Genomic DNA, 144,179 nt, shown 5'->3' on the forward strand with positions numbered 1-144,179 from the left:
TTTCTGCAGCAGGAATAAGAAATTGTAAAATGAAAAAAAAAATAATAATAAAGAATAAACAAAAGCTTTAAGTAAAAAAAAAGGTCCTTTTTCCTCATCAAGCCATTTTTTGCCCTATAAGACGCACTGGCCCATAAGACGCACATAGGTTTTAGAGGAGGACAATAAGAAAAAAATTTTTTTTGATTAGACCTCGGGTCAGACCAGCAGTCAAGCCCCCAATGTTAATCAGACCTCAGATGATAACCTCAATCAGACCCCCAATGTTAATAAGACCCCAATAAGACGTCAGATTAGACTCCCAATAAGACCTCAGCTCAGACCCCAATGTGAATGACCCCCAATCAGACCTCAGATGAGAGCCCCATGCCTCTCATGAGCCCCCATATCAGCCCCCATGCCTCTCATCAGCCCGTATATCAGCCACCATTGCCATATTTCTGCCCCCATATCATCCCCCATTGCCATATTTAAGCCCCTATATCAGCCTCCATTGCCATGTTTCACATATTGTAGCCATTATATCAGCCCCCATGGCTATATTTAAGCCCCCATATCAGCCTCCATTGCCATGTTTGCCATATTTCAGCCCCCATGCTTCTCTTCAGTCACAGAGCACAAAACAAAAAAAACACTTACCTCTCCTGCTCCGGGCCGCCGGCGCCGCTCCTCACCGCAATCTTCTTCCTCCTGCTGTCGGCTGTGCTGTGAACTTGTGCGCACAGCGTGAAGCCATAGAGCGCCCTCACGCTGTGCGCAGCCACTGCACAGCCGAGGACCAGGAAGTGAGTACAGAGCTTCCACCGCTTCCTGGTCCTCAGGTACAAATGAGCTCTTCCATAATGGAAGCGCTGATTAGTATTCACCCCATAAGATGCAGGGGGGGGGGAAATTGTCTTATGGGGTGAAAAAAAATGTGTCTTATGGGGCGAAAAATAAGGTAATTATATAAAAGAAATAAAAAACAAATATATAGATATACTAGAAATATTAGATATAATAGGTGTTGCCACATGTGTAACGACCGTCCCTATAAAAATAGCAAATGACCTAGCCCATCAGATGAACGCCATGAAAAAATAACTAAAAACGATGCCAGAACAGCCATTTTTGGTTACTTTCCCTCCCAAAAAACATAATATCAAGCAATCAAAAAGTCAAATGTACCCCAAAATGAAAAAATTTGAATGTCATCTGAATAAAAAAAATGAGCATCCACACAAAGCCATCACCAGAAAAGAAATCGGCAACACAAAAACATAAGGAGTTATTTACTATCAGAAATATGCCTACATTAGGTATTTCTGGCACAGATTGCAGCACAAATAATCTTTTCTTGTAACTTTTCCCCACTCACGCCAGGTCTAAAAAAGTGGGCATGGCGTGGGCAGGGAATGGGCTAGCCAGCCTGTCTCATTCATCATTTTCAGAAAAAAGCATTCAGATGAGCTCTCAACAAGCCCTGCCTCTAATGCCACCCGATGTAAGGCAGCCAATAAGTCAATGTTTAATCCTTTAAAATAGACCTTGAGATATGACTTGGATATTAAATAAGCCAGCACCTCATCTGCAGACAGCTGTTTCGGGGTGATTGTCCCTCATCAGTGCAGAGCAGAGAGAACTGGCTTTACTGAGTGAGAGGCCTAAGTCAGGATTTGGGGGGTACTATCCTTAGTCGGCGTGAGAAGACATATACTCTAACTGCAGGCCAAGAAATAGCTGATTTTTAATGCGCTTTGTCACAAATTAATTTGTATCTAATAAAAAAATAATAATACATTTGGTGAAACGTCCAAATCAAATTTTTGAAAACTTTGCTCATCTCTAAAGTTTATAGTTTCTAGAGAAGGGTCATTCATCCAGGGAGTTATTCTGATTGCCTGATTGTGCAATGAGCAAGACCATGGTACGGTGGCCAATGTTGCAGTGGGTCAGGATATGTGTATGAAAGTCTATAGGTAGTTTGTGACGCCAATTGCAATGTGCGCAGGTACTATAGAAGGGCCCTTTAAAGAGAACCTGTCACCATGATTTTGCGCATAGAGCTGGGGACATGGGCTGCTAGATGGCCACTAGCTCATCTGCAGTACCCAGGTCCCATAGCTCTCCGCGCTTTTATTGTGTTAAAAAACAGTTTTGAGTGATATGCAAATTACGTGATATGAGTCCTGTAGCCGGAGATGAGTCAAGCGTCAAGGAGCCCAGCACCGCCCCGCGTCCTCCGAATCCCCTCCTTGCCGGCTGACGTCACAGAGCTGGAGCGCAGAAATCTTGCGATGCGCGAGCTAGCTGATGTGCTGATGCCAGCACAGGGAATGAACATGATGCCGACACTGCGCATGCGCTAGCTCGCGCATCGCGAGATTTCTGCGCTCCAGCTCTGTGACGTCAGCCGGCAAGGAGGAGAATCGGAGGACGCGGGGCGGTGCTGGGCTCCTTGACGCTTGACTCATCTCCCGCTACAGGACTCATATCAGGTAATTTGCATATCACTCAAAACTGTTTTTTAACACAATAAAAGCGCGGAGAGCTGTGGGACCTGGGTACTGCAGATGTGCTAGTGGCCATCTAGCAGCCCATGTCCCCAGCTCTATGCGCAAAATCATGGTGACAGGTTCTCTTTAAGATGGTATAACTCACGTACCAGGTGAGGAATGCCAGAGTGGGGATAATGTCTCTGTGTAGTGTCAACAGTGTCTCCTACCTTGGTACGGCTGGACTCCTGGATCCTGGCTCACTTGCAATAAAATGAGTGTGGTTAGTAGGAGTAATTAAGAACTTTGGTAGCAAGGAATAAGATCCAGACTGGTGATATAATCCAACTTGTCTTTACTTAATGGCAGCATAAATCCATACGAGTACAGCAATAGTCTTGGGTCCCAGCAAGTATTGGCAATATGTGGCAGGAATCAATATATATTCTGCTTCTAATCATATGCCTAGTGAATCTGGCAGGTATCTATCTTCTGCTCTGTCTGTCTTCTGCTTGGTATGGGCCTGACTAGCTGAGGAGGAATTTGGCTTCTCCTGGTCTCTGGATAAGTTACTCACAGGACTGCTCGCAGGGTATATTTCGTCCTGGAGATCTGTAGTTCTGGAGGTGCTGCTTGCTTGTCCACCAGCACTTAGGCTGAAGGCTCAGTCTGGGAAGAGGGCTCTTGGGCCTCAGCCGAGGCTGGATCCTAGGTAGGGATCCCTATGTCTGGGAGCTCCTACTAACACAGCCTACCCCAAGCAGGGGGGCTGGTACACTAACTAGAACTTTCCTTCCTCCCCATGAGACAGGACATGGGACAGCCCACTTCTGCTCAAAGAGGGGGGGCGCTAGACTGGAATGAACTATTCCAGTCCAGATATACTAAACTGGCTAAGATCCTGCTACATACTGCTGCCACCTGCTGGTGTACATGGAAATTACAGCATAATATATACAACAGGCCTGGAAAATACATATAATTAAGAATGCAATGTTAGATTACACCAGATGACAATATACATACACCTAACATGTTGTAGCGGGGAAAAAGAGTTTAGTGACATACTCCGGGATGTTACAATTGGAGTTAGGAATAGTGTTGAGCGAACCCGAACTGTAAAGTTCAGGTCCATACCGAACTTTGCGGGTTTGGGTACCCGGACCCGAACCCGAACTTTTCCGGAAAAGTTCGGGTTCGAGTTCGGTGTTCGGGCATTTAATAAAGCTTTTATAAAAAGCTGCAGGGCAGCCAATCAACAAGCTTTTAAGCTGTGGGCACTTAGAAGCCATCACAGCCATGCCTAGTAATGGCATGGCTGTGATTGGCCGGTGCATCATGTGACCCTGCCTCTATACAAGCTGGATCATGTGTAGCACCGCCCATCAGCTCTGAGTAGTGCTGTGACAGGAAGCAGGCAGCTGGCTATTTGTTTTGTGGGTGACCTATAATGATTTTTTTGTGGGTGCAACACACCAACTTTACACCCCTGACACAGAAATATAATAATAAATCTGTCTGTTAATTCTGTGAGTGGCCTATAGTGATATTGTGTGGGTGCAATGCACCATTTTTGTACCCCTGACACAAAAATATAATAGTTAATCCGTCTGTTAGTTCGTTGGGTGACATATACCCATTTTTGGTGTGATATACACGTGAACTTTATACGTGACAGGGAAATTAATATAGTTAATCTGACTGTTAGTTTGGCCGGTGATATATATAATGTGCTAGAGTGCTATTACCACTTCTGCACCCCACTACTGTCTCCTATAGGCTAAGGGTACTTGCACTATACCGGAAAAGGGCTCTATACCGGAAAAGAACTGATCAGTTATATCCCCATGCATTCTGAATAGAGAGCAATCCGTTCAGGATGCATCAGGATGTCTTCAGTTCAGTCTTTTTGACTGATCAGGCAAAAAATAAAACCACAGCATGCTACGGTTTTATCTCCGGCCCAAAAAACGGAAGACTTGCCTGAATGCCGGATCCGGTATTTTTTTTTCATAGGAACGTATTAGTGCCGGATCCAGGCATACAAAATACCGGAATGCCAGATCCGTCCTTCCGGTCTGCGCATGTGCAGACCGAAAAAAGGTGAAAAAAATAAATGCCGGATCCGTTTTTCCGGAAAGACGGATCCGGCATTTTAATGTATTTTTCTGACTGATAAGGCATTTTTCTGACTGATCAGGATCCTGATGCTTATGCGAAAATGTTGGGCGGCACTGCGTTACGATGTGAGTGCTCGGTCAGCGGGTGTCATCCCAGATAAGTCAAGATTCTTTTTATTGGTCACTCATGAATACAGTGACGTGCGTTTCGGCACATGCATGTGCCTTTGTCAAACAGTGAGTGTACAGCTGACACAGGATCCTGATCAGTCTTACAAATGCCATCAGTTGGCATACGTTTTGCCGGAACCGGCAGGCAGTTCCGGCGACAGACCTGCTTGCCGGATCACTCTGCCACAAGTGTGAAAGTAGCCTAATTCCATGTCATCTGTGTATTTATTGCAGGTCCGTCACAATGTGCATATCTATTTCTTGTAACTGTTATGTTCAGATGTAATTTACCTGGTTCACCAGAGGTGGCAGCAAACATGGCAGTGCTACTTTGCAGAGGATGGAACCCTTCTTTCCATTCTACACTCCCTCTCTAAGGAGAGGAGGAGACTAGTTAGTTAGAGTTAGTTGAGAATCCCCCCCCTGCCAAGGGAGGAAGCAGGTCCACGTCCCTACTGGACGTGTCCTGCCTAAACCAGTTAGAGCACCTTCAGCTCCGCTGGATATGGAGGCCACAGCTTGGAGCCTCATCAGCCAGAATGAACTTCCCTGGATTGATCTAGAGTCAGACTACAGAGAGAGAAGTTGCATCCTAAAGCAGAAAGCAAAGATTCCATTTGAGCCTGTCAGCACAGCAGAGCCAGAGAGCAACAGATGTAGCAGGGTTAAGTTTGTTTGCCTGCCAGAGTTAATGCTAACGCCTGTTGGAACCAAGAAAAAGTCGGTAAACTGTTTGGAGAAACGTCTATCCAAAATAAAGTTGCTATTGAACTTCATACAAGATCTGGACTCAGTTTATTACTTTTCTTTTGCACCTAACGGTGCTGGCGTCACGAGCACCAGGGACCCTGCCGCCAAGTCACCTTAACAAAAACCTATTCCACATAGGGCACCTCAAACCCCATCTCGCGAGATTCCCTGGACAAACAGACAGTGCCCCGAAGGAACTGGTGCTGTCCTTCCCATCACTGCACGCCAGCCCACCATGCCTCACGTGTTGTCGCTGCACATATACCCATTTTTGGTGTGAGATACATGTGCACTGCATATGTGACAGGGAAATTAATAAAGTTTATCCGTCTGTTAGTTCAGTGGGTGACATATTCCCATTTTTGGTGTGAGGTACACCTGCACTGCATAGCATACAAGGAAATTAATATAGTTAATCTGTCTGCTAGTTCGGTGGGTGACCTCAAAGAATGAAGAGCATCAAATAAGGGAGGTGGCCCTGGTCGTGGTGCTGCTGGTGATGGTGGAGCTCCTGTTCCAGGGACAGGATGTGGTCGGTCTATGCCAGCTACACGCCAAATGAAACACCTTTCTCAGGTGCATGTAGGCAACAGGATGTTCAGCGTCATTTTGTATGCCCGAATACCGGTGTACGAATGGGGAGGCCAGAGCAAGTAGATACTGTAGTAGATTGGATGGCTTACAGTGCTTACAGTTCCTTCACATTGTCTCCCACCCGGTCAACTGCTGAGACCGCAAAGTTGGCACCTGCAGCCCATGGCCATCTGTCTTTCACCTCACCCGCTTGCAAATCAGCCAAGTAGTCTGAGCCCCAAGTCATGCAGCAGTCTCTTATGCTTTTTGATGACTCTGCTGGCAGGGTTTCTGTGGGCCATGCACCTATCCCTGCCTCAGAAATGGAAGAGATTGAGTGCACTGATGCCCAACCACTTGTGTTTCAGAATATGGACATGGGAGGACCACCGCAGCACGTCTCTGATGATGATGACGAAACACAGGTGCCAACTGCTCCGGCTTTCTGCTGTGTGCAAACCGGCAAGGAGGGCAGGGGTGAAGAGTGGGTGAAAGATAATGTGGAGGATGATGAGGTCCTAGACCCCATATAAAATCAAGGTCATGCGAGTGACGTGTGCATTTCAGAGAAAGAGTGGGTGGTCACAAAGCGCCAGCCACACAGCAAAAGAGGGAGCAGGGTGCAAAAGCAGAGTGGCCGTCCCCTAGCCAGTATGCCTGCAACTGCCCACCGCACCCAGGGACTGAGCACACCAAAGCCAGCTCCAAGGAGATCCCTTGCGTGGCAGCTCTTCAGACAATCTGCTCACGACAAGACTCGAGTGGTTTGCACACTGTGCAATCAGAGCCTGAGGCAGGGGCAGACATACCGCATGTGCAGCCGGTTCGGTTGCACAGGGGCACAGAGCAGGAGGGGGCCCCTTCTTACCGGCTGCAGGGGGAGATCAGCTACTCCCTGGGCCGTCTTTAAAGCGGGGCAAAAGGGGCAGCTGCCCCGGCCCCAGTTGCTCCTGGGGGCCCCAAGTAGGGGCGTGCGGGGGGAGGGGGCCCGCTGCACTCCATTATAATGGGAGCGCTCTGACCGGGCCCAGCATGAAGTGACCGGGCACGCACTCACCCGGCCCGGCAGTTCTCGTCACTGTCGGGCTGTTCGTTTCTATGGTGAAGCAGGGAGACCTCTCTGCTCCCTGCTTCACTGATATTCAGAGCTCAGGCGCTCCCCCTGCTGGCCGCACATTGCGCTGCTGGCTGTGGGAGGAGTGATGAATGCCCGGGAATCTGCCTCCAGCACAGAGCACAGCCAGCAGCACGATGTGAGTGTGGGAGCCTGTCATCAGGGAAGAAGGTAAGTATTACGTTTTGTTTTTTTCCAGCTGCAAAAAGGGGGCAACCACTAAAGTGAGGGGGCACAAAAGAGCATAACTACTGTGAGGGGCACATATCTAGGTATAACAACTACTGTGAGGGGGCACAGATATGTAGGCATAACTACTGTGAGGGGCACATATCTGGCATAAATGTTGTAAGGCAGCTCATATCTGGCAAAACTGTAGGCACATATCTGGCATAACCACTGTGAGGGGCACATCTGGCATAACTGCTGTAAGGTGGCTCATATCTGGCATAACTAGGGGCACATATCTGGCATAACTGCTGTGAGGGAGGCACATATCTGGCCATAACTACTGTTAGGGGGCACATATATGGGCATAACGACTGTGAGGAGGCACATATCTGGCTATAACCACTGTGAGGTAGGCACATATCTGGCCATAACTACTGTGAGGGGCATATATCTGGCATAATAACTGAGGGGGCACATATCTGGGCATAACTACTCTAAGGGGCACATATCTGGGCATAACGACTGTGAGGGGGCATGCATCTGGGCATAACTACTGTGAGGGAGGCACATATCTGGCATAACGACTGAGGGGGCACATCTGGGCATAACTACTGTGAGGGAGGCACATATTTGGGAATAACGACTGTGAGGGGCACATATCTGGGCATATCGACTGTGAGGGAGGCACATATCTGGGCATAATGACTGTGAGGGGCACATATCTGGGCATAACGACTGAGGGAGCACATATCTGGGCATAACTACTGTGAGGGAGGCACATATCTGGGCATAACTACTGTGAGGGAGGCACATATCTGGGCATAATGACTGTGAGGGAGGCACATATCTGAGCATAACGACTGTAAAGGGGCACATATCTGGGCATAACTTCTGTGAGGGGCCACATGGAGGACATAACTATTTTGACGGCTTAATTACTGTGAGGGGCCACAATGTGGGCATTAGTACTGCATGTTAGCACTAGATTACCATGCTATACATTGGGATGGCTCAGTCTTACAGGCCAGCAAGCGCCCCCTGCTGGCGATTTCACAGGGGCAGTCACCATCCCTTCCTTATGTGATTTATTATTTTTCTCTATCACCACAGGGACCTTGTTCTGGTTCCAGTGGACATTACGCCGATGCCAGCGACACCCTGGATGAAGTAGGACCATATTTGATTAGGACTGGGTGAGTGTAGCCATGCATTGGGCTCTTTCACACGAGCGGATGCCATGCGGGTAAACCGCTGCGTGAAAGAGAGCCAAGCCCCGCACCGGACAGCAGAGACACGGAGCAGTAACATGATTGATAATGCTCTTTGCCTCTCTGTGATCCTTTTACTACAAAATCACAGTGACACTGTATGTTTTTGTATTGCTATAAGTAATGTTAGGACGGAATTGGTTATGTTGAGAACTTGGCTTGGAGGGGAGGGGGCCCAGGCACATTCTTTGCACAAGGGCCCTCTGCTGTCTGTGTCCGCCCATGGCCTGAGGCGAGGCGTAAATATTCTAAACCTGAGCACAACCTGCATGACCAGGCATCTAAATGCAAAGCACGAGCTGCAGTGGAGTACACACCTGAAAAAACACAAAAGATCTCAGGCATCTCTTGCTCCCTCTTCTACTGGGGTATCAACCTCTTCCTCCACCTCTGGAGTGACAGTGGCACCTGCCACCCCGCAAACAGAGGATGTGGCAGCAATACCACCACCTCCACCACCGTCACACAGCCTGTCCACACTGTCCCATGGACGAGTTCAGCTGTCCATCCCTCAAACACTGGAGAGAAAGAGGAAGTACCCCCCTGCCCACCCGTGATCCCTGGCCCTGAATGCCAGCATTTCAAAATTCCTGGCTTTTGAAATGCTGTCACTCTGTCTGGTGGAGACAGAGACTTTAAAAAATCTTATGGCAGTGGCTGTCCAGGTGTGCCACAGTACGTGGTTCCCAGCCGCCAATACTTTTCCAGGTGAGCCATTCCTGCCCTACACAACCAAGTGGTGGACAAAATCAGGTGTGCACTGCACAACGGCATCTGTGGCAAGGTCCACAAAACTACCGATACCTGGACCAGTAAGCACGGGCAGGGACATTATGTCTTCCTAACTGCACACTGGGTAAATGCAGTGGTGGCTGTGTCTGAGGCGTATAGTAGTTTGGTGTGTGTCCTACCGCCACCGATAAATGCAGGACATTTCTCCTCCTTCTACTCCGCTTCCTCCTCTACCGCCTCCTCATCCGGTCAGCGTAACACCCTCACCACCAACTTCAGCACAGCCAGGGGGAAACGACAGCAGGCTGTTTTGAAACTCATCTGTTTGGGGGGAAAAACCCACACTGCGCAGAAGCTGTGGACGGGCATGGAACAACATGAGTGGTTGCTGCCGGTGAGCCTCATGCCCGGCCTGGTGGTGTGTGATAACGGGCGAAATCTCGTAGCAGCTCTGGGGCCAGCCGTTTGAGACACATCCCTTGCCTGGCGCATGTGCTGAATTTGGTGGTGCAGAAGTTCCTGAAAAATTACCCCAATATGTCAGAGCTGCTTCAGAAAGTGCGGGCCGTCTGTGCGCACTTTCGGCGTTCTCACCCTGCTGCTGCTCGCCTGTCAGCGCTGCAGTGTAACTTTGGCCTTCCCGCTCACTGCCTTATATGCGACGTGCCCACAAGGTGGAACTCCACCTTGCACATGCTGGCCAGACTGTGTGAGCAGCAGCCGGCCATAGTGGAGTTTCAGCTGCAGCACGCACGGGTGAGTTGCTCTGCGGAACAGCACCACTTCACCACCAACGAGTGGGCCTCAATGCGGGACAGTGTTGCGCTGTCTCGAGTACTCCACCAATATGGCCAGTGCCAATGACGCAGTCCTCAATGTTACTATCCCACTTCTATGTCTCCTTGAAAAAAAATTTGGGCGATGATAGAAGAGGATGTTGCACAGGAGGAAGAGGAGGAGGAAGAGGGATCATTTCCACGGTTATCAGGCCAGTCATTCACAAGTGGCTCGGAGGGTGGGTTCCTGCACCAACAGAGGCCAGGTACACAATTGTCCAGCCAGGGCACAGTTCTGGAGGATGACGAGGTGGAGGAAGAGGAGAAGGAGGAACCGTGTTCACAGCAGGGTGGCACCCAAAGCAGCTTATGGCCATCACTGGTGCGTGGCTGGGGGGATACAGAGGACACAGACGATACACCTCCACAGAGGACAGCTTGTCATTGCCTCTGGGCAGCCTCGCACACATGAGCGACTACATGCTGCAGTGTCTCCGCAACGACCGCAGAGTTGCCCACATTCTACCAGTGCTGATTACTGGGTGGCCACCCTGCTGGATCCCCGCTACAAGGACAACGTGCTGTCCTTAATTCCGTCACTGGAGCGTGATCGGAAGATGCGCGAGTACAAGCGCACTCTGGTAGACGCGCTGCTGATGTCATTCCCACCTGACACCGAGGGCTCAGTGGAAGCACAAGGCGAAGGCAGAGGAAGAAGAAGAAGTCGCCAACGCAGCTGGGGCACTGCCAGCACCTCAGAAGGGAGGGTTAGCATGGCCGAAATGTGGAAAAGCTTTGTCAGCACGCTACAACAACCAGCACCACCAGCTGATATGGAACATCTTAGCAGGAGGCAGCATTTCAGCAACATGGTGGAACAGTATGTGTGCACTTGCCTACACGTACTGACCGATGGGTCTGCCCGCTTCAACTTCAGGGTCTCGAAATCGGGCACATTCGCTGAGCTTGCCCTTTACGCCTTGGAGGTGCTGGCCTGCCCTGCAGCCAGTGTATTATCTGAACGTGTGTTTAGCACAGACAAGCGCAGCCGCCTGTCCACAGCTAATGTGGACAAGCTCACATTCATTAAAATGAACCAGGCATGGATCCCTCAGGACTTGTCCGTACCTTGTGCTGAGTAGACAAGTATACCGGCCACACCCAGCCATTGTTATAACCCAGCGCACTTTCTCTTTGCATTCTCTTTTCTATTTCCCAATGTTTTGGGGTGTCCCCAAATTTATAAAAAATAAAAATAAAGGAAAAAATAAAAATAAAAAAAAACAACTAAAACAGTGTTGGCTACCTCCTCCTACTCTACCGTTGCTTCCACCTACACCGCCACGTCCACTGCCTCCTCAACCTCCTACTCCACTTTGACCTCCGCCTCCTAGTTCAAGTTTATTATTTTTAATTTTTTTCTATTCTATGTTATTTTAAGTCATTTCTCTATCCACATTTTTGCTTCCTTTTGCAGCCCTCTAGACCTTACTACAACGATTTTACAGCCATTTTAGTGCACCAAAGTTCAGGTCCCAATTGACTTCATCCACAGGTTCGCTCATCCCTAGTCAGGAAGGATTTATTTTCTTTTTTAAGTAAAACTGGCGTAATTTCCCATAGCAACCAATCTGATTCCACCTTCCATCTTTCAGAGCTCCTTTGGAAAATGAAAGGTGGAATCTGATTGGTTGCTATGGGAAACGACGCCAGTTTTGCTTTTCGCCAGTTGTGATAAATCTCCCCCTATGTTACTATTAGATGGAAATGCAGCTTCATAAAGGGGAAATCTAGAACATTGGCACAATGTACATTAATGATAGAGACGAGCAAAGTTTTGGAAAATTCTATTCGGCTGCTTAGCCGAATTTGCCAAATTTTACAAAAAAAATTAGCTCTGTGAGAAATTACTTTGTCACAAAGAGCATTTTTTGTAAGTAGCAGGTGTAATGACAGGTTTAGCAATAGGGTTCTGATGAGGGTCTGATATGGAGGTCTCATGCAATGTCCTGATGTGTGGGTCTCATGTAATGTCCTGATATGGGGGTCTAATGTGATATCCTGTTATGGGGGTGAGATGTAATGTCTTGGGGGTCAGGTCTGAGGCTCTGATATGGGGGTCTGATCTTAGGATCTAATATAAGGTGTGATGAAAAATATTTTTTTCTTATTTTCCTCCTTTAAAACCTGGGGTGCGTCTTATCAGCAGGTGCTTCTTATAAAGCGACAAATACGGTACATCCTTTAAATAAGAAAACACAGAAGTTCGCCACCTGCATCAAGGGTCCTGCATTGTCTTGTGCTTGTGTTTTTCACAAGACAAGGCGAATCTGTAAGGGGCAATTTTGGAAGCTGCCATCTTGGAATCAAGTTGATATTTTTAATTGGGAATGGGTGCATGTGACATATGTATCGTGGGAATTTGATGAGGAATCCAAAGCTGTGCTTGACTGTGCCAAACCTTTACTCCTGCCAAAGTTATTAAAGGGGTTGGTCACTTTCTGGCTACTTTTGATCAATTCGTATGTAAGATGACTATATGGCACTTAATAATATAGCCATTGTTGATATTCTGTGGTGTGTTTGCTATATTTCATAAGCCCCTTTCATGTCCCCTGTCCCATGTTAGGCAAATCTTCTGTGCTGTCTGCCCAGAGATCTGGTCCATAAGATGGCCGCTGATGGAGGGTCATGTGACCAGGCAAAGATAACTCTAGACACGGCAATCAACCCTCTCCCCTCTAATACACTGCACCTGCCATCTGTACTTACCCTGTTAGGAGTTTTCCTAATCTCCTGAGAGTCATTTTTCTGGTCACATGACTCTCTATCAGCAGCTATTTTATGGACAGGACCTCTGTGTGGACAGCACAAAATACTTGGCCAACAAAGGAGCATACCTTATGAAATATAGAAAATGGTCTAGAATATTAACAGGGACTATTATAGTAAGAGCCACATAATCATCTCAGAAACACATTCGTCATCAGTAGCCAGAAAGTGGACAACCCTTCTCTGTGCTAAAGACACAGGTACGGCTGTGAGAAGAACACACAGAGGACAGAGGTTATGTGGATTTCCAGGGAGTTTAGTACCTAAACTATTGCAGTGGATTTCAACGCTCGGCGCACTCACGGGCCACCCATCCACCATGGCACAGTTGGTAAAATGCTTGTCAAATTTCACTAAACAGGTTCTGTGTTAGACCTCCAAAAAAGTGGATGTAACAAAATTGCCACAAAAGAAGCAACAACAATGGTCCTCCTGGCGTCCAGCCCGCATAATAGCACCCGGTGTCTGTCACAAGAGGGCAGGGTGAGCTGAACCACCATTGGGCGGATATTGGCCACGCACAAATGACACCCGTATAAGATCCCGATGCTGCATCATCTAAGTGAGGACAATAACTGACTGCAGAATTGGCAAATTGTTAGGTCCACTTTTTGGCAGGTCCAACACCTGTTGGTGTAATTTGGTAAGCATTTACCAACTGTGCCATGGCAGAGGGTTGTCTGTTAGAGTGACCAGCATTTAAGTCTGCCGTGAATCGGCACTGGGATCCTTGGCGATCAGAACAATCTCTGTCTTCTCCTCATGTATTAATCTCACAAACATATCTATCATAGGTATTGTAATAATTAGTGTTGAGCAAATCAAAGCCAAACAAAATGGAGGGGGCACAGAGGACTTTATTACTATGCAGGGGGCACAGAGGACTTTATTACTATGGAGAGGGCACAGAGGACTTTATTACTATGGAGGGGGCACAGAGGACTTTATTACTATGGAGGGGGCACAGAGGACTTTATTACTATGGAGAGGGCACAGAGGACTTTATTACTATGGAGGGGGCACAGAGGACTTTATTACTATGGAGGGGGCACAGAGGACTTTATTACTATGGAGGGGGCACAGAGGACTTTATTACTATGGAGGGGGCACAGAGGGCTTTATTACTATGGAGGGGGCACAGAGGACTTTATTACTATGGAGGGGGCACAGAGGACTTTATTACTATGGAGGGGGCACAGAGGACTTTATTACTATGGAGGGGGCACAGAGGACTTTATTACTATGGAGAGGACACAGAGGACTTTATTACTATGGAGAGGGCACAGAGGACTTTATTACTATGGAGAGGGCACAGAGGACTTTATTACTATGGAGAGGGCACAGAGGACTTTATTACTATGGAGAGGGCACAGAGGACTTTATTACTATGAAGAGGGCACAGAGGACTTTATTACTATAGAGTAGACACAGAGGACTTTATTACTATGGAGAGGGCACAGAGGACTTTATTACTATGAAGAGGGCACATAGGACTTTATTACTATAGAGTAGACACAGAGGACTTTATTACTATGGAGAGGGCACAGAGGGCTTTATTACTATGGAGGGGGCACAGAGGGCTTTATTACTATGGAGGGGGCACAGAGGACTTTATTACTATGGAGGGGGCACAGAGGACTTTATTACTATGGAGACGGCACAGAGGACTTTATTACTATAGAGTAGACACAGAGGACTTTATTACTATGGAGGGGGCACAGAAGGCATTACTAATGTGAAGGGGGCACAATGGGCATTTTTACTATAGAGGGGGCACAGAGCCAGAGGGCATTACTACAATGAAGGGGACACAGTGGGAATTATTACTATGAAGGGGACACAGTGGGCATTATTACTGTGAAGGGGGCACAGTGGGCATTATTACTGTGAAGGGGGCACAGTGGGCATTATTACTATGGAGGGGGCACAGAGGGCATTACTCGCACAGTAGGCATTACTGCTATTAAGGGAGCACAATGGGCACTATTACTGTAAAGGGGACACAATGGGGATTATGACTATGAAGGGGGAACAATGGGGATTATTACTGTGAAGGGGGCACAATGGGGATTATTACTGTTAAGGGGGCACAAAGAGGGCATTACAACTGTGAAAGGGGCACATAGAGGGCATAACTACTGTAAGAGGGCACAATGTGGGCATAACTACTGTGAGGAAGTACACATCTGTACAAAACTACTGTGAAGGTTGTACAATGAGGGCAATACTACTGTGAGGGGGTACAATTTTTTAAAAGTACCGGGGGGAAGGTTGCCAGAGAAAGGACCTACCCCGGGTGCCAAACACCCTAGGCACGCCACTGTCTATTATACCTCGTACCTCACATATCAGTACACAGCTGTATATACTATATTTCTGTACACACTGCATCTACTGTATTATACTGTATTATACCTGCTGTGTATACTGTACATCGATACACACTACATCTATTAAGCCTTGTACCTGTACCCCCTGTGGGCCAGTCTGAGCTTGTGCATAACTACAATATTTCAGCTTGGAATAAATTCATCTGGATTCTTCACACACGCCTGATCACTTGAGTTGATCGCTGTCTGACGAGAGTCTGAAGTAAGTACACAGTTCAATATTAATTGCCATTGTTACATGGAACCATTGAGCATGATACTGATTGTCAGGATATTGAGTCAGAACATAGATATACAGGACCTATGACAATGATGATGTCATCACAGGTCCTGGCAGATGCTTCTATCTAACCAGGGAACTACACCATGTTCTGTGCAGCTCCCTTACTAGATGTACAGGACCTATGATGACATACTGTATTTACAGGTGCTTTAGCTTTCTCCACTGATACTATACTGGAGCGGGGCCTATCCTCTACTGTGGGCCCATTTTCGCTATGGGCCCCATAGCAATTGCATGGTCTGCCTCTACTGGAGGTATGCCACTGATACAAAGTATTAGTTGATATTTTGGCTTCTTGCATCGAGGGTCTTGAATTGTCTTGTGCGTCACTTCAGATAAAGTGAATTATCACTTAAAATCTCAGAAAAAGTCCATCTACACCACTTCTCCCAAACAAATGCTTCCATGATAATACTAAGAGCATAAAAAGAGAGAAAAGAAAAATGTGAAGGATCGTACAGACGGACTTGCAGGAGGGAAATCGGAGAGACGCTTACCTGGTTTCTGGAAAAGCACGGATCAAAATGAGAAATCTTCCCTGCTGCTCGTCTTGCTGTCAGTCTCGAGGAACCCGGAGTGCGCAGATAGGTGAATAAAAGAAGACAAGGTGACTGGCGGAGCAGCAAAGAGGGATCATGCCACATGCATAGAAGAACTTGACAATTCAACGCGTTTCAGGACTGTCCTTGTTCCTCTGTCAGGTAAGTACACCAATGGTTAGTAAAATATAGCAATACAGGTTAAAATATAGTAGTTTTGACAGCAAAGAATGGTTCAAAGTTCAGAGTGGAGGGGGGGGCAGCAAAAACGCTGCCCCTAATATGTCATTGACATTGGAAGATAAAATAACATAGATACAATCCAAAACAGGAAAAAGAGAAGAATAAAAATAAACAAAAATACAACTGGTGCTCCGAGTCAGTTAGTCCATTGTAAGTAAAACACAGTCAATTGTTAAGTAGGTTAAGAGGCTGAAAGATATTTACTACTCACAGATATTAGACCTTGTGACCCTGTGAATTTGGCAGATGGCCACCAGAGGGCAACCAAGCACATGTGGTCAAAGAGACCTGCAGTGAAATAAATAAATAAATAAATAAACCTTAGATTCAAACATATGTCTACCATACAATGCATCCACGTCACAAAAAATAATAATTATCAAATAAATATCCTTTCTGCTTCCCTTTCGATAAATGGCTCAACTAAGGCCGGATTTTTATGCTGAGGCTAAAGGGGTCGTCTGTTTTGGATAATTTTTTTTCATAGAGCATCCCTGTCATTGCACCCACTACTTACAAAAAAGCAGCCAAATAGAATTTTTTTATACTTTGCTCAACATTAGTTGTAATTATTTACAAGCAGAGGATAGGCCATTGCTTGTGAAGGGTTGGACTACTCCTTTAATAGCACTGTCAGAAGCTGACCGAACACCATCTATGCGGCATCTAAGTGACTACAAACAGGCCGAAAGTAGTGTTGAGCGAAGCGAGCTTCGGATCATAGACCCAAAGTCGCTTTGGTCAAAACTTTGTTTGAATGATGTAGAGATTCTTCTGTCGTTAGCTTTCAAATGTATGGGCTCTGGTGAGGCGGAACTTCGGTGAGTAACTTCGGGGTTTGATTTTTAAACTTCAAAACCATTTTAAAATATGGATCTGAAGTTGGCTTCAGTATCGAGGTACCAGTCGGTCCTGAAGCCGACTTTATATCCATGTTTTAAAATGGTTTTCAAGTTTAAAAGTCAAAGTTATTGCTCGCAAGACTTCGGTGATAACTCACCTCTAGTGTTGAGCGAATCGAAGTCCACGAAGTTGAATTTCCTCGTGCTCCGTTTTAGGGAATAGATTTTCCTTGAATGGCGGTAAAAAGCAAAAAAATCATATTTGCCTCATCCGTTTGCAACAGGTCTCCGTACAGCATTAAAATGAAGTTTGGAGCGAATCAACTTCAGATCTAGGACCCGAAGCTCAGTTAGCTCAACACTAGCTGTAAGTCATGACTTGGATAATAATTAAGCCAGCACCTTGCCTGCAGATTCGGTGCGCATTGAGAAACAGTAATGTAAAAGGTCTGATATATGAAGGTACATATGGCATTGGTTTTCTTGACAGTCCCCAAGCTATGCCATTAACAAAGCGTACCACAGCTCACTACACTTTGTTGAGAACATGTCAGCTGCTTTGGGGTTGCTAAACCACAAGCATGCCATTATGTAGCTGAGATTTAGGAACCCGAACCTACCAACAGAAAACCCTTCCAACCAGTAGATGGTATACATAGAGAAGTAAGGGTCCCATAGCAAGGATCAAACCAGGCCCCCCACAGAGGACAGAAGGGTTTCCGCCTAAACCCCTTTCAATGACCCTTTGGCCATTTTTCCACTGCCTCGTTTGCTAAAAGTTGTTCCTTTAGAGGGCAGAATCCTGACCAAGTTTTCACCTCCAGTAGAATAGGAGATAATCCCAACTAAGACTGGGCCCTCTCTTGCCCTGGGCCCCGTAGCAGTCACATGGTCTGTCGCTACGGTAGTTACGCCCCTGCTTCCAACCCTGCAAAGTATAGTAAAAATCTAACTTACTAGGCAGGGGCGTAGCTAAAGGCTCATGGGCCCTGGTGCAAAATCAGTTTTGGCCCCCCTTCCCTCAGTGCTTTGTGGCCAGCGGCAGGGAAGCACATAGCCTTCATGCTGCCTGGGACAAAAATTGAAAAGGTACCCCCATGCCGAAATTCTTCACCTAGCCCCTTCCCTCCAGCCTGAGGTGTAACTTGACCAGCATGCACTTTCTACAATACCGGTGTCTTCCTATGTGGCACAAGGGTCTTTGGGCCCCCTCAGACTCCTGAGCCCAGTAGAGTCTGCTACCACTGCACCCCCTATAGCTACCCCCCTGTTACTAGGTGATGAGTCCATGACTCTTCTCCAGTGGTATTGGGAACCAATGAAGTAGAGGATGGCGCACCTCACTTCACAACACATGCCCAGAACGATAGGTGCACGTGAAGCTTAGCAAGGTGCAACTTTCCAGACTTCATTGGTGCAATGAACATGTCCCATAGTGGATAGAGAAGAGTCCCAGACTCATCACTTGGTAAGTTACATCTTCATCTACTATAGGGATAGATTTGTTTTATATGTGCAGGATTGCAGTCGGTTAAGCCGCCCCAAATCCGGTGACAAGTTTCCTTTAAAGGGGCATTCTTATCTTGACAAATAGAAGACATTGTGCATGAAAAAAGAGGTTTAGTGAGGGGTTAATTAACCCAGGATACTTGCGATGAAGATGATGAATACTACACATCATTTGATTTCTGCTCTATAAGTTTGAAGGCCTCCTTCCTCAACTTGCTATGAGGCTCTATGAAATCTAGTTATACAGAACTGATAACTTTTTTTGGAACTTTGCTGAGTGATGCAGAGAGAGGAACTTAAAAATCGAGTTAACTATGCAACGTGATGGGCAGGCAAACTTCCACTTTTGTCTGTGTTGTAAGTCCGTCTGCGAGATCCTTAAAGGGAATGTGTCAACAGAAAGTGACTTATTGTCCTAATCAAGTTTCTACACTGTGTGCGCAATTATTAGGCAAGTTGTAGTTTTGAGGATTAAGTTGATTATTAAACCACTAACGAGCTGTCGGTCAATCCAAAATGTTAATAAACCTCAAACCTGAATATTTAAGAAAGTAAAAGTGAGGTTTTTGCTTCCTTAGGAGAATATAAATGTGTGCAGAATTATCGGGCCACTATTAGTGAGCAAAATTGTGATTAGATACTGTAAAAAAGGAACATTTTTCATCTCACTTGTTTGTTTTCATCTGTTAAAGTGAGATTAATAAACATAAACAAACATCGCAACAATTACACATAAATATATTTAACATTTCAAAAAATAAATCAGTGACCAGTATAGTCATCCTTCTTTTCAATACCAGTCATAAGCTTTCCATCCATGGAGTCTGTCAGTCTCTCCCAGACACTGTTCAGAGAGGCGGACAGTTTTCCTTCATTGTAAAACTCCCATTTAAGAAGGGCCTACAAGTTCTAAATAGGGTTAAGGTTTGGTGAGGAAGGAAGTCATGGCATTATTGTTTTACAGGCTAACCAAGCGCTAGAGTACCTCAAGCCTTGCGGTTCGCCCGGCGGTCTTTTTGCAGCGAACTTTGCGCGTTTGCGATTCGCCGAACATGCGAACATATGGCGATGTCCGCCGGCGCCATATTCTTTTGCATTGCGCCAAACTTTGACCCATGACACATCCATCAGGTGGGACAGGACAGCCAATTCAGAAGTTTCAGCACATGGACATACCCCCTACCCTATAAAAAGAACCCTCATTTTACATTCCGTGTTTTGCCAGTGTAGGGAGAGGTTGCTGTGTGGAGCAGGGACAGACTGTTAGGGACACCAAACGCTAGCTAATAGGGCCACAAAAGTCCATTTAAGGACAGGTATAGGTGTGCTATCGATAGGTGTGATATACTTATAATATACTTTCTAACATAGAAAGTACAATGGGATGCGAAAGTTTGGGTAACCTTGTTAATCGTCATGATTTTCCTGTATAAATCGTTGGTTGCTACGATAAAAAATGTCAGTTAAACATATCATATAGGAGACACACACAGTGATATCTGAGAAGTGAAATGAAGTTTATTGGATTTACAGAAAGTGTGCTATAATTGTTTAAACAAAATTAGGCAGGTGCATACATTTGGGCACCACAAAATTGAAATGAAATCAATATTTAGTAGATCCTCCTTTTGCAGAAATTGCAGCCTCTAAACGCTTCCTGTAGGTTCCAATGAGAGTCTGGATTCTGGTTGAAGGTATTTTGGACCATTCCTCTTTACAAAACATCTTTAGTTCATTCAGGTTTGATGGCTTCCGACAGGGGCGTAGCTAGAAATGACTGGGCCCCATAGCAAAACATTTTTATGGGCCCCCCCCCTCCCGGATTTCCCACCCCCACATACCTCTCGGACCTCGCCGGCAAATCCGCAGCTCCTCATGCACTTGCGACGGTTACGCGTAGGACTGAGCACAGACGGTTGGTCACTGGCAACGCATTTGTGCCAGTGTAGGAAATGTATGAATCGAAATGTCTGTGTATTAAAGAAGATTGTTAAATTGTACAGGGGTCTGTAACACAAGAAGGTGAAAGAACATATCGTGGTGTGTGTATGTGTATTAGACAGAAGGTAGGGATATGTATTTTGTGTAGTTTGGGTATTAGGGAGAGTAAGGGGTATATATCAGCACTCGATATATACCCCTTACTCTCCCTAATACCCAAACTACACAAAATACATATCCCTACCTTCTGTCTAATGCACATACACACCCCACAATATGTACTTTCACCTTCTTGTGTTACAGACCCCTCAGATAGGATTAGGTGGCTGTGTAATAGGGATTAGGGAAGATGCTGGGATCCGGCTGTACCTCACTGTGAGGTACAGCCGGATCCCAGCATCTTCCCTATTCACACATATACCTGCTCAAGCCTGGCAGGCGCAGCTGCATTATTTAATATTGTGGTGTGGTAATGGTTAATGGCATTTTGGCAAAGACACAGCCACCTAATCCTATCTGAGGGGTCTGTAATACAGACCCCTCAGATAGGATTAGGTGTCTGTCTTCGCCAAAATGCCATTAACCATTACCACACCACAATATTAAATAATGCAGCTGCGCCTGCCAGGCTTGAGCAGGTATATGTGTGAATAGGGAAGATGCTGGGATCCGGCTGTACCTCACACACACAGATGAAATAACTTTTACTCCAGTCTCCACTTGTCCACTACACTAGTCTCCGGTACTCCACTGACTGACGCTGCCGCTTCAGTCGGACACACACCGCTACAGACTACAGTGACAGATTCAGTCCCCCTCCCCAGCCAGACCAGAGCCAGCCCTGAGCCCTCACCTCAGCCACTTGAACCGACCGACTCCAGCAGCTCGTCTCGCAGCTTCGCCTTCGTTGTACGTGCCGCTCCGAGTCCGCGACTCCGCCTCCTCCACTTCCGGCCAGGACTAGTTAGATGAACCGCCGCCCAGACTGCCTCTCTGCCTCCGGCTCAGACCGCCCCCTATCACAGCGCCACGCCCGGCCCACTCGCCACATGAATTTTTATTTTATTTTTAAACCCTCAGTCAGCGGCGGGCCCCCAGTGGTGTAGGGCCCCGTAGCCATTGCTATGGCTGCTATAGCGATCCCTACGCCACTGGCTTCCGAGCATGGACAGCTCTCTTTAAGTCACACCACAGATTTTCAATTATATTCAGGTCTGGGGACTGAGATGGCCATTCCAGAACGTTGTACTTGTTCCTCTGCATAAATGCCTTAGTGGATTTTGAGCAGTGTTTAGGGTCGTTGTCTTGTTGAAAGATCCAGCCCCGGCGCAGCTTCAGCTTTGTCACTGATTCCTGGACATTGGTCTCCAGAATCTGCTGATACTGAGTGGAATCCATGCGTCCCTCAACTTTGACAAGATTCCCAGTCCCTGCACTGGCCACACAGCCCCACAGCATGATGGAACCACCACCATATTTTACTGTAGGTAGCAGGAGTTTTTCTTGGAATGCTGTGTTCTTTTTCCTCCATGCATAACGCCCCTTGTTATGGCCAAATAACTCAATTTTAGTTTCATCAGTCCACAGCACCTTATTCCAAAATGAAGCTGGCTTGTCCACATGTGCTTTAGCCCACCTCAAGCAGCACTTTTTGTGCTGTGGGCGGAGAAAAGGCTTCCTCTGCATCACTCTCGCATACAGCATCTCCTTGTGTAAAGTGTGCCGAATGGTTGAACGATGCACAGTGACTCCATCTGCACCAAGATGATGTTGTAGGTCTTTGGTGCTGGTCTGTGGGTTGACTCTGACTGTTCTCACCATTCGTCGCTTCTGTCTATCCGAGATTTTTCTTGGTCTGCCACTTCGAGCCTTAACTTGAACTGAGCCTATGGTTTTCCATTTCCTCAATATGTTCCTAACTGTGGAAACAGACAGCTGAAATCTCTGAGACAGCTTTCTGTATCCTTCCCCTAAACCATGATGGTGAACAATCTTTGTCTTCACGTCATTTGAGAGTTGTTTTGAGACCCGCATGTTGCTACTCTTCAGAGAAAATTAAAAGAGGAGGGAAACTTACAATTGACCCCCTTAAATACTCTTTCTCATAATTGGATTCACCTGTGTATGTAGGTCAGAGGTCACTGAGCTTACCAAGCCAATTTGAGTTCCAATAATTAGTTCTAAAGGTTTTGGAATCAATAAAATGACAACAGTGCCCAAATTTATTCACCTGCCTAATTTTGTTTAAACAATGATATTGATACTTTGGAGAGAGTTCAGAGAAGAGCTACTAAACTGGTACATGGATTGCAGGATAAAACTTACCAGGAAAGATTAAAGGACCTTAACATGTATAGCTTGGAAGAAAGACGAGACAGAGGGGATATGATAGAAACTGCTAAATACATAAAGGGAATCAACAAGGTAAAAGAGGAGAGAATATTTAAAAGAAGAAAAACTGCTACAAGAGGACATAGTTTTAAATTAGAGGGGAAAGGTTTAAAAGTAATATCAGGAAGTATTACTTTACTGAGAGAGTAGTGGATGCATGGAATAGCCTTCCTGCAGAAGTGGTAGCTGCAAATACAGTGGAGGAGTTTAAGCATGCATGGGATAGGCATAAGGCCATCCTTCATATAAGATAGGGCCGGGGGCTATCCATAGTATTCAGTATATTGGGCAGACTAGAGGGGCCAAATGGTTCTTATCTGCCGACACATTCTATGTTTCTATATAGCACACTTTCTGTAAATCCAATAAACTTCATTTCACTTCTCAGATATCACTGTGTGTGTCTCCTATATGATATATGTAACTGACATTTTTTATCGTAACAACCAACGATTTATACAGGAAAATCATGACGATTAACAAGGTCCCCCAACTTTAGCATCCCACTGTATATTATAGTGCATTTGTATTGTGCAGCAGTTGTGTGCAGTTCTGCTGCGATACCGCAGCTATATAGAGGGACAAACGCTATTGGAACAACTAACAGCTGCAACATACCTGCTTCCACAAAATACTGATTAAGGGGTTTGATATACCTTCTTCTACAAAATACTTATTGTGGGGTTTGATATACCTGCCTCCACAAAATACTGATTAAGGGGTTTTAAATACCTGTTTCCACAAAATACAGATTGAGCGTTGCAATATATCTGCTTCTACAAAAGACTGATTGGTGGAAGCAGTTATATCGTACCCCTCAATCAGTATTTTGTGGAAGGCGTTGTATCTCAGGCCTCAATCAGTATTAAGTAGAAGCAGGTATATCAAACCCCTCAATCAATATTTTGTGGGAACAGGTATATAGAACACCTGAATCAATATTTGGTGGAAGCAATTATATCGCACTCCTCAAATATTGATTTAGGTGTTCTATATACCTGCTTCCACAAAATACTGATTGAGGGCTGCGATTTGGATCCAGTGACCGCCTAATGTACCTGCAGCCAAATAATCACAAGTTCTTTTCTGTCCGGTGAATGCCTAATTGTTGGGGCCTGTACTCCAGTGGCCTAAAATTAAAAAAATTCTAGGCTCCAGTAGGGCACATTTTTGAGAGTTTCCCTTTAAGACGCATAAAAATGGTCCGGGATTAAAAAACATATTTTTGGGGGAAATTTTTGACAATGATCCCACTCTGGTATGTCACTGTCCACATTGTGGGACTATTTGTGCACTTCTAGTAAGTATTTGGTGGCGGCAAATATGACCTGAAGGTTTTTAAGGTTCGCCTGCCATTAAAGTCAATGGGGCCCTCCGCGAATGTGCGGTTTGCGAACGTGTGGCCGATGTTCGTCCATCACTATACTGCAATGCATGCAATGGAGCATTGTCCTGCATACAAATCATGGTTCTCTTGAAAGATGCAGTCTTTTTCCAGCACCACTGCTTGAAGAAGGTGTTTTCTAAAGACTGGCAGTAGACTTGGGAGTTGATTTTGAGTCAATCTTCAACATGAAATGGTCCAACTGTCTCATCTTTACTAATACCAGCCGATAGCAGCACCCTCCTCCACCTAGATGGTGTTTGAGTTGAAGTGGAGCTTTGTGCCCTTTACTGATCTGTTTCAACGTATGTGTCTTGTTCAGTGGTGGTGGGGTTTCAGGCTTCTATATCTTAGCCATGTCTCTGAGCACCTCAGTCTTCTGGATACTCCAGGGAGGTTGCAGTTCTGGAATATGACAGCAAAAAGGTTTCCTGACGAAGGAAAGCAATCTTTCCGAAACGCATTGGAAGTTTGGCCCGTACAGACACCCATAGCTCACAAATGACGTCACTAAAAGTTCTCTGAGTCACTAAACCAAACAAACATTGGACACCTCCACACATAGGTATTTTACAAACTTAGTAATTTTTTGAAGATGATATCATAAAAAATAGCAGACTGTGGTACACAGGGCAAGTATCTAAGCAAATTTTTTATTCAAGAATGATATCAAACATATAAAACAGAATAATTAAATACTAGAGTAAGCAGCAGATAAGAGCAGACAGTAAAGGACTGATGGACCCAGGGGAGGGCCGAGGGGTCGGCCACAGCAAAGATTCTGGCTAAAAATGAAGTGAAAATAATTCTAGTAATAATAGTAATAAACAAGACTGCCAGCAAGAGGCAAAAAAACTGAGTTTAAATAAACCGGTTTTAAAGAAACTAGGTACAAGCATCCACAAGCTGGCAGCCAAAAGTGAACTGACAAAAGAGAATAAAAGTGTACTACCAGATGCTGCGTGTCGGCCCCTCGGTCACACCCTGCCCAACGCCGTTTCGCCTGTGAAGGCTTCTTCCTAAGGATGCCACATTGACCATGAGCAACCTCTTAACCACCTCAGCCCCCATGGCTTAAACACCCTGAAAGACCAGGCCACTTTTTACACTTCTGACCTACACTACTTTCACCATTTATTGCTCGGTCATGCAACTTACCACCCAAATGAATTTTACCTCCTTTTCTTCTCACTAATAGAGCTTTCATTTGGTGGTATTTCATTGCTGCTGACATTTTTACTTTTTTTGTTATTAATCGAAATTTAACGATTTTTTTGCAAAAAAATGACATTTTTCACTTTCAGTTGTAAAATTTTGCAAAAAAAACAAGATCCATATATAAATTTTGCTCTAAATTTATTGTTCTACATGTCTTTGATAAAAAAAAAATGTTTGGGTAAAAAAAAAAATGGTTTGGGTAAAAGTTATAGCGTTTACAAACTATGGTACAAAAATGTGAATTTCCGCTTTTTGAAGCAGCTCTGAGAAATATCTTGGTCAAATGCCAACTTTGTATAAAAAAATGGGAAAAGTTGTCTTTTGCCAAGATATTTCTCTCACCCAGCATGGGTATATGTAAAATGACACCCCAAAACACATTCCCCAACTTCTACTGAATACGGAGATACCACATGTGTGACACTTTTTTGCAGCCTAGGTGGGCAAAGGGGCCCATATTCCAAAGAGCACCTTTCGGATTTCACTCGTCATTTTTTACAGAATTTGATTTCAAACTCCTTACCACACATTTGGGCCCCTAGAATGCCAGGGCAGTATAACTACCCCACAAGTGACCCCATTTTGGAAAGAAGAGACCCCAAGGTATTCACTGATGGGCATGGCGAGTTCATGGAAGTTTTTATTTTTTGTCACAAGTTAGTGGAATATGAGACTTTGTATGAAAAAAAATAAAAAAAAATATCATCATTTTCCACTAACTTGTGACAAAAAATAAAAAATTCTAGGAACTCGCCATGCCCCTCACGGAATACCTTGGGGTGTCTTCTTTCCAAAATGGGGTCACTTGTGGGGTAGTTATACTGCCCTGGCATTCTAGGGGCCCAAATGTGTGGTAAGGAGTTTGAAATCAAATTCTGTAAAAAATGACGAGTGAAATCCGAAAGGTGCTCTTTGGAATATGGGCCCCTTTGCCCACCTAGGCTGCAAAAAAGTGTCACACATCTGGTATCTCCGTATTCAGTAGAAGTTGGGGAATGTGTTTTGGGGTGTCATTTTACATATACCCATGCTGGGTGAGAGAAATATCTTGGCAAAAGACAACTTTTCCCATTTTTTTATACAAAGTTGGCATTTGACCAAGATATTTATCTCACCCAGCATGGGTATATGTAAAAAGACACCCCAAAACACATTCCCCAACTTCTACTGAATACGGAGATACCACATGTGTGACACTTTTTTGCAGCCTAGGTGGGCAAAGGGGCCCATATTCCAAAGAGCACCTTTCGGATTTCATTCGTCATTTTTTACAGAATTTGATTTCAAACTCCTTACCACACATTTGGGCCCCTAGAATGCCAGGGCAGTATAACTACCCCACAAGTGACCCCATTTTGGAAAGAAGAGACCCCAAGGTATTCGCTGATGGGCATAGTGAGTTCATGGAAGTTTTTATTTTTTGTCACAAGTTAGTGGAATATGAGACTTTGTTTGAAAAAAAAAAAAAAATCATCATTTTCCACTAACTTGTGACAAAAAATAAAAAATTCTAGGAACTTGCCATGCCCCTCACGGAATACCTTGGGGTGTCTTCTTTCCAAAATAGGGTCACTTGTGGGGTAGTTATACTGCCCTGGCATTTTCCAGGGGCCCTAATGTGTGGTAAGTAGGTAAATGACCTGTGAAATCCGAAAGGTGCTCTTTGGAATGTGGGCCCCTTTGCCCACCTAGGCTGCAAAAAAGTGTCACACATCTGGTATCTCCGTACTCAGGAGAAGGTGGGGAATGTGTTTTGGGGTGTCATTTTACATATACCCATGCTGGGTGAGAGAAATATCTTGGCAAAAGACAACTTTTCCCATTTTTTTATACAAAGTTGGCATTTGACCAAGATATTTATCTCACCCAGCATGGGTATATGTAAAATGACACCCCAAAACACATTCACCAACTTCTACTGAATACGGAGATACCACATGTGTGACACTTTTTTGCAGCCTAGGTGGGCAAAGGGGCCCAAATTCCTTTTAGGAGGGCATTTTTAGACCTTTGGATACCAGACTTCTTCTCACGCTTTGGGGCCCCTAAAATGCCAGGGCAGTATAAATACCCCACATGTGACCCCATTTTGGAAAGAAGACACCCCAAGGTATTCAATGAGGGGCATGGCGAGTTCATTGAAAAAAAAATTTTTGGCACAAGTTAGCGGAAATTGATTTTTTTGATTTTGTTCTCACAAAGTCTCCCTTTCCGCTAACTTGGGACAAAAATTTCAATCTTTCATGGACTCAATATGCCCCTCAGCGAATACCTTGGGGTGTCTTCTTTCCAAAATGGTGTTATTTGTGGGGTGTTTGTACTGCCCTGGCATTTGAGGGTCTCCGCAATCATTACATGTATGCCCAGCATTAGGAGTTTCTGCTATTCTCCTTATATTGAGCATACAGGTAATGAGATTTTTTTTTTCCGTTCAGCCGCTGGGCTGAAAGAAAAAAATGAACGGCACAGAATTCTTCATTCGCATCGATCAATGTGGATGAAAAAATCTCTGCCAAAAAAAGAAAAAGGAGGGGAAAGGCGTCTGCCAGGACATAGGAGCTCCGCCCAACATCCATGCCCACTTAGCTCGTATGCCCTGGCAAACCAGATTTCTCCATTCACATCAATCGATGTGGATGAATAAATCATTGCCGGGATTTTTTTTTTTATATATACAAAGTGTTTGCCAAAGTATATGAACACCGCCACCTCCTCAGCTCATATGCCTCGGCAAACGTATCTTTTACTGCAGAGGAGAAATCTCGTCTTGCAGCGCCGCATACACCGACTTGCGTGTAATCTGACAGCAGCGCAATGCTTCTGTCCGAATGCACATCAGTGCTGCAGCTAGTCGATCGGTTGGTCCACCTGAAAGCTAAAAAAAACAAAACAAAAAAGAAAAAACCAGGCCGCAAAGCAATAACTTTATTAACTTTAGAACAGAACATATTAACTTTTTTTAACTTTTTTAACTTTTTTACTTACCGGTAATTTTTTTTTTGTTTAGTTTTTTTTACCTTTATAGAACAAACCTCTCCTTCCCCATGGGACAATGTGCAAAGCGCAAATCGCCCAAAGATGTGGCGAAGTACGTTATGCACTTTATCCCAGGTGAAAGGAGAGGTTTGCAGCAGCTGTGAGTGAATAGGCCCTAATAGCCCTGTGTGCCTGTCCTGGTGAGATGTGATCCCTATGCTAGGTGTACCTGTGTGTGGTACTTCCGGAAACACTCTCCATAGCATAGGGCAGGGTGGTCAGCACAGTCAGGACAGAAATAGCGGGTGTCACGCCTTATTCCACTCCTGCTACAGACACGACATCTTTTTCGGGGTGACGGTTGGGTTGAGGTACCAGGAACGACACTGGGGAAATGTCGCTCGTGTAGACGGCTAACTACACTGGTGGATGGGGCCACGGAACCTTCTGGATACAGGAGGTTCTCGATGATCTCTTCCTGGAATTTGAGGAAGGATCGTGTTCTCCCAGCCTTACTGTAGAGAACAAAACTATTGTACAGCGCCAATTGAATCAAATATACAGACACCTTCTTATACCAGCGTCTGGTTCTGCGGGAAACTAAATACGGAGACAACATCTGGTCATTGAAGTCCACCCCTCCCATGAGCGCATTATAGTCGTGGACACAGAGGGGCTTTTCAATGACACGGGTTGCTCGCTCAATTTGGATTGTCGTGTCTGCGTGAATGGAGGAGAGCATGTAAACGTCACGCTTGTCTCTCCATTTCACCGCGAGCAGTTCTTCGTTACACAAGGCAGCCCTCTGCCCCCTTGCAAGACAGGTGGTTACAAGCCGTTGGGGGAAGCCCACGCGACTAGTTCGCGCGGTGCCACAGGCGCAAATCCGTTCTAGAAACAAATGCCTAAAGAGGGCCACACTTGTGTAGAAATTGTCCACATAAAGATGGTACCCCTTGCCGAATAAGGGTGACACCAAGTCCCAGACTGTCTTCCCACTGCTCCCCAGGTAGTCAGGGCAACCGACCGGCTCCAGGGTCTGATCTTTTCCCTCATAGATCCGAAATTTGTGGGTATAGCCTGTGGCCCTTTCACAGAGCTTATACAATTTGACCCCATACCGGGCACGCTTGCTTGGGATGTATTGTTTGAAGCCAAGGCGCCCGGTAAAATGTATTAGGGACTCGTCTACGCAGATGTTTTGCTCAGGGGTATACAAATCTGCAAATTTCAGGTTGAAATGGTCTATGAGGGGCCGAATTTTGTGGAGCCGGTCAAAAGCAGGGTGGCCTCTGGGACGGGAGGTGGTGTTGTCGCTAAAATGCAGAAAACGGAGGATGGTCTCAAATCGTGTCCTGGACATAGCAGCAGAGAACATGGGCATGTGATGAATTGGGTGCGTTGACCAATATGACCGCAATTCATGCTTTTTTGTCAGGCCCATGTTGAGGAGAAGGCCCAGAAAAATTTTAAGTTCGGAAACTTGGACTGGTTTCCACCGGAAAGGCTGGGCATAATAGCTTCCCGGGTTTGCGGTTATAAATTGTGTGGCATACCGGTTTGTCTCTGCCACAACTAAGTCCAAGAGCTCCGCAGTCAAGAACAGCTCAAAAAATCCCAGGGCCGAACCGATTTGAGCCGTCTCAACCCGAACTCCAGACTGGGCGGTGAAAGGGGGAACTACTGGTGCGGCTGAAGTTGGTGACTGCCAATCAGGATTTGCCAGCACCTCAGGGACTCTAGGGGCTCTACGGGCCTGTCTGTGCGGTGGCTGCGACGGGGTAACTATTGCACGTGCCACCGTACCAGCTTCAACTGCCCTTCTGGTGCTCGCTACTTCACCAGGTTGTATGGCAGTGCTGGTACTAGGTCCAGGAAGGGCTGCGCTGCTGGTGTATGCCTCACCACGTGATCCGGCAGCGACAGCCCCACTCTGCTGCTCTTGAAGCGGATCCTGCGTAACCTGTGGTCTAGCGACACGGGGCCTGGTACGCCTGGTGCTATCAGGGACCTCCACCTCCTCGTCCGAACTTTGGGTCAGAGAGCCACTGCTTTCTACAGGTTCATATTCTGACCCGCTAGATTCGTCAGATGAGGGTTCCCATTCCTCATCCGACTGGGTCAGAATCCTGTAGGCCTCTTCAGAAGAATACCCCCTGTTTGACATTTTGGACTACTAAATTTAGGGGTATTCCCTGAGACTACCCAAGAAAAAAAGCAAACCTGTCTTACAAAGGGGAGGCTAGCGAAGTACCGGAGGCTGCTGCGGTTGATAAAAAATATCAAAACTGATTTTTTTTTATCGCCGCAGTGCGTGTAAAATGAATGTGCAGTGATCAAAAAATATATATTTTTTGTCACTGCGGTGGGGCGGGCGTGGGTGAACGCACGTGTGGGCGACCGATCAGGCCTGATCGGGCAAACACTGCGTTTTGCGTGGAGGGCGAGCTAAGGTGACACTAATACTATTATAGATCTGACCGTGATCAGTTTTGATCACTTACAGATACTATAAAAGTACAAATGCTGATTAGCGATACGCTAAACAGCGAATAAAAGTGACTGCGGTGCGGTGGGGTGGGCGCTAACTGACGCTAACTACCTAACCAAGGGGCCTAAACTATCCCTAAAACCTAACAGCCAATACTAGTGAAAAAAAAAAAGTGACAGTTTACACTGATCACTTTTTTTCCTTTCACTAGTGATTGACAGGGGCGATCAAAGGGGTGATCAAAGGGTTAATTGGGGTGCAGGTGGGTGATCTGGGGCTAAGGTGTAGTGTTGGTGCTACTCACAGTTCAGTCTGCTCCTGTGCTGGATCCAACCGACGAAAAGGACCAGCAGAGGAGCAGACAAGCCATATAACAGATCATATTTACTAATATGATCTGTTATATGACTTTGGATTGGATTTTTTGAAAATCGCCAGCCTGCCAGCCAATGATCGTTGCTGGCAGGCTGGTGACAAAATACTTCTTTTAATTTTGCCGGCCCGCGATGCGCATGCGCGGGCCGGCTTGGAGCGAAATCTCGCGTCTCGCGAGATGACGCGTATATGCGTGACTCTGCGCAGCGCTGCCACCTCCGGAACGCGATCCTGCGTTAGGCGGTCCGGAGGTGGTTAAATAAGTCCATCATTAGGTTAAAATAGAGTCCGGTGTGTGGTATTATTCTGCCAGAGGGAAATGACCTTCCTGATGGTCAAATCCGCCCCTGATGAGCAATGGGCTTGCGTATTGGCGCTGCATCATCAGGTCTCCAGTCTCTGCTGTGGAACTCCAGATACTCCAGTCTCTGCTGTGGAACTCTGCAGCTCCTCCAGGGTTACCTTAGGTCTCTGTGCTGCCTCTCAGATTAATGCCCTCCTTGCCCGGTCCGTGAGTTTTGGTGGATGGCCGTCTCTTGGCAGGTTTGCTGTTGCACCATGTTCTTTCCATTTGGTTATGAAAGAATTGATAGTGCTCCTGGGGATCATCAAATATTTGGATATTTTTTCATAACCTAACCCTGACTTGTACTTCTAAGCAACATAGTCCCTTACTTGTTTGGAGAGTTCCTTGGTCTTCATGGCAGTGTTTGGTTAGTGATGCCTCTTGTTTAGGTGTTGCAGCCTCTGGGGCCTTTCAAAAAAGGTGTGTATATGTAATGACAGATCATGTGACACTTAGATTGCACACAGGTGACATCATTTCACTAATTATGTGACTTCTGAAGGTTTTTGCTTGCACTAGAGCTTTTTATGGGCTTCCTAACAAAGGGGGTGAATACATACACACATGACAATTTTCTGTTTTATATTTCTAAACAATAGTTTTATTTATATATTTTGTCATTTCACTTCACCAACTTAGACTATTGTGTTCTGATCCATCACATACAATTCAGATTAACAAAACATTCAACCTAAGGCTGTAATGTACCAAAATACAAAAAAAGTCAAGGGGGGTGAATACTTTTGCAAGGCACTGTAGGCTGTCTCATTGTCTGCAGGCACATAATATTAGCGGTCTACTTAACATAGGAACATAGTTTATAAGGCTGAAAAAAGCCCTCTGTCCATCCAATTCGGCCTGTTATCCTGTAAGTTGATCCAGAGGAAGGCAAAAAATAAAAAATGTGAGGTAGAAGCCAATTTTCCTCACTTTAGGAGAAAAAAAAATTCCTTCCCGACTCCAATCAGGCAATCAGAATAACTCCCTGGATCAACGACCCCTCTCTAGTAGCTATAGCCTGTAATATTATTACACTCCAGAAATACATCCAGGCCCCTCCTGAATTCCTTTATTGTACTCACCATCACCACCTCCTCAGGCAGAGAGTTCCATAGTCTCACTGCTCTTACCGTAAAGAATCCTCTTCTATGTTTGTGTACAAACCTTCTTTCCTCCAGACGCAGAGGATGTCCCCTCGTCACAGTCACAGTCCTGGGGATAAATAGCTGATGGGATAGATCTCTGTACTGACCCCTGATATATTTATACATAGTAATTAGATCTCCCCTCAGTCGTCTTTTTTTTGAATAACCCTAATGTTGATAATCTTTCAGGGTACTGTAGTTGCCCCATTCCAGTTATTACTTTAGTTGCCCTCCTCTGGACCCTCTCCATCTCTGCTATGTCTGTCTTGTTCACAGGAGGCCAGAATTGTACACAGTACTCCATGTGTGGTCTGACTAGGGATCAGTTACCTATACAGGACAGGAAATCTCAACATTTTGCTATGACTAGTGGGCTGTTAGAAACTGCACGATTTAAAAGAGTTTGTCTGGGTTTAGAGCTGAACCTGGATATATCCCCTCCCCATTTTTACCCAGGCAGCCCCCCTGATATGATCATCGGATCTGAATTGTGCAGGACAAGGGCTTTTTTTGGAGATCCAGTGATGTACTAGGCTCTCCATGGGTAAAGTTAGGCGGAGGCTTTTGCCTAGCAGTGAGCCCAATGACATCACCGGCACTAATGGGTTGGCTTTAGTGCTGCCCTAGCCTGTAAAACAGCTAGGGCATCTCTAAAGCCTGCCTATTAGTGCCGGTGACATCACCGACAACACTGCTTGGTGGAAGCATATGTCTAGCAATGTAAAAAATATAAACAAATACAGTAAACAAGTAATGGAAGACTGGCACACTTTACATATGGGGCACAATGGACAAGATCTGAACCACAATAGGTTTATTATAAACACAATATATTAAAATATAAAGATACAATATACAATATTACACACGATTGCACACGATTGATAAAAAGTATAGTGACTCTAAATATACAATATTGCACACAATTTATAAAAGTATGATGGCTCAAAATATAGCTGGCATTTGCTAGATAAATGATTAAGTTCTGAGGGATAACAACAATAAAACTACTGCTTGAATTGTGTTGTGAGTCTGAAATCGTTATTCCGTGTCCTTTGTTGCAACAATGTAATCAACAATATCTCACTGCAGTAGTAGTAAAATATGCGGTATATATCGCCGGTATGGCAATTTGTTGATATCAAGTTGTATATATTTGTATCCTTATGTAAAAGTTATAGTTGCTGGTCGTCAAGATCCTTTTATACCGGTAATGATAACCCACTTCGTGGGCTTACCTTTGTTTGTCCCGACTGCTCATCAATTCCCGTGATGCCTTCTAGGACCAACTACAGACCGGCGTCACGGCTGTTCCACCGTCGGCGTCCCACATTTGTTTGGAGGTTAATTCACCACGTGGGTGGTACTCACGGAACTGACTTGGCCAGCAGACAGGGCTAAATCTTCCGGTATGTCCTCGATCAAACCTTCGATTGTATTAGGCAATGATCGTTTATTTATAAAGTTAACAGTGCACTGTTTTTCATCAGGATAAAGTCCGTTCTTTTGGCGTGAGGATCATGTTTTAATCATGGTTTTTACCAGACGTGTTTTTGGGATGACTCTCCCCTTCCTCAGTGGCAGCCAAAATGCTTTGTTCTAGAGTTATCAACCATTTCTTCTTTCAGATACCACAGGGATGAATTAGCAAATTCAGCAGCTAATATTGTTAATCTCACCTAAAATGCTTTATTCACATCACTACTGCTCAGCACTTCTCTATAATGTTCTCTATGGTGTTTCTGAGTGAGAAGCAATGAGGAATAAGTATCTGATATCTCCATGGAAGTTCTATGGGCAGACATGATTCAGCTAGCTTCCACCCACAGCCCAACTGAGAGCTAGAAATGTCTAATACAAAGGAGAAAACTGAAAACAAAAATGTGAGTCATATAATGATCAGAGATATTCACCTATTCACTAGTTGGGAATTGAAGGATGTGTATGTCCGGCCACTGGAATCCTCAATGATTACTAGAATGAGGAACTCCTTGTTGCTATTTTTGTGTAGTAACGGTAATGTGGGACCATATTCATTCATTGTAATTGATTGGTGAGGGTCCTAGTGGTCAGATCATCCACATTCTCATTTGGCATGGGTCTTTCATTTTCCATTGGCCTGTCTATTGCCGCTCTCTCATTTACCATTTTATTTTGAAAACTATTTAAACCTTGCAAAGTCACACTGTACTGCAGGAATCCACCACAATATAATAGTGAATGACACAAAACAACATCTCGGGTCAGGTTCACCGGTCTGTGATAGACAGACTTTTTGTAATTACATTTGCAACACTTAAGAAAATGGTGTATAATTGGACAGACTCTTCAGCAAAAATATACCCTGACCATGAAGTTGCTAAATACATCTGGCATGGTTTGGTTTGCTTACAGTATTAGCAATTGAAGAAACTTTGCAATTTTTTTACTTTTAACTGCACAATTGCACAGAGTTTGCAGCAAAAGTACGCACTGACTGTGATGCTACAGGTTTGGTACGCATAGTTTAAGAAACTTTTCAACAGATTTTTGGGAACATTGTTATGTACATCAGGCTGTTAGCTGGTTCTGGCACTTTAGAAAAAAAGAAGTACTGTAGCCTTAAATATTGATATGCAATGCAAGCAGGGCCTCAATAGATGGTAATTGCTGGCTGCAGCCAAGTGACACACAGTATAATAGTAACTAAACGAATGCTTGTTCTGTCCTTAGCTAATACCTCTCTCTCTCTCTCTCTCTCTCTCTCTCTCTCTCTCGCATAGCTTACTTCTTAAAGTGGATCAGACCACAGCATGTGACAGAGGGCAGACATTGAGCTCAGAAGAATATATATATTATTCTTTTATTCAGTAATTTATGTAAAATACTATTCATAGAGAAAGCCTGTTTCCATTCTCCCACATTATTACTGTGTGTGGTGGGGCAGGTAGGACTCCCAGGCTTTCTCTAGGAGTCCTGACAACATACAGATTTTGACCCAAAATACTAAATGAAAAGGCAGATAATGATATATTTCTGGGCTCACTATCTCTCCATCTATCTGGCACAGCAGTTATACACTCACCTAAATAATTATTAGAAACACCATGACTAATATGGTGTTGGACCCCCTTTTGCCTTCAGAACTGCCTTAATTCTACGTGGCATTGATTCCACAAGGTGCTGATAGCATTCTTTAGAAATGTTGGCCCATATTGATAGGATAGCATCTTGCAGTTGATGGAGATTTGAGGGATGCACATCCAGGGCCCGAAGCTCTCGTTCCACCACATCCCAAAGATGCTCTATTGGGTTGAGATCTGGTGACTGTGGGGCCATTTTAGTACAGTGAACTCATTGTCATGTTCAAGAAACCAATTTGAAATGATTGGAGCTTTGTGACATGGTGCATTATCCTGCTGGAAGTAGCCATCAGAGGATGGGTACATGGTGGTCATGAAGGGATGGACATGGTCAGAAAAAATGCTCAGGTAGCCCGTGGCATTTAAATGATGCCCAATTGGCACTAAGGGGCCTAAAGTGTGCCCAGAAAACATCCCCCACACCATTACACCACCACCACCAACCTGCACAGTGGTAACAAGGCATGATGGATACATGTTCTCATTCTGTTTACACCAAATTCAGACTCTACCATTTTAATGTCTCAACAGAAATCGAGACTCATCAGACCAGGCAACATTTTTCCAGTCTTCAACAGTCCAATTTTGGTGAGCTCGTGCAAATTGTAGCCTCTTTTTCCTATTTGTAGTGGAGATGAGTGGTACCCGGTGGGGTCTTCTGCTGTTGTAGCCCATCCGCCTCAAGGTTGTGCGTGTTGTGGCTTCACAAATGCTTTGCTGCAGACCTCGGTTGTAACGAGTGGTTATTTCAGTCAACGTTGCTCTTCTATCAGCTTGAATCAGTCGGCCCATTCTCCTCTGACCTCTAGCATCCACAAGGCATTTTCGCCCACAGGACTGCTGCATACTGGATGTTTTTCCCTTTTCACACCATTCTTTGTAAACCCTAGAAATGGTTGTGCGTGAAAATCCCAGTAACTGAGCAGATTGTGAAATACTCAGACCGGCCCGTCTGGCACCAACAACCATGCCACGCTCAAAATTGCTTAAATCACCTTTCTTTCCCATTCTGACATTTAGTTTGGAGTTCAGGAGATTGTCTTGACCAGGAGCACACCCCTAAATGCATTGAAGCAACTGCCATGTGATTGGTTGACTAGATAATTGCATTAATGAGAAATAGAACAGGTGTTCCTAATAATTCTTTAGGTGAGTGTATATTTGTTCTGCAGAAGATTATCTGCAAATAAGGAAACTAGAAGTTTGCTGCAATATCCCGTAACCACTTCTCTAAAGAGAATGCCATTTTATAGATATTGCAGCTTTTTGTTCAGTAGAAGAAAGAGCTTCATCTTAAGAGGACGTGTGAGTATCTTACATACGGCTGTGCTGTCTGGATGTGATGGTGAACTGGGGTGTAACATACAGAGGAGGGGTCCCTGTACATGTGCGGTATTTATGGTACAGGCTGTTGTTTTGCACCGTAATGTATTTAAGGCGTTATGAGCTGTAGCTAGAATGAAAAAGTCTGATAGAATCGATATACCGCCCTCACCTCCATGTACAGTAATGTGAATAGCGGCATACATTTTTCTTTCTTTCAAATTATTCTGACCAATTGCTACTTTCCGCATCAGCAGCCCATAGCTCATGAAGAAAGTCACGTGTGGTGATCTGGTTTGGTGGGTATATAAGTTGTGCGATAGGCTGTCTGCACACTTATTTCTAGTCGCTGTCATGGGTAAAAGGGGTGATTTATCAGAGTTGCAAAAAGGGATGATTATTGGCTTAGAGGTTGAGGGCAGCGGTATTTCTGAAACTGAGCAGCGGGAACTGTTCTCGTGCCGCTGTGGTGAAAGTGTGTGGTGGGTGGCCAAATGGCGCCATTGGGAATAAGAGACATGGAAACTGCAGAGCACCACGTGCCATTGATGTTAGAATTGAACATCAGCTACGAAGGTGGACAAGGGTGTACCGGCACGCTACAGTGGAGCAGCTCACCTCCAAAATGAGCCAGCGGCTGTTTGGAGAGTGTGAATCCCCAGCACTTAGTTATTCTCAATGTTACCAGACTCCAGTGGCCCAGAAGATTGATATTACTGCCATATACATAGCTCTTTGTCTTCAGATGTCAATGCATGCCAGATAACCCCAGACAAAGCCATATTGATATTGATATTTTAACCCTTGGAAATAGGGTTGATATTTACAGGATTTACTGTATCTTGTTTTTTTTTAATAGTAACATGGACTTCGGACCGTCCTCTAACTTTTCCTTTGCATCTCCTTGATTTTTGAAGTAGTTGGTTTTGGATGTATTTTTTTTATTGTACTTTGACACAATGTCTACATTATACAGCCATTCATTGGCCAAATAATAGTGCCATACAATGCCATAACAAAGTATCCAAATCATACTGCCATATAGTGACCACATGACACTGTCATATATTTCTATCCGAGTACTCCTTTTCAATGTCTAATTCAAAACTTAAGCAAGGGGTTATTGTTGCCTTGGTCGTCTCCTGATTAAGGATCTCTCCTAAAGTTAACTGACGTAACTTCTCTATAGAGATCAGGGAATTTGTTGAAATTCATTTTGGGTCGAATTCTTTCCAATTGGATGGAAAATTTGATTTGGGTTCAAACATATTCAGCCTGAGGTCTCTGCCTTACCCTTTAAGACGCCGATACTCGGCAAAACATGTCGGAGGGCAGCGTTGCTCCTATGTTTTAATTCAGCTTAGTCTCTAGCAAAGCACTAGTACGACAACATAACAACAAGTAAATGATACATTGTACCTACAGATTATACTGGCAGCGCGCAGCCAGTAAGGTAACAATGTCACATTCCTAGCCCTAGAGCAGGAATTGTAACTTATACTTAGAAGTGCAAGCTGAGACTAGCTGGCAATTTTAAAAGCACCGTTGAGTAAATATATTAGGGTACTTTCACACTTGCATTTTTCTTTTCCGGCGCTGAGTTCCGTCCTAGGGGCTCAAATCCGGAAAAGAACTGATCAGTTTTATCCTAATGCATTCTGAATGGAGAGCAATCCGTTCAGGATGCATCAGGATGTCTCTACTTCAGTCTTTTTGACTGATCAGGCTTTTCAGAAAAACGTAGCATGTTGTATTTTTACCTCCGGACAAAAATCCTGAACACTTTGACTGAACGCCGGATCCGTTTTTTTTCCCATTGACTTGCATTAACGCCGGATCCGGCGCCGTGTGTTCAGTCAAACCGGATCCGGCTTTTGCATGTTAAACCCATAAATGGCGGATACTTTTTTTCCAATGCATTTTTTCATTGTGATCAAAATCCTCATCAGGATTCAAATGTAATCCGTTTTCACACGTTTTTCCGGATCCGGCGGGCAGTTCTGGTGTCGGAATTGAACGCCGGATTTAAACAACGCTAGTGTGAAATTAGCCTTAGGTATACCAATTAAAGCTAAGTTTTAGTAACAAGTAGGTGCAGGATTACGAGGTGTAATTCAGTCCAGAGGACATTAGTAGGTTTGATTTATTGAGGTCTCTTGGGACTCTTTTTTTTTTTTTTCTCTCTCGTCTCTCACTTTTATTTATTGTTTTATAATTAATTTATATATAATATATATTTTTCTTTCTCTCTCTAAAACTGGCCTTTGGTGAATTTTAACAAATATCAGGTTGAATTTCATTAATTTCCAATCGATTTGCTAATTTCTACTTATCTACACATACAGTATGAAGTTGAGGTCCAGAGGTTATGAAATTAAACAGTCTGTGTGTACAATGTATTTACAATTTTTGCTTTCATTTTATTTTCTGGTTTCTCTACAAGACATGAAGCACAAATTATCAATAAAAGTGAAGTCAGAAATCAGAATTCCTGCTGGAATGATGACCCGCCACATCTTTTTGAAAGGATGGTTTCTTCTCCTTTTTACTCTAGGTAGGTGAGATCTGATTGGTGTATTATTATTATTATTATTAGTGTTGAGTGAATAGAAGTTAATGAAGTGCACTTCGATCCAAATTTCAGGAAAAATTTGATTCGCCGCGAAGCCGAATTTCCTCATGCCTCGTGGTAATGAATCGATTTTCCCTGAAATGGCGGTAAAAATTAAAAAAAATAATTCTTACTTCATCCAATTGAGCATGAAGAGGCCACCACGGCCATCTTGCTTGAAGATCCCGCGCAAAATCTCGTGCGCGGTGACATATGATGTCACCATGCCGGCCGATGAGATGATGTCATTACGCTCCGCAACGTTTCGCTCTGAATCTTCAAGCAAGATGGCCTCAGCAGCCTTTTCGCTTCCAAATGGATGAGGCAAGTCCAATTAATTATTTTTATTTTTATTTTTTATGAGCAAACCCTAAAATGCTTTAATATTGATCTCAGATCCCGCGATCAGTGATGAACGCAGCATCTGAGGGGTTAAATGAGGGGAGGGGCTGCACAATTGCCGTTCCCTATCATTGCACCTGCTACTTACAAAAAATGATTCTTCATTAGGCGATTTTTTTTGGGGGGTAAAATTCGGCAAGTCAAATTTTTAAGAACTTCGCTCATCTCTAATTTATATTACACAGTATATGTTCTCTGCTACAATGTAAAAACCTTGATTGGAAATTTTTTGGTCTAGGAATTTGGGTTGTACTGTAACACCATATTGTGCTGTGTTTTGTCAAAACATATAATGTGAGGATCAGTTTTATTACCCGTTTATTATGTCTACTGTAGTCCACAATTCTTTATTAAGAGGGTTGCCAATCCTAGGACCCCAATGGTACAAACCTGTGCCAAATAAAAGCCACTGCATCCAATTACAGGCCTTGGTGGTCTTGCCTGGTTGAAAGACACGCCACTACTAGTGACATCCCGTTGAACCATGTGTGACTGCTAAGACTTGTGATTGGCCGTAGCAGTCATAGGACCATTAATAATACAAAATAGTAAGTAGCACTACAAATCCCATCATGGGATAACACATACCAGCGGTCCCGGTACCTAGGAATCAGGTCCAGATAGTGGTGCTCGCGGAGAAAAGGTCGGGAAAAAAATGGGTTCTTTTTATTCCATCAGCAGCATACAATGCGACGTTTTGACTTAAATAAGTCTTTATCAAGCAATGAGAGTGAAGGACATAGTGTGCTTAAATAGTTAATGGGTGTGGAAACCACCTCCCACCATAGAAGTGCGTTTATTCAATTAGCATACAGACATACATAGTAGTGATCATATCAACAAATCCCCAAGAGATTACTTACAAAAAGGTGGAGTTCCATGTGGCTCCTACATTTAGTGTCCATTCACACGTCCGTATGTGCGGATCCGCAAAAAACACGTACACCGGCAATGTGCGTTCCGCATTTTGCGGACCGCACATCGCCGGCACTCTCATAGAAAATTCCTTTTCTTGCAATTGCGGACAAGAATAGGACATGTTCTATTTTTTTGCAGGAACGGAAGTGCGGATCTGGAAGTGCGGATAGGCAAATGCAGATTCGGGCAGCACCTGTTCCGCAAAATTGCGGAACGGATGCAAACCCATTTTGCGGACTGCGCAGATGCAAGACATCACTCCAGAGAGTGAAAAGGGGAAACAGCCAATCAAAGCACAGGGTGTCTGTGATGTCAGTTGTTACTAGGAAGATTACCAAAAAGGCGGGTACTTGCTAAAGGCAAGTTCCTATTTTTTATTATAATAGCCTATCATAGCGCTAGGCATTATGACATACATAGTTGCTAAGAAGATTAGGGAGGAGGCAACTATTCACTGGAAACAGGAACCTCCTATAATAAACAGGGCAAATCACAAATATGGCTTATGATGGAAAGGAGAGGCATACCTCAGACCAGGTTGTCAGATTTTGCCCTAAATTAAGAAAACCTATAGGCTGAGATCATTATTTAAATGACACTCCACCATATAATTTATTGTACTGAGACCCCCTCCCAGCAGGGAATCATCATTTAGAGGACACTCAGCTTTTTTTTTTTAGGGGGGTCTCAGTGAACGTTCACACAATCCAATAGCTGAGTGGATAGTCCTTGATAAAGGCCATAATCCTCAAAACAGTTGGCCTTAAGGATACTGCTCTCTCTTGGTTCTCTTCCTATCTCTGTGGCCGCTCCTTTAGTGTATCATCAGCTGGCTCTTCTACTTCTCCTCTTCCTCTTGATCTTGGAGTTCCTCAGGGTTCAGTACTAGGTCCTCTACTCTTCTCCTTCTATGCAGCCCCTATCGGACAGACTATCAGTAGATTTGGCTTTCAATACCATCTCTATGCTGACGACACCCAACTGTACACTTCATCCCCTGTCATCACCCCTGCTTTACTCCAAAACACCAGTTATTGTCTGGCAGCTGTCTCTAACATCATGTCCTCTCTGTATCTAATACTGAACCTCTCGAAAACTGAACTTCTTGTCTTTCCCCCATCTATTAACTCACCTAAACTTTATATTTCAATTTCGGTCTGCAGCACTATCATAACTCCTGTGCAGCATGCCCGCTGTCTTGGGGCCACATTTGACTCTGATCTTTCCTTTGTTCCCCATATTCAATCACTTACACGCTCTTGTCGTCTGCACCTCAAGAATATTGCCAGAATTCGCCCTTTTCTTACGGGGGAAACGGCAAAAACTCTTGTTGTTGCCTTGATTCTTTCTCGTCTTCACTACTGCAATGCATTACTAATCGGTCTCCCTCTCACTAAACTCTCCCCCCTTCAGTCTGTCCGAAATGCTGCAGCCAGGCTCATCTATCAATCCAACCTCTACACTGATGCTACTAGTCTGTGCCAGTCACTTCACTGGTCGCCCATCCAACACAGAATACAGTTCAAACTTCTCAGCCTCACCCACAAAGCTCTCCACAGTGCTGCCCCTCCATACATCTCCTCCCTCATCTCCATCTACCACCCTACTCCTGCTCTCCACAGTGCTGCACCTCCATACATCTCCTCCCTCATCTCCATCTACCACCCTACTCCTGCTCTCCACAGTGCTGCACCTCCATACATCTCCTCCCTCACCTCCATCTACCACCCTACTCCTGCTCTCCTCAGTGCTGCACCTCCATACATCTCCTCCCTCATCTCCATCTACCACCCTACTCCTGCTCTCCTCAGTGCTGCACCTCCATACATCTCCTCCCTCATCTCCATCTACCACCCTACTCGTGCTCTCCGTTCTGTTAGCGACCAAAGATTAATAATCTCCATAATTCGTACCTCTCACTCCCGTCTTCAAGACTTTTTTTCGAGCTGCACCTACTCTCTGGAATACTCTGCCCCGGGAATACTAGGTCAATTCACAACTTCTCCACCTTCAAACTTGCCTTAAAAGCACATCTTTTCAGGCAGGCTTATCAAGCTACCTAAACTGACTTTTCCCAGACTAAACCTCTCCTCCACCAACTCCTCTGGCCTGAACTTGATCCTCTAGTAGTCCTAAATCCGAAGCAGATCGGCCGGCACTGCTCCCTGTCAGTTCAATAATGCCTCAAATCCTAGTTATCCCATTCAACTACCTTATGTATCACCCCCAAATCCTCATAGACTGTAAGCTCTTGCGAGCAGGGCCCTGACTCCTAGTGTTTCAGTTGCATATTAGCCAGTTAGTTTTGTTTCGTACATGAACCCTATGAATTTGTAAAGTGCTGCGGAATATGGTGGCGCTATATAAATAAATATTATTATTATCAGAAAGAAAACAAGGGGTGCATACACATCAACCCAGCGGGTCATCATATAGATATGATATGTATGCACCCCTTGATTTCTTTCTGATACCAACTGTTTTTGGGATTAGGTTCTTTATCAGCTATTGGATTGTGTGAATGTTCACTGAGACCAAAAGAACCAATTTTTTTTGCACAAACTGTAGAGTGCTGCGGATATCCTAATTAATTTGCTAGTCATAGGATCAAGCCACTTCCTAGTCATATGGAGACTGGAAGCAGTCAGGAATGGAGCAGCCGCTCAAACATGTTGGGACCACAGTCAATGTTTTTGTATAATTGGGCACAGGGTAGGAGGACAATGGAGTTTGTCAGTCCCTTGGCAGAACAACCCTTTTAAGTTTAGTAAGTTTAACGCAAAAGAGGGAGAAACAGACATGTGTCATGTTAGATAGACGGATAGGTAGATAGATATGTAGATAGATTCATTAGATACTATAGTTTTATGTTATTATTATGTATTTATTTTATTTTGTATATTTGTTATTATTTTTATTTATTCAGGGTGTTTTTCACAAAAAGAAAGAGAAGAATGGACGTTCACTTTCCCACAATCCGTAGACACAGTGAGACATTCTGATGTAGAGATTCCCTGCAACTTCACTACCCCCGCTGACTATGGAGAGGTCCGTATTGTGTGGTATACATACAGAACTGTTGGCTACGCAGTAGTGTACAGTGAGGACTCCTCTAGAGTCATCCCGGAGTACAGAGGACGCACCTCACTTATCAATGGAACAAACAACTGCTCGCTGAGAATCAGAGACGTGAGATATGGTTGGTGGTACTACCCAGGAATAAGTGAAGAGGTCAATTCCTATGTTTTATACAAACACAAGAGTAAAAAGGCAGTCCATGTCAAGATCCCAGGTATTTATACATTGTTGATATAGAAAATTTCTGGTTTAAAGTAATATTTTATGAAAACTTTCTTCAAAAATTAACGAATATGTGGATACATTGAAAACACGCTGAAATAATATACCTGCAATATGCCGAGCCAAATTACCCGGAGCACGCTGAGACAGCAAGTAATATAGGGGCACACAGCCCAGGACGCCAAGTGAGAGGCCGGCGTAAGTACACATCGTACGCTGTCTAACACATCAGCATGGAGCTCTGTGTAGTACGTCGAGTGAAGTGCTGGCACAGCAGCTGCTGGGAAGGGGACTCTACATAAACAGTGAGTACGCATTCTAACACATATATATATAAATTGTGGTAATGTGAACAGTGCTGGAAGGTGTGTTGTCCCACTTCAGGTATCTCAGATGGGTGAGACAGATAAAATCCAGAGAATGGCAGTAGTCTCAGCAAAGCATAGTTTGCTGAGACATTTCTGTATACATTTTCTGGGCTGGATTTTACTTGGACTGGTGGCTAGGCTTGGTAGAGGGAGTTGCCAGTCCACACCCTTCCAGTACGGGTTTTCCTTTCTACCTGAGGTGATCGCCGGTGAGGCCTGCTGTAATCAGGCTGGAATAAAGCGCCTCAGAGTAGGTCAGTCTGGGGAGAGATACGCTGTGAGATACAGAGACCCAGATCAGAGGCTCTGTGTGTGGTCTCAGCTTGCCAGGCTTAGAGATCAGGGCATTGTGACAGCCTGAAGTTTGGGGAACGCCATGACGCTGGGATTCAAGGGTCACAAGGCCGGAGTCGGGAGGACTGTTGGGCCACACTTCTCCATACAGATACGGGACTGATGACAGCCGGAGAGGCTGGGGAACTACGGTGTCACGGATGGTGTAACAGAAAACTAGAAGACACAAATGAAGATCCGACTGACTTGATCCAAAACTATGGAACCAACGGGTAAACCCTGTAACAACGCTAGCTCTCTCCCTAACTGCTCAGCCTATGCAAAAATCTCAATGGTAGAAATTTGCATACCCTCGTTCCTCGACATGACACCTGAACACCCTATAATAGTGAGGGGACACGACCACTGGCTCCCTACACTTACTACGGAGGGAGTCAGGGTCACCTCGGATCAAGCAAACAGGAAAACAAAGATAAATGAACAAACTTATCTGTAGAAGCATCAGTTGTAGCATCCAGCATGCACACACTCCAGGAAGTAGTATAAACCGCAAAGTGATGCAGTATGGGAGGGGATTTAAAGGGATGCAATCAGTGCAACTAGATAACAGCTGAGAGAGGGAAACGAGATGACAAAACGAAAGCAAAACAAAAGAACCTCAAGCAGGAGGTTCTAAAGAACGTCTGTCAGAGCTTCACAGATGTCTGGCGGTGACATACGGGCTGAGAAAAAAGCCGCATATGGGTTCCGTGTGTGAACAGGGTTCTGTAGAGTCAGGGCCACGTTAACAGGTGTAGTGAGAGCCCAGCCGGGCAGGTATTTGTTTTGTTTTGATGTATGTGGGAAACTCACCACCCCAGTGATTATTAACTGGACTGTTCCGTGTATGAAAAATGTCCCAATAAAGGCAATGTTTGGCCTCGAAAGCTGCGGTGGACGACAATTCTTGTGAGAATGACCCCCCCAAGTACAGCGATCCCTTACATATGGTGGAGGATGCGGGCAAGTTGTCAGTGGAAGAAGGGCAACAGTCAGTTGCTAGGGGCAACAACAAGACAATGAGCAGGTGCTACTGAGTGCTGCTTTGTTGCTGTGTGATGCTTAAACAGCCGGAAGCCTCTTTCGTCCAGTGGAGCTGTGGCTTGTGCTGTTCTGGACTCTTCCGTGTATGAAAAATGTCCCAATAAATGCAATGTTTGGCCTCGAAAGCTGTGGTGGACGACAATTCTTGTGAGAAATGACCCCCCAAGTACAGCGATCCCTTACAATATATATATATATATATATATATATATACACACACCAAAATGATAGAAGTAAGGCAGCACTCCGGTCATTAAAGACCGGAGTGCTGCCTTACTTATATCATTTTGGTAACTATGGATTTTCTTCTTTTTTTTTTAATTGTTTATTTTATTGATTTTTTTATCAATGAAAAAATAGTACAGGTACATTGTCTCATTGCACAATCGTATGAGGCAATACAGGTACAATATTATGTTGCATAACGTCAATATCAACAAATGTACATTAGTATACAAAACATACATTTTGCATCTGAGGCCAATAAACGCACTAAGGGCTGAAACCACAAAAGGACATAAGACAATTACAATGACACGACACATGGGGGAAATTAGAGGAAGGGGGAAAAATAATAATCTAACTGGTAATCAAAGGTCTTTTATTGTAAGTGATCAAAAGCGTCATCCCATGTTTGCCAGATCTTTGTAAATCTATCGACTGAGTTAGTAATACATGCAGTTAAGTATTCCATTTTCCTAACTTCCCTTACACTATGTATGAGGTCCATTCGGGTAGGCGCGTCTGCCCTCAACCAAAACCCCGCAATTAGGCGTCTGGCCGCCGTTAACACCTGAAGGACTAATAGGAGGAATTGTTTTTTTAATGACATTTTTGGCATATTCAATAAGTAAAAAAAAGGTGTAAAAGGAAAACGAATTGCGAGGAGTTGAAAAAAGACAGACTCCACCATTCTCCAAAAGGGCACAATCACAGGACATTCCCAGAAAATGTGAAGGTGGGTCCCCTCACCTATCATACACCTCCAACATCTATCAGAGATATCTTGGCTAAAGTGTTTTAATAGCTGTGGGGTATGATACCAAAACATAAGCACTTTATATGTGTTTTCCCTATATGTGACACATGAGGACGACTTTGCTGCTCGTTCCCATATCTGTTTCCATTCTGCATATGTTATAGGATGGCCTAGAATTACTTCCCATTTAGTCATGTAGGAGTGAGTGACAGAGGAGGATGATAGGATAAGATAAATGTCTGAAATGAGACCCTTCGTTGTAACAGTCAATTTACAAAGTTTCTCAAATGGCGTGGGGGTTGACACCTTCGTTGAGTGAAAGAGGTCCGAAAAAAAATGGCAAATCTGCACATATTGATATCTAGAAGACTCCGGTAATTGATGCAAGGAACGTACCTCGTCAAATGAGAACAAGCCCAGAGTCCTATAGTTCACAACATCCGCAAATCTGAACAACTTCCTGGGAAACCATGTTTTAAGAAAAGCTGTGCTCGTTCCCAACTTAAATAGTGGGTTATACAGAAAGGAGACCATAGAAGATTTTTCCGATGCAAGTGAAAACAGTCTGTTACATCTCAGCCATATGTTACATGTAAAAGACATAGGGCCCAGTAGTTCAGGTCTAAGTGAGGGTTGTAGGGAGTACCAAATGAGTGAGTTCGGATGTACAGGGGCTATCCACAACTTCTCTATTTCCATCCATCTGGAGTACGCGTACATATTGGACCAGGCTGGTAGTCTTCTAAGGTGTGTAGCCCAGTAATATTTTTTAATATTTGGAACTGCTAATCCACCTTGAGTTTTGGGTGACATTAAAATTGAGCAAGCTATGCGATGCCTCTTTCCATTCCAGATGAACCTGAATATGGATGACTGAAAATCACGCAGCTCCCTCTCAGGGACAGGAATTGGGAGAGTTTCAAACAAATACAGTAATTTAGGCAAAATATTCATCTTAACTGATGCTATACGGCCCAAAAGGGAAATGGGAAAAGGCATCCATTTAATCAGTAAGGCCTTGAGTTCTCGGAACATAGATGGAAAATTTTGAGCGTACAACGAGGAATAAGTAGGGGTTAAGTTGACCCCCAAATACCTCAAGGACGTTTCCGTCCATTGAAAATTAAAGTTGGATTTTAAGGTGGTCAAAATATCAGGGGCTAGGTTAAGAGGGAGAGCCTCAGTTTTTGTGGTATTAATTTTATAACCGGACAATCTACCATAAGTCTCTAGTAATTTAAAGAGGTTGGGAAGCGAAATATGTAAGTCAGTTAATGTTAGCAGGATATCATCTGCGAATAATGAAAGTTTGAATTCTACTGCATTCACTTTAATCCCATGGATATCAGGATGAGACCTAATGGCCGCCGCTAGGGGTTCTATGCATAGAACGAAGAGCAGGGGGGACAGTGGACATCCCTGTCGCGTACCATTTTTTATAGGAAAAGGCAAAGAATGAGCATGCTTCATTTTCACTATCGCTGTAGGTTGGGCATATAAAACATGGAGGGCTGTAAGGAAAGGGCCTTTCAGACCGAAAGCCTCCATGGTAGAGAACATAAAAGACCACCCTAAGCGATCAAACGCTTTCTCTGCGTCAAGACTTAGCAACAACGCCGAGTCTCTGCGCTTATTTGTGATATCAATTAAATCAATGGTGCGCCTTGTATTATCTCCGCCCTGTCGGCTTCGAACAAAGCCCACTTGATCTTTATGGATCAGTTGGGGTAGCCAGTCTGAAAGTCGGTTAGCCAGAGTTTTCGTGAAAATTTTCAGATCCGAATTAAGAAGTGCAATGGGCCTATAATTTCCACATTCTAGGGGATCTTTACCCGGTTTAGGTATTAAAGTTATATAGGAGTGTGACATTGAAGTGGGTATTGGTGACCCTTGTAGGAAAGAGTTGAACAACAGCGTCATATGTAGTGATGAGCGGGAGGTGCCATATTCGATTTTGCGATATTTCGCGAATATTCGCATGAATATTCGTGTTATATTCGTCGAAATCGAATATTCGCAATTATTCCAATTATCGCGAAATTCTTTTTTCGCATATTGCGAAAATTTATCTTGATAGTATAAGGCAACGTTCCTATGCTAATGACTATGGCTAGGCTAATATGTGTATTTTATGAAATTTCGTAATATTGCTCTAACTTCGTCTCTTAGAATATTACGAATATTCTAAAAGACGAAGTTAGAGCAATATTAAGAACATTTGCAAAAGTCGAAATTGCGATGCGAGTAATATAACACGAAATATTCGCATGAAGATTTCAACTTAGCACTGCTATACTCCATATTCTAGCCTAATATGGAATATAGCAGTGCTAACTTAGCACAGCTATATTCCATATTAGGCTAGAATATGGAGTATAGCAATGCTAAGTTGAAATCTTCATGCGAATATTTTGTGTTATATTACTCGCATCGCAATTGCGACTATTGCGAAATTTCGTAAAATACACATATAGATTAGATTGTAATTTAGCTAATATGGAATATAGCAGTAAGTTGAAAACGCCACTGACTGGAGCAGCCAGGAAGCCAGGAATCCAAAGGACAGGTAAGAACAACTTTAGGGAAGTGGGAAAGAAAAAAATATAATAAAAAAAAAAAGAAAAAAAACGAATATTCGATTTCGCGAATATATAGAACGATATTCTAAATATTCGCGAAATCGCGAATATGCGATATTCGCGCGAAATATTCGCATTGCGAATATTCGCGCCCAACACTAGTCATATGTGGCAAAAGAATATCAGAAAATGTTGCGTAATAGATGTATGGTAGACCATCTGGCCCAGGGGCTTTATTATTGGGCAGTTGTTTCAGTACTTCCTGTAGTTCCTCCACAGTAATGGGAGCGTTTAATGAGGCAAGAGCTTCTCCTGACAACTGAGGAAGATCACACTTAGAAAGAAAGGAATCCAGGAGGAGTCTACTGCGCCCTGGGTCAGTTGGGAGTTGTTGAGGGATAGAGTAAAGTGCCTTATAATAATCTTGAAATAAGTTGGAAATGACCTCTGGGTCATACACTATTGCCCCATCCCCTCGCCTCATTGCAGTCGGAGTATTTATAGTGCCAGAGTCCCGAAGCTGTCGAGCCAGGAGGGTATGCGGTTTGTTTCCCCACATATAAAATCTTTGACGCGAATATAGTAATTTTTTCTCAGTTTTATAAAACAATAATTCCTTCAATCTAGCACGCAGGGTTATAATGCGCCTAAGCAGAGGCCGCGAGCAACGGGACTCTAGCATCTTTTCTAAATCCTTCAGCTGTGAGGTGATATTGTGTTGTTGCATAGTACGGTCTTTTTTCAGTCGAGACCCCATAGCTATACATGCGCCTCTAAAGACTGCCTTGTGAGCTTCCCATATCATAGATATAGGGGGTCCTGAGGACTGATTTAAGGTGAAGTATTCTGTGATGCCCTCACGTAACTCCTGCCTAAGCGGCAGGTGGTGTAGGAAGGATTCATTAAGGCGCCAATGACATACTCTAGGGTAGTAACCTGATGTTTTAATGTTAATTGACACTGGAGCATGGTCCGACCAGGAAATTGGTCCTATGTCGGCATCTGCAAGCATCCTTAAAATTGGGATATTACCAAAAAAGTAATCTATTCTGGAATGTGTATTATGTGGATGTGAGAAGAAAGAAAACGTTTTTGCAGTGGGATAGTTAATTCTCCAGAGGTCATATAATTCGAATTTTCTAATAAGACGCCTAAAAAGACGTGAGTTTCGACACTGATCCTTAGTAGGCGGTCTATTCTGAAGGGTTAATCTATCTAGACGCTCGGAGAAGGAGAGATTAAAGTCTCCTCCTACTAGCAATGCAGCTGGGAGCAACTTCGATAATTTCAAGAACACCTTATTAAGAAAAGGGATTTGAGCAGTATTCGGAGCGTATAAATTGCACAGTACGTGTGGGCTACCATTGAGTGTGGCTTTTAGTATAATATACCTGCCAGCTGGATCAATAATAGCATCTTCCACCTGTAAAGGGCAATCAGCAGACATGAGAATGGCAACACCTGCTCTCTTTCTCCCAGAGGAAGCAGAATATATACGAGGGAATAAATATTGCGCAAACTTGAAAGAGCCCTGGTGATCAAAGTGGGTCTCCTGAAGAAAGACTATGTCAGCTTTCTGAGACTTGCACTCAGCAAGTGCCAGGCGTCTCTTCACATTAGAGTTAAGACCTTTTACATTAAGCGAGACATATTTAATCATTTTCAAAGCATGGAATATATGTACTTGCTATGTGGCTGCAATGGATCCTTCTCAAGGACACTGTCACAGATGAAAACACCTTAAGGCATTCAGTCGATTGTGATTTGGGTTCTGGAGACCTGAGTATAAAAAACAATAAAAAGAGACACAAAAGGGAAGGGGGGGAGACACAAGACCATACAAACATAAAGAATACACCATTTAGTATCAGAACATTGGGTGTTGTCACCCAGATACAGATCAGTGAGCAGCAACTAGTGATATTAATATCAGCAAACTGCCACCCCTCCAGCCCAACCAACAGAAGCTGGGGGGGGAGGGCGAAACTACTGGTCTGCTTATTGGAAGCATGACTGGACTGGCACAGGATGGGCCAGGTTTCAAAGCTTATTAGAACATAAAATAACCAGAGAATTGAACAATAAACCAATTCTACTAACATAGGATCTTAAACAGAGAACCATAAGGCCGTCGCCTCCTGGCGAATAAGAACAGTAGGAGAAACAATTTAAGCTAATGAAGTCCATGCAGCAATCATGGGGGTTCATCTTGTGGCTCACGTAGAGGGGTCCCTCCAGCGGGGGAAGATCTTCTTCTCTTTTGTCTGGCAGGTTGCCAAATTGGACCCAGGGCAGGCTGCGGATCCGGAAGTTCCCAGTCCGTGATGGATGGAATCTCAATGCCCAGAGCAGCACAAAAATCAGGGAGGTCTGAATGCTGACGCAAGATGGAGGATCTGCCATTTTTCGTGACTATTAATGCAAACGGGAACCCCCATCTATAAGGGATCTTCTTTTCCTTCAGCAGTTGCAATAAAGGCTGTAATACTCTTCTTTTTTGTAGTGTGCACCAAGATAAGTCCTGATATAAATGAACAGAAGCGCCATGGAAATCAATGGAGCGTGCTTCCCTGGCTTTGGACATAATGCTTTCCTTCACCTGAAAATCGTGCACGCAGCAAATGACGTCTCTGGGCTGCGTGGATGAGGACTTAGGCCGCAGCGCTCTGTGAGCTCGATCAAGCTTGATAAACTGGGGTGGCTGCGTGCCTAATAAAGCATTAAAAAGTTCAGATAATATTTCCTGCAGATTTTCTTCCGCATTAGCTTCAGGCAAACCCCGTACACGAATGTTATTTCTGCGCCCTCTGTTATCTAGGTCTTCCAGGTGACGTGCATTGTCCCTGATAACTTGGGATTGAGAAGCAATAACAGATTGTAAATGTGCCACACTTCTACGGGTGTCATCATGGTCTATTTCAATAGTGTCCATGCGGTCTGCTAAGTGCTTCAGATCCTGCCTTAAAGATGAGATTTCCGATTTACAGGCATTTCTGACTTCTGAGACCAGCATTTTAAAATCATCCTTAGTAGGCAAATGTTGTAATGTCTGCTGAAGTATTGTAGGGCCCTGGGAAGGTTGCAGAAGATCTCCCTCTCCCTCGTCCTCATATTCATTTCCCTGCTCCCAAGTAACAGCTTCTCCTCCCTCTCCCCTTCTATGATGCTGCTGGTTAGGGGGATCTTCAGAGGATTCGGCCCAATCTCGCCGCTTCTGGGACGGAGTGGCCATTTGTTTGGCTTGTTTAGCTGCCGATTTTGGCGGCATAATGGCGGCTTTGCCTCCTGCTGGATGTAGCCCCTCTCCTGCCCCTGTAGGATTTATCTGTGTCCCCACAGCGCTAGTGGGTAGGAAAGTCCTTGCTAGTGGGGACAGGGGGGAGGTAGGAAGCCGTAAGGCTGAATTACTGCTCGTGCCTGTCGGCGGCTGTGCGCTCGTCTCTTCACCCTCACACGCGCCGGAGGCCTGAGAAGGGAGCAGGCCGCAACCAGACGGAACCGCGCGGAGTGGACGGCTGAGGTAGGAATCGAGCGTCTTATTCCCCCAGGCGGACGATCGGGACGAGGTGGAGGGCTTGCCCAGCAATTTTTTCCCCATGTGCTGCGATGGCGCGGTAGGAGAGTCTCCTTTAGCAGCTAATGGCGGCGGAGCTCTGTCTTCACGCGGCCATTCCTGAAGACGTCCAGGCCACGCCCCTGTACATCAGATTTTAATTCCCCCCGGTAACTATGGATTTTCTATACGGAAATTCTTAAGGACTTTGCACCTGGCGTTGGGAGTGCTGCTATTTTTTGCATATATATATATATATGTATATATTTATTTATTTATTTTATGCACTTATATAGCGCTACAATATTCCGCAGCGCTTCACAGACATTATCATCCAACTGTCCCCAATGGGGCTCACAATCTAAGTTCCCTATCAGTATGTCTTTAAGGGCTCATTCACACGGCCATATGAACGGATCCGCACCCGTTCCGCAATTTCGTGGAAAGTCTGCGGATCCATTCATTTCTATGGGCCCTCAAAAGATGCGGACAGCACACCGTTATTCCGTACCGTGGCTCCGGCAGAAGAGATAGAACATGTCCTATTCTTGTCCGCGGACAAGAATAGGCAATTTCTTTTATGGTTGCAGCCCGAAAATTGCGGAACGCACATGGCCGGTATCTGTGTTTTGCGGATCCGGAAAACACTACAGCTGTTTGAATGGGGCGTAAAGTGTGGGAGGAAACCCACGCAAAAATGGGGAGAACATACAAACACCATGCAGATGTTGTCCTTGGTCGGATTCAAACCTAGGACCCCAGTGCTGCAAGGCACCAGTGCTGACCATTTGGCATCAATACCATTATAAAGACATCATTCATTTGCAAAGTGCAAACGTTCCAGTTTGCCTTATCTTTTACGGTCCTGTGCAAGGAACGGACCAGGCAAATCCCACAAACGATAACCAGAAGAAAGGATTCCAGCACTTTCAATAAACACTTTGTTGCGCTTTATTTCTTTTTGTAGCAAAACACTCACAAAGACATCATCTTCCACCCAAACAACAGTTGACAGGTTTCGAACACAGGTGAGTTCTTAATCGTAACTCAGTGAGCCGAGCTCTGCTGAGCCTTAGAAATCAAGGTCACACCTCCAATCAAGTTCAAATCTAAAATGCAGATGAAAGTCTCACTAAGCGCCCTTGCACACAACTGTATGCCCTCCGAGACGAGCGGGCCATATGTCCCGGAGAGGCATTGAATGTGTGCATGGGAGCGCACAGCATCATAGAGTACAATGTCTATGATCTTATGATCTTATAAAATTGAGAGATTAGCCAACATGTCCTACGTGAGGACATGTCTGAGCCCGAGCACCGCGCCAAGGTTTCTCAAGTAGCTCGGTCCCGGTTTAGCGTTAGGTCCCGAGCTACTTGAGAAACCTTGGCGCGGTGCTCGGGCTCAGACATGTCCTCACGTAGGACATGTTGGCTAATCTCTCAATTTTAACACCAGTTTGAGGGCTTAGTAAGACCGCAGAGTGCGCCTGTCTTTGTTTTTGTTATATTTCATTTGACGTACCCAGGCAGGATGGATTCTCTATGTAATTAATCATTTAGTTTTTCTTAAACTGCCTACGTACATCAAATCACACCCAGTACATGATATGATGTAAATTATGCCAGTTGTGTTACAATTATAATTTTTCATATAAAATTTCATTTTTCGGTTCGGATCTTGGAAATATTTGGTAGGTAAGGCATAATTACATGTCTTACAAGGGTAACTGCCACATTTGGAAAAGTCCATGTATTTGAGCCAAGTGTTAGTTGGTATTTTTGTATTTTGTATTGGCTCAAATACGGGGGCTTTTCCAAATGTGGCAGTTACCCTTGTAAGACATGTAAATATGTTTAAGATTAAGAACACACCTGTGTTCGAAACGCGTCAACTGTTGCTTGCGTGGAGGATTATGTCTTTGTGAGTCATTTGCTACAAGAAGAAATAAAGCGCAACAAAGTTTTTATTGAAAGTGCTGGAATCCTTTCTTCTCTTTATCATTCATTTACTACTGATATCATCATTAACAGTATTAGCAACTTTAATCATTGCTGCTTGATTTACAGCATGGATTGATTTATGGAGACATTGTTAATACAAGGCACTTACTAATGTATTGTTATTATCCATATTGCCTCCTTTGCTGGGTGAATTCATTTTTCCATCACGTTGTGCACTACTCATTTCCTTACGACCACCCTGCAATCCATCAGTGGTGGTCGTGCTTGCATACTATAGGAAAAAGCACCAGTCTATGTGTGCTCCCATGGTCCCGGTCACCAGAGAGGACAGCACTTTTTCCTGTAGATGTGGAAGCACGACCACCACTGATGGATTGCAGGGTGGTCGTAACCATGGAAACGAGCAGAGTACAATGTGATGGAAAAATGAATCCAGCCAGCAAAGGAAGCGATATGGATTATGGACAATAACAATACATTAGTAAGTGCCTTGTATTAACTTTTTCTAAATAATAAATTCCAGTTGCTGAAGTGAAACAACCCACTTTAATAATCTCTTTCCACAGAACATATTATAGATCCTGTGCAAAAGCTAGGATCATTAATTACATCGCTGTGGGTGGCCAACCACAACTAGATGTTGTACTACTATTATGGTTAGCAGATGAACTGAGAGCACTCCCATTCCTCACATTATATAGGAACCCCGGCTGTATTTATCATTATGTGCACGCCAGAGGCTAGGGAAGTATTTCTGCTTATGGCTGCCTGTATCGCAGTCTGCACAGGCTCATTTCTCTATCAGAGTGTTATTTAACTGTCTCGCTCGTTATTAAGTCTCAGCCACAAGTCAGAGCGCTCCCGTCTCTGGATTTATACATAAATCACAGCTAAGTTCAGCATTTAAAGAGCGCAGAAAAAACGTGCAAGGGGCTAGTGCGGTTGATTCTCATTACAGGCTCTCGCTGCCTATTCATTCACCCAGGATTGTGCTTCCTTCACAGGCTCCTTCCCTGTCCATGCCTCTTTAAAGCGTTCTGTCACCAGATCCTGCAGTTTGAAATAATACCTTCCTCCTCAATGTTGGCGTCAAGGTTGTTGATAAAACCGTACATTTACTTTTTTTCAATATGAACACCGCTATGCAACACCTACCAACATCTAAACACTCCCCCCTCCCCTTGATTGATAGTGCTAGAGTACGACTTTGACTCGGTCTAGCTCTGTAATATACATCCTGTATATTGGTGTAATCAAGTATATATGCTGGTTATTTAAATTGACGCCCCCCCCCCTCAAAAAAAAAATATATATAAAATAATTAATTTCAAGCATGTGGAAACTGAATATACATAAACAGACAATTGAGGCTTGGTGCTCAATTTCACCTTAATACACATAGGTAGATTGCTGAAACACCATGGGTATTGCTGCAGTAATCACATATATATGCACCTTAATTAAATTAACCCTTCCCCCAACAACAAAAATGGGAAATTGAAACTGTGTGGAAACTAAATATACGTAAATGGTCAATTGAGGCTTAATGCACAATTTCACCTTAATACACACATGTAGATTGCTGCCACTTCTTGGGTATTGCTGCCGTAATAACATATACAGTATATGCTGCTTAATTAAATTGAACCCCACAAAAAAAAGTATTTCTGAGAAAATTGGGGGAGGGGGGGGAATGAAAGTATTTGCTTGCAGGTAGCTGCTTTTGAGGACTTCTAATGCAGCACCTGCACTTCTGATAGCAGGCACAGCCAGTCACAGCTCCTGTCTTCTCTTTCCCTGACTGTCAGCTGCCTTGCTTGTCCCTATTCTACACAACACACACACAATTCTTCTTTGGAATCCTAGCCTTTCCCTTTACTCTCCCTGGTAATAAGCTTGATCGATTTGACTGTCCCTGACTCCCTAAAATTGTTTTCCTGGCAGACACTGTAACACCCAACCACCCTCATTTACAGCCCAGCACAGAATGGCATTCTGCTCATTCTGCTAGGGCACCTCCCTGCTGTAGCACTGATTGGCTCAATCAGGCTGTCTGTCATCCTGGGAGCCAATCAGGACAAGACCTTCCCCCACTTCCTCTCAGGGTCCTGTGAGAACCTTTCTTTTTCCTTGCTGGTGTTTTTTTCCCACCGACATGTGCACTTAAATGGCGCTACACGCCATTTTAGTGGATTCCTCCGAAACAAACCTGAAAATATTTAGGTTTGTCTGCCATATGAAAAATATAAAAGTTCAGACCAAACCTGGTTTGGTCCGAACGGGTTCGCTCGTCCTTAATTGGGACTAATTGGCTTGTGCTGTGTGTTAAATGGCTCCAGGGCTATTTAGTACAAGATTTTAGCAATATGATTAGTTCATTTAAAGAAAGTAACCCAGAGTTTTGCTAAGGGGATCTGTCAAAACATTAGTTATTGCTTCCCAATAAAGGCTGACATCTTGAACATGTTTAGTTGTACTGTGTTACGATGTGCTCAGGTGACTGGCCAATCCTACTTGGCTTTATTTTCAACTTTTTAGGGCTCATGCACATGACCGTGTGCTGGCCGGGCCCGTACTGCAGACCGCAAATTGCAATCCGCAATGCACAGGCACCTACCGTGGAGCCACCGCATGCAGATGTTAGACCCATTCACTTGAATAGGGTCCGCGATCCGCAACCGACGGTCCGCACCGCAAAAAAGTAGTGCATGCACTCCGTAGTGCTTCCGTGGGCTTCCAATCCGTGCCTCTGTTTCGCACCGCATCTCCTGGATTGCAGACCCATTCAAGTGAATGGGTCCGCATCCGTGATGCGGGTTGCACACTGGGTGCACACGGCTGTTGCCCGTGAATTGCGGACTCACTGTATGCGGGTCGCAATATGGCCACGGCTGGGCAACGGCCTTGTGCATGAGCCCTTCACCAGCATCCGGTATATTATCTCCTCACAGCAAACATAGTGACTTAAATATGGTGATGCTTGAAACTTTGTAAACCCTTCCGAATTTTTTATATTTCTGCATGCAGAAATACGTTTGACCAAAACTACATCAGATTTTCACTTAAGTCCTGAAAGTAATGTAGATAGAGATAACCAAAACAGCCGATTCTTCCATACAAAACAGCTTCTGCTTCTTGTTGAGTTTCCTCCCATGTACTGTTTGCTTCAGACCCTTCCACCGCACATTACCTTTATCCTTTTTTATCCATTCTATCGTAAAACAAGTTGTATGCTTAGGGCAGTTGTCTTGCTGCATTACCTATCTTCTCTTGAGATTCAGCTTACATACATATGTCCTGACATTTTCCTGAATTTGCTAACATAATTAAGAATACATGATTCCATTAATGATGGCAAGTCCTTCTGGTCCACATGCAGCAAATCAGGCCCAAAACATGACACTATCATCATTGTATTTCACAGATGAGATGAGGTTTTATGCAGGAATGCATTGCTTCCTTCTCTTTAAACGCAACACTTCTCATTTAAACCAAAAGGTTCTATATTGGTCTCAACCGTCCACAAAACATTGTTCCTATAGCCTTCTGGCTTTTCCCGGTGATCATTAGCAAACTGCGTACAGAAGCAATGTTCATTTTAGAGAGCATTAGCTTTTTCCTGGCAGCCCTGCCATGCAAACCACTGTTGTTCAGTGTTTTCCTGATAAGATCTCCACGAGTCCTCATAATAGTTAATGGGGCAGGCTGGCATTTAGACAATGTCCTGCAGGCCGCTCCGGCAAGAAAAAGAGTGTGAAAATAACCTAACTTGGGTTGGTGGAGTCCAAGTTCTTTAGAGAAAGTTTTGCAAACTTTTAAAGCCTTATGAGCATCAGCAACTCTTCTTATGAGGTCTTCAGAAATCTTTGTGCCATGGTAAACTTCCACAAACATGGTATGAAGATCAAACTTCTAACTAATCAAAATGTTTAAATAAAACGAGGGGAGCCAACTCACACCTGATTGTCATTCCATTGACTAAAAACACCTGACTCTAATCTGCCCTTGGAATTTTCTGCTAACTTATAGGTTTACATACTTTTCTCTCTCAAAGACATGTGACATTGAATAATTTCATTAATAAATTAATGACTAAGTCAAATATTTTTGATTCATTTGCTTGAGTTGCTAAACTTTATCTACTTTTACAACTTGTGTAAGAATGTCAGGTAGTTTTAGTTCACATGTATGTAGAAATATAGAAAATGTTGGAGAGGTCACAAACTTTCAAGCATTGCTTTAGGGGGTCATTTATCAAACTGTTGTAAAGTAGAACTGGCTTAGTTGCCCATAGCAACCAATCAGATTCCATGTTTCATTTCTCAGAGCTCCTTTGGAAAATTAAAGGAGGAATCTGATTGGTTGCTAATGGCAACTTAGCCAGTTCTACTTTACACCAGTTTGATAAACAACCACCTTCATTTCTAGGAATGCAACATTAATTAGTGACAGATGAAAGTTACATAGGAAATAATTATCCCTTTTTACATTTTCTCAGATTGCTCTGAAAATTTCTCATGCAAGGATTGGGAGTTCACCTTCCCTCGCTCTATAGATGTTTTAAAGGGTTCTTGTGTGGAAATTCCCTGCAAACTTAAGCATCCTGACAATTTTCAGAACTTCACCTTGTATTGGTATAAAAAGAAATTGATAGGGTATCCTAAGATATTCAACAGTAGAACGCCAACTGATGTGGAAGTAAAGTTCAAGGGAAGAACATTTCTGGTGGGAAATTCAACAAACACTTGTTCCCTGAGGATTAATGATGTGCAAGAATCAGATGAAATCTACCCCGGGATCAGTCCAGAAATAAACTCATATCATGTCCATCAGAAAAGATTCTGTAGAGTCTCTGTCATAGGTAAATGTGGGCTGTTTCATAAAAACTAATTTGTACTCCTTCCTTGTTATGCTCAATATCCTAACCACGAGTAATGATTTTCTGGTAAACTTAAGCCAATATATTATCACACCTGACCCAAATTTGTGTATATTTACAAATCATTCAGATAGGTAGAAAAAAGGCCTAATGATTATTTTTCCATCTTTGATCCAATATTAATCTTCTTGGGTCTGGATGGGCGATAAATGAGGATTATTTGGGATAGTAGAGAAATGGAAGCTTTTCCTGATCTTGAATATACCCATATTTGTGGTGTCTACTTAGGCCAGGTTCTCACCAGCACTAGGAATTCCACTACAGTGTTCCGTTCTAACAGCGTTATAAAGGAATACAGCGGATTTTTAGGACGGAATGCAAAACAGAACCCTTTAAGAGGCATTCCATTTTGCTTTGTCCTAATACCTGTCTATAGGAACATATAATGGTTTGATTTTTTTTCCATTATTCATGATGGAAAAAAAAGTCCTGTTGACAGGACCTTTTTTGTTTTCCGTTATGTATAACAGGACAAAACAGAACCATTATTTGGCCCTATGAACAAGTATTAGGACAGAGCAAAACAGAATGCCTCCTAAAGTTCCATTATATAATGTTATAACGGAACACTATAACAGAATTCCTAGCGCTGGTGAGAACTAGTGTTGCACGAGTAAGTGTATTTAAATGTAATTTAGTCTGTATTTCTGAAAAGTTTGAGGCAGGATTCAAACTCATGAGCTTTGAAGTTACAGCCCAGAATGTTATCCACTACACTACAAGAGCTGCATGGCCAGTTACTATTTATTAATTAATTAAAAAAAATAATAATAATAAAAATAAAAGAAAAAAGAAAAAAAATGAAAAATAAATAAATATATATATACACTGCTCAAAAAAATAAAGGGAACACAAAAATAACACATCCTAGATCTGAATTAATTAATTATTCTTCTGAAATACTTTGTTCTTTATATAGTTGAATGTGCTGACAACAAAATCACACAAAAAAAAATAATGGAAATCAAATTTTTTAACCCATGGAGGTCTGGATTTGGAGTCACCCTCAAAATTAAAGTGGAAAAACACACTACAGGCTGATCCAACTTTGATGTAATGTCCTTAAAACAAGTCAAAATGAGGCTCAGTAGTGTGTGTGGCCTCCACGTGCCTGTATGACCTCCCTACAACGCCTGTGCATGCTCCTGATGAGGTGGCGGACGGTCTCCTGAGGGATCTCCTCCCAGACCTGGACTAAAGCATCTGCCAACTCCTGGACAGTCTGTGGTGCAACGTGACGTTGGTGGATAGAGCGAGACGTGATGTCCCAGATGTGCTCAATTGAATTCAGGTCTGGGGAACGGGCGGGCCAGTCCATAGCATCAATGCCTTCGTCTTGCAGGAACTGCTGACACACTCCATCCACGAGGTCTAGCATTGTCTTGCATTAGGAGGAACCCAGGGCCAACCGCACCAGCATATGGTCTCACAAGGGGTCTGAGGATCTCATCTCGGTACCTAATGGCAGTCAGGCTACCTCTGGCGAGCACATGGAGGGCTGTGCGGCCCTCCAAAGAAATGCCATCCCACACCATTACTGACCTAATGCCAAACCGGTCATGCTGGAGGATGTTGCAGGCAGCAGAACGTTCTCCACGGCGTCTCCAGACTCTGTCACGTCTGTCACGTGTGCTCAGTGTGAACCTGCTTTCATCTGTGAAGAGCACAGGGCACCAGTGGCGAATTTGCCAATCTTGGTGTTTTCTGGCAAATGCCAAACGTCCTGCACGGTGTTGGGCTGTAAGCACAACCCCTACCTGTGGACGTCGGGCCCTCATATCACCCTCATGGAGTCTGTTTCTGACTGTTTGAGCAGACACATGCACATTTGTGGCCTGCTGGAGGTCATTTTGCAGGGCTCTGGCAGTGCTCCTCCTGTTCCTCCTTGCACAAAGGCGGAGGTAGCAGTCCTGCTGCTGGGTTGTTGCCCTCCTACGGCCTCCTCCACGTCTCCTGATGTACTGGCCTGTCTCCTGGTAGCGCCTCCATGCTCTGGACACTACGCTGACAGACACAGCAAATCTTCTTGCCCCAGCTCGCATTGATGTGCCATCCTGGATAAGCTGCACTACCTGAGCCACTTGTGTGGGTTGTAAACTCCGTCTCATGCTACCACTAGAGTGAAAGCACCGGCAGCATTCAAAAGTGACCAAAACATCAGCCAGGAAGCATAGGAACTGAGAAGTGGTCAGGTCACCACCTGCAGAACCACTCCTTTATTGGGGGTGTCTTGCTAATTGCCTATAATTTCCACCTGTTGTCTATCCCATTTGCACAACAGCATGTGAAATTGATTGTCACTCAGTGTTGCTTCCTAAGTGGACAGTTTGATTTCAGAGAAGTGTGATTGACTTGGAGTTACATTGTGTTGTTTAAGTGTTCCCTTTATTTTTTTGAGCAGTGTATATATATATATATATACACTGCTCAAAAAAATAAAGGGAACACAAAAATAACACATCCTACTGTAGATCTGAATTAATTAAATATTCTTCTGAAATACTTTGTTCTTTACATAGTTGAATGTGCTGACAACAAAATCACACAAAAATAAAAAAATGGAAATCAAATTTTTCAACCCATGGAGGTCTGGATTTGGAGTCACCCTCAAAACTAAAGTGGAAAGACACACTACAGGCTGATCCAACTTTGATGTAATGTCCTTAAAACAAATCAAAATGAGGCTCAGTAGTGTGTGTGGCCTCCACGTGCCTGTATGACCTCCCTACAATGCCTGTGCATGCTCCTGATGAGGTGGCGGACGGTCTCCTGAGGGATCTCCTCCCAGACCTGGACAAAAGCATCTGCCAACTTCTGGACAGTCTGTGGAGCAACGTGACGTTGGTGGATAGAGCGAGACATGATGTCCCAGATGTGCTCAATTGGATTCAGGTCTGGGGAACGGGCGGGCAAGTCCATAGCATCAATGCCTTCGTCTTGCAGGAACTGCTGACACACTCCAGCCACATGAGGTCTAGCATTGTCTTGCATTAGGAGGAACCCAGGGCCAACCACACCAGCATATGGTCTCACAAGGGGTCTGAGGATCTCATCTCGGTACCTAATGGCAGTCAGGCTACCTCTGGCGAGCACATGGAGGGCTGTGCGGCCCTCCAAAGAAATGCCACCCCACACCATTACTGACCCAATGCCAAACCGGTCATGCTGGAGGATGTTGCAGGCAGCAGAACGTTCTCCACGGCGTCTCAAGACTCTGTCACGTCTGTCACATGTGCTCAGTGTGAACCTGCTTTCATCTGTGAAGAGCACAGGGCGCCAGTGGCGAATTTTCCAATCTTGGTGTTCTCTGGCAAATGCCAAACGTCCTGCACGGTTTTGGGCTGTAAGCACAACCCCCACCTGTGGATGTCGGGCCCTCATATCACCCTCATGGAGTATGTTTCTGACCGTTTGAGCAGACACATGCACATTTGTGGCCTGCTGGAGGTCATTTTGCAGGGCTCTGGCAGTGCTCCTCCTGTTCCTCCTTGCACAAAGGCGGAGGTAGCGGTCCTGCTGCTGGGTTGTTGCCCTCCTACGGCCTCCTCCAAGTCTCCTGATGTACTGGCCTGTCTCCTGGAAGCGCCTCCATGCTCTGGACACTACGCTGACAGACACAGCAAACCTTCTTGCCACAGCTCGCATTGATGTGCCATCCTGGATAAGCTGCACTACCTGAGCCACTTGTGTGGGTTGTAGAGTCCGTCTCATGCTACCACTAGAGTAAAGCACCGCCAGCATTCAAAAGTGACCAAAACATCAGCCAGGAAGCATAGGAACTGCTATGTGTGATTGACTTGGAGTTACATTGTGTTGTTTAAGTGTTCCCTTTATTTTTTTGAGCAGTGTATAAAACTTGTAGTAGTAAGTGTTCCTATATAGCAGAAGTCTCATATGTTTTCTTCTTAGTAGCTGGCCATGCAGCTCTTGTGGTGTAGTGGTTAACATTCTGGGCTGTAATGTCAAAGCTTGTGAGTTTAAATCCAGTAATTTATACTTTTGAAATACACTCACCTAAAGAAATATTAGGAACACCTGTTCTATTTCTCATTAATGCAATTATCTAGTCAACCAATCACATGGCAGTTACTTCAATGCATTTAGGGGGGTGGTCCTGGTCAAGACAATCTCCTGAACTCCAAACTGAATGTCAGAATGGGAAAGAAAGGTGATTTAAGCAATTTTGAGCGTGGCATGGTTGTTGGTGCCAGACGGGCCGGTCTGAGTATTTCACAATCTGCTCAGTTACTGGGATTTTCACGCACAACCATTTCTAGGGTTTACAAAGAATGGTGTGAAAAGGGAAAAACATCCAGTATGCTGCAGTCCTGTGGTTAAAAATGCCTTGTGGATGCTAGAGGTCAGAGGAGAATGGACCGATTCAAGCTAAAAGAAGAGCAACGTTGACTGAAATAACCACTCGTTACAACCGAGGTATGCAGCAAAGCATTTGTGAAGCCACAACACGCACAACCTTGAGGCGGATGGGCTACAACAGCAGAAGACCCCACCGGGTACCACTCATCTCCACTACAAATAGGAAAAAGAGGCTACAATTTGCACGAGCTCACCAAAATTGGAGTGTTGAAGACTGGAAAAATGTTGCCTGGTCTGATGAGTCTCGATTTCTGTTGAGACATTCAAATGGTAGAGTCCGAATTTGGCGTAAACAGAATGACAACATGTATCCATCCTCTAATGGCTACTTCCAGCAGGATAATGCACCATGTCACAAAGCTCGAATCATTTCAAATTGGTTTCTTGAACATGACAATGAGTTCACTGTACTAAAATGGCCCCCACAGTCACCAGATCTCAACCCAATAGAGCATCTTTGGGATGTGGTGGAACGGGAGCTTCGTGCCCTGGATGTGCATCCCTCAAATCTCCATCAACTGCAAGATGCGATCATATAAATATGGGCCAACATTTCTAAAGAATGCTATCAGCACCTTGTGGAATCAATGCCACGTAGAATTAAGGCAGTTCTGAAGGCAAAAGGGGGTCCAACACCGTATTAGTATGGTGTTCCTAATAATTCTTTAGGTGAGTGTATATGAATGCATAGTATGTGGGAAACTACTACTGATGTTTTAGCCATAATATATTTACATATTTAATAATATATAATATATTATAAATATATAATATATGTAAATATATTATGGCTAAAAAGTTATATATATATGTTTAAATTAAATTTAGCCTCTATTTCTGAAAAGTTTATGACTGGATTCAAACTCACAAGCTTTGACATTACAGCCCAGAATGTTAACCACTACACTACAAAAACATGTGAGACTTCTGCTGTATAGGAACACTTACTACTACTAAGTATTTCTATACAGCAGAGTATATATACTCTCCTCTCTTCCGAGCAGGGGGTGCCTGGGGTTCTTCCATTGTGCTCGAGTGCTCGTTAGAACACCCGAGCATCGCAAAGTGTTCTACTTGAGCACCCGAACACACAAGCACTTTGGTGCTCGACCAACATTAGTGAGAAGACTAAGAGTGATATTGATTATGACATCAGTATATCAGTCATCAGAATTGGAATAAAAGGCAGATAGACTCTGTTGCAGTATTGCAACCTTGGATTAATTAAATGTTAATAGTGTTGAGTGAAGTTCAGAAAAATTCGATTTGGCTTCTTTCCAAAATTTCACAAAGAAATTTGCTTTGTAACGAATTACTTCGCCACGAAGCGCATTTCTATGTAAGTAGAAGGCACAATGATGGGGAACAGCGATCCCGCCGCCCTCCATCATTGAACCCCTCAGATGCCACGTTCATCGCTGATTACGACATCTGAGAATAATAGTGAGGGATTTCAGGTGTTAATCCGGTAAAATAAATAAATAAATAAATAATACTCACCTTGCCCATTTGACTGCAAATAGGTCACCATGGCCATCTTGATTAAAGACACTGTGCAAAATCTTGCGTGGTGTGTGATGACGTCATACGTCACTGGATTTTGCACAGGATCTTCAATCAAGATGGCCATGGTGGCATATTCATGCTTAAATGGATGAAGTGACTATGTTTTCTTTTTTTTTACTGCCATTTCAGGGAAAATTGATTTGAGACCACTATTGTTGAGGGAAGCGAGCTTCGGATGCTTTAAATGGGACATGGTGTCAAAAAACCAGTCCATCAAAATCTGCCTTCCAAGAAATGTATGGCATTCCTTTCCTTCTGTGCAATGCCGTGTGGCCATACAGTAGTTTACGACCACATATGGGGTGTTTCTGTAAACTACAGAATCAGGGCCATAAATATTGAGTTTTGTTTGGCTGTTAACCCTTGCTTTGTAAATGGGAAAAAAATGGATTCAAATGGAAAATCTGCCAAAAAAGTGAAATTTTGAAATGTTATCTCTATTTTCCATTAATTCTTGTGGAACACCTAAAGGGTTAACAAAGTTTGTAAAATCAGTTTTGAATACCTTGAGGGGTGTAGTTTGTAAAATGGGGTAATTTTTTGGTCGTTTCTATTATGTAAGCCTCACAAAGTGACTTCAGACCTGAACTGGTCCTGAAAAAGTGGGTTTTAGAAATTTTATGAAAAATTTCAAGATTTGCTTCTAAACTTCTAAGCCTTCTAACGTTCCAAAAAAATAAAATGGCATTCACAAAATGAAAATTAGGATTTTTTTTATAAATAAAAATAATTTTTTTTGACTCAGTTTTACCACTGTCATGAAGTACAATACGTGACGAGAAAACAATCTCAAAATGGCTTGGATAAGTAAAAGCGTTTTAAAGTTATCACCACATAAAGTGACACATGTCAGATTTGCAAAAAATGGCGAGGTCCTTAAGGTGAAAAATGGCAGGGTCCTTAAGGGGTTAAATTATAAAATGTTAGCTTATGTTAGATTATATATGAGCTTTTAAGACTAGCTCTAGACCAACAGCAAGAGTAAACCCATGGTCATTCCTTGTTGACCCCAAGAGTTACAGTTCTTCATCTCATGCCTTTCTTTTAGACACTCCACCTATACCAACAATTACAGGACCTGAGGAATTGAAAGAGAATGAACCAGTCAGAATCACCTGTTCAGTAAATCACACCTGTGCTTCCAGCCCCCCATCCATCACATGGAATGGAATTGACTCAAAAGTCACCATGAGCCATGAAGATCGGGATCGAGGAATTTGGAGGACAAATTCTACAATAGGATACATTCCTTCATATAGAGACGATAAAACAAAACTTGAGTGCATTGTTACTTTTCCAAATAAGAATCCGTCAAGGCAATATGTAACCCTGGATATTAAATGTAAGTCATCTACAACTATGTTATTCAAATCAATATATCAACAGAAGTTTGCTACTGTAGTTTTAGAGAAGTAATGCAAATATTTATTAGTAGAGATTAGAATACAAAAAAATGAAGCTAACCAAAATAATACAAATATAAAAATTAAAAAAGCACACAAAATGAAAAAAAAACTATCTAGAGGAAAATAATATAAGAGAATCAAGAATGTATATGAGCATGATATAGAAAGGAGCAGTGGATAAACTGCAGGCAAAGGATACTTCCATCCCCCAAAAAATAACATTAGCATTTCCACCTGTTTAACCTCTTAAGGACATAGGGCGTACATGTACGCCCTGTGTATTTTCGATCACTGCCGTGCAGCGGGCAGTGATCGGAACCCGGTGCCTGCTCAAATCATTGAGCAGGCACCTAGGCTAAATGCGCGGGGGGGTCCCGTGACCCCCCCATGTCGGCGATCGCGGCAAACCGCAGGTCAATTCAGACCTGCGGTTGGCTGCGATTTCTGCAGTTTCTGGTCCGCGTGGATCAGAAACTTTATATGCCTAAAATAACGTTTTATTCACCCCCCCTGCACCCCCGAATGATTTTATGGTGGCGGGAGGTGCAGGGGGAGGGTTGCGGGCGGTGTGGGCGGTGCGGGAGGCGGGCGGTGCGGCAGGTGGGATCGCGATCCCCCGCCCGCCTCCCCTTGTATAATCGTTGGTTTCTAGTGGGTATACCAGGGTGCCAGCACATTGCTGGCACCCTGGTATAAACGGCTGACATCTGCGATGCGATGTCAGCCGTTTAACCCTTTCCATCCAGCTCCCTCCCTCTCCCATCGGGGGGCTGCTGTGCCTTTGCAGCCCCCCGATGGAGAATGAGAGAGCCCCCAGACAGCCCCCGAGAGCCCCCTCCTTACCCTTCCCCATCTGCGCAGTTCTGACCAGTACTGAGCAGACGGGGAAGGTTCCCATGGCAACAGGACGCCTCTCAGGCATCCTGCTGTCCATGGTGCTGAACAGATCTGTGCTAAAAGGCATAGATCTGTTCAGACAAGTGTAAAATACAGTGCAGTACAATATATATTGTACTGTACTGTATTATACAGACATCAGACCCACTGGATCTTCAAGAACCAAGTGGGTCTGGGTCAAAAAAAAAGTGAATAAAAGTGAAAAAAAAGTAAAAATCAAAAAACACATTTATCACTGATTAAAAATGAAAAAAATAAAATTCCCTACACATGTTTGGTATCGCCGCGTCCGTAACGACCTGATCTATAAAACGGTCATGTTACTTTCCCCGAACGGTGAACGCCATAAAAATAAAAAATAAAAAACTATGATGAAATTGAAATTTTGCCCACCTTACTTCCCAAAAAAGGTAATAAAAGTGATCAAAAAAGTCGCATGTACGCCAAAATTGTAACAATCAAACCGTCATCTCATCCCGCAAAAATCATACCCTACCCAAGATAATCGCCCAAAAACTGAAAAAACTATGGCTCTTAGACTATGGAAACACTAAAACATGATTTTTTTTGTTTCAAAAATGAAATCATTGTGTAAAACTTAAATAAATAAAAAAAAGTATACATATTAGGTATCGCCGCGTCCGTATCGACCGGCTCTATAAAAATATCACATGATCTAACCCCTCAGATGACCACCGTAAAAAAATAAAAATAAAAACGGTGTAAAAAAAGCCATTTTTTGTCATCTTACGTCACAAAAAGTGTAATAGCAAGCAATCAAAAAGTCATATGCACCCCAAAATAGATGCCAATCAAACCGTCATCTCATCCCGCAAAAAATGAGACCCTACTTAAGATAATCGCCCAAAAACTGAAAAAACTATGGCTCTTAGACTATGGAGACACTAAAACATTTTTTTTGTTTTAAAAATGAAATCATTGTGTAAAACTTACATAAATAAAAAAAATTGTATACATATTAGGTATCACCGCATCCGTGACAACCTGCTCTATGAAATTACCACATGATCTAACCTGTCAGATGAATGTTGTAAATAAGAAAAAAAAAAAAACGGTGCCAAAAAAGCAATTTCTTGTTACCTTGCCGCACAAAAAAGTGTAATATAGAGCAACCAAAAATCATATGTACCCTAAACTAGTACCAACAAAACTGCCAACCTATCCCGTAGTTTCTAAAATGGGGTCACTTTTTTGGAGTTTCTACTCTAGGGGTGCATCAGGGGGGCTTCAAATGGGACATGGTGTAAAAAAAAACTGTCCAGCAAAACCTGCCTTCCAAAAACCGTATGGCATTCCTTTCCTTCTGCGCCCTGCCGTGTGCCCGTACAGCTGTTTACGACCACATATGGGGTGTTTCTGTAAACTACAGAATCAGGGCCATAAATAATGATTTTGGTTTGGCTGTTAACCCTTGCTTTGTAACTGGAAAAAAAATATTAAAATGGAAAATCTGCCAAAAAAGTGAAATTTTGAAATTGTATCTCTATTTTCCATTAAATCTTGTGCAACACCTAAAGGGTTAACAAAGTTTGTAAAATCAGTTTTGAATACCTTGAGGGGTGTAGTTTCTTAGATGGGGTCACTTTTATGGAGTTTATAATCTAGGGGTGCATCAGGGGGGCTTCAAATGGGACATGGTGCCAAAAAAACAGTCCAGCAAAATCAGCCCTCCAAAAACCAAACGGCGCACCTTTCACTCTACGCCCCGCTGTGTGGCCGTACAGTAGTTTACGGCCACATATGGGGTGTTTCTGTAAACAGAAGAGTCAGGGCAATAAAGATACAGTCTTGTTTGGCTGTTAACCCTTGCTTTGTTAGTGGAAAAAAATGGGTTAAAATGGAAAATTAGGCAAAAAAATGAAATTCTCAAATTTCATCGCCATTTGCCAATAACTCTTGTGCAACACCTAAAGGGTTAACGACGTATGTAAAATCAGTTTTAAATACTTTGAGGGGTGTAGTTTCTTAGATGGGGTCACTTTTAGGGAGTTTCTCCTCTAGGGGTGCATCAGGGGGGCTTCAAATGGGACATGGTGTAAATAAACCAGTCCATAAAAATCAGCCTTCCAAAAACCAAACGGCGCACCTTTCACTCTACGCCCCGCTGTGTGACCGTACAGTAGTTTACGGCCACATATTGGGTGTTTCTGTAAACAGCAGAGTCAGGGCAATAAAGATACAGTCTTGTTTGGCTGTTAACCCTTGCTTTGTTAGTGGAAAAAATGGGTTAAAATGAAAAATTAGACAAAAAAATGAAATTCTCAAATTTCCTCCCCATTTGCCAATAACTCTTGTGCAACACCTAAAGGGTTAATAACGTATGCAAAATCAGTTTTGAATACCTTGAGGGGTGTAGTTTCTTAGATGGGGTCATTTTTGGGTGGTTTCTATTATGTAAGCCTCGCAAAGTGACTTGAGACCTGAACTGGTCCCTAAAAATTGAGTTTTTGTAAATTTCTGAAAAATTTCAAGATTTGCTTCTATACTTCTAAGCCTTATAACATCCCCAAAAAATAAAATATCATTCCCAAAATAATTCAAGCATGAAGTAGACATATGGGGAATGTAAAGTCATCACAATTTTTGGGGGTATTACTATGTATTACAGAAGTAGAGAAACTGAAACTTTGAAATTTGCAAATTTTTCCAAATTTTTGTTAAATTAGGTATTTTTTGGTGCAAAAAAAAATATTTTTTGGACTTCATTTTACCAGTGTCATGAAGTACAATATGTGACGAAAAAACAATCTCAGAACGGCCTGGATAAGTCAAAGCGTTTTAAAGTTATCACCTCTTAAAGGGACTCTGGTCAGATTTGCAAAAAATGGCCTGGTCCTAAGGTGTAAAAAGGCTGTGTCCTTAAGGGGTTAACAGGTTGTGCAAATGATCCCACTGCTCATAATTAAAGGGGTTTTACGAGATTAAACTTTTATGTTCCATTAAGCATGCTGTGCATATACACTGAGGCAGACCCTCCCTGACTCTGCCCCTCAATGCTGACATCACGTCAACGGGCAGTGCAGCTCAGGTGGGGGGAGCATGTCAACCGCCGATGTGATGTCAGCAAGACAACAAACCAAGTCACATGACTGGTTTGTAAAGTGAGCAAACGGAGCAGAATAGGTAATACAACCATATTAGATATATGTTAGTATGGCCAGGGCATGCTTAACTGAACATAAAAATTTTATTCCTTTAATGGTGCATTTTCTGGAGAGTTGAGTAGCTCATTAAACTTTGTTGCCAGAGTCTTGGCTAGGTTTTCATTTAGCTTAGGCCTCATGCACACGACCGTTCGGTTTTTTGCGGTCCGCAAATTGCGGATCCACAAAACACGGAAGCCGCCCTTGTGCCTTCTACAATTTGCGTAACGGAACAGGCGGCCCATTGTAGAAATGCCTACTCTTGTCCACAAAACGGACAAGAATTGGACATGTTATATTTTTTTGCGGGGCCACGGAACGGAGCAATGGATGCAGACAGCGCACGGAGTGCTGTCCGCATCTTTTGCGGCCCCATTGAAGTGAATGGGTCCGCACCCGAGCCGCAAAAACTGCGGCTCGGATGCGGACCAGAACAACGGTCATGTGCATGAGGCCTTAGCCTAAGATTCAGTTTAAGATTCATATGCCCCAGGTGCTCCCCTCTAGCTACACTCTGGTTGTTTCCCAGGAGTCTTCTGATGTCTGTTTACACTCCTGAAATAGAGATACTTCTGTAGTGGTAAATGCCAATATTAATCACTCAATTCTAAACAGCAATATCATGCATTTGAACCAATATCAAAGAAAAACACAAATCCTAGCATTAAGTTTTTGGTGTAGAGAAGAAATATACATACATAATGCCTTGTAGGACTAGCTCAGGTGCTTTATGCTGGAGAAAAAGTACTTTCAGTCCATGTCCAAATTAGCAGTTAAGATCAGGCCCAAGCCACTCTTTACTCCCTTGCTCCAGCTGCTTACTCTGCCAACTCTGCCAGCCCTTCCCTTTCCTACTTGATTGACAGGTGCAGCAAGCCTCTGAGGAGCCAGTGCAGAGGATGAGAGAGCTAGTGGCCCTGATGAAATGTTGTGTCATGGTGTACTCCCTTAGGCCATTGGTCCTTGGGGATCAGTGCAGTGGAAATGTGGTTTAAAAAATCAGGCCAGAAGTAAACCTATAAAAGTCTCTCTTTACTTATTGCAAAAAATAACTTGTGGCACATCCAGCTGTATTAAGTACAAAGTATAGATTCTGGCACCAGATGAGGAGTTGTGGTGGCCGGTTAAATGCCAATAGATTGGCACTAGCAAGTACTTATTGATATAGGTGTCAACTATAAGATTCAGGCTAGGAGTTAGTATGATCTGGTGGTTACTCTAGGTCAGTGGTGGGCAAACTTTTTTGTCAACTGAGCCAAATATCGCCAAAACCACGATTGAAATTTCTTTCGAGAGCCACATTTTTAAAACCTAAAATATTGTGTCAACAGTACCAGTGAGGACTATTAGGGCTCATGCACACGACCGTGTGCCCGCCGTTGCCATATTGCAGGCCGTATACGGCGGGTCAGCAATACACAGGCACTGGCCGTGTGCAGCCCGCATCAAGGACCCATTCACTTCCATGGGTCCAGGATCCGGGATATGAGTGCTACAGTGTGCTTCCGTGGTGCTTCTGGCTGTGCCTCCGCACTGCAAAAAGGTAGCGCATGCACTACTTTTTTGCGGTGCGGAGGCACAGCCAGAAGCACTACGGAAGCACACTGTAGCACTCATATCCTGGATCCTGGACCCATTGAAGTGAATGGGTCCATGATGCGGGCTGCACACGGCCGTGTGCAGCCCGCATCATGGACCCATTCACTTTAGCATGGGCTACTTTTTTGTGGTGTGGGCAGTCGGATGCGGATCGCGAACCCCATTCAAGTAAATGGGTCCGCGATCCTCATGCAGCTGCCCCATGGTCTGTGTCTGTGCATTGCGGAACGCTATTTGCGGTCCGCAGCACAGGCACGGCGCTCTTACATTCGTGGGCATGAGCCCAGAGTGTGTTTTTGAATACTTTTATATGTACTTTCTTTTATTTGGATCTTGATTATTATTTCATTTTATCTTTATCATTTTTTACTTTTATTAAACTTGTCTGCAGATGTGGATGTAATGTGGATGACGCACTTATGGGGGATATCTGTGGATGACGCACTTATGGGGGATATCTGTGGATGACGCACTTATGGGGGATATCTGTGGATGACGCACTTATGGGGGATATCTGTGGATGACGAACTTATGGGGGATATCTGTGGATGACGCACTTATGGGGGATATCTGTGGATGACGCACTTATGGGGGATATCTGTGGATGACGCACTTATGGGGGATATCTGTGGATGACGCACTTATGGGGGATATCTGTGGATGACACACTTATGGGGGATATCTGTGGATGACACATATATAGCATAAGATGCTATATATGTGCCCTCCACAGATATCCCCCATAAATGCCCTCCACAGATATCCCCCATAAGTGCCCTCCACAGATATCCCCCATAAGTGCGTCATCCACAGATATCCCCCATAAGTGCGTCATCCACAGATATCCCCCATAAGTGCCCTCCAGTAAGTAAAGTAATGTATTAGTGGGGGGAAAGGAGGAGGCAGGGACACTTGCGGCGGGGCCGGTGCAGTGCCCGGCGCTGTGCACACACCGGGGGCAGCTCCTACCTTTCTGCTGCAGGACATTTCGCTCCTCCTGAGCGGCGGCCTCTTCATCACTCGTCACATGGCCGGTGTTCTGCCGAAAGTCCGCCGCTGCCCGCCCTTCTGCTGCTGTGCGCAGCGTGACATCTCACCCTCCGTCATGCGCCTCCTGCCCCGCCTGCCTGCTTCATTCATAAAGTGGAAGGAGCAGACAGACGGGGCAGGAGGCGCATGACGGACATTTTGCAAGCAGCTTGAGCGGCGCGATATGGCTGCGCGGCCGCCCACCCGCCAGCCCGAACCAAAGAGTCGCATTCAAGGATCAAAAGAGCCGCTTGTGGCTCGTGAGCCGCACTTTGCCGACCACTGCCCTAGGTGATAGGTGCCTGAACAGTAGTCCATCTCCTGTAACAGTGTCTGTAAAGCTGTACGTTTGCTGTTCACTCTGTTATCTGGATACTGAAGATCTTTCTGGAGTGATGATCTCACAGGGTAAAATAAAATGGACATGGTTCCTTGGCAAAGAAGCTCTAGCATGTGCTTCCTTTCTCTTCACTGTCTGAACTGGAACTTCCACTCCTGGCAGGAAGCAGTACCAGACCATTCCTATCAAGAGGGAGAGGAACAGGGTAGTTACCCTCTTCTGGCAAAAAATTGCCAACCATTACCTTCACGGTATCACCTTCTTGGCTGGAATAAACGGCAAAACATGAAAATACATAACATGAACTAACAAAAAATATAAAAGAACAGCAATTTTCGATGCCCCCAGATCTGAGGTACTGCACAGAGTTCCTGCATAGTCATCTTGCCTGGCCCTGTTAATCAAGGAGGAGAGGGAGGGGTTGGCAGAGGAAGCAGTATGGAATATTACATGCAAATCCACGGAATAGCATAAAACAGAATTCCTAGAATCTATTTCCTATATGATGCTGTGTCAATAAGGCTACAGTGCTAAATGACATGTGGGACCATATATGAATATACTGGAAGGTAGTCAGACAAGCCAAGGTCCAGTAATGGTGGTCAAGCAAAGACAGATATCAATATAACAGGTAGTATGCAGAAGATGAGTAAAACAAGCTGGGTCAAATTAGGAGTCAATATACAAATCGGCAACAGATGATAAACGCAAGGTTAGATAGCTATAATATATCTGTAACTGGCACTGATACCAGCATATCGCCATTAAGTGTATTGCCACCTTTTCTTCTGATCCCTGATGGCCCCCAGAATGAGGAGGGATTGACAGCATAGGATCATTGGGGAAGGGGGTATATTTTAACTGGTGAGCTACAAGTTATTAGTCCTACACTCTTAGCTATTGAGCGCAAGTGGTGACTAGAGATGAGCGAATCGAAGTTGATGAAGTGGAATTCGATCCGAATTTCAGGAAAAAATATATATGTACCGAATCTGAATTTCCTCACGATTTGTGGTAACGAATCGCATTTTTTCCTAAAATGGCTGCTGCATGTGTTAGAACATGGAGCAAGGAACTCTGGGAACAAGGGATCACCCACAATGCCATGCATGCAGCCAATCAGCAGCCAGCCAGCCAGCCCTATGATGTCACAGACCTATAAATAGCCTCAGCCATCTTGGATTCAGCCATTTTCCAGTGTACTTAGTGCAGGGAGAGATGTCAGCAGGCTCTAGGGACAGTGCTAGGAAAGACTTCATTGTGCTAAAAAAAATGATTTAGAAGTTCAGGGGAAGATTATTCAAGGTGTAGGGAAAGGATAGGGAGGAATAATTCCACAGTATTGAAGCAGAACAGGGTTCAGTAGGGGAGGTTACAGCCTGGGTAATAGGAACAATCCTATTACACCTTGCTGCACTGACTGCGGATCCAAATTGCCATTATACGGCTCTGTAATTCCAGCAAATCGTTCTTGTTATTGTGGTGTTACAGCCATTAACAGGGTTTATTACAAGGAAATATTTCTACGTCTTATTTGCCCTTGTGAGGTGCAGTTATATGTTCTAAAGAATTTTTGGCTTGTATTAGTGGAGAAAAGGGCTTAGTAGCCATTGTGTGGTGAAGTGAGAAAATTACAGACTTTTTGGCGTGTATTAGTGGCAAAAATATATATTTGCCGTTCAGCGGTGCAGTTATATGTTCTAAAACCCTTTTTGGCGTGTATTAGTGACAAACAAATATATATTATTTGACATTCAGCAGTGCAGTTATATGTTCTAAAGCCTTTTGTGGCGTATATAAGTGGAAAAAAGTAAGGGCCAATTTGCCGTTCAGCGGTGCAGTTATATGTACTAAAGCCTTCTTTGGTGTGTATTGGTAGAAAAAAAAAACATCTTATTAGCCATTGTGTGGTGAAGTGAGAAAATTACTGACTTATTTGGGGTGTTTTAATTTCCTTTTTATTTATTTATTTGAACTAACAGTATGTCAGACAGAGAAGTGACATGTCCTGCACAGGGGAGAGGCAGAGGCCTAAATGTTTCTGGCGCAGGCACAGGTCGCAGCAGAGTAAGGGGCCGTGGCAGCAGGAGTCTCAGCGAGAGGCCTGAGCTCCCGGTGTCATCTAGCGGTCGTGTCTTGACCATCAACCAAGCAGTTCTTGAATGGTTGACTCAGTCATCCACTTCGTCCCAAGTGACATCAGACACAACCCTTAGTTGGTATGGCCCAGGAGAAGGCCCTGTGCCCTCACCTGTCCTCAACCTGCCTCTGTCCTTTTCTGATCCCTCAGCCAAATAAATATTATATGCTGTGGGCTCAGCTCCACTATACAGCGTGGACAAGCTACTTTAGGACAGTCAGCAGCTACTGGCCAGCCAAGATGTGGAGGAGACATCTGCCGCTTCCTCCGGTAGGCAGGCAAGTAGTGATGAGGAGAGTGTTGGGGGTAAAATCACCTACTCGGCGGTGTGGCTGTTTTTCATTAAGCCACCGGAGGAGGGGAACATGGCCATTTGTAGAATCTGTGGGCAGAAGGTGAAGCGTGGCCAGGGTGCCAATGTTGGCACCACAGCCCTGAGTCAACATATGCAGCATCACCATAAAGTGGTCTGGGAGAACCATGGCTTCGATGTTGTGGTCTAGCCTGCCGTGGCAACCGCTGCATCACCCAGTAGCATGCACCCGATTTCAAGCAGTCAAGGCTCCACCACCTCAGTCGAAGGGAGCTATCTGTCCTTCCCATCATCTGCTGATCCTGATGCCCCTGCTCCTCCTTCTACTCCTTATCAGTCATTCCGTCAGAAATCGAACACAGAAGCGATTGCCAAGAGAAAACAATATGTGTGCACTCATCCAATGGTGCAGAAGCTGAATGTGCTCCTGGCCAAGTTGCTGGTGCTGCAGTCTCTCCCTTTCCAAGTGGTGGACTCTGCATCTTTCAGAGAAATGATAGATTGTGCCGAGCCAAGGTGGAGAGTCCCAAGCCATCATTTATTTGTGAAAAAGGCAGTACCATCCCTGCACACATATGTAGAACAGAAGGTGGTCCAGTCCTTGAGCCTGTCGGAGTCTGCCAAAGTGCACAACAGCGCTGACATGTGGAGCTGTAACTATGGTCAAGGACAATATATGTCCTTTACGTCCCACTGGGTAAATGTGGCTCCTGCCCAGCCACACAAGCAACTTGGCCAAGTGACTACGCTTCCGCCTCCACGTTCTCACGTCATTGGTTCTGCGACAATGTTCGCCTCTGCCTCCTCATCCTCCACTGTGTCCTCAGCCTCCACTGCAGGGACAAATCACAGTGCCCCTCCAGCATACCACATGTGCAGGGCACGGCAGTGTCACGCTGTTATGCACCTCATTTTCCTGGGCAAACGGAGTCACACAGGGGAGGAACTGCTCCGTGTCCTTCATCAAAAAAACTAATCCTGGCTTACTCTGCGAGAACTGAAAATTGGAACTATGGTGACCAACAACGTGAGGAACATGGTGTCGACACTGAGTCAAGAAGGGCTGAGCCATGCGCCCTGCATGGCACACGTGTTCAATCTGGTTGTCAAGTGTTTCCTGAAGTCTTCCACCCATCTGCAAGACATACTAAAAATGGCCAGGAAACTTTGCATACACTTCAGCCACTCATACACCGCAAAGCACACCCTTCTTGAGCTGCAGAGGTAGAACAGCATCCCCCAACATAGGCTGATATGCAACATTTCCACCTGTTGGAATTTCACCCTCCATATGTTGGACCAACTATTTGAACAGAGAAAGGCCATAAACAATTTCTTGATGATCCAAGTGGACAGGAGTACTCCCCTGTGTAACTTTGATGTCAGCTAGTGGCAGCTGATGCGTGACATCTGCCTTTGAGGAGGCCACGTTATTTGTCAGTAGCCAGGACTAAGAAATGAACAACGTCATTCCACTACTTCATGTTCTGGCACAGATGCTGGTAAATCTGGCTGGTCAGGGGACTGGAGACGTGGTGCCTAGATCTCATGGCCACATGAGCCCTGTGGGGGCTGAACTGGAGGAGGAGGACATTGGAGCACAAGCAATGTGTAGCGAAATGGGTGTTTTTTTTTACACAGGTGACAGGAGAGGAGGAGCAGGACCAGCCAGAGGAGCTACTTGCACAAATGGCCCGATGCATGCTCACTTTCTTGCATAGTGACAGCCGAATTGTCACTATTCGGCAGAGGTATGACTTCTGGCTCTCCACCTTGTTGGAACCTCACTACCGGTCCAAAATGGGGGCCTTTTTTAAACCCGCTGAGACGGAGGACAAACTGAACTACTATAGAGACATCTTATGTAGTAAGTTGGTTTCTGCCTATCTGCGCCATCTTCCATCCTCTCGCAGTTCTGACCGGGGGGGCCCTCTGCGCTCACGTTCCTCTGCCATGGCTGCTGTGGCAGGGTGGGGGAGTAGGAGCAGTGCCAGCTCCATCAGCAGCATCTTGAGTCTAGAGTCCCTTATGAAGAGCTTTCTTCACCTGCCTAGTGAAGAAACTACCCACCACCAGCAGCAGCATCAGCTAGACCTGGAGCAGGACCTGAAGAAGCAGGTGGTGACATACTTGGACAGCACCCTGCCACCCCAAATTGAAGATCCCCTGCACTACTGGGCAGCCAAACTGGAGAGACTGACCTTTGTCAAGATGAATCAAGCGTGGATCAGCCAGGATTTCCAACCACCAATGCCTGATGCATCAGACTAGATCATCCATGGTGCCACACCAACACTTTGACAAAAGAGACCAGTTTCTTCTGGCTACTTGCCTCAGCTACTAATATGATGCTGCCATCCGTCTGGTGCCACACATCTGATGCCAAGTGCTTCTTCTTTCACCCACCATCTTTAGCTGGTACTGGTATTGCCACCCACCTCCCCACTCTGTCAATGGGTCACTTTGTTTTCTCCTGATGCTGGTGCCACCTCCACACTGTCATTGTGCCACCCTGTGGCCTCCTACTGATGCTGCTGCCGCCACCTCCACGATCTGTCATTGTCCCACTCTGTGGCCTCTTGATGCTGCTGCTGCCACCTCCACACTGTCATTGTGCCACTCTGTGGCCTCCTGATGCTGCTGCCACCTCCACACTGTCATTGTGCCACCCTGTGGCCTCTTCCTGATGCTGCTGCCGCCATCTCACCTTCCACCTCACCACTATGTCATAAGGCCAATCTGTGGACATCTTATCCTGTTCCCACCCTCCCCACTTCATAACTCGGCCACTATTTTGCCTTTCGGCCTGGCTGACATCATCATTTATTTGACCCTTCTTCTGATCTGTCAGAAGTAAGGAAAAATGAGACGCACAACAGATCCTGTCTGTGTAACAGCTGTAAGGCCTGTATGACATGGTCCCTATTTTGCATCAGAATTGGCTTATCGAGTGGGTACAAAACACAGAAGACATACAAATATTCTATTCACGAGTCATCTCTGTTTTGGATCCAGTACAGTTTTTTTGGGCTTTAGCAATACTGATGGATTACTGACCAAATGCTGACTGAGTGAATGCGGATGCTCCACAGACAGAATTCTTTTTGGGGGAGGTTATTGTTCTGACGGATCAGAGGAAGGGCAAAGTAATCAGTTACGTCAACACAAACTTACTGCTTAAACCCTTTCCACTCTGTCGGGGGGGCTCTACTTGTATAATCGTTAAATAGAACAGGTTCTGTAGACATCTATGTGGAAATGGAGTGCGCTCTTTCACGCTATAGTATGATCTTGGGCCTCTGCACGGTTCTTTATACCTGGCGCTAACATTGACCTGTAAGGCTGGGTTCATACTTGAGTTATTTGTTCCGTTTTGGCCCCATAACTGCCCAAATAAGTGAAGTGTGCAGTGATCCTAAGAGCAACCCCTGTCATCTGCATGTCATACTGACTCACAGTATTATTTCACTACCACAGCAGACTCCCTATGCGTGTTACTGCAAGGCACAGTGTTCTACACCACTATAAATGCTCTCTGCAGTCAGAAAAAAGCCGTTTCTTAATGCGATTCACCACGAATAAATTCGGATCAAACCAAATTTTTGGGAAAATTTGGCGAACAGAATATATATAGAATATAATATAGAAGTTAATATTTCTCAGCTTACTTGACATAAAACAACCATTGTTTTCCACTTACAATACTGGATTACAAAAATTACAACCAAAACATTTTGCAAATTGGAATTGCATTAAACACAATGAATATATTGATATAAGCCTTGAAAAAGAAAAAGAAAAAACTTACCTATTACATAAGAATAATGTCAATGTTAATTGTCAAGCACCTACCGGCTTTGTTCAAACCACTCTTCTCCCAAAGCATTCAGGTAGCTTACAAGGTACGCTAGAAAAATATGGAAAATTTACTTGAACTAATGGAAAAATTCTTTAAAAAAAGAACCATAGAAGGTTTCTTTTATATTTACAGATAAACCTAAGAACGTAACAATATCAGTGATCAATAACGTTCTGGCAAAGGAAGGAGACAACATCACTTTAGAGTGTTCGAGTCGTGCTAATCCACCAGTGACTCAATACATATGGTATGGGGCGTAGCTAGAAATGCATGGGCCCCATAGCAAAAAAAATTATGGGCCCCCCTGTGCCATCCACAGACCCCCTTCCCCTAAACAGTGGCATCCACAGATCTCCCCCCTAAACAGTGGCATCCACAGATCCCCCCTAAACAGTGCCATCCACAGATCCCCCTAAACAGTGCCATCCACAGATCCCCCCCTAAACAGTGCCATCCACAGATCCCCCCCTAAACAGTGCCATCCACAGATCCCCCCTCCCCTAAACATTGCCATGATGGCACTGTTTAGGGGAGGGGGGATCTGTGGATGGCACTGTTTAGGGGGGATCTGTGGATGGCACTGTTTAGGGGGATCTGTGGATGGCACTGTTTAGGGGGGAGATCTGTGGATGGCACTGCCATCCACAGATCCCCCTACAGTGCCATCCACAGATCCCCCTCCCCGACGCTCACAGCAGTATATTTATAAACTAATCAGTAACTACTTTAACTTTAATCATTGCTGAGCTCTTTACTTGGATTATTTGGATATCTTACTTTGTCTTTGCTCCGGTAATAGCAGGCAGTGCGGGAGGTGGCGCTCACTCTCTGACGTCACGCGCCTGCGCCGCCTGGTGGGAGGAGCAGGCACGTGACGTCAGTGAGTGAGCGCGGCCCCCCGCACTGCCTGCTATTACCAGAGCTAAGACAAAGTAAGATATCCAAATAATCCAAGTAAAGAGCTCAGCAATGAGCAATGATTAAAGTTAAAGTAGTTACTGATTAGTTTATAAATATACTGCTGTGAGCGGTGTGGCCCTGTATATTCTAACCCCCAGGCGAGCGTCCCTGTCACCATTGAAACGCCTGGGGGTTAGAATATACCATCGGATTTGAGTTTTTACGATCTCACTGAGCTCGTAAAACTCAGATCCGATGGTATATTCTAACCCACAGGCAAGCGTCCCCGTCACCATGGGAACGCCTGGGGGTTAGAATATACCATCGGATCTTCCGAGTTACTCAGTGGCCTGGCTGGAGCCTCCGCAGCCACTGTGTGGGCCAGGCCCGCGGCTCGGGCCTGGCTGCCTGTGTGTGGTTGGTGTGTGTGTAAATTTTTTAAAAAAAATTAAAATATCATGAGAAGGCGGCACGGACGGGCCCCCAGTGGCGTAGGGCCCCATAGCCACTGCTATGGTTGCTATGGCGATCCCTACGCCACTGGGAAAACCGGAATCTTAACTGGTGTACAGATAACTGTGCAGAATGGGACCTCGGAGAGATATATCTGTTCTGCAAGTAATGACATGGGAACCACAAACTCATCAGTCTTTTCTTTTACTGAACAATGTGAGTATTACCTTAAATGCATTTGGTGGACTTCATACTGTACATAACCCCTATGGAATTAGTCCTGTTAGTTTCACCATCAGACTTTGAACACCTTGCCTTGTTTTACCGCTTCCAGACGTGCTCTTTCTTACTTTTGCTTTTGGCCCAGTATATCCTGGGATATGTGACCAGCTTTAAAAAAAGAGACATACTGTCATGCCCTGCTCTGACTATGTGCGGAGGTCGGCCAGAATAGCAGCACGTGTTTAGTTTTTTGTTTTGTTTTGGAGTCGTGCTGGATCTGCCTCCCTTCAGGAGCACTGGGTGGGGTCATTGGTTTAAATCTCACTCAATCCCAGTGTTCTCTGCGGGTTATAGAAATCAGTCTGGCCTTGGAAGCAAGGAAGGAAGGATTGTCTGTTAAGATCAGATAAGATAAGTTTGGTTTCTGTTTTTGTTGTTTGCTGTCTAGGTTGTTTGTGTGTCATCTGTCCCCTCCAGGTTCTGTGGGAGCAGGCTGCTCCTTTTCCCCTTTTCACCATCTCAGGGATTCTAGGGTATTTTAGCCCAGGCACGAGGACACATTATTCCTACCATCAAGGTCTGAATGTGGGCTTAGCAGTGTAGGGAGAGAAGTCAGGGATTTGCTAGGAGGTGACCCTTCCTCTGCTTCTCGCCTAGAAACTGGTTTGTTGGTTTATCTGTGTATCTGAGATCCCGTACGCCGTGACACATACACAATACTTTGCGACAAGATATGTAAGTCTATGTGTAGTGGAGAACCAGTGATTGTGATGTGAATTGCAGTCTTTCAAAGGTTTTACTGGGAAGTCATAACTTTGTAATGTATTAAACATTGCATTAAATCTGTAGTGGGAAATGCCCTCAAAATGCCCACTTCTGAGGACATTTCCATAAACTCTGCCAGTTTACGTGTAGGTTCGCAGGATTTTCCTGCCTTGGAAACTATAGCATATACAGTGATCCCTCAAGATACAATGACCTCAGAATACAATATTTTCAACATCCAATGGTCTTCCTGGGCTATCATTGGAACTACACTCAACAGACAATGTCTCAGACTATGACTTGACCAGTCAACATGGCCATTTCTCTGGTAAACACCTGTACTGCTCCTGTTAACAGTACAGTACGGTACTATGTTCATGCCCTTTTGCTCTGCCAGGATGAGCTTCTCCTTTGGAGGTCAGGTTAAGGTGGCTCCATGGTATTTTTTTGTGCTATGCAGGAACTTAAAAAAGCTCCTGTCTTCATTATAGAAAGTAATTTACAGCTTCCAGCATCTACTCATGACTGGGACATGTGAGGACTCGCTTTATCTGTCTTTGTTATCTGTTTATTTTTCTTAAATCTTCATTTTCCCTTATCTTGAGATTATACTTTGAGCCTTTGAAACCAATTACTAGTTTTCCATAGCGTTATGGACTCAACTTACAATCGTTTTAACGTTAACATAGCTAACCATGCCCACTTTCCAAAACTGTAGAGTGGAGTAAAATTCTAAATGTTTCAAAATATTTGCTCAGTTAAGCCCAGAATGTTGCAACAGGGGCATAACTACCACCGTTCTTTGTGCGCCACTGCCCTTGAGACAATACTTCTTGAATGCAGGGCTTCATAAATTCCACCTTTTAGCTTGTTCTACCAGCAGGCTTTCTATAATTAGAGCCCTGGATCCTTGCTAAGGCACCCAGTAGGGGCTTAATCTACAGCTCAATAAAAAAGTGGTGCTATAAAATGTGGGTCCTTAATGACTGCCATAAAAAGGCATATCAGCGATCATTAAAGGATTAATCGTACTTACACAGTGCATAAACTATAAAATTAGATTTTCCAATACTTGACCAAAGTTTTTTCTTTTTTGCTAATAACAGCGGGTGTGTACTGTGTCCTCTAGCACACATGTAGATTTCTCTCTTCTGGTTCTGTCGTGACAGTAAAACACTAATTCTCCCACTAGGGGGCGGCCCCGAGCTGCACATCACAAACCTTTGCTCACTACAAAGTCCTAATAATCTAACATGAAAGTGATATAAATATCATTGAATGAAATGACACATCTTGTTATAACTATTTTTCAGATGCGCCTGAAAATGAGAAGCCTAAGATCTATTTCATAATTGGAGTTACAGCTGGGCTTACAGCTTTAGTTATAATAGTTTTGGGAGCAGTTTTCTGTATTTTCAAAAGGTAGGAGGCATAGATGAATAAGTGCACATTATGAGTAATAATATCATTGAAACTTTATGATTTAGTTATATTTTAAAATATTTATCTTCTTCCCCTGCGTTCCTTTCTCCCCTTTTACATCTTTCCTTTTCTCCTTCTATCTCTTTTTATTTATTTCCTTTTTTTTTCTTTCTATCCCTCTTTCTTTTCTTCCCATCTTCCCTTTTCTTCCTTCCTTTGCCCCTTCCCTGTCTTCCTTCCTTAGTTCCTCCCTCCCTACATTTTCTTTCCTTCCTCCTTTCCTTATGAAACGGATCAGTGCAATTGATCCCACTGTGCCGACTACCTGGGATAGTGTTGTTGTCAGCTGACCCAATCGGGTCAGTATTAAAAGGTGAGAATACAGAAATTGCACCAGAGCCGCAGGGAAACTGAACAATCACTTAGATGATGATGCTGGTTTTGTAGATGAACACAGGACTGGAAGGCTGGGTAGTGGTGAAGACACAGGCAGGGCAGGCTGGGTACTTGGCAGGGGCACAAACAAGGCAGACAGACTAGGATAACAAATTCAAACAGAACTGCGACAGGAGGTGCAGGAACACAACTTGAGAACAACAGAATCACAGGTAGGAGCTAAAGCGGGCAAAACACATGAGACTCACAGAAGCTCCAAACTTCCAAAACACCTTCACTAGTCATCAGGAAACCTAAAGCTCATGTGCCCTCTGATTAAGGAAGGCACATGAAGTACCCATTGGGTGATGAAGGCTTTGAAAACACATTCACTGGCCCTTAAAAAGGCCTAAGGGAGCATCAGCAAATAGTGGCCAATAGGATAGAGAAAGGTGCTCAAATTTCTACTGAAAGAAAATAGTTTGCTCACCTATTGTGGTTGCATCAATTGGACGCAACCGCAATGAAGGTCAAGTATGGATGAGTAACGGTTGTTGCAGCCTAGATTTGTCCTATCGCCTTGAGCAGGGGCCACCCTGCCACTCGGGTAATGGTATGAAAGAAAGAAACGCTGAACTTTACTTAGAGCGCATGGACCACAAAGGGCGCACTAAAACAACCGGTCATGGGCAATATTTTGGTTTCGGCAGTGTTTAATTTATTCGTGAGACAACGTGTTTCGGGGTGCTAAAGTCGCCTTTATCAAGTCTGAGCTGGATGAGCAGGGCGAGTGCCGCGGTCATTCACAAAGGCACGTGAGGTCAGCGTTCTACACGTGCCTCTGTGAATGACTGCGGCACTCGCCCTGCTCATCCAGCTCAGACTTGATAAAGGCGACTTTAGCACCCCGAAACGCGGTTGTCTCACGAATAAATTGAACACTGCCAAAACCGAAATATTGCCCATGACCGGTTGTTTTAGTGCGCCCTTTGTGGTCCATGCGCTCTACGTCAAGTTCAGCGTTTCTTTCTTTCATAAGGGAGCATCAGACAGGAGCATGGATGTAACCTCAAGGAGAGAACATCAACAACCAGGAAGCTGGATGGCATGGTGAGTGGTGCAGCATCTGCTCCCACAAGGGACAGCAGGGCAGCAGTGGATATGGACTGGTGAAATAACCCCTTTTCTGTGTTACAGAAAAAAATGGATTCAAATAAAAAAATCTAGAAATGTCATCTCCATTTTCCTTTAATTCTTGTGGAACACCTAAAGGGTTAACAAGTTTAATAATAATCCGTTTTGAATACCTTGAGGGGTCTAGTTTCTAAAATGGGGTAATTTATGGGTGGTTTCTACTATGTAAGCCCCACAAAGTAACGTGGGTTTTGGAAATTTTCTTAAAAATTTTAAGTGAATTATTTTTTTAAATGATGCCAACATAAAGTAGACATATGGGGAATGTTAAGTAATAAATATTTTATGAGGTATCACTTTCTGTTTTAAAGGCAGAACAATTACAATTTTGAAAATTGCTAATTTATCCAAACGTTTGGTAAATTTTGGATTTTTTTCATAAATAAAGGTGAAATATATTGACTCAAATTGTGTCACGAGAAAACAATCTCAGAATGGCTTAGATAAGTAAAAGTGTTCCAAATTTATTACCACATAAATTGACACATGTCAGATTTGCAAAAAAATGGCCTGGGCAGGAGAGTGAAAACTGGTCCGGGGTAGAGTGGGGTTAAATGGAATGATATCCACAGGAATCCAGTAGGCGATGAGTGCAGTCTATCTCCGCTTGTGTCGGTGTTGGTTGTACAGCCTAACAGCAGCAGAGAGGAATGACTTCCAATAGCGTTCCTTCTCACACTTGGGGTGAAACAGTCGGTCACTGATGGAACTGCCCAATGCTATCATGGTCCCACGCATGGGATAGGAGTTATTCTCCAGCATGGAGATCAACTTGGATAATATCCTTCTCTCACCTACCACCTGCATTGGGTCTAGGGGGCTCCCCAGGACACAGCTGGCCTTTCTAATCAGTTTGTCAAGTCTCTTCCTCTCCTTGGTTGAGATGCTTCTACCCAACAGGCCACTCCGAAGAAGATGACTGATGCCTCTAGAGTTGAAAAAGGCCCTAAGAAGTGCTCTCTGCAGTCCAAAAGCTCTCAGCCTCCTGAGCAGGTAGAGCCTGATATGACCCTTTCTGTATAGTGCATACATGTTATCTGCCCAGTCCAGTTTATTATTGAGGAGCACATGCAGGTACTTCTCTCTTTTCTCCTTTCCTTTCCTTTCTGATAATGTGTAATAAGGAGGGAAGGGGTGGGTTGCACAGTCAGGAAATATATCCTGTGCGTAATTAGGTTTGAGGGCAGGGGATGTCAGAAGAGCCAAACATTTTTTTTTTTAAAGATAAAACAGCATAAACACATGAACTAATTTGGGCCAACACAGACATGAGGAGCAAATGGAAGAAATCAGTTGATTGCTGTGACTACCGACCAGGATACTCATAAATCAGCCATACAGTCTGTGTGTGTGCTTGTCAGCCTCCATAAAATTCCTGTCTTTGTGCTGTATCCTCTCTTCTCTTGAGTCTGCTTCTGTTTCCCAGGAGAGGGTGGCAGCAAAAACCTGAATTCGGAAGCCGACACTTCTGAGCAGTCATTAGCCCTGGATATCATCATGAGAACAGTGCTGGTGCACAGCAGAGGAAGTCTGCGCCGACTTTGGTCAAAGGTGTACATGGTGGTGCTCCATGGAGTGTCACTGCAGGTCTTCAACTAACTTCTATAATATAGAGCCTTCTAGTTCTGTTTATGACGTAGAGATTTTTCTATTTTTAATTTTTTTCTCCTCACCTTCCAGGGACCTTACCTTTATTATATTTTTGTTGTTGTTGAGGGATTACTCTTTGGACGAATATTAGTATTTTCTTTAAGTTCACCATCTTGTGATACATGTAGGGGGTACATTTTGAATTCAACTTTGCGTCTCTGTTGGTGTAATTTGTAGAAAATATATTAAATGGTAAATATTGTTTATAGATGTTACTTCAGCATTTGTCATCTACCTACCTAGACATAAAAATAAATAGTCTCTAAATTTGTGTTTTCTGGCACAAATGCAACAATAAATTTCCACCAATAATGTCTCCAAATGGGGAAGATGAATTAATAGAAACCCCCAATTTTTAAGCTTTTGTTATTTGGATTTCATTCATATGACATTAACTTTACTAATTAGTGCAATTATGCATCAAATGTTTGCAGCTTTTTTATGTTTTAGTATTTATGAACAATCAAGCCCTTTTTCTCCTCATCAGAGCATTGAGAGGGCTTGTCTTTTATGCAATGCGTTGAAAATTCCATTGGCATCATTTTGGGATATATACAACTTTTTAATCACTTAGGCCCCTTTCACACGGGAGAGATTTCCGCGCGGGTGCAATGCGTGAGGTGAACGCATTGCACCCGCACTGAATCCGGACCCATTCATTTCTTTGGGGCTGTGCACATGAGCGGTGATTTTCACGCATCACTTGTGTGTTGCGTGAAAATCGCAGCATGCTCCTCTTTGTGAGTTTTTCACGTAACGCAGGCCCCATAGAAATGAATGGGGTTGCGTGAAAATCGCAAGCATCCGCAAGCAAGTGGTGATGGATCATGTGACTGACCATGTGATGAGCGTAGTGACGTCATCAAAGGTCCTATTCCTCACAGAACAAGACAGAAGAGATGCCGGCTGCGCGAACAAGTGGATTAAGGTGAGTTAATTTTTTTTTTTTTTTTTTTTTTTTTTTTACCCCTCCAGCCCTATTTTACTATGCATTCTGTATTCAGAATGCTATTATTTTCCCTTATAACCTTGTTATAAGGGAAAATAATACAATCTACAGAACCTTGAACCCAAACCTGAACTTCTGTGAAGAAGTTCGGGTCTGGGTACCACAGTCAGTTTTTTTATCACGCGCGTGCAAAACGCATTGCACACGCGCGATAAAAACTGAGCAACGGAACGCAATCGCAGTCAAAACTGACTGCAATTGCGTACCTACTCGCGCGGGTTTGCCGCAATGCACCGGGACACATCCGGACCAAATCCGGACACGCTCGTCTGCAAGGGGCCTTATTCTTCAAACAAAAAAAAATGCAATTCTGGGATCATTCGATTTTTTCTTTATTTCCTTACATTGCTCACCATGGAGGTAAAATACTGTAACTTGATATTTTAGGCCAATACAATGACAATCATGTGTACCTTTTTCGTTTGATTACATTTTTTACATTAAAGCATCTTTATTGCTACAAAAAAAAAATTCTCATTTTTTTACATTTATTTTTTAACATTAGGTGCAATGTCTACACTGACCTCTACATAAGTTATGTGCACTAACTTGCAATAAATTAATTGATGGGGTAAGGGGTGCATTTTCAAATGAGAGGTCACCAATTTAAATATTTTACCCCAGGTGGAGAAAAGCCTAGCTAAGCCTTTGTCTCTGATTGTTCATTCCTACAATCTTTTCTTCCCTTGCCTTCTCCTGTCGCTTCCTCCTTCCTTCCTCACTCTTTTGCTCCCTCATTTCCTTCTCCTTTTTTTCTCTTCTCTAGCCGTTTACAGCTCTCAAAATGTTGAAGTTTTCTATAAACAAAATGGGGGAGATTTTACACATCATAATGTGTCAATTGTGCCAAAAATCGGGCGTATATGTTTGCACCACCATTTATTAGCTGAGTATGATATTTTTATAAGCCATAAAAGCGGCCTTTGATCTTGGTGTAAAGTAAATCAACTTATGGGTTGTGTAAAATTAGACTAGACAGCCTAAACAGATTGATCATCTAGCCACAATTTGCCACATTTTTAGACCATCTAGTCTTAAGAGGAAATGCATGAAAGTCTTTGTGCCAGAAGAGTGGAGAGTATATTGTATTTTTTTAGGTGAAGTAGGATAAGTGACACATGTATAAAAGTTTTGCAACTTTTTTGTTGGTTTGCTCCATGCCCATAATTGTGTATTTACTAAGGGAGTGAGAAAGTTTTATGTGGAGTATAACAGTTTTAGCCAAGTCACAAAAATTTTTAGTGTCTAATGTGGAGTAAAATTCATGCCTAATTTGTCTTACATATTTAACAAATGGGGTGTGACATTTGGTAAATTTGTTGCAAAAAAGGGCCTAAAAGCAGACACTTAAAGGGCTTCTGTCACCCCCCTACAGTCATTTTTCATTTTTTGGCTACTTAAAATCTTATACTGCGATTTATCAATATATAGTGCTCTTACTCTTTTTCGTTCAGTAGTTTCTTCAAAAAACTGACTTTTATAATATGTAAATTACCCCTCTACCAGCAAGTAGGGCGGCTACTTGCTGGTAGCAGCCGCATCCTCCTTTCATAAAGACGCCCCCTCCTCATGTTGATTGACAGGGCCAGCGAGCGCTCTCGTCCTCTGGCTGGCCCAGTCTGCGTTTTAAATCTCGCGCCTTCGCCGTACCGGTCTTCAGTCAGCACAGGCGCACTGATAAGCGGACGCTCGCTCGCCACTCCTTCCTCAGTGCGCCTGCGCCGGGTGTAGATGTGACATCTTCGGCGCAGGTGCATTGAGGAAGGAGCGGCCGAGCGAGCGTCCTCCTCTCAGTGCGCCTGCGCCGACTGAAGACCGGTACGGTGCAGGCGCCAGATTTAGAACGCAGACAGGGCCAGCCAGAGGACGAGAGCGCTCTCTGGCCCTGTCAATCAACATGAAAGGAGGATGCGGCTGCTACCAGCAAGTAGCCGCCCTACTTGCTGGTAGAGAGGTAATTTACATATTATAAAAGTCTGTTTTTTGAAGAAACTACTGAACAAAAAAGAGTAAGAGCACTATATATTGATAAATCGCAGTATAAGGATTTTAAGTAGCCAAAAAATGAAAAATGACTGTAGGGGGGTGACAGAAGCCCTTTAAAAAAAAGTACATTACCCACTTAGTTTACAATGTCTAAGTATATGGCAGTATCTGTTTCAATATTCTCTTTGTAGAAGAAAAAGAACCTTAGCCCTGGCAGAGAAGAGAAGAACTCAGGAGAATGCTAAGGTACTAATTATGTGTATTAAAAATATCTAAGTTCTAAATGAAAGGCACCAAACTATTCAGTGGACCACTCAACTAAAATTCACTCAACTAAAACTAAGCACAACATTTCAGATTCATGAAAGGGCTACTTTTTAAATACATATATTTTATCAGGTACTGTATACCCGTAAAGGGGTTCTCCAGGAATACTCCGTACACAGAAGATTCTCACTTACGTTCTCCCCGCTGGACCTCCATTCTGTCAATTTGGACTCGCCTAAAACTTGGGGGCGCTTTTAGCTTTTTTTTTCTAGGGCCATTCTAAGTTCCATAAAAAACTTTCATAAAGACGCCCCCTCCTCATGTTGATTGACAGGGCCAGCGAGCGCTCTCGTCCTCTGGCTGGCCCAGTCTGCGTTTTAAATCTCGTGCCTTCGCCGTACCGGTCTTCAGTCAGCACAGGCGCACTGATAAGAGGACGCTCGCTCGCCACTCCTTCCTCAGTGCGCCTGCGCCGGGTGTAGATGTGACGTCTTCGGCACAGGCGCATTGAGGAAGGAGCGGCCGAGCGAGCGTCCTCCTCTCAGTGCGCCTGCGCCGACTGAAGAAAAAGAACCTTAGCCCTGGCAGAGAAGAGAAGAACTCAGGAGAATGCTAAGGTACTAATTATGTGTATTAAAAATATCTAAGTTCTAAATGAAAGGCACCAAACTATTGCGCTCAAACTATTCAGTGGACCACTCAACTAAAATTCACTCAACTAAAACTAAGCACAACATTTCAGATTCATGAAATGGCTACTTTTTAAATACATATATTTTATCAGGTATACCCGTAAAGGGGTTCTCCAGGAATACTCCGTACACAGAAGATTCTCACTTACGTTCTCCCCGCTGGACCTCCATTCTGTCTAGAAGCAGCGCATCATCGTTAAAGCCAGTCATTGGCTGGAGAGGAGCATGTGGTTATGCCCATGCAGCCTCAGAAAAAAACAAGTTGGGGACCACAACATGAACACAGAGGAGAAATAGAGCGGTGGGGAACATGTAAGTATGAATCTTCTGTTTACAGAGGCATGCTGCGGACACTTGCTGAAAAATCAGTATTCCCGGACAAACCCTTTAAGCAAACTAGGGCCCCATGGGTGGTTTGCCTTGGTCTACACCTTTTAACAGATCATCTTTCCTTCCAACTGGTTGTTGCTTGAAACCACCTTTAATATAACTCTTCCTCCAGTGGTGGAATAGCCATATACCCTACACTGGGCCACCTGAGTCCTCCTCATGGCTGCTAGCCATGTACATAATGATGTGATTCAGTATTAATTAATGCTGGAAGCATCAAGTACTTATGTATCTGTCAGCATCTGCCCTCATGTATTCAACTGTATCACAGTCCTCAGTATGGTGATAGGACAATATTTTATGCTGCAATGTCCCATTTAGTTTTGCTGGGGTGGTATTTTGTGCTGCACTATGGTATTACTGGCCCGGCCTACTTCTGTTTTCCCTGCCTACTTGTGACTTGTGTTGGCCCACCTTCTGTCAATTTGGACTCGCCTAAAACTTGGGGGCGATTTTAGCTTTTTTTTTCTAGGGCCATTCTAAGTTCCATGAAAAAAATCCCTGAAACAGCAGCCTGTGGATTGCAGAGTTTCTGATTGTGGCTCATATCACGAGTTATTATTCCAAAGGATGATTTAAAGGGTCAGCCAGTGACTTATAGGGTATCCATTGAACGAGTGGCTCTAGAGAGATAGCTTTTGTTTTCCTGGAGAAGATCATAAATATCTATCTATGGAGCTTCAATGAATGTGGGCCGTGCAGCAAGACAACAAGCTTAAGCACACAAGTTGTTCTACCAATGAATTGTTAAAGAAGAATAAAGGTAAAGTTTTGGAATGACCAAGTCAAAGTCCTGACCTAAATACAGTAGAACTGTTGTGTAAGGTCCAGTTCATGGGAAGAAGCCCACCAAAATAATAGAGATGAAGCTGTTTTATATGGCAGAATGGGCTAAAATTCCTCCAGGCAGATGTGAAGGACTAGGCAACAACTGCCGGAAATATTATGCTTTAGTTATAGAAGGTCACACTAGAAATAGAAAGCAAAAGTTCACATACTTTTTGAAACTCACAGATATGACTATTGGATCATTTTAATAAATAAATAAATAAACAAACCACCAAGTGTAATATTTTTTACTCAGTTTGATTTGGTTGTCTTTATCTACAGTATTGTCAGATGTTCAGTTTCACTATAATTTTGACTGTAATTTCTTTAAATATTCCAACTAGAATATTTGTCTAGAAATGAGTGACTAAACACATTCAATCCCATTTTCTTTCCTAACCTATAATTTGCATCTGGACTCAGATAACGGAGCAGATAACGATGGATTGCCTTTTATACGGAAGCGTTGATGGTGCACAAGAGAAAAGCTCTCCAAGAAGACGGTACGTTCTAGCTTCATGTACTCAGGAGTAGACTGCGGTTCTCTCTAGGAAATCATGATGTTTCTGGATATGGGCACCTAATGAAATACTGAAAACTGCTGTTTATCATGGATGTTAATTAGAGGAGTTGTTCTCTAACTTGTATATCAATGAAAAACTACAACTACCAGTATGCTCTGACAGCCACAAGCCAGAGAACCACACAGGAGACTCCAGTAGTTTGAAGTCAATACTACTTATATCTATACATATACTTGTAATTAATCCACAATGTGTTTTTCACAGTTTTCTTGGTTTTCTGATCACTGAACAGTTATTGTACTGTAGATTTGCTGTGGATGGTTCATGATTTGCACTTTTACATAAATTTTACAGGAATTTTCTTATTGGACAAAATGATGACAATGGAGAAGAAAGAACGGGCTGCCAGTGCAAGGTAACTACAGTAGACGGGATGATTTTGTCAACCTGCATCTCCAACCCTATTGGTCCCATATTCCAAAACAATGATTTTGCGTTTGATATTCTCTGTTATAAAAGTTTGCTACCTCTTATATGAAATACTGTAGTCATACAAAACCATTTGGCCAGTAGCAGTTATGGTCAAAGATTTCAAAAGACACATATAATATCATGCCAAGGAATAGCTTCCTTGCAGCTAGAGATGAGTGAATCAATTCTGCAAAAATCAAATTTGTTACAAATTTTCCCCCAATTATTTTTTGGGGAATCAGAAACTTTTAAGATTCATCCTATTTTTTAAGGACAGACTTAAAAAATATCCAACAGTGCAGCGTGTTATCAAACAGGCTGTTTACTAGCGGCTACCTTCTTTTTTAAACATAGCCGTATATGTCACTGACATTAGCAATGAAGTCTGGAATTTATTGATCTTGAAAAAGATTGGATACAATCCTAAAAGACCCCCGAGTGTCATAAATGACTTTTTAGGGAAACGGAGGCACTTTCAGTTCTAGTCGGATTTACGGTATTCAACCAAATCGGACCCAAACAAAGTTATGAAAATTTGCTCATCTTAACTTATAGATCACAGAAATTGAAATATTGATTGATTTCATCAAGTCCTAAAAAAGCCCCTAGGCAAAACATGTTTTGAAGTTATCCTAGAAAAAGAGGTATGGACACAATAAACACGCTATGTTATGGATAGTGGACCCATTGTGCCAACCAACCAATGTGGTTAGCTGCTGACCCACAGCAGTCAGAGACACCAGTGTTAAACACTGACAGAGCAGGCAATGCTCGTGGTCAGTGATGGCAGGGAGAGTTTGTGCAAATCCGAGAATCAGTCTTAGGGTCAGGACAAGCAGCACAGGGTTAGAACGGAGAACAGGCATGGGTCAGGAAAGGTGGCAGAGAGGTAAGAGTCCGGGAATTAGGCAATGGTTGGTACACGGGCAGACAAATGGTTTATAGCTTTTTGTAGGGTCTAGCAAGCTATAAATACCACTTGAATAGTCAAGGGGTGGAACAAACATCCCAGTATATATAGGAGATCTGATTAACTCATTAATAATGCAATTGAGCATAGGATCAGAAAGGTAAATTAGCTCTTGCAGGAAAAAGTTTATCCAATACACACAGAAAGAGGTCTTGCAGTCAGGCTGTGGCCTGCAGTGTGGGACATAGACAAGAGTCTGACGGCTGAGCAAAAACTAGGTAAGTGATGTGACTCCCATGCCTGCCCCAGACAGTGTAAATGTGGCAGACATGGAGCACCGCCACGAAAGGGAAAAAGGTAAAGGTGTATTCAGCTCAATATATTCACAGTATTATAGATAGATATTATAAAAACAAATGCTATCATTTTAATAGGGAGAAAATACTGAAGACTCCATTGTCTATACCTCAGTGAAGCGGCCTCAAGCAAATCACATTCAAAAAACTTCAAGGACCTGGGAAGAAACAGAATATGCACAGCTGAAAATTTAGATATTACATGCTATAAACTCTACAGACCCAAGAATAAACTTTATTCTCCCTTCAGAGAATATTTCTACTTGCTCAGATCCTGCCACAGTATCACTTTTTAATTCATGTCAGGAATTAGACTTGAGTGGTCCGAAACTAGTTATAGTTTCTCTTCCATCATTTGTATGCAGCCTTGACTTGGATTTTGATGACCCAATGAAAGATCTGCTTTTCCTCAACAATGCTCTAGATCAATGAGTTACTTAAAGCATAGCATATTATCCAGAATGTTACCACCTAATCAACTCCATGTGTGATTCTATCAAGGAGTATTTATCTGTCCATGAAGGAGATCATCAAACCTTGAATGCAAGGAATGCCCCTCTACATTAGCCTTAGTATCTGTCATTTTGACCAGTCTGGATAAACACTGATCTCTCTTGAGAGTAGAATGGCTGCAGGTCCTGAAGTTTAGTATTCTTGGAATGCTCTTTTCAAATATTCTTGGAATTCTACTAGAATGTTCTTCTGAAATGCTTTATGACACATAGGACAAATTGTTGCAGGTCTCCTGCCATAGTTGGTTCTCCTTAAAAAAAATCACAATTGTCTCTAATCTTCTCCATTTGATGCAAATAGATTTTACTTGAAGTCTAAAAATCTAGAAAAATCCAGGTCTAGAAATCTTTCAGTCTAGAAAGTGACCCATTCAATAGCTTCATCAACCGTTCTGAAAGCTGTATTATTTGTTAACATTGCTCTTCTAGAACATTGGTTTTAAGTTATTCATAGTAACTTTTAGGTTGTAATGATTTGAGTAACACATACTGTACAGAAAATGAGGCAACGATGAAACATATGTGTTCTAGTGGTCAGTATAATTTAAGATTCTTAAATATTGATGGTATTGTGACAGCAATTTCCTCCTTCAGTTGGCTCTCTACACAAGACATTGCTACCTTTTCGTATTTTTTAATTTTGGTATATGCTAGGTTTCTTGACTATGTTTTGTACATTGTTTAAAGTGTCTTCTACCTTTTAGATTTTTTGGAGGGTGAGGGTATGTATTTTCTCTGTTTCAGTTAAGCTATGAAAGTACGTTTTTTTAATAAGCATGTGTTTTTGGATCACGTGTGTCTCTCTCGATTGCTTGGACTTACTACAGACTCTGTTCGTATTTAAAATACTAAATCATGTATAATTGATACATCATGGTTATATGGAATTCTGTCCTGGAATTTGTTATTGTACTTGGAAAAGCAGCACTACATGCAGCAGAATTCCTCGTATCAAATCTGTGGTAAAGGTTTTCTTGTTAAAAACATTGATGACATATCCCTGGAATATACCATTAGTACCTGATCAGTGTAGATCCTGACATCACAGTATTAACATTTAGCAAATGAAATGTATCACTACATATAATTCTCCATATCATTTCTACTGAATTCTCTGGGTCTTAGGCTACCTGAAACAATCCTGTTACTGTATTCTACAGCAATTTACTGCTGAATTATCTGTTGTGCAAACAGGAAAGAATTAGCACAAAAAAGGAATTCCACATAATGGACGAGCAACACTGAATGCAAGACGAATGTAGACAATCAACTGCAGACACAAATTTCATACATACTGTATATAGGGGAGCAAATCCTGCACTTGTGGCCCGTTGCTAATGATGATCCCCAGCAAAAATGCATACAGTGGAGGATGCTCGCAGCAAACGACAAGTACCACAATAGACATCCTACACAAGATAGCAATTATGTGGATGTGATAATCAATATAGCAATATAACAAAATACACTCACCTAAAGAATTATTAGGAACACCATACTAATACGGTGTTGGACCCCCTTTTGCCTTCAGAACTGCCTTAATTCTGCGTGGCATTGATTCAACAAGGTGCTGATAGCATTCTTTAGAAATGTTGGCCCATATTGATAGGATAACATCTTGCAGTTGATGGAGATTTGAGGGATGCACATCCAGGGCACGAAGCTCCCGTTCCAGACAATCAAGACTGTCAAGACAATCTCCTGAACTCCAAACTGAATGTTAGAATGGGAAAGAAAGGTGATTTAAGCAATTTTGAGCGTGGCATGGTTGTTGGTGCCAGACGGGCCGGTCTGCGTATTTCACAATCTGCTCAGTTACTGGGATTTTCATGCACAACCATTTCTAGGGTTTACAAAGAATGGTGTGAAAAGGGAAAAACATCCAGTATGCGGCAATCCTGTGGGCAAAAATGCTTTGTGGATGCTAGAGGTCAGAGGAGAATGGGCTGACTGATTCAAGCTGATAGAAGAGCAAAGTTGACTGAAATAACCACTCGTTACAACTGAGGTATGCAGCAAAGCATTTGTGAAGCCACAACACGCACAACCTTGAGGCGGATGGGCTACAACAGCAGAAGACCCCACCGGGTACCACTCCTCTCCACTACAAATAGGAAAAAGAGGCTACAATTTGCACGAGCTCACCAAAATTGGACTGTTGAAAAATGTTGCCTGGTCTGATGAGTCTCGATTTCTGTTGAGACATTCAAATGGTAGAGTCCGAATTTGGCGTAAACAGAATGAGAACATGTATCCATCCTCTGATGGCTACTTCCAGCAGGATAATGCACCATGTCACAAAGCTCCAATCATTTCACATTGGTTTCTTGAACATGACAATGAGTTCACTGTACTAAAATGACCCCCACAGTCACCAGATCTCAACCCAATAGAGCATCTTTGGGATGTGGTGGAACGGGAGCTTCGGGCCCTGGATGTGCATCCCTCAAATCTCCATCAACTGCAAGATGCTATCCTACCAACATTTCTAAAGAATGCTATCAGCACCTTGTTGAATCAATGCCACGTAGAATTAAGGCAGTTCTGAAGGCAAAAGGGGGTCCAACACCGTATTAGTATGGTGTTCCTAATAATTCTTTAGGTGAGTGTAATAACAAAGACAGGTACACTCTGCGGTCTTACTAGACCCTCAAACTGATTTTAAAATTGAGAGATTAGCCAACATGTCCTACGGTGTAGGACATGTCTGAGCCCAAGCTCCGCGCCAAGGTTTCTTAAGTAGCTCGGGGACATGTTGGCTAACCGTAGGACATGTTGGCTAATCTCTCAATTTTAAAATCAGTTTGAGGGTTTAGTAAGACCGCAGAGTGTACCTGTCTTTGTTATTATTTTGTTATATTAGTACAGGATAAGTAATGTAATTTATGTACACAGTGAATCTACCAGTAGAATAATGAGAGCGGCTTTGGATGTTATTATATATTTTTTTATTATAAAATAACAACTAGAGGATGGTGTTATAGGTATGCGTCATAATGAACTATTGAATAAATATATAAGGAAGGACGCTAAAACAAAATAACAAATGCTTTATTATAATGTCTGGATAAAATATAGGGGTGTCTACCCAAACTGCACAAAGCAGCTGATTGAAACGTCACTAATTTATGGGACCAACCATCATCATAACCACACTGGTGAAGGTGGAAATGCACTAGAGCAGAATGATTGTTGTGTCCCACAAACTAAAACCCACCAACACTGGGGGGCATATCACCACAAGGTTCTGGGTGTGAAACCTGGGTGAAGTACTGTAAAACTGGATACCTGGTACCATGTGTAGCACCAGATATCACCTCAACTAACAGTGGATGTCAGCAAACATCCACTGCACTGAAACAATACAGATGCAGGACTGAGACAGAATAAGAGCCGCTGACTCTGACTGGTGTGTCAAGAGCACCGATTCCTCTGACACAGTCCTATGTAATCTATGCTCAACGCGTTTCCATGCACAAAGGTGCACTTCATTAGGAGCAACATGCACCATGACTGGAGCCCACAGCCTCTGATATGGATGTTCACTTGAGGCTGCAACAAGGAGGCACGGCGTAATCACTGGAACCTACAGTCCTGCCTAAGCCGTCCACCTCTAGATTGAGGGGCAGCATGCTGGTGTGCAACAAATCGGCGCTGTAATGGCCACGAAGCGGCTCACAGAACGCCAAGATTAAAAGGTTGAAACCCCGCCCTGCCGGACCCGCATGACAGCCAATCTGGCCAGAAGGCTCGGTAGAGTATCAACCAATGGCTGAACAGCGGGCGGAGAAACGTCAGTCCCGGGGAAAGAAGGTGTTTAAAGAAAAAATCCATCGCGCCTCTTTCTGCAAAATGATGAGGTCACAATCACTGCCCCTTAGTGACATCTTTACAGAATCAATCGCCTGAAACTTAACCGATGACACTCTGCCACTGTGACAATCAGACACATGGTGTCTAATAGGGGTGTCTTTCAGGTTCGTAATATCCATAACATGTTCCCCTATGCGTCGCCTGAGTTCCCTAATAGTTTTGCCAACATATTTGATGTCACAAACACATGTCATCAGATAGATAACACCAACTGACTTGCAGTTGAAAAATTACCTAATAAAATAGGTCTTATTTGATGCGCTGTTGGCAAAACTCTTGGTCTTGTCTATAAATCCACAGAACTTGCAAGACCCACAGGGGAATGTCCCTGTAAGGGAACCGCGCAACCAGGACTGTGGTTTAGGACTTAGATAAAGACTATGTATCAACATGTCTCGTAAGTTGTTGCTACGCCGATAGGTGACAGATGGTCTGGGTGGGATCATGTTACCAATGTCTGGATCAGATTTAAGTATATCCCAATGCTCAAGGAGGACTTGACATACAGCCTCATGGGCACTGTCTTACGTGCCAATAATTCTGACATTGTTGTCACTGACCTCCCTCTTTTTGGGGGACAGCAGAAGATCCATATTGGCGCTGAGTGAATGTTGATACGCCTGTCTCAGGCATCGCTGTGGATAACCACGACGCCGGAACCTCTGTTGGAGATCTCTCGCAGCCACCCTGAAATCACCAAGTTGAGAACAATTCCTCCTCACCCTTAAATATTGTCCCTTCGGGATCCCGCTTTTCAGGGCCAAAGGGTGCCCACTCTCCCATTTTAACAAATTGTTGGTGGCCGTGGGCTTCCTGAACACATTGGTAATGATATGACCAGATGCATCCAGTGATATGGTGAGATCCAAAAAGGAAATTTGTTTGGAATCGATCTCGGACGTGAAGAATAGCCCTAATGGATTAATATTCAGGGCTGCAACAAACTCCTGGAACAAAACACTGTCACCCCCCCCCCCCACAGGACCAGCACATCATCGATGTATCTGATCCAGAGGGGGATGACAGATGTGAATCGCTCCATGTCCTCAGAGAAGACCACCTCCCTCTCCCATATGTATTTTTATCTTAATTTTGAGGAAAAGGGGGTGGATTTTTATATATTTTTATATTTTTTAAAACTTTTATTTTTTGTTTTATACTTTTTAAGATTTTTCCTAGAGAACTATAGCACACTACATCTGGCTCCCCCGATCCCGACAAGGGGTAGCCGGAGCATGTCCGGGAGCGCGCGCTCCCGGTATTTAACTGCACAGATGCTGTCGTCACATTTAACCATGGCATCTGAAGGCTGAAATTTATGCGCTCAACGTTATCGTTGATCACATACATTAGTCCTGGGTGAGTGCTGTTTAAAACAGCAGGCACCCACTGTATGTGCGAGGGGGCACCACATTTAATGTCCCGGATGCCAAGATAAATTTTATATGGGGAGGTCGGGAAGAGGTTAAACCAAAAATTTAAGACTCATTCACATTTCAGTTTTTTACTGACGTCCAGTCTGCAATTTCCACGCACATACATATTGATTTTAATGTGTTTCATTCACTGAGGATCAGCAAAAAAATGATGGATACGTGCACTACTTTGGTCCGTGATGCAGACCAAACACACCTATTGAAGTCATTGATCGCATCTGTGTGTGGTCTGTTGTTCATTGACCACTGATAGGAGGACCACTGATTTTCAGTCCCCACCCATTTGTTAACCAAAGAACCCTATCTGCTATATTGTAACCTCCCATTCAGATCCTTAGATGTTGTGATTTAGGACCTCCTTTTCTTATACTCCCTTAGAGACTTCTTGGTCCTCCTTACCATAGGGACGGTTATGAATTGTTCTAGTGACTAGAGAGGACTCCCAATCTCATAACTCTATACTAATGATATTATCTGTTGTGTCACTTCAGGCTGGCAGCTCAGGAGGCATGTCCTTTCTGCTACAGCTCAGGTGGGGGCATGTCCTTTCTGCTACAGATCAGGTGGGGGCATGTCCTTTTTGTGACATCTCTCTCCTAATCACAGCTCAGGAGGCAGTTGAAGGATGAAACTGAGCATGTGCAGCCACCTCAGTGGCAATAAGAAAAAAACAGCAGGTGGCGCTATACAGATACATTTCACAAATAACTCAGTGGCTATACTAATGTTTTTATAAGATGAAAAGTATTGAGATCCAGGTGCTGGTTTAAAAACTGTAGAAAATTTTCCATGGGACAACCCCTTTAAGGTTATAGATCCACAGCTATATAATAGTAGAGCGGTAAAACACTGGGTAACACTAGCAAATGTAGGGTTATGCAGATGGGAAGGAATAATGCAAGTCACCCGTACATACTAAATGGTAAAACACTGGGTAACCCTGACATGGAAAGGACCTAGGAATTTTTATAAACAGCAAACTAAGCTGTAGAAAGCAGTGTCAGGCAGCTGCTGCCAAGGCCAACAAGATAATGGGTTGCATCAGAAGGGGCATAGATGCCGGTGATGAGAACATAGTCCTACTACTTTACACATCATTAGTCAGACCACACATTGAGGACTGTGTACAGTTCTGGGCTCCTGTGAACAAGGCAGACATAGCAGAGCTGGAGAGGGTCCAGAGGAGGGCAACTAAAGTAATAACTGGAATGGGGCAACTACAGTACCCTGAAAGATTATTAACATTAGGGTTATTCACTTTAGAAATCTAATAACTGTGTATAAATATATCAGGGGTCATTAGAGAGATCTATCCCATCATCTATTTATCCCCAGGACTGTGACTGTGACGAGGGGACATCCTCTGCGTCTGGAGGAAAGAAGGTTTGTACACAAACATAGAAGAGGATTCTTTACGGTAAGAGCAGTGAGACTATGGAGCTCTCTGCCTGAGGAGGTGGTGATGGTGAGTACAATAAAGGAATTCAAGAGGGGCCTGGATGTATTTCTGGAGTGTAATAATATTACAGGCTATAGCTACTAGAGAGGAGTTGTTGATCCAGGGATTTCCCATATTGCTTTCTTTGCTGGCTTCATTAATTTTACCATCACACTATACACTGCTCGTTTCCATGGTTACAGACCACTCTGCAATCCATCAGTGGTGGTCGTGCTTGCACACTATAGGAAAAAGTGCCAGCCTCTGGACCATTGGAGAGCACATAGGCCAGTGTTTTTTCATATATTGTGCAAGCACGACGACCACTGATGGATTGCAGGGTGGTCATAACCATGGAAACGAGCAGTGTATAATGCAATGGAAAAATTAATCCAGCCAGCAAAGGAAGCAATATGGATAATAACAATACATTAGTAAGTGCCTTGCATTACCTTTCTCCATATGATAAATGCCACTTACTGAATTGAGACAACCCCTTTAACTTAATATGTAACTGTCTCAGGTGTGAATGTGCTTGAGAAAGTTATTTTAGATTTAGACCGATGTGAAGACAATTTCTGATCAGTGCTGTGAAATCTATTGGCGTAATTGAAGCAGGAGAAATACATCATTTAGAAATATTCACACTTCAAAATATTCTGACCCCAAACAGTTTACATAGCAATAGCCCTAAACCCTCAAAAATCTTCTCATCACTCAATGGAGCTTTAATGTAGTTGTGGTAAACCACGCAGCATTGAACATAAAGCCAAGACTTTCAGCTCAGTCTTTGGACAAAAAGTTAAATCCAGTCATTTTTGAATTGTGGATCAGACGGTGTTAATTATTTATTGCAGTGCACCTGTAGGGTGTATCATATAGCTGCTACACGCCACGATTAACAAGCACATGTCCAGCATCATCAATGGTCACTTTTGTGGTATAAGAAAGTCACAAACCTTGTGTTTACAACTTTTATATGCCACTTGAGACAAGATATGCGCCTCATCATAAATTAGGCATTGGGGCTCATTTATTATCTGATATACGACACTTATTTAGCAAACAGATGCAGCCGAGCTAAACTTTATAGTTACATAGTTAAGTAAAAAAATGCTACAAAAAGTTGAACTAACTCTTTAAATTTATTTCAATGGCTTTTGTCACAAGATGCCACAAATAACACTGTGGCGTGTTATCAGAGTTATCAGAGTCAATTTTAGCTCGACTACATCCGAAGCCATTTTGCAACAAAATCTGTGAATTCTCTCTGCACACTCTTTAATAAAAGAGGGCATGGCATGGGAGGCGAAGAGGGCAAAATGACTAAAATCTATGGCAGCTCCCTTTTAGATTGGATCACGTCCTGCTGGTTGAGAATTTATTGCACATTTACATCAATATTTGTGTAAGTTTATTGATTAACCCATTCACACATTTGGACGTAACTGTACATCCAAATCGCAACTAACTTAGTGCACAGCCCTGGAGTCTCTGCTCCCTGAGAGCAGAGACCCGGAGAAGCCGGCAAGGGACCAATTAGATTGGTCACTTGCCAGCCCAGCAAGTGCTCCGATTGGTTTGTCTGAAGAGACTAACCAATCGGAGCTCGTTAGTAATAAAATACAGGCTGTGATATCCAATGTGAAATCAGCCATGACTCCCACTGTGCCCCTGATGATTTAATGACCTCCACTGTGCCCCCAGTGCCCCTGGTGGTGCCCCCAGATGTCACCATTGTCCCCCCCAGATGCCCCCGGCAGAGTTTTCATTTGTGCAGTTGTGATGACAGCTGCTCAGGAATGGAGCCACTGCCATCATAAGTGAGTGTCAGCTGTAACTTACAGCTGAGACTCTGCTATAATGGCCAAAATTGGTGTTGGCACCAATCTCGGCAATTTAACCCCATAGATGCCGCAGTCATTAGCCTCCCGCGGCATCCATGGGGTTGAGAGGGAGGAAGCTCCCTCTTTCTTCCATCAAGCTGCCGGATGGCAGCAGCCTGATGGTTACCACTTTGTTAAGCGTCCGAACTGCCATATACTTAAGTCTGATAAAGCCCTGAGGGCCTGATCAGGCTTAGTGTAAGTGTAACACTGACAATACAGTGCATTGCAATAAATGACTATTGCAATGCACTGTATAGCCATCAGGCCCACTGGATCTTTAAGATCCAATTGGGTCATGATAAAAAAAAGTTAAAAAAAAATAAAGAAAATATTTAAATAAAATTAAAATTGTTTATAACAACCTGATCTATAAAACTATCATGTTAGTAACTCCGTGCTGTGAACGCCATAAAAAATAATGTAAAATACAATGACAGAATTGCGGATTTTGTCACCGCACCTCCATAAAAAATAAATAACAAGTGATCAAAAAGTCATTATGTACCCCAAAATGATGCCAATAAAAACTACAGCCCGTACTGCAAAAAACAAGCCCCCACACAGCTACATTGGTGAAAAAATGTATGGTCCCCTAAAAAAAATTTCAGCAGATTAAATGTTAGAAAATCTCCATGCCGCTCCTTCCCTTCTGAATGCTGCCATGCCCCCAAACAGCAGTTTACAACCACATATATGGTGCTGCCATTTTCAGGAAAAAAATGCATAACAAATTGTGTTGTGCATTTTCTCCTGGTACCCCTTGTGAAAATAATAAAATAAAAAAATTGGGGCTAAAACAAGATTATATTAGAAATAAAAGTAAATTTTTCATTTTTCATTTTCACAGCTAGGTGTTTCTAAATTCTAAGAAACGCTTGCTGGGTCAAAGCATTATCTTCATTCATAGATTTATTCCTTGAGGGGGGTAGTTTTTAAAATGGGGTCACTTCTTGTGTTTTCTTTCTAGGGGTACCTCAGAGTTTCTTCAAATGTGACATGGCACCTAAAAACCATTCCAGCAAAATCTGTCCTCTTTTAACAATATGGCACTCCTTTCCCTCTGCGCCCTGCCGTGTGCCCATACAGCAGGTTACAACCACGTATGGGGTGTTTCTGTAAACTGCAGGACCAGGGTAATAAATATTGAGATTTGTTTGGCTGTTAACCCTTGCTGTGTTGCAAGAAAAATTGATTTAAATGGAAAATCTGCACAAGAAATGAAATTTTTATTTCCTCTCCATTTTGCTTTAATTCTTGTGTAACAACTAAAGGGTCAACAGAGTTTTTAAAATCAGTTTTGAATACCTTAAGGGGTTTAGTTTAGAAAATTGGGTTGTTTATGGGTGGTTTCTACTATTTAAGCCCCACAAAGTGACTTCATATCTGAACTGGTCCTTAAAAAAGCTGATTTTGGCAATTTTCTTAAAAATTTTCTAATTTGCTTCTAAACATCTAAGCCTTTTAACTTCCAGAAAAAATAAAAAGACATTTATAAAAAATGCAAACATAAAATAGACATATGTGGAATGTAAAGTAATAACTATTTTATGAAGCATCACTATCCTTCTTAAAGGCAGAGAAATTCTAATTTTGAAAATAGCAAATTTTTTTATGCATAAAGGTAAAACGTGTCAACTCAAATTCACCACTAACATGAAGTATGATGTGTCACGAGAAAACAATATCAGGATGTCTTGGATACGTAAAAACGTTCCAAAGTTATCACCACATAAAGTGACACATGTCAGATTTGAAAAATGGGGCTCCGGCATTTGGTTCAAACTGGCTGTCGCTTGAAGGGGTTCATTTAATATTCACTGTTTAGTGATATACAGTATCTGACACGTCCTTCCACAACTTTTTTTTATTCATTTCTATATGTTTATCTCTGTAGCATTTTTATTATTGACTAGAAAATGTACTTGTGTGGTGCCTAAATGCATAGCCATACCGTAAATACCAATCATTCTGCATCCAAGCCTCTTTCACTGATCTAGCAGAACCTATAAATTCCTTCTCCTGTTCCATTACCAGACTGAAAGACTGATATCATTCAACAGGAAAACAATTATCTGTAAAAGAATGTTGTGGAAAGTAGGAAGCTTTGCACTTATTGTTGACTCTGATACAAAGTGCTATAGGAAATGCCATGTAGAAATGTCTTGACTAGTGTTAAGGAGGTTCATACTTCCATCCTTGACCCACATATTATTCATCGGCCTCTGATCCCTACATAGCAAATCATTTCAAGAAGTCCATATAAAGGCTTATCCATTATTATAGTCAGTCTGACTAACCAACCATTCCCTAAACTACCCTAAGTCTAAGGTTGAATTTCTTGGTTGGCTTCAAAGTGTCTATGTAGCATGGCATCTCCAATTCTCCACAAGTATGGCATTTGTTTTTATTACTTGCACTGTTAAGTGTCACATAAGATGTTGGAGGAATTTTTGAACCTTCAAACTTTTTGCAAATCATTTAAATGCATCATAATTTATTATTTTCTTCTGTATTTTTTCGGGTAGATGAAATGTCTCTGTGGACATGACTTACATATAGTCACAAGGCCATGTTCCTGAAGATAAAGCATTCTGCTGCTAGTGATATAAAGTATTTGGACTCTGGGATTCCCCCATTGCTTCATGCTCTCTTCTCTCCCTCCTTGTCTCTGTAGAAGGTGTGCATGTTGGGTAGAGGAGAGCAGAGAGTCAAGATAGTAATTGTAGTACTACCTTAAGGCCCTATTGCGCTGGTTCAATGTTTGGGCTGATTATTGTTTACAAACATTCGTATGAACCATCGATCATGACAATCAGCCCATTTAAAGGTGTCATTGATTATCAGATGAGTGAGCGAAATGCTCATTCATTGGGTGAAGCAATTATTGATGCAGACAGGTAAATTATCATTTCTGGGCAGTAGATTGTACTGTCTAAACTGCATTTTGCTGCCCACAAACAATGCAGCTGTATGAGGACGAGCAATAGCGGTAGCCATGGCTTGTTCTCATACTGTGGACATGCAAGACTTCACTCCAAAAACGAGCCTATTTCCCGACAATCGTCTGCTCTTTGTCCCCCATGTAAATCAGCGATTACACCTTGAAATAGGAAAGCATGCAGACAGCTGTAAATAGATGTAAAGTCTGTATGAGGGACAGGAGTCATAAGAACAATCAGTAAGCCCTGGCAGCATGAAAACAACTGTTCTGCACAAAGCAGGAAAACATAACTAAAATGAAGAATAAAATGCATGAATAGATATTTTTGCAGCATTTCGGCAACTTTGTCAATGTATCTATGGATTATTGATATATTTTTGGGGTGTTAAGTCAGCCTGGGTAAGTTGTGGGTGGAATGTGAATATGTAGCCTTACAAACATATTCTAGGGTAGAAGAACAGAGAGAGGATAATAATTTTAAATGTACTGTATATTTTATTTATAAAAAACAGCTTATTTTCCATTTTATTTTATTATTGTAGTTGTGTGTTTTGTATAATGCCCTGTATCTCATGATCAATGAATGTCTATCCCAAATATGCATAAAATAGTTAGCTGTGCAAGAATGAGAGGGGGTTGGCTACCCTCCCCCCACAACTTTACCAGACCTGTGAGGGAAGATTACTTACCTGCTTCCCATCGCTGGCTCTCCTGTCCTTCTCCTCCAGGCCTGCGATGTTCAACTGGGCTCTCTGGCAGTAAACAGCCAGTTTGACATTACCGCTTCCAAACACTGGCCGCAGCAGTGATTGGCTCCTCTTATGTTGTGACAGATGATCACATTATGCAAGGGGTGCCAGTCACTAGTGATGAGCGGCAGGGGTCATATTCGAATTTGCGATATTTTGCGAATATTTTGTAGAATATTCGTCGAATATTTGCGAATTTGAATATTCGTTATATTCTACGATTTTCTACTCGAAAAATCGGCAAGGTAATGATCGCGTAATATGCGAATTTCTCGTAATGCAAATTTTTATCGCAAATTTTTCCACTTACAACTATTAGACAAAGAAGATTATAGCACTATATTAGCTAAATTGCTCTATATTTGTTTTTTTTCGAATATTCGCTATATTGCTATAACTTTGTTTTTCGAATATTCGTAATATTCTAAAACAAGAATATACAGCAATATTCGAAAAAAAACTAATATAGAGCAATTTAGCTAATATAGTGCTATAATCTTCTTTGTCTAATGTAATTTTTTTCTCATCTGAAGTTCAGATTGGAAAAAAATTGCAACTATTAAAAAAAAAGATTATAGCACTATATTAGCTAAATTGCTCTACATTCATTTTTTACATTCATATTGCTATATATTCTTGTTTTAGAATATTACGAATAAGTTATAGCAATATAGCGAATATTCGAAAAAAAATGAATATAGCGCAATTTAGCTAATATAGTGCTATAATCTTCTTTGTCTAATAGTTCTAAGTTGAAAAATTCACAATAAAAATTGCATTACGAAAATTCGCATTACAAAAAATTTGCAAACACTACTCCTAAAGTCAAATATACTGCAGCCTTCTCATTGGCCCACAAGCTAGAAGCAGGGAGGGATCATGTGTACTGATTTAAAAAAATCTTGAATATTCAAAATTACGAATATATATCACTATATTCGAAATATTCGCAAATTTTCGAAGTACCTATATTCGCAATAAAAATTAGAAATTCGAATATTCGTGATCAACGCTACCAGTCACTGCTCCGCCAGTGATTGGCTGCGGCAATGTCAAACTGGCTGTTTACTGCCAAGGACCCCAGTCGAGCATCGCAGGCCTGGAGGAGAAAGACCGGCTGTGGCTATATCAAACTGTAGGTTTACAGTGAGGGAGCCCGGTGGAGCATTTCAGGCATGGAGGAGAAGTGAGGAGCAAGCAAGTTAATTTTTTCCTTTACATCTGTGAAGGTTCTCATTTATCCAGGTCATGGTATATCTATAAAGAATAAATCAAGGCAACTGGACGTACAGTAGATTTCTTGAAAACGTTTCACTCATTCTTCCAATGAGATTTCTCAATTCTGAGTGACTGTACATGAATTCTCTGGGAATAAATATGTAACTGAATCAACATCTAATTATACCCAGCATGGGGTCAGAGGTCATTATACCCAGCATAGGGTCAAAGGTGTTGATTCCATTATCCTAATTGGAGTCAGTAGGTGATAATGACCTCCCAGAAAAAGGTGTCAAGACAGCATTGTATGTGGCAGACAATAGGGCGTTTGGGCCTTTGTCAAAACAGAAGGAAGGAGAAGAAAGAGCACCAAGACTACCAGTGAAGGCGAGAAGCATGACAGATGCAAGAATATGGTTATCCCATATGTAGCTGGGGTGTCTGAGAAACTCAAAAGGATTTTTAATAAACATCATATCCCTGTCTGCTTTAAACCCAGCAACACACTGAGGCAACAACTGGTTTACCCCAAAGACCCAACGCCTAAACACAAGATGGACAACATTGTGTACGCAGTCCAGTGCAATGAGGAATGCTCATAACTGTATATCGGCAAAACAAAACAACAACTACATCAGCGTATGGCTCAGCATAGAAGAGCCAAAACCTCTGGTCAAGATTCAACCGTGTACTTACATCTAAAAAAAACAGGTCACACCTTTGAAGGCAGTCAAGTACGTGTTTTGGATAAGGAGGCCGATTGGTACAAACGAGGTGTGAAGGAGGCCATCTACGTCAAAATGGAGAAGCCAAGCTTGAATAGGGGGGGGGGGGGGGGGTGGTTAGAAATCTATTGTCTGCCACATACAGTGCTGTCTTGATACCTTTTTCTGGGAAGTCTTTATCACCTACTGACTCCAATTAGGATAATGGAATCAACACCTTTGACCCCATGCTGGGTATAATGACCTCTGACCCCATGCGGGGTATAATTACCAGATGTTGATTCAGTTACATATTTATTCCCAGAGAATTCTTGTACAGTCACTCAGAATTGAGAAAGCTCGTTGGGAGAACGAGTGAAATGTTTTCAAGAAATCTACAGTAAGTCCAGTTGCCTTGATTTATTCTTTACAGATATTTTTCCTTTACAGGTCTGCTATAATTTGCTTTAAAGTCTTAGTGTGCTAAACATACATAAAAACATTGGTGCTGAGATCAGGGCTATTTCAGACATGTGCAGCAGGAAAGCCAGTAATTATGTTTTTCCCATTTAGTGATTTTAAAGAAATAGTTGGGTAAATAAATTTCATTTCAAACCACAAAGTCAGGAAACACTTTAAAAGAAAATACTATTGTTTGGCTGACAGCGCACACACGATCAAACGCCTCTCAGACACAAGACGCGACTAGCTCCCCTGGAGACAAGAATGAAATTGCAGTACAAGAATACAAATACACTTAGTACATAAACAACTCATCGAAGTTGAAGGTTTGGGGAACAGTAGGGTCCTTATCAGACTCTTCATCTTCCTCTTCTGGCATTCCCTTCAGAGGGTCAGCTAGGACATTGTTCTCCATTTGTGCAAGCTCCAGGAGATCCATCCCATAGTAGTAGACAGCATCTGCATAATGGTTGTCCATCTCACTGTATCTCATCCCCAGAGGGTTGCTTACTTCCTGGAAGACATTGATGGCGAAGGGGATGTCATTCATGACCAGGTTCCGGTTACTCACTGCCATGAGTCTCCTGGCCTGTGCATCCGCATCAGCCCTTTCAACTTGTTCAGCAGAAACTTCTTCCCTCTTCTCTGTTTCGGCCGACATTGCATCGCCACCATCTTCAGACCCATTCTCAACTATGGGTGAGAAGACAAAAACGATCAGTGGAGCGCCAGATGACAGATAATGGTACAGATAACCAATCTAGGGGTGATTAGTCCCGGACTGGATGTTATGATTATAAAATAAAATAAAAATGTGGTGTTATTACACCTAATTCTATGAGTGCACGTACTCAATAGAGACAATAGTATATAGATAACAATGTTGCTTACACAAAATTGTGCTCTAAAAAATGAAAGCGTGCATCCATACGGATTTTTACTCACTTCACCAGGGTAGGAGGCGCAAGATAAAGCACAAGACACTTGACGCCATAAAACCCCCCCTCGCCGAGATCGCCTGTAGAATGTTAGATATCCTCGCGGTCCTTCAGATAGATGACCCGGTGGACTCCAATAATTAAGCAAGGTTCAATTAATAACTGAAAAGAGCTGATTCAGTTATTAAAAGAACATTGCTTAATTATTGGAGTCCACCGGGTCATCTATCTGAAGGACCGCGAGGATACCTAACATTCTACAGGCGATCTCGGCGAGGGGGGGTGTTTTATGGCGTCAAGTGTCTTGTGCTTTATCTTGCGCCTCCTACCCTGGTGAAGTGAATAAAAATCCGTATGGATGCACGCTTTCATTTTTTAGAGCACAATTTTGTGTAAGCAACATTGTTATCTATATACTATTGTCTCTATTGAGTACGTGCACTCATAGAATTAGGTGTAATAACACCACATTTTTATTTTATTTTATAATCATAACATCCATTCCGGGACTAATCACCCCTAGATTGGTTATCTGTACCATTATCTGTCATCTGGCGCTCCACTGATCGTTTTTGTCTCCCATATACCAAGGTCTGCTAGTCAGAGCCCTGTAGTGTGAGCAGCCTTCTGACATTGGCTTCAGTCTTGGTCTCTACTTTGGTACTCCTTGGCGCCTCACATTCTCTACCTCCTTTCCCGTCTGTACTTTACCTACTTGTTTTCTTAAACTGATGCTCCTTTTTTTAATATTTTTTCCATTTTCAACTAGTCCTGGCTCGGACTTCTTGGCCTCTTCTACCTGGCACTTCAACTGTTTCATACGAACATTATTTTTCTCTGCCTGGTCTTTATACTGTTCAGCATTGTGCCTTTCATCTTCCAGTTGCATTAGCATGTCTTTCAGCTTTTTCTCTGAGCAACGGACTTGTTTATCTGCAGCCTGTCTTTCTTTTGTTTCAGCATCAAGCTGTTCCTCCATAGAGATGGCCTTGAGTTTCGCCCAGCGGTCGTTTCGTGGCGAACTTTGCTCGTTCGCTGCTCGCCGAACCGGCGATCATATGGCAATATTCGCGCCCGCCATATTCTTTTACATTGTGAAGAACTTTGACCCATGACACATCCATCAGGTGGTACAGGACAGCCAATTGAGATGTTTCCGCACATGGCCATACCCCCTACCTTATAAATAAACCTGATCTGGCAGCCATTTTACATTCAGTGTTTTGCCAGTGTAGGGAGAGGTTGCTGTGTGGAGCAGGGACAGACTGTTAGGCCTCATGCACACGACCGTTCCATTGTTAGCGGTCCGCAAACCGCGGATCCGCAAAAAACTGAAGCTGCCCCTGTGCTTTCCGTAGTTTGCGGAAAGGAACGAGCGGCCCATTGTACAAATGCCTATTCTTGTCCGCATAACGGACAAGAATAGGACATGCTAAATTCTTTTTGTGGGGCCTCGGAACGGAGCAACGGATGAGGAACAGCACACAGAGTGTTGTTCGCATCTTTTGCGGCCCCATTGAAGTGAATGGGTCCGCACCCGAGCCGCAAAAACTGCGGCTCGGATGCGGACCTGAAAAACGGTTGTGTGCATGAGGCCTTAGGGACACAAAATGCTAGCTAATAGGGCCACAAAAGACCTTTTAAGTACTGGTATATGTGTGCTATCGATAGGTGTGATATACTGAGGGGTGTGATATACTTATAATATACTTTCTTACATAGCAAGTATATTATGGTGCATTTGTATTGTGCAGCAGTTGTGTGCGGTTCTGCTGCGATACCGCAGCTACACAGATTGAAGCAGGGGTGCTATATACCAATAATATAGTTCATTTAGGTAGTGCAGCATTTGTCTGCGGTTTTGCTGCATTACGGTATCTACACAGAGTGACAAACTCTATCTGAAGAAATAATTTCTACTGGTGTGATTTACCAGTTGCCCCAAAAAAAACTGATTGAGGCAGGGGTGTGATATACAGTACAAACCAAAAGTTTGGACACACCTTCTCATTCAAAAAGTTTTCTTTATTTTCATGACTATGAAGGCATCAAAACTATGAATTAACACATGTGGAATTATATACATAACAAACAAGTGTGAAACAACTGAAAATATGTCATATTCTAGGTTCTTCAAAGTAGCCACCTTTTGCTTTGATTACTGCTTTGCACACTCTTGGCATTCTCTTGATGAGCTTCAAGAGGTAGTCCCCTGAAATGGTCTTCCAACAGTCTTGAAGGAGTTCCCAGAGATGCTTAGCACTTGTTGGCCCTTTTGCCTTCACTCTGCGGTCCAGCTCACCCCAAACCATCTCGATTGGGTTCAGGTCCGGTGACAGTGGAGGCCAGGTCATCTGGCGCAGCACCCCATCACTCTCCTTCATGGTCAAATAGCCCTTACCTTCAAAGTTTTCCCAATTTTTCGGCTGACTGACTGACCTTCATTTCTTAAAGTAATGATGGCCACTCGTTTTTCTTTACTTAGCTGCTTTTTTCTTGCCATAATACAAATTCTAACAGTCTATTCAGTAGGACTATCAGCTGTGTATCCACCTGACTTCTCCTCAACGCCACTGATGGTCCCAACCCCATTTATAAGGTAAGAAATCCCAATTATTAAACCTGACAGGGCACACCTGTGAAGTGAAAACCATTTCAGGGGACTACCTCTTGAAGCTCATCAAGAGAATGGCAAGAGTGTGCAAAGCAGTAATCAAAGCAAAAGGTGGCTAAGATGCGGTAAGCCCAACACTCACTTAGGGATGACCGCCTTAGGAAGGCACCTGTCCTCCCATCACTGAGCCCAGTGGGAGCAACACCGTCAGAACCCACAAAGTCACACTCCTGGCGCGTCCGGTCCTGCCTCTTCTCCTTCTCCTCTCTCCTCCCAGTTGTCCTCCACTCCACCTTCCTTCGTGCCATCGTCGCGTTCATGTGGCAAAAGGCAGGCCTCCTTGGACCAAAATGATAGAGCGAAAAAAGATGAAGATGCCGGATAACCCTCTTCCCCAACGGCTGACTGCTGGCTTGTCAGAACTGCTAGCCCGCCAACTACTGCCATTTAAACTGGTGGACTCGGAGGCCTTTAGAAAATTTGTGGCCATAGGAACACCGCAATGGAAGGTCCCCGGAATGAAATATTGCTCCCAGAAGGGCATCCCAGAGCTATATGGCCACGTTCAGCTGCAATCTCTGACACACAGTGTTGGTGCCAAGATACATCTGACCACAGACACGTGGTCTAGCAAACACGGGCAGGGAAGGTACATAACTTTTACTGCCCATTGGGTGAACCTTCTGACGGCCGTCAAAAATGTAACCCGTGGCACTTGTGTGGATTTGGTTTTACTGCCACGGATTGCATGCAGGCTTACCTCTTCATCTCCTCCTCTTACTCCATCCTCTGTCTCCTCCTCGGCTGACTCCTCCTTTTCCTCTGATACCGTCTCTTCTGCTGTGCCCCCAAGCTCCCCAGAACCTATTCGACGTGCCAGATGAGACGTTGCCATGCTGTGCTGCGGCTGTTGTACCTGGAAGCCAAGAACCACACCGGTCCTGCACTGCTTTCAGCTCTGCGGTCACAGGCCGATCAGTGGCTAACCCCGCTCAATTTGACAGTTGGTAATGTGGTGTGCGACAATGGTGCCAATCTGCTGGTACACCATTTTAACGGTCAGGAGGTGCCGGTGCCACACATACCAAAATCCAACCACTTATGTGAAATCCTGGCTCAGAAAATCAGTTCTTCTGATTGGGGTCACGTGGACACCCCGTGTTTGGTGCCCCTGTGTTCCCAATACTGAGAGATGAAAAATGAGCCCACAATTATCGGGCGGGCATTCTCCTGTGTAGAGTTATGGGCAGAAATCCATTTTAGATCAGATTTCAGCGTGACTGACCGGTCATAAAAGTCACAGCCAACCCATATGTCACACCCTAAAGGTGGGTTTACAGACTGTCGCCTGGACCAATTCTTATAAATTGGACAGAGCAGATTGTACTGAGTTCCCCATTTTGAGGCCAATCTCATTGTATGAGGATCTGTGTCTTTCTGTCTTGCCTCAGGACCTGATTGCTGCAAGTCTCTGTGTGAGTAAAGTAGGCGTCAGTTTTATTTCATCCTTTTTATTTTAATAACTGTTCTGTGTATATTTGTATGCTTCTGTTTTTTACATCTTTCAATTTTTATTAAAACCAATTATTTAACCTAGCACGGGCATCATTTTTTAAGGCAATTAGAGTTCCTAATTTTCAGCTACCTGTTTGCTTTAAAATGCGAATCTCAGAAGTTTAGTAGTTGTTAGAAGGAACCGGCAACAATTTGATCTCCCGTGCAATCTGGTCGATTGTAGGAAGCAGAGTGATCAAATTCGATAGTGTGTGTAGTGTCAGTACTTGTCCCGATTGACTGCTGGTACCTGATCCCGGTCTGATCAGGTACTGCGACCTGAGGAATCGGGCAAGATCCTGACAGGCTGCTCCAGCAGAAACGTGCAGTTAATGACTACCTGTACGAACTCTGAGGCAGGACAGGTTCTGGGAGATTGTTTTTTTTCACCGCGCCAGTGGCTGCTCATGCGCGACACATGCAGACTGGTCAGTCGCAGCCAGGGCGCCATCAGTGATATCGTACCTTACGCCTTCTTTCTGGAGCGTGCATTGCCTCGTGTCATTGATCAAGCCGTTGAGGAGTAGTAAGATAAGGGAGTCGCATTGTTGGATGAATTCCCACGGGGGGCTACTCCATCTGAGACAAGTCAACATGAGTCTGAAGAGGAGTCAGAGGAGGATGGTGCCGGGGCAGAGAAGGAGCAAGAAGAGCATGCTTTAAACGTTTCTGGGATCCCTGGTGTTGTCCGTGGCTAGGGGGAGGAGAACGAGGACGACATTATCCTTGATGACAGGCCACTCCACCGCTTCCAGTTTAGTGCAAATGGGGGCCTTAATTTTCCAGTCTTTTAAGAGGGACCCCTGTATAAAAAGCATCAAGGGCAAGGACCAGTACTGGGTGGCAACGTACTTAGACCCCCGGTACAAACACAAAATGCGGAAATGTTACCACCATCACAGAGGGCTGTCAGAATGCAGCACTTCCAGGCCTTGCTTCGAGAAATGCTGCATTCTGCTTTTGCGGGCACTGGCAGAGGAATTTCCACTCACAGAGAAACAGTTGCGGGTACCAATCAAACAGCACATGCAAGAAGAGGGCGGTTTGAAGATGTGTTGGTGACTTCGGATATGAGATCATTCTTGCAGCCAACCATCGACAGCCGCCCTCCGGATCCAGCCTCAGGGAATGCCTAGATCGACAGGTGTCCGACTACATCGGGTTAATGGCCGATGTGGACGCTCTGAGAAGCGATCAACCGCTGGACTACTGGGTGTGCAGGCTTGACCTGTGGCCAAAGCTGGCACAATTTGCCATGGAACTCTTGGCTTGCCCCTCGTCCAGTGTCCTGTCCGAAAGGACGTTCAGCACAGCAGGGAATATTGTGACCGATAAGCGCACTCGCCTAGCTCACGACAGTGTGGACTACCTCACATTTCTAAAAATGAATGAGGCATGGATCTCGGAGGTATTCAACACATGTGACGAGTCGACCACGTTTGATTGAATTTCCTCATGACAGCCCACAAATATCCTCCACCACCCAGAACAAATCATGGTCCCCGTCTTAGGCAAATACAGCGACATAAAAGGCCTTTTCTGTCCGTTGAATACCAAATTTTTGTGGCCTGTACTGGCCGACAGTTACATATTTATCATGTGACCGCCTAATGTACCTCCAGCCACAGAATCCAAAGTTCTTTGGTGCCTATTGGCTAATTTTTGTGGCCTGTACTGGCCGACAGTTACATATTTTATCTCTAGCCACATAATCACACCCCTGTCTCACTCCTCTGCTTCTCATTATTGTGGCGTATGAACCGTATTCACCAAAAGACCATATAATATCACAGGGTCATGTGACTGTGCCCCCCACCCTGTACTGTGCCCCTCACCCTGTACTGAGCCCCCTTATACCCTGCATTGTGCCCTCTTACCACACCCTGTGCAGTGCCCCTAGTCATTCCCTGTACTGTGCCCTCTTATACCCTTTTATCCGGTCACGGTATGGTGGTGTTATCCGGTCACTGTGCAGAGGTGTTTTCCGGTCAATGTATGGCATTGGTATCCAATATCTGGATGGCGATAACTGTATCCCTTTCCCTGCCCACGCCATCCTTTTTTAGACCTGGCATGAGCGGGGAAAATATGCAGATTGCGGTGCTAAGGACCTTTGCGCCACAATCTGTGTCAGAAATACGCCTAACATAGACGTAATTCTATATAATAAATGATCACCTAATTGTATTATCATTCGGGGGTAGGGCTAATATCTTTATCTTTATATTATATAGATTCTAGTGTATTATACTGGGCCCTGTATTTCCCAGTAGAAAATGATCCTTGGGAAACATAGTCCTCACCCCTGACCACCAGGACCAGGTAGCGCTCTGTCAGTACATGGCGGCCTCCCCTCTCCGCCACGCTGCTCCGCTGTGTACTAGTGCTTATCCTGACACTAGGGCTGGGTTCACATCCTATTTTTGCCATCCATTTAATGCATACCAAAAATGTATGAGTTAACAGATGCCTCAGACTGATGCCGTACAGTGGCGTCCGTTAATGTATGCATTTTTTTTAATAGACTCTGCAGGATACAAAAACGTGGAGTGCTGCACATTTGTATGCATCAAACCGATAGGAAATAAAAAATGTCTAGGCTCCAGTAGGGCACATTTTTGATTTTCCCTTTAAGACGCATAAAAATGGCCCCTGATTAAAATACTTATTTTTTGCGGGAATTTTTGCTAGTATATCACTGTCCATGTTGTGGGACTATTTGTGCACTCATAGTTTGTATTTGGTGGCTGAAAATCTGACCTGAAGGTTTTTCAGGTATGTCTGCCATTAAAGTGAATGGGGTTCGCCGCAAACTTTCGGTTTGCGAAAATTTTATCGCTTTCGCGAACCGTCCTGGCCAATATTCGTCCATCACTATTCCTCCAGTTGTGCGATCTTTGCTTCCAAGGCCGCGACAGATGCTTTGAATTTGGTTTCAATAGAGTCTTCCAATTCTTGCAATTTTGTTTTCAACTCCTTGTTTTGTCGCTCTAACCGACGGGCATTCTCATTCTTCTGAGCATTACTATGTTCTGCCTTCAGATCAGCATTCATCTGGTCAATCTGGAGAGTAGCCTTTCTCAGTCTGTCGTTGGCCAGTTCAGTATAACCCTGTTCGGCTTGCCTTTTGGCCCGCTCTGCCGTAGCAAGCTCCTCCTGCATATGGATCATCTCCGCCTCCATACTTTTATTTTTATTTTCTTTAGACTGACTTAAAATATCATCCCTGGATGCTTTGGTCTCTCTTTCACGAGCCTCTGCTTCAGCATGGTCACGTTCTTCTGCATGCTCCTTCGGGATGGTCAGACTGGCCAGGAAGTCTTCCACTGCTTGGGTATAGTTCTCAGACACTATACTGACTTCTCCACTTAATCATGTTCATGTCCTGGTCCCGCTCAGGCTCTCTTTCATTTGCCTGGTTCGCGTTGAATGTTACAACATCTTCATCAACACTGCACATGAGCTCACTACCCATAGAACATTGTGGAGACTCCTTATCCGCACCTGATACGTGTGGTGCACCCTCTAACACTGTCACACTTTCCTGCACATTTACTACAGTGGGTTCCTTCAGCTCTGTGCTACCAACATTATCATCCAAAACATTGTCAAATCACATACATTTTTACCAGCAGGGGGAGCTTCTTCCCCAATCATATCCTGCAAAGGAAAAGGGGTGTCATCGTCATCGTCATCACAATTATATATTTCACATAACTTCACATTTTCATTAGGGCCGTTCCTCAGTAACCACATCTACTTCAGATTTTACAACTGTTCTGTCAACCTCAGGTTTCACTATCCTGCTTCCTCATATACGGGTTAGCATAGGATCCCTGAGTTTAGCCATCCCAAATTTACCTCTTGTGACTGACAATTCACTTTGCACCTTATCTTCACAATTGTTTTCAATGGTCATCTCCTTCACACCTTCATTTATTGTGATAGGCCCAATTTCTGCAGAAGTTTCGTCACTTGCTGCAGAAGTGTCTCCATTTCCCCACAACTCCCAGAACAAGGGGAAATCACGGCCCAACATTACACCATGCATGAGTGTATTTGCAACTCCAAGTTCATAAGTCCCAGTTCCCACCGGAGTCTCACACTTAGTGAGGGCCACAGGATAGTCCTTGCTATGCCCATGAATGTCCAGCACACTTAACATTTTGTCCAGCCCATAGTCCCCAGCTACCAAGCTCACCTGGCTCCCTGCACCCAACAATGCTTGGACTGGACTGCCATCCACCACAATGTCACACATTTTCTTAGCAGTTCCTAGTCCCGGTGTTTAAAACACCTAGCGGCTCGGTAGATAGCAACTGCTGCCGGCTCACACCACAGTTCAGGGCTTCTGAGGTAAGAGGGCAGTGGGCAGCAATGTGTCCACCCTCACGGCACCTCCAGCACTGGAGCATCTCCGGTCTCCTTGGTGGGAAGACCACGCCAGGATCAGACTGCCCGTGGGACTCAGTCTTTAGTGTACGCCCAACCTCTAGAGCCCTGCTCACTTTGTCTGCTACACAAGCAATAACAGGAACGCTCTTACCCAGTGACGTCACAGGTTCAGTACTCCCGGGAGATGAGGGTGCCACAGGAACATCTTCCTTCTCCTGGATCTTAGGAACTTCCAGCCCTTGGTTCCTGGCACCGCAATCACATGCAGACTCCTCAATTCAGTGGTTGCCATGGGAAACGCCTTGGCCTTGAATCCAGACTTTTCCCAGACGGTAAGTTGCACACTCTGAAGACCTTTCCTCGGATTCTTCAGTCGCATTACTGACACCCTCGACCTTCTCAAAGAGTCCCCTCTGCGTCGAAGCCCCCTCTTCAGGGCCAACTGCAGTTGCTCCCCCAAAGCCTCCCACTCTGCATCAAACCGCATTAGTTTACTTTGGGTACATCCCATCTGTTTGACCAGGTTTTCCTGCTGTTTTATATATCCCTCCATGAGACCACTGGTAACAGACAGTCCTGTAGCAAAGTCTCTGCAACTGGGGCTTCTGGCCCTTTAAATATCAGCAAGTGTTTCCTTGCATGCACAGCAAAAGTGTCCAGAATAGCACAAGCAGCAGCTTCACCGGACAAACAGGCTTCCGACCGTTTGACTCCAACACAATAGCAATGCAGCATTCAGCAGCACCTGCTCTTTCTGTTAGGCCGTTGCCCTTGGCAACACATTTTACTAGCTGTTTCCCCTAGCAACAATGTTGTGCCGTTTTTGCATGGACATTGTCTGCATCCTCCACCAATTGTAAGGGATCGCTCTCTCTCTCAGGGGGTCGCAATCACAGATGTCTTCGCAGATAACAAGATTTAATGTCCAAACTGATTGGAGTGCTTTATTTTGGCACTTCTGCATCCACACACAAAAAAGCATAAAAAAATAAACACTTGCCCATCTGGGCTCTAACTAATACACAGTAGTTTTCAGTGACTCCCCTCTATGTACAGGTTATACAGTCGTGGCTAAAAGTTTTGAGAATTACATAAATATTGGAAATTGGAAAAGTTGCTGCTTAAGTTTTTATAATAGCAATTTGCATCTACTCCAGAATGTTATGAAGAGTGATCAGATGAATAGTCTTTCTTTGCCATGAAAATTAACTTAATCCCCAAAAAAACTTTCCACTGCATTTCATTGCTGTCATTAAAGGACCTGCTGAGATCATTTCAGTAATCGTCTTGTTAACTCAGGTGAGAATGTTGACGAGCACAAGGCTGGAGATCATTATGTCAGGCTGATTGAGTTAAAATGGCAGACTTGACATGTTAAAAGGAGGGTGATGCTTGAAATCATTGTTCTTCCATTGTTAACCATGGTGACCTGCAAAGAAACGCGTGCAGCCATCATTGCGTTGCATAGAAATGGCTTCACAGGCAAGGATATTGTGGCTACTAAGATTGCACCTCAATCAACAATTTATAGGATCATCAAGAACTTCAAGGAAAGAGGTTCAATTCTTGTTAAGAAGGCTTCAGGGCGTCCAAGAAAGTCCAGCAAGAGCCAGGATCGTCTCCTAAAGAGGATTCAGCTGCGGGATCGGAGTGCCACCAGTGCAGAGCTTGCTCAGGAATGGCAGCAGGCAGGTGTGAGCGCATCTGCACGCACAGTGAGGTGAAGACTTTTGGAAGATGGCCTGGTGTCAAGAAGGGCAGCAAAGAAGCCACTTTTCACCAAAAAAAACATCAGGGACAGATTGATCTTCTGCAGAAAGTATGGTGAATGGACTGCTAAAGGACTGGGACAAAGTCATATTCTCCGATGAAGCCTCTTTCCGATTGTTTGGGGCATCTGGAAAAAGGCTTGTCCGGAGAAGAAAAGGTGAGCGCTACCATCAGTCCTGTGTCATGCCAACAGTAAAGCATCCTGAGACCATTCATGTGTGGGGTTGCTTCTCATCCAAGGGAGTGGGCTCACTCACAATTTTGCCCAAAAACACAGCCATGAATAAAGAATGGTACCAAAACACCCTCCAACAGCAACTTCTTCCAACAATAGTTTGGTGAAGAACAATGCATTTTCCAGCACGATGGAGCACCGTGCCATAAGGCAAAAGTGATAACTAATTGGCTCAGGGACCAAAACGTTGACATTCTGGGTCCATGGCCTGGAAACTCCCCAGATCTTAATCCCATTGAGAACTTGTGGTCAATCCTCAAGAGGCGGGTGGACAAACAAAAACCCACTAATTCTGACAAACTCCAAGAAGTGATTATGAAAGAATGGGTTGCTATCAGTCAGGAATTGGCCCAGAAGTTGATTGAGAGCATGCCCAGTCGAATTGCAGAGGTCCTGAAAAAGAAGGGCCAACACTGCAAATACTGACTCTTTGCATAAATGTCATGTATTTGTCGATAAAAGCCTTTGAATTGTATGAAGTGCGTGTAATTATATTTCACTACATCACAGAAACAACTGAACCAAAGATCTAAAAGCAGTTTAGCAGCAAACTTTGTGAAAACTAATATTTGTGTCTTTCTCAAAACTTTTGGCCACGACTGTACACAGGGTCTCAGGCTCCAAGCCTTAGCAGATCCAATAATCAAACACAAGTCCATACCGGGAAGAGGTCCAGCTACACGTAGCCTGGTGGCCCCTCAGCCCTCCTGGCTGAGACCACCCAGAGCCTCTGTAGGCCTCTGTTTCCAAGTTTTCTCTTCCCCGACTGACACCCAGAGGGTTTGTTTTATCCCTCCTTGATTACAGCAGGCCTCACCTACACTGACCTCATGTAAAAGACAATACCCGTACTGGAAGGGTGTGTACTGGCAGATCCCACTACCAAACCTATCCACCAGTTCAAATAAAATCCATCCCAGAACAAAATGTAAACAAAACTTCCTTCCTGAAGCTTTACTCAATATTCTGATTCACTATATACATGCAGTAGATTACAACACTGTAAACCTGATGGGCACTAATATATATATATATATATATATATATATATATACACTGCTCAAAAAAATAAAGGGAACACTTAAACAACACAATGTAACTCCAAGTCAATCACACTTCTGTGAAATCAAACTGTCCACTTAGGAAGCAACACTGAGTGACAATCAATTTCACATGCTGTTGTGCAAATGGGATAGACAACAGGTGGAAATTATAGGCAATTAGCAAGACACCCCCAATAAAGGAGTGGTTCTGCTTCCTGGTTGATGTTTTGGTCACTTTTGAATGCTGGCAGTGCTTTCACTCTAGTGGTAGCATGAGACAGAGTCTACAACCCACACAAGTGGCTCAGGTAGTGCAGATTATCCAGGATGGCACATCAATGCGAGCTGTGGCAAGAAGGTTTGCTGTGTCTGTCAGCGTAGTGTCCAGAGCATGGAGGCGCTACCAGGAGACAGGCCAGTACATCAGGAGACGTGGAGGAGGCCGTAGGAGGGCAACAACCCAGCAGCAGGACCGCTACCTCCGCCTTTGTGCAAGGAGGAACAGGAGGAGCACTGCCAGAGCCCTGCAAAATGACCTCCAGCAGGCCACAAATGTGCATGTGTCTGCTCAAACGGTCAGAAATAGACTCCATGAGGGTGATATGAGGGCCCGACGTCCACAGGTGGGGGTTGTGCTTACAGCCCAACACCGTGCAGGACCTTTGGCATTTGCCAGAGAACACCAAGATTGGCAAATTCGCCATTGGTGCCCTGTGCTCTTCACAGATGAAAGCAGGTTCACACTGAGCACGTGACAGATGTGACAGAGTCTGGAGACGCCGTGGAGAACGTTCTGCTGCCTGCAACATCCTCCAGCATGACCGGTTTGGCATTGGGTCAGTAATGGTGTGGGGTGGCATTTCTTTGGAGGGCCGCACAGCCCTCCATGTGCTCGCCAGAGGTTGCCTGACTGCCATTAGGTACCGAGATGAGATCCCCAGACCCCTTGTGAGACCATATGCTGGTGCGGTTGGCCCTGGGTTCCTCCTAATGCAAGACAATGCTAGACCTCATGTGGCTGGAGTGTGTCAGCAGTTCCTGCAAGACGAAGGCATTGATGCTATGGACTGGCCCGCCCGTTCCCCAGACCTGAATCCAATTGAGCACATCTGGGACATCATGTCTCGCTCTATCCACCAACGTCACGTTGCACCACAGACTGTCCAGGAGTTGGCAGATGCTTTAGTCCAGGTCTGGGAGGAGATCCCTCAGGAGACCGTCCGCCACCTCATCAGGAGCATGCACAGGCGTTGTAGGGAGGTCATACAGGCACGTGGAGGCCACACACACTACTGAGCCTCATTTTGACTTGTTTTAAGGACATTACATCAAAGTTGGATCAGCCTGTAGTGTGTTTTTCCACTTTAATTTTGAGTGTGACTCCAAATCCAGACCTCCATGGGTTAAAAAATTTGATTTCCATTTTTTTATTTTTGTGTGATTTTGTTGTCAGCACATTCAACTATGTAAAGAACAAAGTATTTCAGAAAAATATTTAATTAATTCAGATCTAGGATGTGTTATTTTTGTGTTCCCTTTATTTTTTTGAGCAGTGTATATATATATATATATATATATATATATATAGTATGTATATATATATATATATATATATATATATATATAAGCTAAGCAAGTTTTAGACAAAAAACTAATTATATTTAATCGTTTCCTTAGTTCTGATCTGGCCCTTTGTTGACATGCAGTTGCAGAGCTGTTGGGGGAATGTAACAAATAGCTCTGAGGTTTTCCTTGATTATTTCTGGGTGTTAACAAACACTGCCTTTGCCCTCCCCTTGCTCTGCAAAGGAAGTGAAGAAAATTGCTGCCCTACCTGCATGTTGTATGTATGGGACTACAATCCCCAGCTGTACAGTGCCATTGCATTGCTGATACACTCAGCATCTTCCCCCTACCTGCTCTTGTGCAATGCTCTGCAAACACTTCCTCACAGCCAGCAGAAGAGTACAGAGGAGAAACCTCCTCTGGTGTTTGTCAGCTCAGTGTTTTCAGGGTGAGGTGGGAGGGGGTAGAGATCCTGTGAACAGCATTTATCTACTCTCTGCCTAGAAAAGAAGACCTGCAGATGTTCAGTACCTGAAGAAGAGCCTCGAACCCTGGGTCTGTGCTGCTGATGGTAGAAGGGGTTCTGTGCACAAAGGCAGTACTGTTCCTCCTGCTCCCTCAGGCTTGTGCATGGAATGTCATCACAGCAGAGAAAGAAACTGACATCACAGATCACACGATGCTCAGTTAACTATAATAACCAGGCCCTGTAGAGAAAGTAAGTGAATTGCAAATTCCTTACATTTGCTTAGTTAGAAACATGCAAAGAACCAAAAAATAACTTGAACAACCCATTTAATTATCTTCATATTCAGTTTGGAAATGAAAATGATTAGCCTTATTGCCAGATCCAACCACAACAGCATTTATGAGCTATTATACTGAAGAAGACAATTGAAAGACAACAATTGACAAAATAAACCAGAATCACCAGACACTGAACAAGCAGGGAATGCTGGGGATTTCTTCTTTAAAGTTTGAATATAGGAGCTCAGCTGTGGCATATAATACAGGCTATTCCTAAGGGCATTATCTAGTTGGCTTCCCTGGTCTTAATCCTTTAAACCCTATACAGGGATCTGAACTTTGCTGCAGGGGAACCACTAGGCTGCTAACTCTAGGAGTAATCTTGGTTCTAGTGACTGCTGACCTACGGTGGTCAAGAGACACTGTTTCAGAGCACCGAATGATCAGGCAACATGCCTAATCAGGAAACGGCTGAGGTTGGGGCAGACAGAGTAAGTGCTATACAGTAAACTCAGCTCAGGATCAGAAAAGAGAATAGGCAGAGGTTAGGTGCATGGAAAAGGCAAATGGACAAAGCACACCTAAGCAGAAAACTAGTGAATTAAAACCTATTGCTCAGGCACATTCCCACAATGAAAAGTGCCCAAAGTACCCCAGGGTAACCAGTCATAGGCTAGAGAGAGGCATTGCTGGCAGGAAGCAGGCCTCAGTCTACATAGAAGGCGTCTTCTGGCATCCAGGATCACTGGGCAGGAAGAAGAAGACACAGACAGGAATAAGCTGCTGGAGCCCTGCAGCTATGGAGTGGATGAGCAGGGATTCAGCTGTTTCCCACCTACAGGAGATGAGCATGGCAGACATGGACCACCACTGTAACAGTGATGTATGTACACTGTGACTCCACCAGAAGAATAGTGAGTGCAGCTCTGGAGAATAATACAGGATGTAACTCAGGATCAATACAAGATAAGCAAAGTAATGCAATGTATCTGCACAGTGACTCCACCAGCAGAATAGTGAGTGCAGCTCTGGAGTATAATACAGGATGTAACTCAGGATCAGTACAGGATAAGTCATGCAATGTATGTACACAGTGACTCTATCAGCAGTGAATTTAGAAAGTCTTCAGACCCTTTCACCTTTTTCACATTTTGGTGTGTTTCAGCCTTACCCTAAAGATAAAAAAAAAAAACTTCAGGTTTTTCATATCATTCTGCTTTCAGTCCCCCAAAATTGAAACCTTTGCAAATTTATAGAAAATTACAAATTAAAAACTTGCATTGACATAAGTATTCAGCCCCATTATTCAGGACTTAGTTGAAGCCCCTTTGGCAGCGATTACAGCTTCCAATGTTCATGGGGATGATGCCGCCCATAAGGTCTCCACAACTGGATTTGTGAATTGTCTGCCATTCTTCTCAGCAGATCCTTTCAAGCTCTGTCTGGTGTCAACCCATAGAATGAGGACTGTTGGTGGACAGCCATTTTCAGATCTTTCCACAGATGTTCCATTGGGTTCAGGGCTCTGGCTGGGCCACTCAAGGACATTCACAGAGTTGTCTCTAAGCACCTCCTGTGTTGTCTTGGCTGTGTGCTTAGGGCCATTGTCTTGTTGGAAGGTGAACATTTAAACAACAAAATGAGCCCTAGGTTGGAGCCCTCGGGATGAAAATTCACTTATTATACAAAAGGTCATCCAGGCCAAAAAATCCCTTTAGGGGTCCCAACAAAAAAGTTTAATGTATATAAAACTAATTCTTTAATTTGTACCTTTTAAATTAAACCTACAGACGACAGATCATGATCAATTAAAACTATCAGGGACTTGCAATATGTCACTTGTAGTCTTGGAATTGCTGGTAGGACTGAGTGGGTGCTTTATTTATCTGTGTGTTTATGGATATTATTACCACATTGTATTATTTGGAACAGACTCACGTCCATCTGTCACCATCTACAGTAGCCACTGGGGACGATTAGGACTTATCACTAGAGTTGAGCGAACACCTGGATGTTCGGGTTCGAGAAGTTCGGCCGAACTTCCCGGAAATGTTCGGGTTCGGGATCCGAACTCGACCCGAACTTCGCCCCGAACCCCATTGAAGTCAATGGGGACCCGAACTTTTCGGCACTAAAAAGGCTGTAAAACAGCCCAGGAAAGGGCTAGAGGGCTGCAAAAGGCAGCAAAATGTAGGTAAATCCCCTGCAAACAAATGTGGATAGGGAAATTAATAAAAATAAAAATAAAATAAATAAAAATTAACCAATATCAATTGTAGAGAGGTCCCATAGCAGAGAATCAGGCTTCATGTCATAGCAGAGAATCAGGCTTCATGTCACCCACCACTGGAACAGGCCACTGTCAGATATTTAGGCCCAGGCACCCAGACAGAGGAGAATGGTCCCATTGCAGAGAATCAGGCTTCATGTCATAGCAGAGATTAATGCTTCATGTCACCCAACACTGGAACAGGCCACTGTCAGATATTTTTAGGCCCCGGCACCCAGACAGAGGAGAGAGGTCCCAATGCAGAGAATCAGGCTTCATGTCACCCACCACTGAAACAGGCCACTGTCAGATATTTAGGCCCCCGCACCCAGACAGAGGAGAATGGTCCCATTGCATAGAATCAGGCTTCATGTCAACCACCACTGGAACAGGCCACTGTCAGATATTTAGGCCCCGGCACCCAGACGGAGGAGAGGTTCATTCAACTTTGGGTTGCCCCGCAATATAATGGTAAAATTAAAAAAAGAGGATTGAATGAAGTGCCCTGGAGTACAAGAATATATTGTTAAGGGGATGTAGTTATAAATGTCTAATCTGCACAAGGGATGGACAGGTCCTGTGGGATCCATGCCTGGTTCATTTTTATGAACGTCAGCTTGTCCACATTAGCTGTAGACAGCGGGTGCGTTTGTCTGTAATGACGCCCCCTGCCGTGCTGAATACACGTTCAGACAAAACTCTGGCCGCCGGGCAGGCCAGCACCTCCAAGGCATAAAAGGCTAGCTCTGGCCATGTGGACAATTTGGAGACCCAGAAGTTGAATGGGGCTGAACCATCAGTCAGTACGTGGAGGGGTGTGCACAGGTACTGTTCCACCATGTTAGTGAAATGTTGCCTCCTGCTAACACGTTCCGTATCAGGTGGTGGTGCAGTTAGCTGTGGCGTGGTGACAAAACTTTTACACATCTCTGCCATGCTAACCCTGCCCTCAGAGGAGCTGGCCGTGACACAGCTGCGTTGGCGACCTCTTGCTCCTCCTCTGCCTTCGCCTTGGGCTTCCACTTGTTCCCCTGTGACATTTGGGAATGCTCTCAGTAGCGCGTCTACCAACGTGCGCTTGTACTCGCGCATCTTCCTATCACGCTCCAGTGCAGGAAGTAAGGTGGGCACATTGTCTTTGTACCGGGGATCCAGCAGGGTGGCAACCCAGTAGTCCGCACACGTTAAAATGTGGGCAACTCTGCTGTTGTTGCGCAGGCACTGCAGCATGTAGTCGCTCATGTGTGCCAGGCTGCCCAGAGGTAAGGACATGCTGTCCTCTGTGGGAGGCGTATCGTCATCGTCCTGCGTTTCCCCCCAGCCACGCACCAGTGATGGGCCCGAGCTGCGTTGGGTGCCACCCCGCTGTGAACATGCTTCATCCTCATCCTCCTCCACCTTCTCCTCATCCTCGTCCTCCTCGTCCTCCAGTAGTGGGCCCTGTCTGGCCACATTTGTACCTGCCTCTCCTGTTGCAAAAAACCTCCCTCTGAGTCACTTCTAAGAGACTGGCCTGAAAGTGCTAAAAATGACCCCTCTTCCTCCTCCTCCTCCTCCTCCTGGGCCACCTCCTCTTCCATCATCGCCCTAAGTGTTTTCTCAAGGAGACATAGAAGTGGTATTGTAACGCTGATAACGGCATCATCGCCACTGGCCATGTTGGTGGAGTACTCGAAACAGCGCAACAGGGCACACAGGTCTCGCATGGAGGCCCAGTCATTGGTGGTGAAGTGGTGCTGTTCCGCAGTGCGACTGAAGTTATTGAGAATGACCCTATCAGCACCTTCAATGTAATATACCCTTTTACGGATAGATTTAAACTTGGCCTGCTACAGCAGAAACCACTGATTTAGGGAATTGCTAAGTTGGGAATTGTATTTCTTTTTTTTTTTATTGAAAATTTTTATTGTTTTCAATTTTTCAAAGCATTGTACATTTTCCAATAAGTAAAGCGTACAACATTACAAGTGACATAAACATAAGCGAAAATCACCTAATGTAAGGTGTCACAAATAAAAATAAGTAACCAAAGGGCGGTTAAGCCCAACGTGACAGGTATCAGCAAGAAATATAAGCCTAACAGCAAAGTCAGGTTAAGCATAAAAGAGCAAAAATAAAGTTCACAAATCTATGATATAGGTGTGCACATGGAGGGGAGGGAGAGGAAGGGGGGAGTGGTAAGGTATGTTAGTGATTTGCTATCTGGGGGGGTGTACGAGACAAGGCTATGAAAGATAGCCACAAGATTCTATACCTAGGAGAAGTTCCTGTAACGTTTCCAGGGTGTCCAAGTTTTTAGGAAAGAAGGTCTAGTGTGTGACTCCCAATGTGAGATTTCCTCTAATCTATATATCTGGTCCACCTTATTTGTCCAGTGTTCAATACTTGGGATTTCAGAAGATAACCAGTGGGTTGGCAAAAGTAATCTAGCCGCTGCCAATAGGAGGGTAAAGAGGGATTTTTTATGTAGGCCCAGGCCCTCCATCCCCAGAGATAACAGGGTCAATTCAGTGGAGCAAGGGAGGGATGACTCACATATGTGGTTACATAGTTTGGTGATTATGTGCCACCATGGGTTAATCATTTCACATGTCCACCAAATATGTAAGAAGGATCCTTTGGTTTTATGGCATCTCCAACACAGATCAGTGGCTGTTTTACTATATCTATAGGTTTTATCTGGAGTTCTATACCATTGCATAATAATCTTGTAGCTGTTTTCTTGGATTCGTATGCATCTGGATAATTTGTGTGGTAGGATTAAAATTCTTGAAGTTTCTTGAGGGGTCAGTGGTCTTTGTAAGTCTTTTTCCCACTTGCCCACTATTGCCGGTTTAATATTGGAGGTAGGGGATTTCAGGTGTTTATAAATTGTGGAGATAGTTTTAGGAGGGTATCTCTTATTGCTTAACATTTCTACCAACCATCTTGTTTCTTCTGATGTATGGGGATTTTTAGCCCTACTAAGTAATTCAGTCTTAAGAAAATGTAACAGGGTGGGGTTATGAATCTGTGTCCCCAGGAGTTTGCATATTTCCGGGTCAGAAATAATACACCCATCTGTATCTAGGAATTGGGCTATGGAGATCAATGAGGACCTAATGAGCAACAGGCAGCTTTCTCTCAGCTCTTTGGGGGCCAGATTAATTATATATTTCATGAGCATAAGTGAGGTGAGAGGTATTGGAGCCCCATTGATGGACGAGAAACCCCCCCAGACCCTTAGAGTGCTACGTACAAGAGGGTTAGGTATTGAGGATTGGGTCGGGGGTATTCTGTCAGCCAGCAAAAGGGCCCGGGGAGAGGAGGGAAGGAGAGCAGTCTCTAATGTGAGCCAGGATTTATGTATGGGCTCCCTAATACAATCAATAGCTCTAGAGAGGTGAATGGCTTGCATGTAAGATTTAGGATCAGGGAGACCAATACCTCCTCTAGTTCTAGGTTTAGTTAAGGTATCAAAGGAGATACGGGGGCTTTTGCCTTGCCAAATAAATTTACGGACATGCTTGTTTAGGGAAGCAAAATATGAATTAGGGATATTAATAGGGAGAACTTGCATCATATATGTAAGTTTTGGCATAATCAGTGACATAAAGATATTCTTCCTTCCAAACCATGAGAGATAGGGAGTATCCAGGGAGTCCATTTGAGCTATCATAGAGGCCAAGAGGGGTTTGTAGTTTAATTGAAATAGATCAGGCAGATGAGAGGACAGTTTAATCCCTAGATAAGTTAGTTGTTGGGTTTGCCAATTGAAAGGTGAGTTAATTTGGAGGGAGGTGAGATTGGCGGAAGAAAGGCCTATATGGTTGGGAATTGTATTTCAACCCAGAAAAAAATATATCCTTTGCCAGACAGCAGACAGTATTACAATTGGCTAGCCACAGCTGAAACACCAGATTTAGGGTACTGCTATTTTGGCAATTGTATTTCACCCCTCAATAAAATAGCAAGCTCAGCCAAGCCCCTGATGTAGGATATAGCAAAAAAAAAAAAAAAACACACTATTGATGGTTAAATGTACTTGGTGGCAGCACAAGACACAAAATGGCCGCCGATAACCCCAGAAAAAAGAGACAGAAAAACGCTCTGGGCAGCCTTAAAACAGTGAGCAATTAAATAGCAGAGGTTGAATGATACACAGCTGTATATCGATCACTTCAGTAAGTGTTTTTGAAGACTAAATCCCTGCCTAATCTCGCCCTAACAGCATCAGCTGCATCCTATCCCTACACTGATCAGAGCAGAGTGACGTGCGGCGCTACGTGACTCCAGCTTATATAGAGGCTGGGTCACATGCTGCCCTGGCCAATCACAGCCATGCCAATAGTAGTCATGGCTGTGATGGCCTCTTGGGGCAAGTAGTATGACGCTTGTTGATTGGCTGCTTTGCAGCCTTTCAAAAAGCACCTAAACAGTTTGGGTTCGCTCATCCCTACTTATCACAAATTGGCAATCAGGCAGCCACACTGTTTATTATAAGTCTGCGCAACACTACTTAGCAGTTTTCTGCTCAATTCACTAGATGCACACACAATGTGGCTGTCTGTATTACCACATATCAATTGTTCCCTGCCAGCGTTCATGCACTGTGGCTATTTGTATTACCACATTCAAATTGCTCACTTGCGGCATTTATACACTGTGGTTATTTGTATCGCCTCATTCAAATAACTCACTGCCAACGTACATACAATGTGGCTATATATCACCACCTGCAGATTATTCGCTGCCAGTGTTCATATAATGTGGCTATTTGTCTCACCACGTGCAGATTCACTGCCAGCATTCACACAATGTGGTTAAATCTATCACCTCATGCAGATTGATCACTGCCAGTGTACATACATTGAGAGTTACAGCTTGTGAATGGTGGCTCACTCTGGGCGAATTATGGATAAGGTGCTGCGAAACCCAAATGGAGGGACACCCACCCTCTAATTATAAATATTATAGAAAAACCAAGTCAATGGGTGAGCACTCTACCTTTGGTCTTGGTGGTAAAACAGTTTAATTAAACTCCATAAAATAAAATACTGATATCGCATAAAATTAAATACAATTCACATAAAATTGAAATACTATCCACATAAATAAAAAATTTCAAATTTCAAAAATCGCAGGTGGGAATGGTCCCTTGTATCCAACAATCATTCGCTGAATAGTTCTGTGCGACTGCAAAGTGGTAAAGGTGCTTGGTAGTTGTTAGAACTCAGATTATATATATACTGTATATATATATATATATATATATATATATACACTCCCCTAAAGAATTATTAGGAACACCTGTTCTATTTCTCATTAATGCAATTATCTAGTCAACCAATCACATGGCAGTTTCTTCAATGCATTTAGTGGTGTGGTCCTGGTCAAAACAATCTCCTGAACTCCAAACTGAATGTCAGAATGGGAAAGAAAGGTGAATTAAGCTATTTTGAGCGTGGCATGGTTGTTGGTGCCAGACGGGCCGGTCTGAGTATTTCACAATCTGCTCAGTTACTGGGATTTTCACGCACAACCATTTCTAGGGTTTACAAAGAATGGTGTGAAAAGGGAAAAACATCCAGTATGCGGCAGTCCTGTGGGCAAAAATGCCTTGTGGATGCTAGAGGTCAGAGGAGAATGGGCCGACTGATTCAAGCTGATAGAAGAGCAACGTTGACTGAAATAACCACTCGTTACAACCGAGGTATGCAGCAAAGCATTTGTGAAGCCACAACGCGCACAACCTTGAGGCGGATGGGCTACAACAGCAGAAGACCCCACCTGGTACCACTCATCTCCACTACAAATAGGAAAAAGAGGCTACAATTTGCACGAGCTCACCAAAATTGGACTGTTGAAGACTGGAAAAATGTTGCCTGGTCTGATGAGTCTCGATTTCTGTTGAGACATTCAAATGGTAGAGTCCGAATTTGGCGTAAACAGAATGAGAACATGTATCCATCATGCCTTGTTACCACTGTGCAGGCTGGTGGTGGTGGTGTAATGGTGTGGGGGATGTTTTATGGGCACACTTTAGGCCCCTTAGTGCCAATTGGGCATTGTTTAAATGCCACGGGCTACCTGAGCATTGTTTCTGACCATGTCTATCCCTTCATGACCACCATGTACCCATCCTCTGATGGCTACTTCCAGTAGGATAATGCACCATGTCACAAAGCTCGAATCATTTCAAATTGGTTTCTTGAACATGACAATGGGTTCACTGTACTAAAATGGCCCCCACAGTCACCAGATCTCAACCCAATAGAGCATCTTTGGGATGTGGTGGAACGGGAGCTTCGTGCCCTGGATGTGCATCCCTCAAATCTCCATCAACTGCAAGATGCTATCCTATCAATATGGGCCAACATTTCTAAAGAATGCATCAGCACCTTGTTGAATCATTGCCACGTAGAATTAAGGCAGTTCTGAAGGCAAAAGGGGGTCCAACACCGTATTAGTATGGTGTTCCTAATAATTCTTTAGGTGAGTGTATATATATATATATATATATCTATATAGGAATGTTCAGTCTGATCTCTGGTTTGCAAACAACCTTAGATAGTAGCCTTACTCCATATGGTGTTGCGCATGTAATTAAATTCCTTATGTCTCCATAGGAAGACTGTTAGTAGATGATATGGCAGATCATATATTGCATTATTTAGTCTTGTGCCAGTGATTTACAGGCTTATGTAAGTAAGTTCCTCTTACCTTCCTTTTTGTTCTTACAACAGAGGCACGTAAGAACAAAAAAGAAGGTAAGAGGAACTTCCTATGGAGACATAAGGAATTTAATTACATGCGCAACACCATATGGAGTAAGGCTACTATCTAAGGTTCTGAGTTCTAACAACTACCAAGCACCTTTACCACTTTGCAGTCACACAGAACTTTTCAGCGAATGATTGTTGGATACAAGGGACCATTCCCACCTGCGATTTTTGAAATTTTTCATTTTTAATTTATGTGGATTGTATTAAAATTTTATGTGAATTGTATTTCATTTTATGCTATATAAGTATTTTATTTTATGAAGTTTAATTAAACTGTTTTACCACCAAGACCAAAAGTAGAGTGCTCACCCATTGCCTTGGTTTTTCTATAAGTGTACATACATTGTGGCTGTTTGTATCTCCATGTGCAGATTCACTGCCAGCGTTCACACAATGTGGCTTTTTGTATCACCACATGCCGACTAATCACTGCCAGCGTTTGTGAAATGTGGCTGTTTGTATCACCACACTCAGATTACTATCTGCCGGCATTCCAGCCCATCCACACATGCATCCACTCAGTCACTCTATCTGTCCTCAGCTGATGTATTGTTCCTATTGCTCAGCCCTGCCTAAAATCACACATACATAATTACTGCCCCTCCCGACATGTTTCGCCGCTGTTGCGACTTTGTCAGGGGAATAGGGGTAATAGTCATATTATGTTCCATATAACACAATGTGGTAATAATATCCATAAACACACAGATAAATAAAGCACCCACTCAGTCCTACCAGCAATTCCAAGACTACAAGTGACATATTGCCAGTCCCTGATAGTTTTAATTGTTCATGATCTGTCGTCTGTAGGTTTAATTTTAAAGGTACAAATTAAAGAATTAGTTTTATATACATTAAACTTTTTTGTTGGGACCCCTAAAGGGATTTTTTGGTCTGGATGACCTTTTGTATAAAAGGTGAACATTTGGTTTTTATTAAGAATATATCTGCATTTTGATCAATTCAGCTTTCACTCCACCCTGACCAGTCTCCCCGTCCCCACAGCATGCTTCTGCCACTACCATGCTTCACTGTAGGGATGCACTTGGAGTAATTCCTTTCATTAGGAATCATGAAGAATACATTTTTAAATTTTAAATTAGGCTAAAATGAATTTTCCAGAGTCTTACTCTTTAAAGTAATGCCTGCATGTACAAACCGGATTCCAAAAAAGTTGGGACACTATACAAATCGTGAATAAAAACTAAATGCAATGATGTGGAGGTGCCAACTTCTAATATTTTATTCAGAATAGAACATGAATCACGGAACAAAAGTTTAAACTGAGAAAATGTACCATTTTAAGGGAAAAATATGTTGAATCAGAATTTCATGGTGTCAACAAATCCCCAAAAAGTTGGGACAAGGCCATTTTCACCACTGTGTGGCATCTCCCCTTCTTCTTACAACACTCAACAGACGTCTGGGGACCGAGGAGACCAGTTTCTCAAGTTTAGAAATAGGAATGCTCTCCCATTCTTGTCTAATACAGGCCTCTAACTGTTCAATCGTCTTGGGCCTTCTTTGTTGCACCTTCCTCTTTATGATGCGCCAAATGTTCTCTATAGGTGAAATATCTGGACTGCAGACTGGCCATTTCAGTACCCGGATCCTTCTCCTACGCAGCCATGATGTTGTGATTGATGCAGAATGTGGTCTGGCATTATCTTGTTGAAAAATGCAGGGTCTTCCCTGAAAGAGATGACGTCTGGATGGGAGCATATGTTGTTCTAGAACCTGAATATATTTTTCTGCATCGATGGTGCCTTTCCAGACATGCAAGCTGCCCATGCTACACGCACTCATGCAACCCCATACCATCAGAGATGCAGGCTTCTGAACTGAGCGTTGATAACAACTTGGGTTGTCCTTGTCCTCTTTGGTCCGGATGACATGGCGTCCCAGATTTCCAAAAAGAACTTCGAATCGTGACTCGTCTGACCACAGAACAGTCTTCCATTTTGCCACACTCCATTTTAAATGATCCCTGGCCCAGTGAAAACGCCTGAGCTTGTGGCTCTTGCTTAGAAATGGCTTCTTCTTTGCACTGTAGAGTTTCAGCTGGCAACGGCGGATGGCACGGTGGATTGTGTTCACTGACAATGGTTTCTGGAAGTATTCCTGAGCCCATTCTGTGATTTCCTTTACAGTAGCATTCCTGTTTGTGGTGCAGTGTCGTTTAAGGGCCCGGAGATCACGGCATCTAGTATGGTTTTACGGCCTTGACCCTTACGCACAGAGATTGTTCCAGATTCTCTGAATCTTCGGATGATGTTATGCACAGTTGATGATGATAGATGCAAAGTCTTTGCAATTTTTTGCTGGGTAACACCTTTCTGATATTGCTCCACTATCTTTCTGCGCAACATTGTGGGAATTGGTGATCCTCTACCCATCTTGGCTTCTGAGAGACACTGCCACTCTGAGAAGCTCTTTTTATACCCAATCATGTTGCCAATTGACCTAATTAGTGTTAATTGGTCTTCCAGCTCTTCGTTATGCTCAAATTTACTTTTTCCAGCCTCTTATTGCTACTTGCCCCAACTTTTTTGGGATTTGTTGACACTGTGAAAATTGGAATCAACGTATTTTTCCTTTAAAATGATACATTTACTCGGATTAAACGTTTGATCTGTCATCTACGTTCTATTACAAATAAAATATTGACATTTGCCATCTCCACATCATTGCATTCAGTTTTTATTCACAATTTGTTTAGTGTCCCAACTTCTTTGGAATCCGGTTTGTAAGACTTAAAGGGTAACTGTCATGTTTTAATAAAAAAAAAATTTTTTTTTGCATATGCTACTGCTGCAGCAGCATTGTGCATAAATCAATCTTTAGTTTATTCACATACCACTGTTTTCCTTGCGTTTTTTCCCCTAGTTACGGCTGTTTAAACATTTACAATATGAGGACCTTCTCAAGATGGCTGCTCTGCCAGTTCAATGAGGACAAAACTGCTTTCCCTCACTTCCCACACACACTTGCTGTAGCGAGCATCTCCCTGCCAGCCAATCCGATTGGATTACTGAGAGACACGCCTCCTCACTCACTAATGCAGACAAGCAGTATAAAGGACCGCCCCTCCGTCTTACTGTCTTCTTAGACAGAGACAGACAAACCATAGCAACTGTTTTAAGGGAGCAGTGGAAAGGGACAGGGGACATTAATGAAAGCTGTTATTATTAGGTAATTGCAGATCTTTTGATAATCATTGACAGACGAACTCAGGTATACATGCCTAGCTCTAATAAACTAGCAAATAAAAAAAAAATATGACAGTTACACTTTAAAGGGTAGATAATTCTTTGCTGTGACCACAAAGTTGCAGTACAGCTTCTCACAGTCCTCTGCATCTTTGGCTTTCATTGGCTCCGCTCATCTATACCAGTGTGTGGAGTATGGATCCCTAGAAAATATACTGGATTTTTTCTGTGCAGGAATAGCCAAGCAGAGCTGATGAAAGCTGAAGGTGTAGAGCCCTCTGAGAAGCTCTGCTGCACCTTTGTGGTGTCAGTAGAGGTTAAGTTACCTTAAGCAAGCATAGACTGGCATTAACTGGTCAATTGTATCATTGCTTTGTCTCTTTTTTCTTATGTTACTTTGTTGCCAGTCATCTGGAGAACATTATCTCCATTGTCTTTCTAGATCCAACCAAAATCCATTATTATTTCATAATGACATGCTACACTTGTACTCATCTATTCAGACCATCCTGGCACCGTACCATGTGTCTACGTGCCCAGATACCTCACCTCCAAAACAAACACACTTGCTTTTCTTTCTTCATGCAGCCTGCTTTATCCCTGGAACAGTAATGGCTAAGGTATGGGCAGAACAATTGACACTGCTGTGTGGAGAACTTTCTGATGTGGTCAGAATTCAATGTGAGGATACTTTGTTGATGAGAGTGTGTAATCTGTGATACTAGCTATAGGGAGTGAAGGGGAGGCAGTCTTATTTAGGTACTGGTGCCTAAAGGTGCCTCTGCAACATAACAACACCAGTTCACAAGTGAATATCAGTCTCCGATTCCTGTTTTACCACACTCTGACATGGACTCCAGCTCTGACTCCTTCATAAATGGCTCATGTAGAGCAAAACTATTTGTAATAACCTGGTTTATCAATATTTTTATTTTGAAGCTGGAGTTGGAATCAGTCAATGTTTACCACCTCTAACTCCACCTAAAGCTTACTCCGAACCTTGCTGTAGATTTTGCATTGGTGCCTAGGAAGGAATCTATTTAACTCCAGCCTGATGGGAGCAAATGGACATCATTGAGGGATCCACCTCTATAAGCCAATCAGCCCTCACTCTGGCAGACTTGAGTCGTCCATGTTTTACATCAATGGCAATACAATTAAATGTCCCCATGTAACAGTGCATGTCAACTGCAACTGACAGCAACTTTCCCTGGGTTCAACACCAATGGCAATACAATTGTCTTGATGAAGGGCCGGATTCTGTAGCCCGAAACATGTTACTGTACACCTTTTTCCTGTGATTTTGGTGGATTTTATACGATGAGCCAATAAAGAACTATTTTTTACTCCACAAGAAGCTGGATTCTCTCTTTCTGTTGGATATTCTATTGGGCCCAGTTCTGGCCTTTTTTCCGTGCTCCATGGATTAAAGTCAGAGGTGAGAGCTGCAGCCATTTCTATCATTGTTTTGAATGGCAATACAATTAAATGTCCCAATGTAACAGTGCATGTCAACTGCAACTGACAGCAACTTTCCCTGGGTTCTCCCCCTGGTAACATTTATGAATACAGACACCCATGTGAACTATGAGCTTTCCAGTATGCTGCTGATGGCATCTTTTAAGATCATGGTCGGGGGTTCTCCTTTATACAGGTAGATGCAGACCATAGTGGTTATGCAAACGCTTTTCCTTTTTCTTCTTCATTCAACAGTGGCACAAAACTCTTGATGATTACAATTCTAATACAAGGCAATGAAAGCTTGATGGTTGGAATATACTCCAGATGATGCCATTATACCTGTTGGCATTCATTTGCTCCTTGTGGTGCAGAATACTTGAATCTTCTAAACTTAAACAATGCTATCAACAATTGAGTTACAACTCAAAGCACACCAATGTTGTCTTCACATCCATCTCTGGAACACAGTTAAATTACATCTAACAATACACGTATAAAGTTTTGAACGTTTGTCCTTTATCAGAAGGATAGTTATTCCAATACTCTCTCCCCTTACTCAACTAAATTCATCTATAACTCCAGTTTAGTCCATTACACCACAAAACTAAACAGCTAGGGCCTTAGGACAGCCAATCTTCTGCTACACATTGGTTACCAGTTTCTCCCATGATGATGTCCGGCACACAGCCTCCCCTATACTCATCTTTAACCTCCTTCAGAGTTGAGTATAACACCTCCCAGCCCACCTTTACATTTCACAGGACTGATGTCTCCTATAGAACCATGTAGATTTCCTAGAGCTGATTCCTTCAAAGGTTGACAAAACACTTAACTCATATCACTACAGTGGCAACCTGAAGAGAACCCTGCATGCTCTCTCCTTTCTGTGGCTAAAATTATCCCAGCCTCAACCATTTACACAGTTTGATTTTTGTCTGCCCCATGGTGGCATTCTCTAATCTCCAGGCCTTGTTAGGCGATACCACCATGGCACCTGTTACCTCTGGGTCTACCAAAAGCACACCAGGTGATCCATTTTACAGCATTTACACACTCCACTTGTAAGTCCAGACAACCACTTCACTCATGGTGGAAAAATCCATTCCAGCTTCCAGCCCACTGACATTGCAAACATGTTGACATCTACCTCAGAAACTCATTTGAAGCACAAGCCTCAGGCATAACAATTACATGGGCCAATTGCAGATCGCCACATGGGGACATCCATGCTCAAATTCCTTTGTGGCACAAAATTTCTCCCAGCAAGCTCTGACTTGCAATATCTGAGCCTCCTCATCAGGGTCTACAGCCTTTAAAGCTTAAAAACAGAGTCCCTTGTCACTAAATGTGACCTCAGCCACACACTGACTGCACTTCCTGGTAGCTGCTCTTATACCTTTCTTGTTTCTGCTCCAACCGTCACATCTAGGGACAACAGCTAATAATACAGTATTAACTCTTACATGTCAAAGTTATTGCAGATAAAACCAACAGAGAATTTAAAAAAAATGCAGGTACATAAGTAAATATATATATATATACAGGGAGTGCAGAATTATTAGGCAAGTTGTATTTTTGAGGATTAATTTTATTATTGAACAACAACCATGTTCTCAATGAACCCAAAAAACTCATTAATATCAAAGCTGAATATTTTTGGAAGTAGTTTTTAGTTTGTTTTTAGTTTTAGCTATTTTAGGGGGATATCTGTGTGTGCAGGTGACTATTACTGTGCATAATTATTAGGCAACTTAACAAAAAACAAATATATACCCATTTCAATTATTTATTTTTACCAGTGAAACCAATATAACATCTCAACATTCACAAATATACATTTCTGTCATTCAAAAACAAAACAAAAACAAATCAGTGACCAATATAGCCACCTTTCTTTGCAAGGACACTCAAAAGCCTGCCATCCATGGATTCTGTCAGTGTTTTGATCTGTTCACCATAAACATTGCGTGCAGCAGCAACCACAGCCTCCCAGACACTGTTCAGAGAGGTGTACTGTTTTCCCTCCTTGTAAATCTCACATTTGATGATGGACCACAGGTTCTCAATGGGGTTCAGATCAGGTGAACAAGGAGGCCATGTCATTAGATTTTCTTCTTTTATACCCTTTCTTGCCAGCCACGCTGTGGAGTACTTGGACGCGTGTGATGGAGCATTGTCCTGCATGAAAATCATGTTTTTCTTGAAGGATGCAGACTTCTTCCTGTACCACTGCTTGAAGAAGGTGTCTTCCAGAAACTGGCAGTAGGACTGGGAGTTGAGCTTGACTCCATCCTCAACCCGAAAAGGCCCCACAAGCTCATCTTTGATGATACCAGCCCAAACCAGTACTCCACCTCCACCTTGCTGGCGTCTGAGTCGGACTGGAGCTCTCTGCCCTTTACCAATCTAGCCAAGGGCCCATCCATCTGGCCCATCAAGACTCACTCTCATTTCATCAGTCCATAAAACCTTAGAAAAATCAGTCTTGAGATATTTCTTGGCCCAGTCTTGACGTTTCAGCTTGTGTGTCTTGTTCAGTGGTGGTCGTCTTTCAGCCTTTCTTACCTTGGCCATGTCTCTGAGTATTGCACACCTTGTGCTTTTGGGCACTCCAGTGATGTTGCAGCTCTGAAATATGGCCAAACTGGTGGCAAGTGGCATCTTGGCAGCTGCACGCTTGACTTTTCTCAGTTCATGGGCAGTTATTTTGCGCCTTGGTTTTTCCACACGCTTCTTGTGACCCTGTTGACTATTTTGAATGAAACGCTTGATTGTTCGATGATCACGCTTCAGAAGCTTTGCAATTTTAAGAGTGCTGCATCCCTCTGCAAGATATCTCACTATTTTTGACTTTTCTGAGCATGTCAAGTCCTTCTTTTGACCCATTTTGCCAAAGGAAAGGAAGTTGCCTAATAATTATGCACACCTAATATAGGGTGTTGATGTCATTAGACCACACCCCTTCTCATTACAGAGATGCACATCACCTAATATGCTTAATTGGTAGTAGGCTTTCGAGCCTATACAGCTTGGAATAAGACAACATGCATAAAGAGGATGATGTGGTCAAAATACTCATTTGCCTAATAATTCTGCATGCAGTGTATATATATATATATATATATATATATATACACTCACCTAACTAATTATTAGGAACACCTGTTCTATATCTCATTAATGCAATTATCTAGTCAACCAATCACATGGCAGTTGCTTCAATGCATAGGGGTGTGGTCCTGGTCAAGACAATCTCCTGAACTCCAAACTGAATGTCAGAATGGGAAAGAAAGGTGATTTAAGCTATTTTGAGCGTGGCATGGTTGTTAGTGCCAGACGGGCCGGTCTGAGTATTTCACAATCTGCTCAGTTACTGGGATTTTCACGCACAACCATTTCTAGGGTTTACAAAGAATGGTGTGAAAAGGGAAAAACATCCAGTATGCGGCAGTCCTGTGGGCGAAAATGTCTTGTGGATGCTAGAGGTCAGAGGAGAATGGGCCGACTGATTCAAGCTGATAGAAGAGCAACGTTGACTGAAATAACCACTCGTTACAACTGAGGTATGCAGCAAAGCATTTGTGAAGCCACAACACGCACAACCTTAAGGCGGATGGGCTACAACAGCAGAAGACCCCACCGGGTACCACTCATCTCCACTACAAATAGGAAAAAGAGGCTACAATTTGCACGAGCTCACCAAAATTGGACTGTTGAAGACTGGAAAAATGTTGCCTGGTCTGATGAGTCTCGATTTCTGTTGAGACATTAAAACGGTAGAGTCCGAAATTGGCGTAAACAGAATGAAAACATGTATCCATCCTCTGATGGCTACTTCCAGCAGGATAATGCACCATGTCACAAAGCTCGAATCATTTAAATTTGGTTTCTTGAACATGACAATGAGTTCACTGTACTAAAATGGCCCCCACAGTCACCAGATCTCAACCCAATAGAGCATCTTTGGGATGTGGTGGAACGGGAGCTTCGTGCCCTGGATGTGCATCCCTCAAATCTCCATCAACTGCAAGATGCTATCCCATCAATATGGGCCAACATTTCTAAAGAATGCTATCAGCACCTTGTTGAATCAATGCCACGTAGAATTAAGGCAGTTCTGAAGGCAAAAGGGGGTCCAACCCCGTATTAGTATGGTGTTCCTAATAATTCTTTAGGTGAGTGTATATATAATACCTTTACAAACTTGCAGGCTTAAAGAAGTTTTGGGATATTTTATTGCATTTGAGGAGAACATGATGAAAGCATGTTTGAGGGTGTACACTTCCATTAAACCCTTATTGCCCTACCACGCCCTAATGCCTTTGATAATAGCGGGCCGCTCTGTAGGAGACACAGAGGAGCCCCATCATCTCATAGCGTTGTTCTATTATGTCTTTAGACAGATGCTCAATATAACTTTCAAATTCCTATGATTTAATCTGATGTTCAAAGGCTTTATTATGGTGTTTGCAGAAGCACAATGTCTTCAAGTGTGTCTGGGATGCACAAAACAGGAAATGGGTCTTCTAATCTGAAGATATTTATAAGCAGGAAACAGCCTGTTCCGGATAGAAAGTTACTCCTCAAACCTGTTCTGCCCCCACTGAGGAAAGACAATTATTATGTTGTTGAATTCTCTGCTGGCAGAACAAGTGTGTGGTGAAAGCTTGGAGAACTGAGAGGAACTGAAGTTTATTACGTCTGATACTATATTTTACTCTAGTATGTGTTTTTCTGTCTTCTAAAACATCGAAGTGCATCTAAGCCTGTCTACTATCGCATTTAATTGTCCTCTAAACTGG

General features: G+C 43.5%; 1 protein-coding gene across 1 annotated transcript; it reads left to right on the plus strand.

Moving 5' to 3' along the window:
- Nucleotides 1–37,463: 37,463 nt before the first annotated feature.
- Nucleotides 37,464–97,289, plus strand: LOC120992248 (B-cell receptor CD22-like). The gene is made up of 12 exons (XM_040421106.1): nucleotides 37,464–37,481; nucleotides 39,943–40,053; nucleotides 44,357–44,722; nucleotides 60,046–60,408; nucleotides 67,478–67,771; nucleotides 81,309–81,426; nucleotides 82,618–82,745; nucleotides 84,830–84,938; nucleotides 91,344–91,398; nucleotides 93,753–93,832; nucleotides 94,208–94,268; nucleotides 95,669–97,289. Exons 2-12 carry the CDS (start codon nucleotides 39,945–39,947, stop codon nucleotides 95,783–95,785), a joined length of 1,800 nt encoding a protein of 599 aa, XP_040277040.1. The 5' UTR covers nucleotides 37,464–37,481; nucleotides 39,943–39,944; the 3' UTR covers nucleotides 95,786–97,289.
- Nucleotides 97,290–144,179: the final 46,890 nt, after the last annotated feature.

This window comes from Bufo bufo, chromosome 1 (genome assembly GCF_905171765.1).
Source record: "Bufo bufo chromosome 1, aBufBuf1.1, whole genome shotgun sequence".
NCBI classification, from domain to species: domain Eukaryota; kingdom Metazoa; phylum Chordata; class Amphibia; order Anura; family Bufonidae; genus Bufo; species Bufo bufo.

What these genes read in the sequence shown, in the direction of transcription:
- LOC120992248 (XM_040421106.1), top strand. Translation starts at nt 39,945, where the DNA reads ATGAAGCACAAATTATCAATAAAAGTGAAGTCAGAAATCAGAATTCCT. An exon ending in GAACTCAGGAGAATGCTAAG is followed by an intron (nt 91,399 to 93,752) that starts GTACTAATTATG and finishes ATCTGGACTCAG; the next exon opens with ATAACGGAGCAGATAACGAT. An exon ending in AAAAGCTCTCCAAGAAGACG is followed by an intron (nt 93,833 to 94,207) that starts GTACGTTCTAGC and finishes TAAATTTTACAG; the next exon opens with GAATTTTCTTATTGGACAAA.